Raw genomic sequence first — 144,179 nt, forward strand, 5'->3', positions numbered from 1 at the left:
TCAGAGAAGCATAGCACTGCATGACAGATATTCCTATATTGCACAATTTCCCCTTGTTTTCACACTAAAAAACTGGGGAAACGACGAGCAAAAAGAAACACATGTGGAATATGTGTTTGTGATGAAATGAGCTAGTGTACCGTGACAAGACCAAGAAGTCTGTATTACGCACAAACAAATTCAATACACGCATGGACGGCACGCTATTTACAGTCCAAAAGGGCGGCTTTCTCTAAAGGCAATTGTCCGAACTCAAAACATGACTGTAATGGAACGATTCTTCCTGTTTTCAGGTCCGTCTGAGCCTAATGTATGAGACTGTTTTGATCAGAGGAAATTTCTTTATCAAAACACAAAGAAAGAGATGAAGATGTAAAGGTTTAAAAAAAAAAAGAAATCCAAATGGAACTGCAAACACGTGACTCGAACGTCAAACTGCTAGTCCCGCACCGAACTAAACTCGTTGGCTGATTGCGTCGGGCTGGTTGGGATGCTCAAACAAACAGAGCCATGTTTTCAATATATTGCTGCATATTAAGTTAGGTTGGGAGAAAGTGTTTTAACACAGAAAATACACACATCACCTTTAAAGGCTTTATGTCAAGGCAAGGGAAACATGGATTTGTCGGCTTAACAAGGATTTTAAAAGGTCATGCACATTGTAGCTGTCCTCTGACCTCATCCTATGACCCTGACTAACAATTTGGCAGTACGTTTCATCAAAGCCTCCAGTCTAAACTGTAGCAAAAAGTGCATCCATACACACTGGCAGTTGACAGCCTTTGGAATCGTATTGATTCAAAAAGTTAGCATTTATGCAATCAACGAAATCCAGGTTTCTATGGCTTTAACCTATTTCAGCTGAACTGTTCCCAAATACACTGCAGTATAACAGCATTAGGAATGGTATTAGTTCTCTGAAAAGATCTATATTGAAAACACACGGACTTGAATGAACTAATATTTATAATAATAACAGATTTGGGCAATAAAGCCTATAAATTCTAAATGCTAGATTTATATATAGCAAAATAAAGCTGAGTTGCTCAAAGAAAAATAAACTTATCAGTCACTCTGGGAAACTCCAAGACAGATAAATAAATAAAAATAGCATAAATAAATAATACAATATAAAATAAAATACACTTTTAGCAGTGAATCTGTTTGGAGGACAAATCATGTTCTGAGAGATAATTAATCTCTTGTAAATAAAATAAACTTTTAGCAGTGAATCTGTTTGGAAGGGAAATCATGTTCGAAGGTTCATTTCGCTAACTCCAAAAAGCGACTTAATTCGAAATGACTGACAGGCTGAGAGTGATATCTGTCAGGAAGCAGGGACATTTTCTGCATGCTATTCCATATAGCACCTTTACACGTATTGTAACTACTGCATACATCAATCAAAGTAATCTCACTACTGCATAAAGTACGTCTAAAGGGACTGCACTACTGTTTTCAAGCAACGGGACTGCACAGCAAAGGGATTGACCACTCTAAAGGGCACTGAGAGGTCATGCTACTGTAATATTCAGACCCTGTGGTCAATGCCTACAGTACAGTACAAGGCAACAAAGATCTACAGGCGCAACTTATTGGATTTGTCTCACCATCATTGCACTTTTGGAGGTCTAAGGTGCACGGGCCATATCTATATATTATATTATATTATATTCAAAGGTCACTGGGCAGCAGCAGTCAAACATGTAGGCCACGTTTTTGGGAGGAAAAAAAAAACAAAGAGAAAAAAGATAAATAATAGTAAGTATCCAAAATATGATTTCAAAGTACACATGAAATAATTCTGAAAGACGGCAGTACATCAGAGTTCTTCAGATTCCGTACACCTTTCCCATTATGCATAGACCTGCGATCGATCGGTCAGTGACGAGGTGAGTCATGTGACCTGCATCTAGACAAGCATGTGGATCTCGTTGTACTCATCGCGTCCATCTTCATCAAAATTGGGCGAATCCTCATCAGCATCCAACTGCAAGAACAAAAAATGTGTTAAAATGAAATCAAAACCAGGTTTTGATCGGATCATCAGGTGTAAAGGAGAGCATGGACAAACATGAATACAACACGAATTGGCGGACTCACCGCTGCAAGCTCTCTCTCCTCAAAGATCCTGGTCAGGATGAGTCTACGCAGAGGTACAGTCATGATTAGGATAAAGGGGAAGGCCAGAGAGGCTATGGTCGACTTCACCACCCACAGCAGGACGATACACAACAACTGAATGATGGTGAACATGTTCATACGCCAAGTCTTCACCTGAATGTCAAACAAGTTACGCCTAGAATTACAACAAGGTCTTAAAACTCTAGTGAAAATGCTTCTATTTTACATTTTTCTATTATAATATAATAGATCATATTTTTGCATAAATGATATTGTCAGACACAAATTTGCTTATTTCATAGGCAACAGAAATAGAACAGAATATGAAATATTTCTTAGTTATTTGTTTTAAATAAAACAAATTGATTTTCACGCTTAGATTTCCAATGTGGTCTCAGACTTTTGGTTTCTGTGAAAAAGTGCAAAATGCAATGGGGATTTGTGCACCACCTTGTGGGTGCTTAAAAAACTTTCAAACAGAATCCAGATGTCAATTTAGTACAAACTTGTAGCATATACCAAAATCAAACACAAACACAGATGATCATCATTGCATTTGTAAATAACGTCACCACCAGCTCAAACTCTTGGGAAGAACTGATTACCTTGGTGACATAGATGTGGTCAGGGTGATGTTTAGCAGGCGTGACCATGAGGGTGATTCGCTCATAAAGCTGGATACCAGTAAGAGAAGTGATGCCCATGTACAGAAATATCCCAAACAGCACAGCCAGAGGAATATGACGCAGCACATCTGTCATCACTATCGACAACCCTGCACAGAAGAGATAGGATTGATAACAATATGATAAAGGACACCAGAGTTCAATACATATTTCAGTTTAATATATTGATAATCAGATTAAACTATTCTTCTACTGAGAAACAGTTCATTATTCTAAAGGATTCAGGATGTTCATGGTTGCCAATCAACACAGCATCTTGGCAAATTTCTGGTGTTCATTTTCATTCGTTTTGAAGTAGTAAAAACTTATAATTGCAACTGCAAGCTCTGACTTCTTCCTTTTGGCTGTTTGGATGCCATATACAGTAAGTAGGCAATAAGGAACGAGAGGCCGTGCTGTGTCGTGAGTAAGTCACGACTGAAGGGCGTTGTTAGGCACGACGCGAAGCGGAGTAATTCACAATATACAGCACTAGCCTCGAGCAGGTAGTTAATTACTTAAACTTACCATTTGGTGTTATTTTATTGCATTTATCACTTCTTCAACCTAAAATGTAGGGGAATTAATGTACTGATGAAATATTTCACTGTCATCAATAACATGGCTATAGTCATGGCTAAACATGAATGCACCAACACTACTGTTCAAAGGTTTGGGCTCAGAAATTAATGTTTTTATTTAGCAAGGATGCATTGAATTGATCAAAAGTTACAGTAAGGCATAATGTTACATAATGTTATAAAAGATTTCTATTTCAAATAAATGCTGTTCTTTTGAACTTTCTATTCATCAACGAATACTGAAAAAAATATATAATGGTTTCCACAAAAATATAAAGCAGAACAACTATTTTCAACATTGATAATAATGATGATTTCTGAAGGATCATGTGATACTGCAGACTGGTGTAATGATGCTGAAAATTCAGCTTTGCATCACAAGAATAAATTATTATTTTGTAATGTTTTAAACAAGAAACACATTCAAATTTTAATGATATTTCACAGCATTACTGATATTGCTGTATTTTTGATCAAATAACTGCAGCCTTATTTTCAAAAACACAAACTTTTGAACAGCAGTTTATATAGAATGTGTGGTCACATGTGTGATAATGAGATGCTCATCCAATCAGAATTTTACGGAGCCCCTAAGGGGACCTTTGCAAAAAAAAATATATACAGACTTTCTCGTGAGCATGAGATACGTTTCTCGTGAGCACATGAAAGTCTGTACTTTTTTATTTTTGCAAAGGTCCCTTTAGGGGCTCCATAGAATTTAGAGTCAGTAATCTATCAATATCTGTAATGTATTTTATTTTTAGTGTTTCTTACCCACTAGGATAGCCACACACATCCCTGTCACCCTCTGCTCTTTAACTTCTTGGATCATGGGCTTCTCTCCAGGGGCAGTGGCTTTGCTCATGACTGTCAGAGCATTCACGTGAGTCACCGAGCGCACAGTGGCGGCAGTCAGCCAGGGCAGGCCAAAGAGTGGGCAGATAGCTCCCAAAGTCACTATCAGAAGCAGGTCCAGATGAAAGCCAGAACCCTTGATCAAACGCCTCTCCTTCTTGCTCACTATCAAGCTGCAGACAGGATGTTCCAAATTGTTGGAATGAATACAATGAGCCACAAATATGATTGCATTTCCATCTGAGGTTAAATTTAACATCTCAAGATGTGTTGCAAAGGACTGTACATGAAATGTTAGCTTACTCACGTGGTGATTTGAGTCTCCATGAATATGAGGATAAAAACAAGCAGGGCCGGGATCACTGAGGCCCCCATCATCCAAACTGGAAAAGGCTGTTTATCTCCAAATGGACTGATAAACCAGCTCCGTTTGTCCGGAGATGTGACCGAGAAACCAGAGGGGACGTTCAGCTTCTGCAACCACAAAAACACAAGCGCTCGTATCCCAGAGATCCCAGGCTTCATTGGTTACAGTGCTCTGCCAAACCAACCACACTGTAATACAGACTCGGAAGAAACCTGGCTCCAATTACAGGCCAGTACTTAATAAGAAGAGTAGGTTGCATGGGAGAAGAGTTTCTTTGCAAGTAATATATAGTGCACGTGAGAGTTTAAGAGTGTGGTTACCTGTGTGTATGTATCAGGGATGGTGCAGTCCACCAGCACGGAGATCAGTATGGAGATAGGAATCCCGAAATCACCAATGATTCGTCTGGCCTTTGATGATGACAGATGATACACAAACACACACACACACACACAAACAAACAGAAGATGGCAAACTTTTTAGTCAGCGCAAAATGTTTGCTCACAAGGAATCATAACTGGAAAAAATAATGTTTGCAATCAGCATTTTTGTTGCTTTCCAGAAAAAACCTCATTAAAATGAAATTCATTTATTTGAAAAGCAAAGTTGTAGATAGATAGATAGATAGATAGATAGATAGATAGATAGATAGATAGATAGATAGATAGATAGATAGATAGATAGATAGATAGATAGATAGATAGATAGATAGATAGATAGATAGATAGATAGATAGATAGATAGATAGATAGATAGATAGATAGATAGATAAAAATTAGCTTGCTTCTCTTGATTGATTTGCTTCAGATAATTACTGTATATTCCTTTTACCAATTATATTTTGCTTTATATTTACCTTTCCACCAAGGAATCTACTGTTACGAAATTTTCGCAGAAAGAAGGCCACAAAAAAGGTTCCTATCATGAGTACTAAGGATAGCAGGGCTGTGTTTGGCTGGTTGAGGATGGGTTCCCCAATCACACCTTTGTCTATGGTTTTGAAGACAGATATTACAGGAGCTGTAGGGTAGCTCTTCATCAGAGGGTGCTCTTGAAACACCTGAGGGAAAATAACACATTTATTTATTTAACCCTCATTTGGATTCTAGCATCTGATAAATGAATAAATGTAAATACATAAACAGGTTTCTTCACACCTTACAGTAACAGCAAACTACCAATAGCATTCAATAACTTTGTTTCTTGCTGTCTACCACCTTACATAGGTAGCATCCTATGTTAATTTCAGTCCCGGCGCTAAATTCTGTGCATCATACAAAATGTGAACCCTATAAGAGCAGCATGGGAGACTTGATTTGTGATTAAAAATTATGTTTTGCCATTAACATGTTGCTAAGCTATAAGGCACAACACTAACTATTTTTATTGACACTATCTGAGTTTGTATTCATGATCAACATTTCACTTATTCACCTTGGAAGAAGTTTTGTTGCAGAGTATTATGGGATTGCCTTCTAAGCCAGTGGTTTTCAAACTTTTTCAAGAGCGACCCTTTTTTTTTTTTTTAATTGACGCGACCCATAGGCCTATATAGGCCTATTCTTAAGCCTTTTGTTAACAACCGCTTTTGATGATGCACGTGCAGTGGCTTATCCGTGACGCGATCGTAACGCAAAGTTGATTCTGCACTCTTTTGATCTAGCTAAAGCTACAGGGATGCTAATTAACCGATTAACCATTAACCATTGTAAGAATTTTAACCAATTAATAGCCTACTATCGTTTGCTGTATGCTTAAAAAATTCACTAAAAATATTCCACAACAAATCCTTTAAATTTAATGATATTCAGAACAGAACAAGAATGAAAAAAATATATATAAACAAGCCAAAGCGAAATAATTTAAAGCGAAAGTGAAAGTAAGCGGCGTTGGGCTCACGTAACTCTCTCATTCGAATAATGTTTTTTTTCCATATTCGCGATTTATTTGGATGCTAAACTATTATTTATTATAGGCTTCTAAGAAAAAATTAAAATGATTATCCCCCAAAATTTTAAATATTTATAGGCTTCAAAAAATATAAAAACTTTTAATTTAAGTGAACTTAAAACAAACCTTACATAAACCCATTATAAATGTCAGATTTACCTGTGCCTTTCCTGTCTAACAGGTATGAAATACAGAAATTGAATAAGGTTATCAAAACATTCTGCACTGCATAAATTATAAACTAAATATAGATAAATCCTTATTAAAGCTACAAGCATTCTTTAGTCAAGAGCAGTTAGTAATTTTCTCAGAGAATTAGCTGCTGCCACTTTAGGACCAGCCACAGCTGACGATCTCACGCATCCCATTCTCTCACTACTCTTTACTTTCATTTAAGATTTTATTTAACTCATTTAAGACTGTTCTTGTGAGGATACTCGACAAAACGGACATGGCATACGTGTTGTTCGTTCTAGCGCGAAAGAGAACTTGATACTGGCGCGCATCTATCTGTGGGTCGTGTGTGTGTGTGTGTGTGTCAGGAGGACATTCACTGACAGCGCGTTCTCTTTTGTCTTGTCGCGCATGAAAAAGCATTGCATGAATAAGAGCGGGATCATATAACGATAGCTTAGTCACCTGTTGTTGTTTCTGGCGTTTCATCGCCTGTGCCGCAAACGCGATACCACGGAGGAGCAGGACCGAGCCTATGTCGATGCGCGCGCGTCTGGGAACATCGCGTGCACACTAGCTATAAACAAATTTTGAATTTTGAAAAGTGGGGAGGACATGTCCCCCCTGTCCCCATAGGAAATTACGCTCGTGGGCTTCTTTGTACTTCACTCACGTTCCAATATCGATCCCTCTTCAGAAAATCACCCTCTTCACATGCGCAAAAATGTGCTTGGAAACATCACAGTGGAGCGGTGCTGAATGGCACGAATTGTAGGCTATTGACTATTTAAACAGAGCAGTGTAATTTTTATGTGAGGTTGACTATTTTATTTTGATAATGAGCCGGCTGCGATGTCAAGATTGCAATGCTGGAATATGTTGTGTGCATGTGAGGCGCCACCGGCATGATGGAATCATATAAATAAATATACTCCGTTATTTTGTTCAGGACATCATTCGAAACTGCAAAGTATTTATTTATACTTGTGTACACTCGCAATAAAACACAACATTGTGCTTTTGTAAAATAAAGAAAACAAACAAACTGCCGTCTCGGTTTCCTTTCCGTCAACTGGTTTGTGAGGCGCCGCGCCTCACAGAAATGAACCAAACTCAGCAGCATGCTGCCAGTTTTTTCTTTCGTTGTATTAATCTATTAATTGTTTAAATAGCCATATTGCGCGTGTTTCTTTTATATAGGCCTATAGACTATGATTTTATGAAAACAAATTTTGTTTTTTAATTTAATTATATTTTCCTTAAATCATCCTGGCGACAAATTTTTAAGTCTCGCGACCCACCCGAGGGTCGCGACCCAGGGTTTGAAAACCACTGTTCTAAGCACATGCAAAGATGCCCTTGAGTTTGGCAAAAAGAAGACACCGTCTAAACATCTGAAGCACACCTACGATGGCTTTGCACATGTTGGTATTGGTGGCATTAAATCTGTACCTTAATTAGCTTAGAGAAGGTTTCAAAGATGAAAATGAGAGAGATGAGAAACGCAAAGATCTCTTGGGTGAAAGGGGAGATGTAGCGCACGAGGAAGCTCCCCTCAGCTGCCACAATCACCAGGACAATGAAGATGAGCCAGAACCCGATCCACACTCGGCCTGTGAGATATTCGAAGCCCTGCGCCTGGCAGAACTGATAATGAGGAAGAACAAAGAAGGAGCGATAGGAAAGATAGCAGAAGAAAAAGAGAGAAACAGGAAGATAGAAAGGCAGACCAATGTTAATGAAATGAAACATCCTCCTTTTTCTTATAATGTTTGAACCATAAAGACAAAAAAGTACCTTATAAAAAGCCTCCTCAAAGACCAAAAGTGGTCCAGAGAAACCAATTATGAGCAAGGGCTGTCCAGCTAGCAGTGAGAACAGCACACCCACTGTCGCCGTGGAGATGATGAGCTCAGAGACTCCCATCATGCCTTGTGTCTTCTCACCTAAATAAATGAGAATATAAAGTATCAAATCATACTATGGAAACTCATTACCACCACACTAGAAAAAGAAATCATGCTCTGATAAATCGTAATTATGACATAAATAGCTGATTTTCTTTACTTATTACGTCATAATTCTGAGATTAAAAATTGAAATTATGACATAAAAAGTCATAGTTATGAGATAAAAAATGGAAATTGACAAATCAAAATGAAGAGAGTCATTATAACATAAAAAGTAAATTATGATGAAATTATAATATAAAAAGGTCAAAATTATGAGATGCTAATCATAACTGAGATGAAGTCAGAATTATGAGAAAAAAAGTAATTGCTCACTTACAAGCTCATAATGATATTTTTCTCATCATTATGACAAAATGTCAGAATATTTATAAAACAAAGTTTAAATTATGACAAAAAGTCAGTTATGAGATAAAGGGCCCTATTTTTATGATCTAAGCGCATGGTCTAAAGCGCAGGGCGCAAGTTCACTTAGGGAGTGTCCGAATCCACTTTTGCTAGTTTAACGACGGGAAAAATGGTCGGCGCGCCAGGCGCATGGTCTAAAAGGGTTGTCCCTATTCTCTTAATGAGTAATGGGTGTGTTTTGGGATTTATGTGCATTAAACCAATCAGAGTCTCATCTCCCATTCCCTTTAGTTGCGCTCGCGCCATGGCAGATTCGCTATTTACATGACGGAATTTGATAGTGGAAAGACCGAACGTTTCTCCAGAGCGCAAACGGAACTGCTTGTGCGCAAGGTAAAAGTGCGCAAGCACAAATGGGCGCAAATGCATTTGCTATTTAAACAATGTGGCGCAGGACGTGAAAATGATAACTGCGTCAGGCTGAAACTAGCAAAAAACACAAGCAAGCGCTTGGCTCTGCATTGCGCCGGGTGTAAGATAGGGCCCAAAAAGGGATTTTTCATATATAAAAGTCAAAATTATGACACTCATATCTCATATTCATGACTTTTTCATGTCATCATTATGATTTATCAAAGTGTGTTTTTTTTTTCTTATGTGGTGGAATGGGCTTCTATATTATACAGACTCCAAAATCAAAGATAGAAGGTGAGTTCAGGGACGAGAGCGTCACTGTCTCACTTGCCTAATAAACCTCCAAAGGTGATAGTGGGTGAAAGAGCAGCAAAATAAATGAAAATGACAGCAGCAAAACATTGTGTGTCCATGGCGTCCTTCAGGTCGCTTAGGTAGCGTGGATAACGGCGGCGAATATCATGGATCACACCTCCAAAGGGAATACCAGAGCGCTTGAGAGGGTCAACATCAAACTGATCTTCCTCCTCCTGTTCATCCGTACTCGCGTCTATAACACAAAGACGTCAACATTAACATTAACAGAACAGACAAACTGGCAAATGTGAATCTCAAATGCAATAAGTATTTCACCTTTGGTCTCCAGCTCAGCTCCTGAAACAGTACTGCCGCATTTTTTGTACTCCCTCTCTTTGCGTTTGCGTAGCATCTGTTTCTGGAAGGAGGCCACAGTCTTCAGCAGGTCTTTTCCCTCGACGTCCGATGGTGGAATTACAATACTGCAGTCTAAGAACTCATTGATTCCATTAAGCAGGTCCTGGCGGTCATCAGCAAAGTATGCTACCTCGTGGAAGTTCTGTGGAAGGTCATGAAAAACAGTGAAACTGAGTGGTTTAAAAGTTACGAGTATCGTTTAGCAACTTTTGACAAGTCGGTTGCAGTCCTGAAACTTCTTATCAGGCCATGGTCTCAATGACACAGTCATGCAAAGTTTTATGTAAAAAAAAAAGTAGTGGCGTTGTTGTTGCATTTGTTTGCGATTTACTGTAGAAAGGGTTGAAAATCAAACATCTCTGGTTATTTTGGTAAGGCTTGTGAACCAAAAATCATCTGAACCAATTTTGTCCAATCTTCTCAAAAATATACAGCAAACAACAGTTTTCAATAAAACTCAATATGGCAGACGGGTCATAATTTAAAACTTGACAAATGGGGTGTCATATAACAGAATGGAGGAATATGAGTTAACCAGAATCAGAATTTTGGGTCAAGGCATTCTGAAGTTATGATTTGATTTCTATGCCATAAATCTAATTAAGCACTCTTAGGACATGATGCCAATGATACCCATAAAGTTTTGTTTCAGTTTGCCAAAGTGATGGTGAAATATAAGCACATCTTCTGTTTGAAGGCTTTGCCATAAAATTGGTTAGAGATTTATTGGAGAATGGGAAATAATTCATTCAGTGATTTTGTGTGGTTTGATCCAAATATTATCTTACCCAATTTTGGAGAAGATTGGACAAAATTTGCAGCAGAAGTACCAAAAAACATTAAATTTAAAATGGTGGCCAAGCAATAAGGTGAAACTTGACAAATGGGGTATATTTTGACTTACTTAAGGAGTATGAGTAAACCAGAAGCGTAATTTTAGGCCAAGGTATTTGTATGCCATTTTAGGCCATTAATTTGTATGCCATGAAACTGTTTAAGCCCTTTTAAGACATGAAGGCATTGATATCCTAGTTTCCCTAGGCAAAAATTGAGCCAGAAATGTATCTGAACTGAACTGACCCAAGAATCATAAAAAAACAAAAATGCAATTTTTATGGCACTATGCAGTCCTTCTCAACCAGGGGGCCGTGGTCTAGTAGGATTTAAAATATTTAAAATAAGACAAAGCAAGCATTAAAATAAGGTAAAACAACTAAAAATTCTGATATTTCTTATCAAACCATAATTCATATTGTATGATTGGGAAGATGAACCTTATCAGACATTAGGGTAGAGAAGGAGCGCCCAATCTCATGATAGTCCATGTTGGTCTGCGTTGGGCCCAGCAGCACAAAGATGAACCGAACCGGGACGGGGACTTCCAGAACGGACTCCAGAAGGACAGCCTCGTTCAGCCGGACAAAGGCCATCGCGGGCTTCTCTAGGAACTCCACACACCCTATAAACACATATATTGCGGTTAAAATCAAAAACCACACAAACAGAGATCCAGAGACAGAAATCAAACACAACAGAAAGCATTAATCTTCGCTTAGCTGACTGAGGCATTATTGGAAAACTCTGGTGCGATGACTCAACATCATCTCTGGACCTGAAAACAACAAACGCTGGAACGAAACGCTCCTTAGCTTACCCACTAAGACCACTGTGGCCTCGGCATCCTTGGGAATCTTTGCCAAAAGTTTCATAGATCTGGCGGCAGCATGTCCCTCAGCTGAGACAGGGTGGAGGTTTTTCTTTTGTTGACAGAAGAAAATAGTTAGAGCCATTTGAACGCCACACATCAGCCTCAAGCTGTGGCAGAAAAGCTTTGGCAGATAGCGCATGCATAGCTGCTCTCACTCTGATTGTTTATTGTTCCATTTCGTTCATGTGTTCGGGTGACAGGGTGAATTTTAATGAACCATTGTGCCTGTTTTGCATCACCGAGCACAAATCTAAACCTACAGATCCAGGTGACAAAGTGGAAAAGCAAATGGTAAATCACTTCAAATCAATTTAACACAATACGTCTTTACTTTTTATATGGGCTGTTTCGAATGTGCCAACATTTTTAGCCATGGGGAACATTCATAGTTTCACAGCTAATGTATCAAGAGTTTAACTTGAAGCACCTGTAAACTCACTATTACGCTTAATCCTGCACATGTGGCAGAGCAACTTACATGATCCAAGCATTAGCAGTGCTGCTAACCAGACCCAGACCGAATGTGCAGATGCATTTTCATATATTCTTGCTTAGTATTTTGTCTTGTTTTCCAGTACAAATAACTAAACAATAGCTATGTTTCCATCCAAACTTGATAATTTAACTTATGTGCAAAATTGGAACATCGCATAAAACATTTGCAAATAAAGCACAGTTTACATCCAGTGAGTCGAAGAGAACAACATTGTCACTTCATGATAAACTGTCGCTAAATATCACTAAGAAAAATGGAAGTTCCTGCAGTAGGAGAAGCCTCTGTATATTATAATTTTGTATACAGTATAATAAATTACTTTAATTTATCTTTAAGTTATCTTGCTTTCAGAGGTGGATGCCTGCTGTTTGATAACGCAGTCGTATAAGGCAGTTCTGGCAGGTAAATATACCGAACCACTTTGATGACAGACATTGCTCAGGCATATCAGAACGACCATGACAGCATTTCAGATGCTGTGCAATGAGATCGGTCCACTGGTTGGTCCAGTTATGCAGTCCCATCGCAAAGTCACATGACTTTTTTGATGTGCATAGAGAAATTTATTCTGTAAATGTGTTTTCATCGTTTCACAAGTTTTTTATGCACATTTTTAGAATGCATGAGCATTTTGGCATTTCCATCCAGCGTTTTTTTCTATGCGAATGATGAAAATGCACATTAAAACAGGTGGGTGGTAACATAGATATTGTTCCATTAAGATACATTTACTTAAGAAGCAGAATTACTTCATATATTATTTATTGTTTTCTGACAAATGTATCAAGATTTATCAAGTTATTCAAGTTTTTGTCTAAAACAATAAAATATCTGACAATGAAAATTCTCGTTTTATGATAATGGGGTAAAAAAGATAAAAAGATTTCACCCCAGTGTCATAAAACGAGACTTTTCATTCAAGAATGTTTAAGTATTTGTACTGGAAAACAAGACGAAAATACTGAGTAAGAAACATTTTTTTTTCAGTGTTCTGCACTGATTTTGGTTAAAAATCTGTGTGATTCTCTGGAGTGTATTTACACAGAGTAATGCAGTGCTACACTTTTATTGGTAGCTGAAAGCATAATTGAATAAGTCAAAATATTAAATAAAGAAATGACGTAATGAGTAGAGTTTGGGAAATTATGGATGTTCCCATTCTTTCTGCAGAGTTGGTTGAAGCTAGTTTAGCCGGTTTCTCAAGCTGATGTTTAGATTGATTTAGTTTTGTTGGTCGACCCAGCCTAACCAGCTGACAAGTATCCAAACACGTCTAAAACGATTAAAACAAACCAGCCTGGTCAGATTTGTGGTCAACTAAGACCGGCAAACCACCGTAGGCTAGTTTAGGGAATTTTTTCTCAGTAGATCTGGTTCTAACCAACAAAATATGTACATTACATCGCTTGGGTGTAGGCCTTCAGAGCAATGCATACTGAACAGACCAAGCACTACCATATGGAGGTCAAAGATGGTGTCCTCCAGGTAAACACATCACTTTTTTATTAAATTATTGGGCCAATAAATTTGGTAGCAATTTTCTAGAAGCCTGGATGCTCACCACGACATGCACACAAATGGAAGCAAGCAACAATGCCACAAACACCTCTTTGTCATGTTCTGCCGCTTTGCTGTCATGCATCTCCTCGTGGTCCTGGGACACCAGAGGTAAGCTGGTGTCGTGAACGTGATTGTGGTTGTGACGGAAGCTGCCCAGGCTGTTGACAGAGTGGTTCCGGTGGAAAAGGCCCTCTTTCTCATCATTGGGGTGACTGGACAAGAGAAAGTAATTTGTGAAGTCTAGAGAGCAATTTTTCATGTGAGAATGTTAAAAGCATCCTGACGTTATAAAATAATTTTCTTGATTGTTTTTTTTTATCTGTAAACATCCTTAAAACAAGATAAATGTGGAACAGCATAATATAATATAATATAATATAATATAATATAATATAATATAATATAATATAATATAATATAATATAATATAATATAATATAATATAATATAATATAATATAATATAATATAATATAATACAATATAATATAATATAATATAATATAATAATACATTTCTTTCTTCTCAAGTACACTTGTCTCAAGTAAACTCTATTCTATAAACATCAGGCATTAAAGGGATAGCTCACACAAAAATGAAAATTCTCATTATTTATTCATCCTCGTGTTTTTATTTTTTATTTTTTTATTTTTTCATTTATCTTTATGAAACAAAAAACAGCATCCATGAAAGTATAAGTCATATGGGTCATATGACAAGAGGGTGAATAAATAACAGTATTTTCACTTTCTTTTTGGGTGAAATATGTCTTTAATAGTGGAAATGTTATGACTTCTTTAATCTGTCAAGCTACTCGAGTCCATTTGTTCTCCTCCGTGAGACAAATATCCCTGCTCTTGTGTTTGTTTAGCTCCACGGGTACAGCAATTTCCTTGCTTATCAATGTCCAAAAAGGCAATTTTCCATCTTCGCTTGCAATATTTGCAAAGCAAACATAAAACCCAACATGTCAGGATATCAGAATCCAAACTGCAAAACCAAACCACATTCCCTGTTCGCTCGAAAAAACATGTGCCAAAGCAATCAGTAAAAAATGCTAAAGACAACAGAAAAGCAACATGCGGCTAGATGATATCAGGGAATATTTAAACAGAATTCGAACTCTAAAAAATTGACTGTAGAGGTAGTCCAATGAATTAATAAATGCCTTTATTATTTTTCACAAAAAGACTAATCTTGTTTTGCTCTTGGTGCTACGTGTACTGAAAAAAGTAAAGAGTTAGACTAAAGAGTGGCTGCCAGGCTTTGTTACACACGTCACCGTGACCGCGTCCAGCGGTTGACATCGGTACACTCATTAAACTTAATTTGAGATCTTGTTACGCTCCAGCCAAACTGGTCACCGAAAGGTTCCCAAACACAAGGTGTGACATTGAATTGTGTTTGAAAACATTTCCAAAACTTAAGTAACTAATGACCTAACTTATAGAGCACCTTGATGTATTTTTCTCCACATTACAAAGACATTTTTTGGTGACTAATTTGACACGTATTCTCATGGAAAGCTGCATCTGAGATGATGGGAATTGCTGTAGGGAGGTTTAATCTAGTTTTTGACTTCATCATGTGTTTGTGTGTGTTTGTTTTATAGCCTAGCAGAGTGAAATACGTATCTCTGAGTAGTTCCAACTTCCCTTAACTGATAAGATAACAAGAAGAAGCAAGCACAACTGGTATTGAACTTTTGTGGCACTCACTTCAAGTTGCCAAATGAGATTCCAATTAAAGGAGATGCCAACATTTGTTATCCTTAACATGTATTGGTAACAAATTAAAGTGATGTTTAGTTTTAGCCTAAGAACAAGAATAAATGATTAATCACAAAAACATAATTTTTTTAATCAAACATGTGCAGTCGCCCCAAAAATGATTTGGTCATTCAAGCCACACCTAAAAAATATATAAATGTCTTTGCATTTTACACTAACGTTCAAAAGTTTGAGTTAAGGTTTTTTAATGTTTTTGAAAGAAGACGTTTAAAGAGTGCCCAAAACTTTTTGGAGCCACTTTATGAATATCTTTTGTCATATTAATGCAAAGGGGTTTAAAAAGGTACATCTTCAAACCATTAATGCAACCCACATTTCTGGCCATGCAATATTAATTCTGTTAGCAGTAGCACTCAGGTAGAGTACCATTTCTGACCTCAGAGTGTGGTCCTGTGGCTGAGCAGAGCTTAACAAAGAAAACACATGGCACTTCACAATCCTTCAAGAAAGGAGGCCTGTCTGAGCCATACTAAATACTGCATTTAAACAGCACTAGCTTAATGCTGCAGTCCGTAGTTTTTCCTCTTCGTCGCCATCTCTGTTCGAAATCTGCAATTGCAGTTATTCGTGGAATTATCAACTTTACGTGGATTGTGCCTCGGCACGGCACAGCGCAGATGAATCCAATGTTTAGAATAAGGGATCTAGAGAAACGATCGGCCATTTTCTAAAAAATATAAAAATGTTTATACTTTTTAACCACAAATGCTCGTCTTTCAGTAGTTCTGCGATGCACCACACATTACGTAATCACATTGGAAAGGTCACGCATGGCGTAGGCAGAAGAACTGCAGTATGGCGACACCTACGTCGCGATTGACCTTTCCAGCATGATTACATAATGTGTGGCACATTGCAGAGCTCTGCAAGGTGAGCATTTGTGATCTTTTTTTTTGGGAAATGACCCTTATTCTTCGACTGGAATCGTGTAGAGCCCTTTGAAGCTGCACTGAAACTGCAATTTGGACCTTCAACCTGTTGATAACCGTTGAAGTCTGAGGAAAATCCTGGAATGTTTTCCTCAAAAAACTTAATTTCTTTTTGACTGAAGAAAGAAAGACGTATAACAAGCATTTTTTTTTTATTATTTCTCAATTATACTAAAATAACACTGTTTTTTTTTTTTTTTTTTTTATTGATGCAATTGCGGCGTGGCAAGTGCCGGAAAACTTAGACAGCATATTAGATTTGAGAGATATGTATGGAAGCCCGTTTCCGCCACATTGAGTAAAAAAATAAAGATTCTTTAAGTCATAATAATGAGAAACTTTCTCATAATAATGACTTAACATCTCGTAATAATGAGAAACTTTCTCGTAATAATGACTTAACATCTCGTAATAATGAGAAACTTTCTCATAATAATGACTTAACATCTCGTAATAATGAGAAACTTTCTCATAATAATGAGAAACTTTCTCGTAATAATGACTTAACATCTCGTAATAATGAGAAACTTTCTCGTAATAATGAGAAACTTTCTCGTAATTATGACTTAACATCTCGTAATAATGAGAAACTTTCTCGTAATAATGACTTAACATCTCGTAATAATGAGAAACTTTCTCGTAATAATGACTTAACATCTCGTAATAATGAGAAACTTTCTCGTAATAATGAGAAACTTTCTCGTAATAATGACTTAACATCTCGTAATAATGAGAAACTTTCTCGTAATAATGAGAAACTTTCTCGTAATAATGACTTAACATCTCGTAATAATGAGAAACTTTCTCATAATAATGACTTAACATCTCGTAATAATGAGAAACTTTCTCGTAATAATGACTTAACATCTCATAATAATGAGAAACTTTCTCGTAATAATGACTTATTTTCTCGCACTTCTACGCACGCGCAAAGCAGCGGAGCAGAAGGGCGTGCCACACTAGCGACATCCGCTGGTCAAAGCCGTGTAAATGCATCACAGCAAACTTGGCACGCTCTGCAGTGAATAACATTAAAGATAAATGATCAGTATATGAGACAGGCTTCCATACTAGATAGTCTTTTATTCATTTGTAATCATTTGTATTTTTGTGTATGAACAAGCAGCAACACAAGGGTGATCCATGGATTTCAAATAGACGGAGGAATGATAAGACAGCACACCTTTCCAAATCTGTTTAAGAACACTTCATCTGGAAATCTGTGTAAGGGTCCGTTCATACAGAACGCGCTTTTTCATTGCTTTTCTAGGCATGCGCGCACTAGACGGACGTTGCGCTCGCTCTTCTGCAGCGTCTTGCGCATGACACGGCGTTCTAAATTGAAAAGAAGTTCAGCTTTTAAAAACACGTCTCGACCTTGCGTTTTCCCCCATTCCACTGCCCACTTATGTTTAAATGTCCCCAAAGTCATAAACATCATAAAGGTGATTTCTGTATTGATATCTTCCAGATGAACCTGCACATCAAATATCCTAGCATCTGCAAAATACGTGTTATATTAACACACATATGTGTTACACTTAAACTTGACGAATAAATGTAATATTCCAACTTTAATCTGATAGTTTTGTAAATTCATGTAACAATTTTCATCGGTGTGCACAAGCAGGCGTCCTTCGTTACTATGGTAACCGTCCTGCTTCTGCATTCCACTTTCACACCTTATCGTGCGCATGGAAAAGTATGGAAGATATAGGCCTACTGATGATGTTATTTAATGATACTACAGATTGCACTTAGTAGATCAAACTGACTTTAATGAAAACAACTGTTTTGCAGAGCGTGCCAAGTTTGCTGTGATGCATTTACACGGCTTTGACCAGCGGATGTCGCTAGTGTGGCACGCCCTTCTGCTCCGCTGCTTTGCGCATGCGTAGAAGTGCGAGAAAATAAGTCATTATTACGTGAAAGTTTCTCATTATTACGAGATGTTAAGTCATTATTACGAGAAAGTTTCTCATTATTATGAGATGTTAAGTCATTATTACGAGAAAGTTTCTCATTATTATGAGAAAGTTTCTTATTATTACGAGATGTTAAGTCATTATTACAAGAAAGTTTCTCATTATTACGAGAAAGTTTCTCATTATTACGAGATGTTAAGTCATTATTACGAGAAAGTTTCTCATTATTATGAGATGTTAAGTCATTATTACGAGAAAGTTTCTCATTATTATGAGAAAGTTTCTCATTATTACGAGACGTTAAGTCATTATTATGAGAAAGTTTCTCATTATTACGAGAAAGTTTCTCATTATTACGAGAAAGTTTCTCATTATTACGAGATGTTAAGTCATTATTACGAGAAAGTTTCTCATTATTATGAAAAAGTTTCTCATTATTACGAGATGTTAAGTCATTATTATGAGAAAGTTTCTCATTATTACGAGATGTTAAGTCATTATTACGAGAAAGTTTATCATTATTACGAGATGTTAAGTCATTATTATGAGAAAGTTTCTCATTATTATGACTTAAAGAATCTTTATTTTTTTACTCAATGTGGCGGAAACGGGCTTCCATAGATATGGGATATACTGTAGCTATGGACATTTAAAATAAGTCATTTGAAATGGTTTTATAGATTTTTTTGGAGCTTAAATCACTTTTGCTGCAAATAAGGAAAGACAACAAATATTTCAAGGTTGAAATGAGATGAGGATGACTAAACAATCTATTCCTTTAAACACTCTTTGATGTAATCAATGTCTGATGTCTCTGCAGCTGCAATAGCAAAACGCCATTAAAAACTCTGTTGGCCATCGGCCTGGCGAACTGTCATACGAAGTATATTTGTTATGTAATCACGCCTCTTCATTTAGCAGGAAACCAATAGAGGCAGCTCTGACAAAGGACATTGGCATCAAGGCCCACCGCAGAGAAGATCAATATGAGCTTTGTTTGGAGTAATGATGTCTGACCTCCACTCACCTGTGTTTGAGCAGAAGCGCTCGCAGCACGTTGGCTCGGTCTTCGGCTCTGATCTGGTCCGAGATGATCATGGTTTCCACCAGCAAGTGGGCGATGCCAGGCAGTGTGTTTTGATCCAGATCTAGCATTATGGCACCTAGGTAACAATAAACAGTGTTTGTAACATCGCTCCATTTATCATACACCTCTGTCAGCTTATATAATGAAATAATGTAAAATTGTGGGATCATTCTAAAGACTAAAGACATATTCTCACTTCTAATGCCAATGGGATATTATAAAACAACACCAATACACACACACACATACATATATATGCAAATTTTCAAAGTAGCTTGTATTTGTAAAGTATTTAATACACTGGATTATCCAAAAATAGCACTGAACCACATTTCAATCAAATGGTCAGCATAAACAAATATATCACGACATATACTGTTACTGTGCTATTAAATTTCTCATATTCTGATCACACCGCCTAACTCTACATAACCACAGTATTTTTAGTTGTTTTTGCAAACCCTCATGTCCGTTCATCACTGCCGTCCATTAAAGATGTTTTTTGTCAGGGTTGTCATGTTGGTTCCAAAACCACAAGAACTGAAACTTACCAAAACCTTCTCATTGATAGACATGTGTTTGGATTTGTAGTTTGGAGTCTCAAAACTAAAGAACTGTTTATCTTGAATGGAAAATTATCAGTTTTTCATGGTCAAAAAGTGGATATGCCCAAGAGGGTTTAATCCATTTATATCATTTAAGTGTCCATTTGAATTCTGTCAGTCACACGCTTTGTCAACTAGAAACAGCGCATGGATGTTAGGATTGGACCAGGATCGCAGGGTTGAGTGGGCTGGCAGAGTGTTCGACTCTTACCATGTGTGATGGTCCTGCGGAGCTCCAGCAGGCTACGGAAGGACAGCGAGGCCACATGCGGTTTGCCCCAGCGATCCGTCTCCTCCTCCACGTCTTCCTCAAACTTGATCCAACGTGCCGTCTCTTTCCAGCGCATCTCCTGGTTCTTATCCACTATCAGCTCGTTGAGCTCCACAAACACCTACGGTGATCACAATGTCAAAGGCACGTCATAAAGCACTTTTAAAGAATCATAACCAAAGTCGCTTCAAAGCAATTCCCAAGGCAGCTCATAGGAAACAGGCAAACAAGTACACCTCTAGCTGGAAGGGGAGCAAAACTGAAATATGTGACCCTGGACGACAAAACCAGTCACATGGGTCAATTTTTTTTAATTGAAATGCATACATCATCTGAAAGCTGAATAAATAAGCTTTCCATTGATGTATGGTTTGTTATGATCGGACAATATTTGGTCGAGATACAACTATTGAAAATCTGGAATCTGAGGCTGCAACAAAATCAAAACATTGAGAAAATCACCTTTAAAGTTGTCTATTTATGTTCGCGATTGTGCTGCATTCACTCACAAAAATAAATGTTTTATATATTTACGGTAGGAAACTTACTAAATATCTTCATCGAACATGATATTTACTTAATATCCTAATGATTTTTGGCATAAAAGAAAAATTGATCATTTTTACCCATACAATGTATTGTTGGCTATTGCCACAAATTGCGTGTGACTTATGACTGGTTCTGTGATCCAGGGTCACATATATGACAGCAATATCATAAATCTTCTTTTGTTTTAGTATTTTTTATTCAAGAGTAAAAGAACAGGTAATGGATCTATCAAAGATAAATGACAACCTTTGAACACAGACCTACTATGAGCTTAATCACAGTTTCATAACCAAATTCTCAGTGCTAAGAGCAATGCTACCAACGATCCTAAAAAGATATCAACCAATTAGAGAAGTTGTTGTTACATGATCTTTCACACTAAAGGAAGCATTGCAAATGATGCAATCGAATCATTCTACCTACACACTCAAACTACTTATATATCTGTATATATTGAACCTTATAAATACATTCAGAAACATTTGGTATTTTATGCTTATGACTTTAGATAAATCAGTGTTAGTATTGTTAGCTAAAACTAACTATTAAAAATCATGTCTGTTCACTGAAATAAAGCTGAAATAAAATATTAGAAAACATAGATCAAAAACATAACTTAAACATGATGTAAATTAGAAATGTCACCGTGGCAAATAGAATTAAAATTTGCAATTGAAATTGAAGTCTGAAACTAAAACTGAAATAAAGACCAACTGAAGCTAAAAAAAAAAGTTAAATCTAAAAACTAATAAAAAATAACAAAAGTACATACTGTAACTAGTAAAATGAATGAACTACTAAAACGAAACCTGAAAAGAAAAAAAAGCTAATTCTAAATTTTATAGTAAAATAAGACTATAAGAAGTAAAAATAAGAAGTAAATGACTATAAGTAAATTATTTTATATTGTACTGTAAATTCAGATTCGATTGGTATTTGCAAAGAGATTAATAGTTTATTTTCTTTAAAAAACAATATGCAGTTTTTTTGTTTTTTTTCAGATTTCCAAATAGCTTTTTCTTTGAATCAATGCAATGTAATGTTGATTTATCTCTGATGATTTCTTTGGCTGAAGAACAATTTACTGAATAAACTGTTAAAATGGCTAAAAAGAAAAGGAAAAAGCAAAAATGCTTCTGGAACTGAGGTGCTTAAAAAAATGTTGCGTTCTGGAGGACTGAATCCTGTACTCCAGTGAGACAAATGATTCTCCTCCACTGGTTGATTCAGAGCTCATAGATCAGCAGATAAAGCCACAGGAATAACACATACTCCAGTGTTGATTGACTAAGTGCCTTATGTAATTAATCCAACTGATTTAGAGACACAGATCTCGCTCGTTTAGTGAATCCCACAGGATGAAACGGATCAATAGCTATCAGCAGACCAGAGGAATTATCTCTGAGGGTCTCTCCTGCTCCTCTAGATTGATTATCTCTATTAACACCTCCTCTTTATCAGTATCAATGTCAGTCTAGGGAAAATGGAGGCTTTACTTTGAGCTACCTCTTGAGGAACAACACTGAAATTCAGATCTCAAAATCAATACGCATTTTTGGCTAGTTTTTCAATGTTTACTATATTGTGAGAGCCTGCCATGCTATTATTTTATGTTTTTGTCCACACTGTTCTATTATTGATCAATCTGCTCATAAACGAAACCTAAACTGTGTTTGGTCACTTTGCATTTTAGTTAAGTTATAATGTGGAGCAGTGGAGCAAACTGTCTGGATGAATGAAACTAGGTTTCATTTTTCTTTTCTCCATGTGGTCAGGAAGCTCAGCTCTCACCTCATGAGTTTTCTTGTCCATCCTCTTTCTCCTCTTCAGACTGGACAGAGGAGGTGAGCTATTGCTGGATCGTGGTATTTGACATCGTGATGATTTCTTGACGAGGTGACGTCTAACCCCAGGATTGTCCTCGAAACGGTGACCTTAAAGTTAAAGAAAAGGGAAGTGGTTAGGCAGATAAAATAAATGAAACTGTCAGTTTTGTAAAGGCAGATGCAGAAAAAAAAAAGTGAACCAACAATAAACTAACAGTCTGCTTTAACAAATAACACACACACAAAAAATTAGATACATTTTCATGTCTTTACTGAACACACTGTGTAAACATTCATAGCAGGTTAATTACAATTAACTAAAATTAGTAATCCTTAGATGAATGATCTGAGTTAATCGGAGTCAGCTAATCTGGAGTCCAAACAACGGGCCTGTCCCAATACCCACCCTTGAGAGCAACTGGAAATAAGAGCACAAGACTGTCCCAGGTCCGATAAATGTCAAAGTTTTGACTTTGGAACAGTATTTGAGTTTAAGTGTATCCCAGTAACTCATGTGGAAAACTTTCCATTGCGAGTTAAATTAATTAGATATTACATGTAATTTGGTAATAAATGTAAAGTGTTGCATGTTGTATTGGTGCAGAGCATGTTTATTGTTATCACTTAATTGGAAGCATCACACTATAACTAAATTGCTTCGTCTCTTAAATAGGGAATACTGTACAGACATGTAGGAGTTTATTTTAAAGTGCATAGTTTTAAAAATCAAAATATGTAAAAAATTATGACCTGTAAAAACTTTACTTGCATTTTTACAACACTATACCCTGGTTTCACAGACAAGTCTTAAGCTAGTCCCAGATTAAAATGAGCTGTTTTAACTGAAATCAACTTGCATTGATATATCTTAAAATATGTCAGTGCCATTGTTTTGTCTCAACATGCACACCAGTAATGTTTGTTTCTAAGGCACGTTTATAAAAGCCACTTAAATGCCCCAATTGAGCTAAGGCTTAATCCTGGCTTAATCTAAGCCCTGTCTGTGAAACCGGGCCTATATGTTGTAAGTGTGTTCCATCAGGTAATTAAATGTTCTACCCACTTGAACACTTAGGCTGCAAATGTTGGTATTGGGACAAGCCCAGCAAAGCCAGACTGGAGGTGTTGGTCAGAGCTGTACTGCCCTATAACAAACACTCACAGATTTAGATTTTTTTTTTCTATTTGCATCAAGTATTGCCTGATCCATGTCTTGAAAAGGAGATCTCAGAAAACATAACATTGAGAATCGTTGACTTGCATAAAGCTGAAAAGGGTTAAAAACACCCATAAGCCTTGATATTCATGTCCATGGCAAAACAAATTGTCTATATGACCAATTTATACAAAAGTACATGGTAAATCCAAGGGTTCACGTAGCTTTTACTCAACTGTAGCAATGAAATTACATACATTTGTGTGATTGAGAGTAAAAACGGGCCTAGAAAAACAAGAGAAGCCCAGGCCTTCTCAGCTGAGTGCAACTAAGAGGCGTACTTTGAATGCTAGGCCTTTCCAAAAAAATTGCTGTGATTTAATATTGTATCATTTTAGCCCACAAACCGAGGTTTTTATTGAATTTGGGATAATTGAAGGGGTGTATTATGAGAAACCCTCTCTCTCCAGCTGTTCCGAGTGCCAAGTAAAAGGCCAGGGCTCTCCAAGGGTTGAGGCCTGCCAGGACGCCCAAGGCCTCAGCTGGTTTGTGTTGTCCTAGTAGCCCGGGGATGTTCATTAAACAAAGTTAATTTTTTTACCCTTTCTCTCCTAGCCTCGCACATGACTCTAACCCCCACATCCCCCTTTAAAAACAACAACAAAAAAGTCCACACACTGGTGATGGGCCTTTACCCAGGGGTAGAGTAACAATAAGGTGGCCGTGCCTTTTGGCTGTACTCTGGTTGTGCTTTTCATGGCAGCAGAGCAAAAATCCTAGAGGAGACCAAAACAGCCAAGTTTTCATCAAAACACCACAGGACGAAACCAACTCAGGCTGCAAATGTGTGTTTGACGCACAAAAGTGCTGATTTGAAATCTCAATTCAAACATTTGTCGAGGAATTATTAAATAAATTAAAAAATATTTTTTTTTTTTTTTTTTTTTCACATTTCAATGTCACGTTAGTTACATTAGGCTACACACGTTCCGCATTCTGACAGCACAGCCTCTGCATGGGTTGTACCATGTGAGGGAGTTCTCCCCTCCCATCCTATAGAGTTGGTTGGGTCCATAGCCCGTCTTTTCCAAAACGTTTTCTCAGGTAGGCTACCACGGCACCGCTGGCGCCTACCGATAGCTGGGCCGGCCCTACAGTAACGGTACGTGTCAGGGAGGATGGATGGGAGAAAGAGGCCAGGAGGTATGGAAGCTTTGTTTCCGCCACAGAATAAAACATTTTAAAAGATAATTGCGACTTTTTATCTCACAATTGCGAGTTTACATCTCGCAATTCTGACTTTATTTCTCAGAATTGCGAGATATAAAGTCAGAATTGCGAGATATAAAGTCAGAATTGCGAGATATAAAGTCAGAATTCCGTGAAATAAAGTCGCAATTGCGTGTTATAAAGTCAGAATTGCGATATATAGAGTCAGAATTGGGTCATATAAAGTCGCAATTGTGTGTTATAAAGTCAGAATTGGGTCATATAAAGTCGCAATTGTGTGTTATAAAGTCAGAATTGTGTGTTATAAAGTCAGAATTGCGAGATATAAAGTCAGAATTGTGTGAAATAAAGTCGCAATTGCTTCTTATAAAGTCAGAATTGCAAGATATAAATTCAGAACTGTGTGAAATAATGTCGCAATTGCTTATAAAGTCAGAACTGCAAGATATAGAGTCAGAATTGTGTGAAATAAAGTCGCAATTGCTTAAAGTCTATAAGTGAATTATTATTTAACCTTTAGGCTACATTATTTGTTAACCCATGGTATTAATACAAACTACACAATAGTACGAGCTGAACTGTTGCTTCATTTATCCAATTTAGAAAAAGTGCTAATTTGGAATTCCACCATGGAAAAAGTGGGCCAGTCTTGGGCCTGAAACTCCCGGGCTGAAAAGTGGCCCCACTCCGGCCCTGGATACTATAGTACTTAATGGTTATACCGGTTGAGTTTTTTTGTGTTTTTGTTGCTGAAAAAACACATTAAACTAGCATAATTACAATTTCTAAGAACTTGCCTCATTTAAACTAGGTGATTTTTTAAATATTTTTCATTTGCCATTGACCCAAATGCAGGCAAATTGCAGTTATAAAAGTTTTATGACACAGAGTTTGTGTGTATTATTGAAAATAAACAGCGAGACAGAGAGATAAGATGGATATTTTCACACAGACATTTTCCCGAGGGACTGCAGATAATCACAGACAGGGAAAGGCCTTGAGGGCAACGCACTAGTAAACAGTCTACACAAAGACAAAAGCAAAAGCCTGAGGGTTTTACTGTTTATCAAAATACAAGTAGGCTGTTAGTGAAAAGCAGTGTTTGAACTCTGACTGATAACTGGAATGTTTCAGACCCATCACTTTTTATATAAGGAACAGTAACATTTGTTATTATTTACTCAGGTTGTTACAAACCAGTATGACTGATTTTCTTGCAAAAAAAGAGAATGGATAATGCATTGTTTGCTTTTTACATGCAATTATTGTGAATGGGGGGGGGGGTGCATTCAAGCTTGAAAAACAAACGCAAGCCATACACTTAATTTGGAATTTTTTTAACTATGTTGTGTCTAAAATATGAAAGTTAGTCAGTATTAGCTTCTTGATTATTGATTTGGCTTATGGCTGAAATAAGAAAGATGACAGATTCATATGCAAATTTAATCTTCTGTTGGTGGCACATTAGATTCATCGAACAATCACTGTTCAGTGGCTATAAATGGCTAAAAACATGCAGGAAAGACAAGAGCATTCATAATTCAGTATCCAAACAGATGTAAGAACGAAGACCAATCATAATTCAGTATGAATACAATAATGATGCCACTTGTGTCAATCAGTGTACACTTAAGACTTTTTAAATGTTTTTGGAAATAAGTTTCATCTGCTCTCCAAGGCTGCATTTATTTGGTCAAAAATACAGTAAAGTATTATTGTGAAATATTAAGATAACTTAAAGTAAGTATCACGACTCCAGTCTTCAGTGTCACATGATCCTTCATAAATCATTCTATGATGCTGATTTGGTGCTCAAGAAACATATTTTTGTGGAAGTCGTGAAACATTTTTCAGGATCCTTTTATTAATAGAAAGTTGAAAAGAACAGCATTTAGTTGAAACAGAATCTTTTTGGAACAATGTTAAAAACTTGAATGTCACTTCTGATCTATTTAATGCATCCTTGCTGAATAAACCTAATAATTGACTAACTGCCCCAAACTTTTGAGCGGTACTGTAGGTCAAAAAAGGTTCAGTCTGAATAAATTACAGACGAACAAACCTCTAACCATAATGCATGAGGAATATCAATAGAAATCACTATGCTTTATGTCTGAATCAAGTTACTGCGTAATATGAATCTGCCCTGAGATGATTTGTGCATGTGGAGACTCGGCTGCACATGTACTATATGTGTCAACAGGAGTGGATATGGACCTTCATAAGCCATCCCTTTAAACATGCCACATCACACCGGAGGCCATAATGTTTCATGTCAGCAAATTGTTTGCATGGACTCAGCTTGACATTCATTATCTTGTATTTCCCTACACGATCAATAAAACAACTCAGTTCGAAATCCCCAGCAATCAATTTCCAATGTGAGCAAGATCTATAGAGAGTGGAGTGCATTTTTACAATGTCACAACCGCAGTCATGTGAACGGAAAATCCTATCGGATTTAATCAAGAGCTCTCTGTTACACATTCAAGTGCAAATGCGTACTTCAAGGCTTTTTGCCACTCATTAACCTAAACTACAATTGTCAAAGACAATGGCAAAATTCTGTCAAAAAATGATGTAAGTGTGAAACAAAGTGGAGGTCGCTGTGACATTTGCAAAAACTAAGGTGGCTGGAAAATATTACCCTTCATCACGCTTCCAACTTTTTTACAGTAAGCACACTTACGGATCGGTTCGACTGGGGAGCCAAGGTGTGAGTGGATGGACTCCAGAAGGTCATAATCATCAAAATCCAGCACAAACTCCTCAAAGTCCTCAAAGCCGACCAATGCAAAGTTTCCCAGAGGGTTTTCCTGATCCACACAATGCCCTTTTCCAGCATCTGCATCAGGGCATTCCTCCCCTGAGCCGCCACTGCCGTCCTTCTCCTTCTCCACGTCTGTCATCTCCAAACCTGGTGCCTCCGGATCATCCAGGATGCCACCCTCTTCCGCGATGCTATTTTGTACCTTCTACAAAGTAGAACTCAAAAAACTCTGTCTAATCCCGAGTATATCCTGGAAGCACAAATTTCTAAAACTATGGAATGACCAGAAATGTGGTTTGCGATCAAATTTTGTCCAAGAATGGCAAGTTAAAGAAGAAAAGAAGGAAAAAGGATAATCTCTCAGCTAGGCCCTCATTCCAAAGAGAGTTTGTAAGATCCACCTGGCTGCCTGATAAGAAAATGGTGTCTGGCCTCAGGGTTTCCAAGCAGTAGTTCTGCGAGACGTGTCCGCATGTACGCAAGCGAACAGCAGGGATCACTGGAATTGGCTGATGATCCAGAGGAAATGTTGATACAACTGAACTACTTTTGAGGACTCGCACTAATCTATTGGCTGCCTCTGTGCTTTCCATGACGTTGTCGATTGATCCCGCGGCTGCATGAGGGACAGAGATGCGGTCCTCCGTGCGGATTGTCCCCCATCAGGTACAGAGCTGGTTACAGCACCCTATCAGAAAGCAGAGGTGAAAACCTCCATCCGAAACAACATCGGTGCAGATGAAGTGCACAACATGGAGCCACACATTACACAGCACTGTCTCCACATGACCGATCTCCATGGAAACCATGGCTGCTTCTAGAGCTCAACCCTGTCTCGTTTTCAAGCGGTTACCTGCACAAGGATTAGCCAATCACAGTTCAGATGTGTTCAATAGCCTATATAGCTGGACATTTTCTAAATTTTGTATGCATATGCTCAGAGGTTGCTCTTTCATAGCTCATCATGAGATATAAGGGAAATCTCAGTTACTGTATGTTTAATTTAGATATTAACTTTCTAATTTGAATTCTTTAGAAGAAACAAATACATACTCAAATGTGTCTATTGTGTAGATAGTGTAGATAATCCTTTTTACAAAATAGATGATATTGTATTTCATGTTCACTGTAATTGCACTGTAATTGCACTGTAATTGCTGACTAGGAAAAAAACAATGGGATATTGAGACTTTTTTTGAGGTTATAAATAAATTTAATTAAATATAAAAAAAAAAATAATATATATATATATATATATATATATATATATATATATATATATATATATATAATTCAATAATCACACTATAATCACATTGTTGTGAGATATAATTGGAATAGTGAGACAATATTTGTGGTCATTCAATAAACTTAAATGTATAGAATATATATTCCAAAAAAATCAAAAAAAAAAAAAAAAAATAGTAAAATAAAATCTCCCTGTAATTGTACTGTAATCACATTGCTATAGGAGAAACAACTGAGATATGAAAAATATGACATTTGAGATTATTCAACAAGCAATTACAAACTATTCTAAAAAAAAAAAAAAAAAAACAATGGGGTCATTCAAAAAAATAAGTAAGAAAATCAATTATGGGGTTTACACAAGTGAGCATTCGGACATTTATGGTATCTAAATGCCCTATAAAGGTGTCACACACATGAAAACAGTGGCATGGAGCGGGACAGACTTAGACATGAGCCGTTTATAGCAAGCTAGTGTGATGCAAGGCTTAAGTTCAATGGCCTGTTCCAGTGTGGCGGCCTCATTTGTAATTTGCTGCGGTAGAGCAGTCAATGCTTCCTCTTTTCTAAAAGCAGGAAAGGCTGCGGGCAGGTCTCTGGGAAGGATAATCAATTGGAACAGTGAAGTTAATTATAGCTGGAGGGGACTCATCCACAGAGCCGCTGCAGCCCTCACCTAAAAGCACTCTGCTGGACTCTGGCCTTCATTCACAGGGACTAATTTAGCCATATTAGCTGCACTGTACGTCACGTAGAGTAAACAGCAGTATCATTCATGAAATTAGCCTATATCGGCACGCCAGATGGAAACATCTATGCCTCCTTCAAAACCCAACCAGCTGCAGGCATGTTAGCATTAAAGTATTTATAAATAGAATTCTAAAAATATTTATAATAAGCAGTACTGATCAATTTAACCAATAATATCAACTTATTAATATATCAATATAAAAATATTAAAATATATTAAATATAGTATATTAAAATAATATACAATGATGTAAACAATACTGAACAAGTGAACTAATAGGGATAAAGGGATAATAGGGATAAAAGGGATAAATTCAGTACATGTCATCTAGTAAGATAGCTGAAAATCTCAAGAACCACATTTCATTCATCATGCAACATGCCACAGGGTAAGCACCATTCATGAGCAAACATTATGGATTCAAATATTCTGGATGGGGCTTTATATCTCAAATGAACTAGGTACTAAACTTAGGCTCTGTGAAAATCATCTGGCTCAATAAAAGAGAGTGTGTCTAGCCATTCCCATGGCTTGAAAAATCACCACATGACACAGAGGAACAGCTGGGAGGCCAGCTGGGAGGCCAACTGGGGCATGGGAGCCCATTTAAAACAAACCCCTCGCCTCAGGAAGAACTTTACAATGCTGCATCTAAGAAAACATAGTCATGCGCAACACATCTTTAGGGATCCTCCCAGACACTGTACGGGAATGACTTCGGTGACGTTCCCCAGGATAAAATACTAAAGAAATAAAATACTAATTTGCACTTTCCACAAATAGGGTGCCAAAGAGATTCTTAAACTTATTTTTAAAAGACTAATTGAAAAATTATTTTAGAGAAATGTAAATGTAAATGTGTAAATGTCTTTCATCAAAGGTTAGTGACATGAGGTGCCTAACCTTCATAAACTGATCCACAGCCCACAGGTCAAACTACCCATTAAAATATTACTCCATTAAAAGTTCTCCTTTTCAGTTTTATGTATTAGAAGTAAGATGTATTGACTGACGGATGTATTTTGCAGTTTTATATACTGGGGGATATAATAGCTTAAATAGGTTGCAGCTCAGTCTGACATTGTTATGAATTATTGGAAATGAAACAGGGCTTTTTGTTGTTTTTTTTACTTTTTTCTCTTGTAATAACTTTGGTAAACAGGTTGAAAAGTTAAGCTTAGTAATTGCAGTCAACACTTCTATCGAAAGACATTTTATATTTTATACCTATTCTTTATATTATGTTAATTTTATCTTAAAGTCCCCCTGTGGTGAAAATCAAGTTTTTAATGTTGTTTATATGTCTTTTGTGGGTTTTTTTTGTGTTTTTTTAATATGCTTTAAGACAAACCATGTGCAAATTCACATGTCATCACCATTGATGAGTATTTTCTCCTTAAAACTGCAGTAATCTAAAGACAGTCTTAAAAACGCGATTTGAAATATCTGGTGTTTCTGACGTCAAAACCTACCTGTAACCAACAGGTTAGCACATCATTAACAGCAATCTAGCAGGGGAGTCTCGAGAGAAGCAATGTTATTCTGGTGTATTTTTCAGTTATGATATAAAAAAATTGGGTAGATATAGCAAAATGGCGGGTGTATGATGTATATTACGATGTTATGATGAATTATACGCCTTTCTCCAATGGCGTTCTAAGTTGTTCATAGTGTTTCTGATGATTGTTAGAAGACAGCTGTCTGACTCTGGAATGGCGAATGGGAACATGGTTTGTGTAACATTAGCAACACATTATTAGCTGTTTGATAACAGCAAAAGGCTAATCATATTAATTGCAGTTATGTGTCCAACGTTGCAATCACTGTGCAGCGTTTACCTCAGTAAGTTGAGCGAGTGAATCTCTGAATCTCCACGTATACTAAATGAAGCAAGGGTGTAGAGTACATTCAAGCTATTTTAAGGCATGAAGACATTTTTTTCACAGGGAAAAACTTTTAAATATATCATTTTGGTGACTAAAGATAAAATTATTGACTACAAGGGGGACTTTAAATAACAGTTTATTTAACATTTCGCCCCACCAAAATTAAATAAATAAAAACATGGGATTTTTCTTTATAATACTTTATTTTTTTTTAAGTAATGGGACATTCTATTTGTGGAAAGTGCCAATTACACTCTTGCAAGGGTTTTTAAAGGAGTAGTAGTATTCTTGGACTGTCATACCCTGTAATCAGTTGAGCTTACTTTATTAAGAATAATCATTAATGTAAAAACAGCGGGAAGCACTCTGGTGCATGGCGTAGATCCAGTGATCCTGACCACATCTGAACATCTCGAAAGTCTTGTTTACAACCACGGGAAAGGAAGCAGAGGGCAGGCCAAGTGCTGACCATGGCCAGCCAATGATCCTGCTGCTCTGCTTTCCACCAAAACACATTTATGAGTATGGACACGAATACCCCAGCGCCCCGAAACTTACCAGAAACCTTGCCAATGTGAACGTCTAAGTCCACTATACAAACACTCCCTGTCATCACTCCCCTCCTCTAGAGTGAGATTTTAATGAGCATTTGGAGGAACTACAGGCTTTGGCTTGTCAAGATCAAGTTAAACCATCGGCCCGAGACTCGGTCGTTGGTGTGGTTCCAATGACACATGCAGTCAAACACGCCAATCTAATTTTGTTTGAGTTACTGCACTGATTTCAATTAAGATCCAACGACCGCAACAACATGCAAGTTGTCTGCTTTAATCCTTGTTTTAATCATCATGGCTACACACGCTGAAAACTCAAATCAGTAAGTGCACTGATTCTCGAGACAAAAGGCTACAGTTGCATGTTGTGCTCATAAATTTACACACCCCTTGCAGAATCCAGGAACAAAATTTATAGATGAAACCTTAAATAAGATATGTCCTTTCTTAATTAAGCACTGAAGAAGACATTTTTAAGGAATAGTCATATAGCCAGCCTGTCGTTATCAGACCCTGAAATAAAGCTTCCTTGTTTTAACTAGTCATCTACGAAAGATTTATGCTTACTACACTGCAAAAAAACGACTATACGTGTATTGTTTTCCAGATAAAAAATCCTGAAAGAAATTCAGTTTACTTGAGAAGCAGCACTGCATTATATATTAAGACTTGTTTTTAGAGAGTGTATAATTTATCTGTATTAGGTTTTAGATTTGTATCACTTGAAAAAGTCTCCCAGTGCAGTCATAAAAATACAATCATATTAAAGCTATATTCATAAAAAAATAAGTCTTAATATATCATGCAGTGTTGCTTCTCAGGTATCTCAAATATATCTTATTTTTACTTGAAGACAAAAAAAGACAAAATAATTCAGATAAAATGCAAAAAAAAAAAATTTGATGGCCACAATATTATGATGATAAATTATTTGCATCCTCCAAATTCTGAAAGGGCAAATGCAAAATAAAGATAATGTATGTACAAATAATTATTTATTGTTAATATTTTGTTGTACTGAGAAAAAATGAAATTGTGCATTAGAATATTCTATAAGAATTCTATATAGAATAATCTGTAGAAATGTCAAAACTAATAGCAGGTTGATTAGATGATTTGTTCCATGTCTCTAAAATCAATACGTATTAGCGTCCCGCTATTTTCACGACTCCTTCAGAATTGATTTTGCTTACTTTTCATGTCATCCAGGTCAGCGCTGGCGAGCATCTGCGCCTCTGCTTCGTCTGTAGGAACTTTCTGGTAGACCGCAGTCTCCATGGCTGTCATGCTGCCTATGCAGATGCGTTCTCGTAGGTCGTAACTGTTCCGCTGGGCTCCAGCCAGCCGGTGGACGGGCTTCCTGCGAAACCAGCCTCGTGTTGTCATACTGGCAAGTTCTGGAGAAGGGCTAAACCTGTTAAAAAGAAACCTACAATTGAACACTGCCTTTAAAACTGTTTTTTTTTTTTTTTTTTTTGACCTATGGTTATTAGCAGGATGAAATGAACAGGACTGCATTGGGACTGAAGTATGTGCATGATTATAGGTGTCTGGGTTAACCACATAACACCTATGCTGAAAAAACAAATTAAAAGTAATATTAGCTTTTGATTTAAAGTGCCCCTATTATGCTTTTTCGGATATTACCTTTCATGCAGTGTGTAATATAGCTGTTTGAGAATGTAAAAAGGTCTGCAAAGTTTTAAATATTAAAGTGCACGATAAATAAATAACGTCTCCCAAAAGAAAGAATCGATTCTGAACCGCCGAAACGAGTCGTCAGTATAATTCCAGTCTTACTTCTGTAACTTACATTAGCATAATGCCCACCTGTGGTATTCATGGCTGCCCGCTAACATCTTCTACTTTGACCCGTCCTCAAACACTGTAGCTGGTTGGTGTTGTGTACATGTCGAGAAGACCCTGTTTTTTTGCTCTGCAAAAGCAAATTCTCTTTGTATGCACTTCCAAAGGATGAGGATGTGAAGAGCCAGTAACTGACTAACTCAAGTTATTACAGTCTTACTGAAATAGTTCTGCTAATCAGTTGTGGGTCACTTTTACCTAAAACTGTGTCCATTAATGCAGATTGTCTGTTGTTCTTACATCAGTCATTCACGTTAGTGCTAGGCTAACGTATGCGCTGTTAGTGATGCAGTTAATGATACAGTTCCCACGTGTGAACAGCAATACATTATAAATATACACATGTAATCTGTTAATGCTGCTGAATTACAGTTGCAACATCTCATAATGTACGTCAAACTGAGAAGCGTATCACCGATAGGGTTGCAAAGGGCGGAACATTTTTGGGAAATTTTCTGAAATTTTCCGGTAAATTTCCATGGGAAGTTAAGCTGGGGAATTTTGGAAATATTCATTACCACGGCAACCGCTTGCGCGTCCACTCTGAAAGTAACTGTACACATAAGAGACGGATAGATACATTATTTAAGGTTATTTCCATTTGTTAGAATATATGAACTTGTTGTCAAGTAAGCCCTGTTGCGAGCATGTGCGTCTCTCTAAACTTTCAGTGTGCTGCACTGCTCTAGTTGACTTCTGCGCCTTCCCTCCCCCAAAAATATCACGTTAATTTTGAAAACGTAATTCCTTTTGTGGATCCTCTTGGTCTTTCTTCATGTTTCTTTGACAAATATCAGTGTCTCAGTCTCATGCACGCTGCACGCGAGTTAACCACGCCTACTTATTTACATGTTGCGGTATACACGGAATAAAAAAATCTGTTACGGTTGACATTTTCTTCCACGATAACGATATATACCGTCATACCGCCCAGCCCGGGTGGTAAATAAAGTTATGCTAGCTTATTTAGCATCTAACTTATCAGCTTGCTATCTACTAGATGAATACATTTGTATGTGATATTTGCAATTTAAACATTTAATAAATATATTTCCCCATAATATCATCAAAACTTACTTCACTTTGTTTAGTCCACAGGCTCAAATGTGTGCCTTCAATAGTTTTGTGCTTTCACTGTACATGTGATGGAGGCATGCACAGTGCCAGTAGGGGGTGTGGTCTCAGCCATGCAGTAAGCAGTGTGATTTGTGCATGTGATTGAGGAATGGCATGGATATTCAAGTGTATTTGAATGGCATCTGTTTGTTTTAGTCAAGATTATGCTAAAATATACTTTCCTCAACTATATTTAAGTTCCCTATGAAGAGCCAACCCTCAACTTTGAAAATTCCCAGTTTATTCCCGTTTATTCCCATAAATTCCTGTTAATTCCCTTAAATTCCCATTAATTCCCATGGAAAGTTTCCATCTTTGAAAATTCCCATAATTTTGCAACCCTAATCACTGAGAAACGCCCTGCTTGAGTCGTCCTTGCGATGGAGGTTCGGGTTGAACAACTAGTTCTTCCAATGTTTCATCATCTGACTCGTGCTCGGATTAATATGGTAAAAATTATGCCATCGTTACTGTCTTTACAGTGTGTACAATCGCTGAGGACTGAGGAAGCCTCGGGAGCTGAAGGTTTAGACCAATCACAACAGACTGAGCTGTCTGGCCAATCAGAGCAGAGTAGCTCTCGGATAGGAGGGGTTTAGAGAGAATGAATCTTCGGACGAGTCATTTGAGAATCTTTAAAAAATGTGATGATTTGCAATGTATATTATGATAAAATGAAAGTGTTGTTTGACCTTTGATGCATGTAAACCTGTTGTAGGAGACCTCCATAAAAAAATTAGGAGCCTTTAAGATAGCATAATAGGGGCACTTTAAAGGGCAAATTCACTCATTAAACAATTTTTTTTTTTCAACTAAGCTGCATCAGCAACCATAATGAAATGCAGCATGATTAATATGTCAATAAATAAAATGCCACTATATCATCAATTTGATTTAATGCTGGCCATATATCCCAATCAGTGTGTTGTTCAGAAATTGTACACCGAATTAAATGAGCCAAAAAATTAAAAATATACATCAAAAAATGACCCAAGTTCAATTAAACTCACTAATTAAATGAATGAAAATGCTCCAACTGATGCGCAATGATACTTTAAAGTCGGAGGCCCAGACAAAATATACAATCAAAAGTCTGATTATTCAAAGCACCGGCACTGCAAATAAAAAAATAAATATATATATATATATATATATATATATATATATATATATATATATATATATATATATATATATATATATATATATATATATATATTAAATGAGGCAGGCAATGCTATAAATACATGCCTAATGATGTTTTATTTGTACATTTTCCTTAACCAAATATGCATATATAAGCTGCAAGAAGCAGGATAGCCAGCAGAGGGCAATAAAATACAACTTTTCCAGCTCTCGCTCAAGCAGTCATCTCCTTTTCACAGCAGCACATTGTATAAAAAAGTTGCATGATGCCCTTTCCATTGAAAGCACATCCAAAAGTAACTGCTGTGAATACACCGTTCAAATGAATCACTTAAGAAATGAGTGAACTTACACTAATGTCTTGAATGTATTATGTATTATCCATTACTCTAATAAAACCTGGAAGCTCTGCATATGATCTAAATAAAATACACGCAATTGATTGCTCACAATGATTATTTCTGACATAGCTTTGAATAAATTTGATGGCTACACATCTTGGAATGACATGAGGGTGAGTAAATGAAGATTGTATTTCAACTCATAATTTCATTCAGGTGTAGATCTATCATTTATTAGTGAAATACCTGTTTGAAATCTCTTCCTCCTCTTCTCCATCCGGTCGTTCTTGTGTTTCCTGCTGCTCCTCCATTCCGGCGGGGATGGGTGGGGTCTCCTCACTGCTCGGGGGTCTCTCGCTCTCCAGATGAAAACTGGTGAGAGAGAGGTCGGCCGCCAAGTCCTCTTCACTTCCCAAACTGAGCTGTAAGATCACAGCATCTGTCAGCATCTCCCTATTATCCTGCAATCTCTTACACATATATCCATACAAATCCAGCAGTGCAGAAGGAAACTGTGCTAAAAGTATATACTGTATGTATACAGCATATTTTTTGTCACATTGTTGTCACATGACCTCATTATAATAATGCATGCTTGCATGCTTAATTTAGCAAGTGCTGTCCAGGTGGTTATTTTCTGTCTTCAAATCAAGGTGCATTTACTAGGCAAGTAAAATGGCAAGCTATTATCTAAAAAAAAAAAACACGCAAAATGATCTGCCAATAGGGTAAGAAAAATAATATTGTTTCTGTTTGAATTAAGATTATTTTTCTTACACCATCTGCAGATAATTTCGCTTGGTTTAAGCAAAAAATCACTTAATTATTATTATTATTATTTTTTATTTATTTATTTTTTTTTTTTCAGAAAACAAGACAAAATCTTATGGCATTTTACTCATCTAGTAAATCTTGATTAAGAGTTTTTAGATATTTGGACTGGAAGACAAAAATACCACGTAATAAAAAGCATTTTTTGCCATGTTTAATTGCACAAAGCCTTCATACATTAACTTTTTCTTTTTATTTCCTTCAAATTAGTTTGGAGGACAACATCGGGCAGAATGTATAATAAGAATTATGTATAAAAAAAAAATTGGGGGATTATTCAAAGAAATAATCAAAAGATGAATCGATTATCAAAATAATCATCAGTTGCCCCCATCAAAAAATGTCTTAACTTCTGATGGTCCAATCACAAGAGTCAAGAAAGAGACATTATTTCCATTTCATTTTTCATATTAAAGGGAAGGTCTAGTCAAGTGCATTGCATTGTTTGATACAGTATACCAGCAGAAGTAGGTCATCCAGGTACATCAGTACTAAAAAATTTATGTATACTACATACTTCAATCTACAAAAATAATAGTACTGTGAGTTGAAGTAACCTGTGGCTGCTCTTCAGATGGCTCAGTGGGCGTGGCTGCTTGGCACTGGCCCTCCATCTCAGACTCCGCCTCCTCCTCATCCACCTCATGAATAGTGGGCGTGACATCTGACGGGGGCATGGACGTCTTCTTTTTCTTCCTCTTTTTCTTTCGCCGGCGGTCCATACTGAGAACCCTCTTGCGGAAACGCTGCGGGGGGAGATGGGTGGACAGGGGGTGGTGCGTGTGGTGGAAGGTGTGCCGGTGATCTGTCCATAAAGAGAAAGAGAGAGAGAGATTAAAGGAGAACTCCGGTCATTTTAACATTGAGCTCATTTTTTTGTACATTTGGAGTGCTGTCAATACAGAGAACAACGACAAAAATCGGTGTTGCCTACACCTGGTGACTTCAATGGGGCAAGTACTAAACCTGCTTTTAGCCTCTTAACATCCTTGATGTGTCATTACAAGTGCACAGAAAATGTGAGTGATTCCTTCAGAGTGAATATGAGTGAATCTGACTGCAGTAGATGTGAAAGATATGTATAAAAATGATGTTATTTAAGCCAGCGCAAATACCTGTGTTTACATCCTGTTTTCGGTGGAAGTCCAAAGTAGTCGATTGCCGAGTTTAGGCGCGTGATCATAGGTAACTAAACCTATGCGCGTGAACTCGGCAATCGATTACTCTGGACTTCAACCGAAAACAGGATGTAAACACAGGTATTTGCGCTGGCTGAAATAACATTTTTATACATATCTTGCACATCTACTGCAGTCAGATTCACTCGTGTTCACTCTGAAGGAATCACTCACATTTTCTGTGCACTTGTAATGACACATGAAGGATGTTAAGAGGCTAAAAGCAGGTTTAAAACTTGCCCCATTGAAGTCAACAGGGTGCAAATTTTAAAAAGAGGATAACACGGTGTAGGCAACACCGATTTTTGTCGTTGTTCTCTGTATTGACAGCACTCCAAATTTACAAAAAAATGAGCTCAATGTTAAAATTGACCGGAGTTCTCCTTTAAGTAAAGGATGATGTTCAGACTGCAAATGGCTGACAGATGCAAAAGAAAGAGACTGCAGAGTGATACGAGAGACTAGCACAGGTCAATGATTCAGTTTATTGACACTATACAAACACATTTGACCAAAGAATGCCACCATTGATCAAACCATGTAATAAGCAATTACAAGGTATTTTAAAAGGTCTGCCATTTCAACATCTCCATTAGATGGCTCCTCTTACTCAAATGTCTCTGTTACCAGGTATCTCTTATTTCACAGGCTTAAATCTTGCATGTTACATTTAAAATGTGCATAAAATTAACAAGCTACAGCAATTAATAAATATGATGTGCAGACTTATTTCAGAATTATACACTACAAAAGATTGGGGCAAATCTTTTTTTTTTTAAGAAAGTATGTTTAAAAGTGACAGTAAAGAAATTCACATTGTTACAAAAGATTTCTATTTCAAATAAATGCTGTTAATTTGCTGTTCACAAGAATCCTGAAAAAAAAAAATATACATTGCGGTTTCCACAAAAATATAAAACAGCACAACTCTTTTCAACATTGATAATAAGAAGAAGAAAAGTTTCTTGAGCAGCAAATCATCATATCAGAATGATTTCTGAAGGACTGACACTGAAGACTGGAGTAATGATGCTGAAAAATCCGCTTTGATCACAGGAATAAATTAAATTTTAAAATATATTATAATAGAAAACAGTTATTTTAAATTGTAATAATATTTCATAATATCACAGTTTTTACTCTTCTTTTTTGGTTAAATAAATGCAGCCTTGGAGAGCAGAAGTGAAATCAAAAACATGGAAGTGTGAGTGTTCTAGATACCTTTTTTTTAACTGACCTGTCATTTGAAAATGGGGAATTACATATCAGAATGTGTGGTTGGAGGAGAGGAAAATAATGATGGATTTGTGACATCAGATGAAAAGGACAGTCGCTTCAGAAGAGCATGTTTTTGATGAACGATCACAAAGACACATTTATTTTCTTTGGAAGAACTGATGAATCGTGCACAATACGATCAGGAACGTGTACTAGGGCGAAAGGAATACAATTTGTATTTTTGTATTTTTTGTCTGCTAAATGAATAAATGTAATTTATGTGTTTGTGAATTTCACGTTGACTGTATAAGTAGTTTAAATAATAATGGGCACACTGAGCCCTGAGATAATGTCTTGTCTGTGCAAAAAAAAAAACCTTTATAAATCAAATATACACTGAACAGAATTATAAACGCAACACTTTTGTTTTTGCCCCCATTTTTCATGAGCTGACCTCAAAGATCTTAGACTTTTTCTATGTACACAAAAGGCCTATTTCTCTCAAATATTGTTCACAAATCTGTCTAAATCTGTGTTAGTGAGCACTTCTCCTTTGCCGAGATAATCCATCCACCTCACAGGTGTGGCATATCAAGATGCTGATTAGACAGCGTCATTATTGCACAGGTATGCCTTAGGCTGGCATAACCAAGATCTACGCAATGAGCGTCTTTATTTCTGCAATGTTTTGGATGAACAACGTAGCAGCGATGCATCAAGCTTGTTTCCGCCACAGAATAACATTACAATAACAGGTAATTGCGACTTTTTTTCTCGCAATTGCAAGTTTATATCACGCAATTCTGAGAAAAAAGTCAGAACTGCGAATTTATATCTCATAATTCTGACTTTGTAACTCACAATTCCGAGTTTATATCTTGCAATTCTGATTTTTATTTTACATTCTACGAATGTTCAAAATTCGAATTGTAATTTGACATCCCTTGCAGAGCGGTTAGCGTGTGATTTGTCCTGTGTTCAGGGTGCCTCTGTTGTGAATGCATCACAGGCTAGTTTACACCTCCCACTACTGCCGCGACATGTAGAAGGAAATGTAGGCCCTGATTTATCAGGGTCTGGAAAGCGACTGGCACAGACGCAGCTCCACAGGAGTCCAGGGAGTGTGAGAGAGCCATTAAAAAGTCTTCTCTGTACTTCTGAACTGCCATATTCTGTACACCTTCTGCAGAATTACATGGAACCTTCTAGCAGTCTGACACTTTCAGCAACAGCAGCACCAATAATGCACTAAAAACGGAAAAGCTTTTCCTTTGCGTTTTTCGCGTACAGATGACAACGTTGTCAATTCGATCCCCGTTCACACAGATCCGCGAAAACGACTAAAAACGCTGTATTCTGCTGCCAGGCCAGTAGTTGGTGATGTTACTTTGCGAATAAACCCTTTGCGCCTATAGACTGAACACGTAACACGCATGCGCATGACGTCACCGTTTTCACAAATTCACACTCTTATAGATTACAAGGAGATGATAAACGGTATTGTTTTCAAAAATTTCCACTTTGAATCTGGTTTTCAAAAGTTTGCGTTCTCAGGCCCCCAAAATGCCGTTGTCATGTAAATTAACAGCCAAAAGGCACTCAAAGTTGTTCTTTTTAGTTGAAAATGGTGTTGTGTAAACAGCCCCTAAAGTTTGAAAAAATATATCTTCGACCTCTTATTAACATCCGTCTCTGAGAATCCGGTCACAAGTGGTTAGCACCAAACGCAGCTCTTAATGCTGCCATGCAAAAAGGCAAAATGCATCTCGTTGAAACTGATTGGGACTCTTAGAGAGTGATCTCTCATGTGACAGACAGGTTTTGTAGTGTGTGGTGTTTGTAGAAAATGTAGTGTGAAAATGTATATCAGATCAATAAGAATTCAATCAAAACACTTTGAAGCCCATTTCCCTCAGAGTTTTAAACGTAAAAAATGCATGCATGAAACAACCATCATTTGAAAAAGGGACTTGAATAACAGTAAGCATTATACTTGAAATGTTTGTAGAGTGTTCTTTTATATTATAGAATTACTATTATAGTATTTATTAATATTTTGAAATAGCTTCTATTTTATATTTTCAGTTTTTTGCATTTTAGTTTAAGTTTTAGTAATTTTGTTATGATAATTTTTATATATTATATACAGTATATAAGCTTTATTTCAATTAACACAAACGGTTTACCAAGGCAACATTTCTAATTGTCGTTTAAGCATTTTCATCTAGCATTTTAAGTTTTTCATCTAATATTTATATTTAATTTTATTTCATCTGAGTCAGATCATCCAAGTCAGATTTCAAACCTTTTCTAAACACTTGAAGATTATTTAAAATGGAGAGCACATATAATTATGGTTATACGTCAGACAGTACTTACACTCAAAGTCTTTCTCATTGTAGCTGCGGCCCATTTTGTCTGCGCCATTGATGGCAGACTCAGTAATGATGTCCCCGAACCTCTCCACAGACAAGGCCTTCTCCCATTCCTCATCTTCTTGTCCTGCTGTGGAGTCCTTCTCTTCTTCCAACAAAACCTGCAGATGAGATCATTTGAAACCACACAGTAAGTGCCAGACAGATGTTCCAGATGCTAAAATACATTTGAGGAAGTATGGGAAATAAACTTGAGGCCAAATGATTCCTTCTGGCATGCTCTGAAGAGTTTGAGCAGTTACGGCCAGATGTTTTATGTTCTCCGAGATTGAACCACAACCGCACGTCCATTAGTGCTCACCCAGTGCACCGCAATTCTGGATGGGTTATCAGCCATGAAGAACAGGGCATCATGGTGACTGAGAGGCATCATTGGAGATTCTAGGAATGTTTTTTTTTCTAGGTGGTTTGTTGTTGTCTCACTAGTTGTGTCATCAGGTTCTGCACTACTATTGGAAAAGTCACAATGCAGGACTGTGCCTCAAATCTTCTGACACTGTCAGAATATCGTCATTAATCAGCTGTCGCCGAACATGTCAAACTAGCGATACTTCAGATTTTGGCTATAGGATCAGAAGAATTTTTTAGGATTCTCAAAACTTGTCTCAGACGGTGGAAGTAAAAAATTTCAAATGTATTTGAAACAAAAAAAAGCTTGTTGAATTGCACTAATTGAAAAAATATGCATTGCATTAACCATGCTTGTATTTTAATTGTAGGCTATTTTTAGGGCTTGCATTTTCATGGGCTGAAATTCAACATGGTGGTATATTTAAGCTGTGAATATTTCAATTCAAAACATTTCACACACAATTTCGTTAATAAAAATTCAATAATCCATATTCACCTTTTAGATTTCACTTCCAAAATATTTGGTCGGTTTAAAAATACAACCTATTATATTCGACAGGCAAATTTTTGTCAGTTTCTTTCGCTTTACAAATTCGCTTATACACAAATTCAGGCCTTGTCCACACGGACACGGGTATTTTTATAACCGTGACTTTTTTTTACGCGGTTCGGCCGTTCGTCCACATGGAAACGCAGTATCAGGTCACTGAAACCGAACATTTTTTAAAACCCCTGCCAGGGTGAGGATTTTCAGAAACGTCGGTTGCAGTGTTGTCGTGTAGACAGTAAAACGGGGTTTTTGCTTCTGATTCAGGCTTCTGATTGGCCAATGTGGCTTTACGATTAGGGTTTTATCGCCGCCTGCTGGTGTGGCATGCTCTTGACAGCGCGTGATAGCGTGTTTTTGCGTTTTCAGCATGTGTGGACGGGATTTTTTTTTTAACGCAGGAAAAACTCCGGTTATAAAAATACCCGTGTCCGTGTGGACTAGGCCTCAGTGGTTCAAATTCGACAGAAAATTCAACATTAAATCGAAAGATCCTTAAAAAGCCCATACATTTACCCACACATAGACCCTCCCCTCGAAGAAATCAGGACAGAAGTGGTTGAAACTGGACAAAAGAGACAAATTAAAACACCAGTTGTAAATGAGAATGTGTCTCCCTCATTGTGATCCGATCGACGAAAACGCATCTTAATACCAGGTGTAAACAGGGCCTTAGAATAGTTCGCAATAGTGTGATTATAAACACAATCTTCTAAAAACAAAGGTTGTATATAGCATCGTTAATATCTTACAGTATCAAGAGTATATCTTCATTAAAATTATCTCATTACCATCATGAACAAAATAAAACAAAAGTCTTCATCAACCCAGCTAGCAAAAGGTCGTCTATTAGACGTTGAATAGACGTAAATCTTCAACGTCTAATTACGACTTTTCAACGTTGAAAACAGGTCGATCTTCAACGTCTTGATGGAATATGTTCAATTCAATTCAATTCAATTCAATCAACTGTACACTGTTAGAAAAATCTGTAGAAATTACAGTATTAGTGGCAGCTACTTGCCAGTAACTTACTGTAGATTTAAAATGATGTTATTTACTGGCAACAATTTGTTCAAAATTAAATTAACATTAAACATTAACAAGTCTTTATCTTTACAGAATAAAACTAAAATAACATCCTCATGCAAAGCATTCTGGGAACCAAAATCTGAAGGAAAAAAAAACAGAAAAAGGTTGATGAAGATTTCTGGTTCCCAGAATGCTTTGCATTAGATTGTTATTTTATAATTTTATTCTTTAAAGACAAAGACTTGTTAATGTTTAATGTTCATTTAACTTTGAACAAACTGTTGCCAGTAAATAACATACATTTAAATCTACAGTAAGTTACTGGCAAACAGCTGCAAAACTACAGCAAATTTTTTACAGTGTATTGATCCCACAAGGGGCAATTGATTAAGAGCAGCATGTAAATAACAATAAATAATACAAATCACACGCATTATTCACACAAGTAACAAAGTCCATCAGTCCATCACACACACACACACATAACGTACAGCAGTACACAGTATTCATTAGCATGTGCAATTTTTCCCTTCTCCAGGAGCTCTACGCTCTTCTCCAGGAGCTCTATATGTAAAACTCTTTCAATTTATTTGAGATAATAGCTCTTCTCCATGAGCTCTATATGTAAAACTCTTTCAATTTATTTGAGATAATAATAAACATGGTTTGGTAGTTTGTTTTTCTGTCTAAGATGGTCAGTTGAAAACACGTAGTCTAACAGTCCGGCCGAAACTTAGTTGAAATCACATCGTAATCCAGGCCAAGGTGGACTGACTTATTTTCAACCATATTTCAACGTTGAAAGATGGTAATTGTTTACTGGGAAGGAATGTTGAATGGGACACTGGAAGGGCCAATCATATTTTAGCTGCCCATATGGCCCCGCCCACAGTTCCACCTATGGGAGGCATCTAACGTTTGGCTCGTGAGAAGAAGGCTTTGAGGAGCGCGGGTGGGATAAAGCATGCTGACAGGCTACAAGGCTCGCAGATCAGTCAGAGTAAATGTCACGGTGTCAGCATGAAGTCGACAGCAGCCCTGCAGCGTCCCCATTAACAAATACAACTGCATTCAACAGCACCTCTGTCATGTCCAACAAGCACCAAGATTCAGAACGGCCAACTGAACCTCGGCAAGCACAAAAGCCAACAAATCATTTACCCTGAGGCATTAAAACAAACATGAATCTTTTAAAATACATTTTCTTTAATTCTTCAGGAAAATAAGCACGGGCAAATGGCAGGCCTCTGCATAATTAATCAGAGCAAATTCGGCAAAACTGAAATGAGATGAACGAATGAGGCATTAATTAAGGAAACAAAGTCTTCTTTGTTGTCTGTGACCCTCAGCTTTGCGTAAATTAATGAGGACAACATTTCATTAAGCTCTCAGTGTCTGCACGCTGTGTGCCACTCTTTTATCATTGCTGAAGTGGTGACTTTAATGAAGACCTGTGAAGTCAAATGATAAATGGCTGGCTCTGATAGTAGAGGAGACTTGGAAATGAGCCAGTTTGGGACACTGGAGAAGTCCATTCTGCTGTCTCACACGATTTCTGCTCTTTCATGATGCTTTTCCAACCTCTTAAAGGGGTATTTTACTGCTGGCACAATAGGCTTTCAACAAAACTTGGCTGCTTATACGTAGAAATGTAAAAAAAAGAAAGAAAAAAAGAAAAGAAATTGGTGCTACCTGACTAGAGAAAACATAGAAAAAAAGGCTGCTGTCTTCCATTTTGCCAAATAGGTATAGGAAAACATAAGCACCCATAATGCACTGGGCATGTTGCTGTCCAAGGCCACTCCCACCAGTCTGTTATTAGGCTTGTTTGTATGGAAGCTTATTTCCGCCACAGAATAAAACATTTTCTAAGATAATTGTGACTTTTTATCTCACAATTGCGAGTTTACATCCAGTCGCAATTGCATGTTATAAAGTTAGAATTGCGAGATGTAAACTCACAATTCTGACATCTTTTCTCAGAATGTTGAGATATAAACTTGCAATTGCGAGTTATAAAGTCCAATTGCAAGGGGAAAAAAAAAATACTTTTTTCTCAGAATTGCGAGTTTATGTCACAAATCGGAACTGTTTGAAATTTGTCTTCCTATCCCTATTTGTTTTGACTCCCTTTTTGGGGATTTCATCCCAAACCTCACGTAATTCACATCCTTAATGTTTTACTATAAAGAATATACTACTGTATATTGTTTTATTATTTTAGCTCAGAAGACATGAGGATGCATTGCAAGAATTTGGAGTAATTTGGAAATATGTCCCAATGCAAATGCTCATAAAAACAGGCAAATAGGCTAGGATGAAATTGGGGTGAAACCTGGTCATGTTTTCATGAGCATCAATGTAATATTATCCGTTCTCTCTACCTCTCTGTTCAGTCACCTCTCCCTCACTCATTCGGTTTCTCTTCTGTAATTGCCCCTTCTTAATTACCATAATGTATCAAAAGAACAAAACAAACAAACAACAGCAGGATTTTTAGAACAGTACTTTTTGAACAGCATTTCCCACTGTTTCTCTTCTCAATGTAAAACAAAGGACCCAAACAGCATTTGCTCTTGCAGTTCTCTGATTGTGCAAATGTTAATGGCTTGAGCGAGACTGAGTGCATGCGCTCCCAATAAAGGTTACGGGTTATTTCAACTGCAAGGTGAACAGAATGACAATGGGAATTCAGTGAGGACTGGCAGATGTGTTTGCTTGCTGTTAGCAAGTGCTCTGGGTAAACGGTAGATAGAGTTACATACGTCATAGGTGGCTGCCCGCTCTGCCGAGATAGTAAGGGCTTCTCATGATACCAACATTTCAGTAGTCGATTCCAATGCAGTGAAATATCGGGATTCTGTTCATTATAAAAGTAAATGAATGGTGTGTATTTTCCTGTCCCACTTTTCAGAGGCAGCATTCCTGTTGCATCTTGTGAATTTGAGTTAAGCACTTTAAAACCTGTGTGAGCTGCAAAAATGAGAAGAAACGTCTTCTATTAAATTGTCTCAATAGAATTTCCACGGGCTGTGAACAAAAATAAACATGACGTTAGAACTGAAGTATGATTCACAAACAAATGACTTTAGTCAGTTCTTTTTAGTGAATCAAACTATGGTAACTGATTCGATTCATAAGCAAATGACTCTTAAGGAACAGGTTATTTTTTCGTGAATCAAACATACAGTGCGTCCGGTGCAGTCTGATTCCCAAACAAATTACTCTAATGAACCGGTTCTCTGTAGCGAATCAAAAACATATCGTGTGACTAGTCTAGTTCAATGCACAAAAAAATTACTTTTAGGAACCGGTTCTTTTAAGTGAATCAAAAACATACTGCGTGGCCAGTGTACGTTTGTCATCTGAATGAATAATGACTCTAATGAAATGCTTATTTTAATGAATAGTTCCCACATGAGCTCACAGAAATAACAAGCCACAACAATCCAACGGTCCAATCAATTCTCCATGGAAAAAATCAAGTCCCGCCCAACATTTGTTTCTTGTTTGAGAAGCCGTTTAACTTTTTAAAAAATAATTGCAATAGTAATTTGGTCAGTTTGTTAAAAAAAATATTTTATTTTTTTTATCATTAAGTTTAAACCAAGCGGCAACCTCCCTGTCTCTCTCTTGAAACCAACATGTAAGTGAATTAAACGGCAATTCATCAACTGGCCGCTTGAGGCTGGCTGCAAAAGTGAGTCAAATCTGCATCTCCCCCATGTTAAAATGCCCAACTTTACAGCAGAAAAAAACATGTTTACAGCCTGGAGCAAAAAGTGGCTTTGGTCTATACAGCTAATTTTTCCCTTCATGACAACTGTGAGGGCGTGAATTTTTTTATAACTCATCCGTTTAAATTATATTAAGCCTTAAATTTCTGCATAATTAAGGGTGTCCACTTTTGAGTGACAGGTGGATTCCCGCTGCTGTGGTCATTAGTCATCATTAGCCGTTTGTCTGATGTTTGTTAGCCGTCACGTTACCTCAGCTAATTGTCTGACTGTAAAAATAAATACATTCGGGAGTGACGCGCTACCAAGATGGCGACGGTCGGCTACGCCAACTTTAGGCTTCAAAAACGGTCTTCAGAAACCTACGGGTGACGTCACGGACACTACGTCCATATTTTTTTACAGTCTATGGTTTAAACATTAAGTGATAATGTACAGTACATCCAGCCGGTTGTTTTCACAAAATAAACCCTGACAGGGTGATCAGGACACCGACGCAAAACTTATTACATGGCTACATAAGTAAATAATTAGACACAAAATATTGACTTCAGTTGAAATATAATATTAGGTCTTTAAGCGCTAAGCTTCCGTGAAGAAAGCAGTTGCTAGCAAGCAATAAATTCAAACTAGACAGACATTTAAGGGATACGGACATACGGTACAGTCATACCACTTAGGCTATAGGCTACGGCATTTCACCACATAAATAATTATGGGGATAGGAGATACTGATTTGAGATTAAACTGTTTTAAAATATTGCCTGTTTGTTATCTCATAATCTAGTACAGTGTACAAAACAATCGTTGCAATGATCTCTGCGTTTTTTTACCGTTTGTTATCTGGGAACAACATACCACTGGATGGCTCGATTGACCAATCAGAATCAAGTATTCCACATGAGCCGTGTAATAAGTATTAAAGAACACATTGCATGGTTTTCTCTTTTTCCTTGAGGCCCAAAAGCTCTTCAAAGAGCAAGCACACAAATATGCAGTCAGTCCTCAGGTATCAAAGTGAGTCTGTATTAAGTACTTCTGATACTGCAGAAAATAGATACCCATGCTATTGATATCTCATGCATGAAATTTGTGCCTCAGCTGAGAGAGAGTGAACGGCATCTTCTCTAGGCCAGCTAGTGAGAGCTGTGGGAGTAAACCTCACTCCCCTGTCCTCAAGAGGCGCACTAGCGACTGGCGCTAGATGCTACGGTCTCCAGCGTACTTGTTAGTGTGCCCGCCTCCCATGCTGGAAACCCCGCTCGGAGCGGTGCGAGTAGAACCGATGGGGTTACACTTATTCTTTGTCTGGAGGCTGCTCAAGGAGCTATTCTGGTGCTCAAAGTGCCGTCTAAAGCTGCAGGTATGCCTGCTAAGTCTGGCCTGGGTATCAGGTGACTGTGGAGGCCCATCTGAGCTCTTTGTGAAAGCACAGGATACTCATTCATTCTCACAGTCCCACTATTTCCCAAAAGTACTGACCTTTTCAGGCAGCCAAGAACAGAGAGACAATCCCTGACTAACACTTACACCAGGGTTATCCGCCATTCAGAACTGAACTGGAATTAAAGTAGCAAAAAAAATAATAATAATAATAATAATAATATAAGGAAGTTGAATTAAGAAATTCAGAGAAATTCATTTTTGTTTTTAATATATTAATACATTTAATATTTCAGCATTTTTTATATCATTTTTATTTTGAAATAAATAATCTTTCATTTGTATTATATTAAATAAATAATTAATATATATGGTATTTTCTTTGTGTGTAATAATATATTATATTGATACATATTATTTAGTATTTGATTATTTTTTATTTGTTATATAATAATTTTAGAATATATTATTTTTATAATATATAAAAATTAAAATAAAACTATTAAAGGAAAAAAAATTATATATATATCTGACGTTTTCATATATCTGACGTTTTATATAATATATAATTGCTGTCTAATCTATTAATCGCGATTGATTGCATCTAGCAATCTCATTTATGTATGCACACTCATTTATGTATGCATATGTGTGTGTGTGTGTGTGTGTGTGTGTGTGTGTGTGTGTGTGTGTGTGTGTGTGTGTGTGTGTGTGTGTGTGTGTGTGTGTGTGTGTGTGTGTGTGTGTGTGTGTGTGTGTGTGTGTGTGTGTGTGTGTTAAACACAACCTGCATTTTTCAACAGCAAAGAATGCTACCTATCAGATTGTGCTACCAGCATCATATTCATATAGTTTAAGGCTTTATTAAAATCCATCTCTACCCCTACCCTAAACCTACCCTTAAAACAATGCAAATACAGAGTTGGTAGCACAATCTGATAGGTAGCATTATGCAGCAGATCACTGGCTCATATGCACAATGTCATTCATCTTGAAATCATATGATTCGATTCGTGTCTTCTGATTGGTTCTCTGAACTTAGAGGCTTTTGCTGGCCAAGGGAAGTGGTGTTTAGAGGATTCTGGTAACAAACCGGTATTTCTGAATGGGCAGATGCTGGGATTTATAGGGTTTGAAGTGAAAGCATTTGATGAGCAGATGTATTATATGCCGTAGTTCAATTTTTTGAGTTTAACGAAGACTACTGAAATTCTAGTGTTGTGACAGGCAGCTTTGCAGCCTCAGCCACAATGTCAAATCACCATTCTCCATCTAGCTTTGGTGAACAAAACACAACATGTCCCTTGAGCCCCACTGATGCTCTCAATGGTGTGTGTCAGGTCTCACTACAACAACAGTGACATTCACAAATATTCCCAGAACAAACAACAACTTAATGTACATGTGGCCTGTAGTGATAGAAAGACTATAAGGCCTAGATGACTAAAAAAATGGGAATAAAGAACAATCCCATGAAGCATTGTGAATGACATAATCAAATCAAAATTAATAACACAAAGAACTTGTGTATGAAATATGCTATATAAATAAACGTGCCTTGCAGCAGAAAGATTAAGCGAGCTGCTCTACAAATGTGGCTCTTGTATGAGAGCTGGGTAAGAGAGTGTTGTCAGAAATGAAGCTCACAGATGCTGCCAAGGAGTGATGGGAGACGAGAATGATGTAAATGAGTTGTTTTGTTTAAGCTTGTAATCGTGAGTCATTGGCTTATAAACAACTCAATTTGTGTCATTAAATAGCTGCAGGCAGAGACACCTTCCTCTGCTTAAAAACACCAGATCAACCAGCTCACAGCTGGCATTTCACTAGCACACTACGACAGGATTCACAGCATCTGCCCTTTCCCACAGCACCAGCGATGACTCACTGTCACTATGGAAAAAATTTCATGGCATGTTTTTGAAAAGAGAGGTAAATGCAGGCCAAAAAAAAAAGGTCTGCTTCGTTCTCTCCAGGATTTCAAACATGTGTCAATAGCAGGTCAAACGAACGTTCCTGAAGTGTTGAAGGCAGCTATAGAGTTGGGAATGGAGAGCCATTCGGGAACTGTAAAAATACTAACATGTTCTGACTGAATATACAATGACAAAGCAAAATAAAGGATGTAAGTATTTAGTTGTGAATTTCATTTACTGAGACTAAATGGGCTGATGGATAAAGATGAGATGCTCCAAAAATGATACAAATTCAATAAATAGACAACACATTTTTCTTACTACAATGTCCTTTACTGGTTGCATGCAGCAACATTGACCAGGGGTGTGTTTCCTGAACAACGACATTACTCGCTGCTTAACTACCATAGTATGATGCATCATTGAAGAAATCAACTAGCTAGTCGCAACTGTTTCCCGAAACCGTATTGTGGTCGTTCAACCACGTTGGTTTCTGATGTCACGCACGTGTTGGAGTAATAACTTCTTTTAATGAATCTGTTTGAGATTGAATTTACACTAGATGTTTTGCTATAAATTACAGACATGGCATCTGAGGACTATTTCTCATTTTTCTCAGTTATTTTGCTTTATTTCCAGATTCAATCATCGGCTCGTTCTTACATAGTAGAGCACGTTCGCACAATGCGCACTCTTCAAAAACGGTGCTTTAAATCTCTTGACAAACTAAAAGACGTAAATGACATTTGTATGTATTCTAAATAAAAGACACAGGTTGCACTGAATGTCAGCTTACTTAATTTGCTCAAGATAAGGATTTATTAAAGGTCCCGTTCTTCGTGATCCCATGTTTCAAACTTTAGTTAGTGTGTAATGTTGTTGTTAGAGTATAAATAATATCTGTAAAATTATAAAGCTCAAAGTTCAATGCCAAGCGAGATATTTTATTTAACAAAAGTCGCCAACAAAAAACGGCTGGATTGGACTACATCCCTCTACTTCCTTCTTTAATGACGTCATTAAAACCGTGTTTTGACTAACCTCCGCCCACAGGAATACAGGCGTATTGATGGCGAACGACAGACGTGGTTGATGTTTATCTATAATCGGATACCGCAAAAGTTTAATTCGAAGTTGTTAGTTTGCTCTGTCCATTTCACCACGGACTGTTTTTCTAACCTGGGATAATATCAAGCAGGCTTCTCTCAGCGTTTCATACTGACGAAGGGGGCAATTTCAACTATATTCCAGCAAGCGGTAAGTAGTGATTTACTATGGAAGTAGCGATCAACTTCACATCGTTTCTCTTAGTAGGATGAAAATAATCTTACTTAAACTGTGATTAATATACAGAAAACGATCAAAGAACAATCCCTTCCCAATCGCCCAAGCTGTCAATCACACAGCGCGAGTTTATCTGGACACTTGCCAAAACTCGTTATGAAATCAATGACGCTGTTACACTGCACAACGGAGCTCTTACTGTATTTATATACCTCATGTTTGCATTGGTGAAATCATTAGTGAGTGCAGAAACTGCGTTGCAATGATAAGATCTTTTTTCACGCGATCAACAGACTGTCATCTGCTCAATGCTCATCACTGCAACCTTTTATGTGATTGAAATAGATCTAAATACTTAAAAAACTTCTCACGATTCGTTAATATAAACATATAATAGCTGTAATAGTAAAAGTTTTCCAGATAGTTCCACATGTAATGCCAGATATTTCATATGCAAGCATGTCAGCCAATCACAGCAGAGGGCGTTTACATTGAAGTCTCACAGCCAATCACAGCAGAGGGCGTTTACATTGAAGTCTCACAGCTGGCACGCCCCTTCAAACAGAGCGTTCAAATCAGGTGATGAAATCAGGCTAGGAAAAATGCCTTTTATTTCTAAATTATAAAAAAAATTGATCTAAAAAACATACTAACATTATAAGGGCACCCCAGGAAACATAAAATAATAAAATAATCTATGGAATGGGACCTTTAAGTCCACATGTCATGCAAACTAGAAACTATGCTTCTAACTACAGGTCGAGAGCTGTCGTTCCAACCACACAACTTTGCGTTGATGTTTGCGAATGTTCGTTAGAACGATGGTTTCGGGAAACACTGACTCGTTGAACTATGCTGATAACGACGGAACTTGCAAACATAGTTGGCTAATGATGCTTTTGGGAAATGCACCCCAGTATGGTATGATTCACAAACAAATGAGCCAGTACTTTTTAATGAAAAAGTCAAAAAGACTCACTAATTGCAGTGTTGCTGTTGTTAAAAATATTAAAATATTAAAAAGAATTTTCTGAATTTGAGATTAAGCTCAAATAAAATAAACTAATGAAATAAAGCAATGAAAAACTTACCTAAAAAAACTTGCCTTGGCAAGGATGGACAGAGGCAACAATGCTCTTCTCTTCTCAGATTTTAAACAGTGCTTCCCGAATGCACAAGAAATGCAAAGACAAATAAAGCTGTCTAAAACCCGCGTCTGCATTTCAGTCCAAAAGGGTGAGTCAGAAATGCTCCTTCACCCCTATACAGACAAATGTGCGAAGCTTTCCTGTGAATGGAGGAGTGTGAGCCAGTGCGTCTCTTGCTCCAAACTGTTGAACTCTTTTGAAAAACGACAGAACATTTTATAAATAGTGTATTATAGCTGCAGTGTTTCTATTGACACACATGAAATGGCCCTAACAACACACACGCAATACTGTTTTTGTATAATTTTTCTTTATTTTAATTAGCATTTATAACAACAAGGTCTTTTGCGTATTGATACCTTAAAAACATCCAGTCAAAAAGTGAGTCAGATTAATTCAGTCATTCATTATGACTCAGACTTTGTGATTTTATCTGACTAATAAAATGTGTTGTCTGTTTATTGTCTTCTTATTATTAGCCTGTTTTTCTGCTGTTTTTTGCAATATGGGTAAAATGGGCTGTTTTGTCATGTTTCTTTGTGTATTTTGCCTTCGTTGTATGCTAGGCCCCGTTCACACGTACATGGTTATTTTGAAAAACGGAGACATTTCCTTTCGGTTGTGCCCCTCGTTTACACGCAAACGGAGAATTCGCCTCTGAAAACGATTCTTTCTAAAAACTCCGGCCAGAGTGGAGATTTTGGATAACTCTGTTTGCACGTTTGCATGTAAACTGAGAAAAACAGAGTTTTAGCAGAGCCCATCTACGGAGAGCCTTGGCACTTCCTATTAAGTCCTATTGTACCGAATTGTGGTTGTAGTTCCACCAGGGTTCCACTGGAGGTGATCGCGGGCGAGTGCAAAATGAATGGGAGTCTATGGGGCTAGACGGCTAAATTTGTTTCTTTCACCCAATTGCCGTTGAGAAATCTCAGATTTGATTGTAGGTTTTGCAAGTTCAACATGGGTTATAGGTCGAAAGTTGAATAATCCGTGTATCATTCGTTCAATCGTTTTTTGATTTAATTTTGAAAGTAGAAAAATGAGAAAACAGTTCCTTTTTCGATTTTTCGTTTTTTCCAAAAAAACGAAAAACAAGAATTCAGCTTGATTTTTCGTTTTTCGTTCTGAGGTAGCAAAATGAATAAACAGATGGAAAATTCGATTTCTACACGTGGGCGTGAATGAAACGCCCCTTTCCTCTGATTTGTCAGCCGAAGATCAAACTGTCCCGTCATCAGCTCTTCCTCAGTTCTGCACTGCAGAATAAGAGTCCTCCGTTGTGTGGATTCTTAACGCGTTTATTGCAACTTTTTCATGTTTTCCATCAACGAGACTAATGAATGGCTCGACACAACCCGTACTGGGGAATAGACTAGACGGGGCTTTCTTCTTTGTAGACCAGAGTTCTCAAGTGCCAGGGGTTTGCTATTTTCATATTTTCCGAACTGTAAAGTTTTTTTTTTTTTTTTTATCATGAACCACGCTGAGTTTTATTCCTGAGTGACTATATAATGCATTTTACTTCAAATAATCTAAATGTTGACTTTGAAAAGTAGGCGCGCCCGAAGGCTATTCACTCTATTTTGGTTCATTTTTGGTGTGCGCCAGAAAGATGTTCAAGGAGACTGAGACGCACTAAAGTAGAAATCATGTTGTTTTCTTTATTTTTCAAAGGCATGACATTTTGTAGTCATTTTGAATGTACACAAATAAAAATATAAATTTTTACTGTTTCGAATGACAGAGTAACGAATAACGAAGTTATTTCCCCTGCTGAGCAACAAACTCCAAGTGATGGCGCTGACGCATCGCTCGCTCTCACAACATAGGCAACATAGGCTATTATCAGTTCACTTCTGGCATTGCTAACTTGACATCGCAGCCTGTTCATTATTAAAATAAAACACAGTCAACCAAATATATAAAAAGTTATTCTGCTTAATTTAATTCGTCTGTTGTACAATATAAAGGCTGTGCCGCACAGCAGTTAATCCAAACTCATTTCCCATGCTGTGAAGATGATGATTTAGCCTATACGTGTAGGCCTATATTGGGACTCGACTGAAGTTTAAAGCCTTCTTTACATTATAGTTAGCATCGAAATTTTGCATTGCAAATATGGAAACTTGGGACCGAGATGCGCGAAACCAATGCCGGTACAGTTTCAGTTTCGATTCAAATAGCCTAAATTTGTTTAGGCTTGGCGTTTAAAATAGGCTAAATGTTGTTTATAATAAAGGACACAATAGGCTATTATTATAAGCTATTAGGTTATATTTTTATTATACGTGGCTACTTATTTTTTATTCTTGTTGTTTTCTGAATACCATTCATTTAAGGATTTGACATAGGCAAATGTCAAAGGGGAAGTAATGGTAAGGGGAAGTAAAATACGCATAGAAATAGCCTATATGTTATTAATAGTGTTTATAATGTTAATGTTGAATTTTATTTACCGGTTTTTTTCTGAATAGGCTAATAATAAAAATGCGTTTGTTTCCCTCTCAACATGACCCAGTGCACTGCGCACAAGCGCACATCTTTGAGATATAAATTAATAAATTTTAATAAAACACAATAAGGCCTACATTATAAAACTCAGAAGAGTATGTATTTTAATATCTATGTTGTTCTCTGTTCTCCGGTTGTTAGATAGTCAGTCTGAATGACATTTCATGCGTTTATGTTAATATAGCCTAGGCTTAGGCTATATATAGTCAATGCATTATTCTTTTCTTTTTCTATAAGTGTTAAAATATTTAATTTACAACTAATTATATTGATTATCTATATCTACATTTATTATTTAAAAAAAATTACTGGGCGATCGAGGGCGACCATGTTAGGCTAACAGTTGTCATTTACCCTGCATACCGAGCTGATGCAAAGCATAAAGTTAGGTGAATTTATATCTACACAGAAGAAAGCCCTGTCTAGTTTATTTCCCAGTACGGGTTGTGTCGAACCACTCGTTAGTCTGGTTGTTTGATGAAAAAAAGATTAAATGTAGTTGCAATAAACGCGTTAAGAATCCACACAACGGAGGACTCTTATTCTGCAGTGCAGAACTGAGGAAGAGCTGATGACGGGACAGTTTGATCTTCGGCTGACAAATCAGAGGAAAGGGGCGTTTCATTCCCGCCCACGTGTAGAAATCGAATTTTCCAGCTGTTTATTAATTTTGCTACCTCAGAACGAAAAACGAAAAATCAAGCTGAATTCTTGTTTTTCGTTTTTTGGAAAAAAAGAAAAATCGAAAAAGGAACTGTTTTCTCATTTTTCTACTTTCAATATTAAATCAAAAAACGATTGAACGAATGATACATGGATTTTGAATGAACGATTACTTATGTCCTTTCGATTTCTTACAGGTTGAGTTGTTGTTGCCCATAACACGCTAGCATTCTGCTAATGAACGCTGATTGGTCAGTGAAGGACTGATTACGACCAGAGATACCGCTAGATGGCATCGTGGCATCCGAAGCGGGACCAGAAACAAACAAAACAAAAACTCCTCTAGCACATGTGTTTACCTGTGTCAGCTGTGTTGTCGATGCCTCGAGAGAAAAGAAAGTGCAGAGCGCGAAAGCACCAAAGTGACTGAAGGATTGCCGTAAAGCAGTATCTCTGGTCGTACGATGTGTATGACGTCATTGACATTTTAAAAGACTTTTTAAAGCAAATAAGTGACTCTAAAAAATCTAACACCCAGCAATGTGTAATTTCTTTGCATCTCCTTTCGAATACAACATTCAAATTACTAGACAAAAAATTATATCCTGAGAAAAGTGGATTTTGAGGAGTTTAGCGCCATTGACCTCCATTCATTCTGCACTCGCCTGCGAGCGCCCCCGCATGGACAAAGACGTGTTACTGCAGCCAGTCCAGAAACCGGAAGTAACCAGAGAGTGCCAAATTCTCTTCCTATTAGACATTAGGGGTGCTTCTCAATTCTTATTTGTGCATCCTCGTTTCCTCTCCTCGCTTCCTTTCCTCGCGTCTCAGCTCCGCCCCCTGTAGGATGCGAGGGAAGGCTGCAAGGAAAAGACGCGAGGACGGAGGGATCGAATGAAAGCTTTTTTTATACATTGGAATACTTGATCACTCGAGCGTCACTTCATCGCATCATCAGCAGCGCTCAGAGGATCTGCCCTTATTTTGTTGAAATTTGTTTATTTAAGAAATTCATAATAAATAATAATAAAGAAAGATACCCTGTTGAAATATGTGAGGTGTGTGGTTTATATAAACTGCAAAAGTAAAGTATAAATCAAAATGATTGTGACCGATGTGAAGGGGGAGGAGAATTTATACGTGCGTCACGTTTTAGTCGATAAAACTCTTCCGCATAGGATCCACCTGTGTATCCTCGCTCATGACTCCTCAGGAAGCCTCCTCACTCCTCGATCCTCGACTCCTCGCGGTGCAATTAGAGAATTGAGATGTCCTTCAAGATGGCTGAGCTCGATCGGTTTCCGGGTCATAGGATGGAGGACGGAGGAGAGAGGAGACGAGGAGGGATATTGAGAAGCACCCTAGGCGTTTCTCAATGTCAAGGAAGGATCCTCGGAAGCCAGAATTTCGAGGATGCTACGTCATCGACATCCGTCGAAGGACTGTTCCAATGTCGAGGATCCTCGGAATTTCAACCAAGGACTGAGTCCTTCGTTCGAAAAATATCCCATATACAGGAAAGGATGCATATGTGTAGCCTTCGCGCTCTCAAATCACCCACAATCCTATGCGCGCAGCTTTGCTTTCTTGTTCAAAAAATTCTAAATGCCAGACGTTAACGGAGTCGGAGCGTTAACGGGGCAATATGCTTTCAAATGTAAGTATATTTACGTTACCAAACATTTGTTTAAAAAAATAATTACATCCATTATGTTATGGGTCAAATTGACCCGCACTGTTTAAACACACTTGACAGTCAAAGAATCAATATGATTAAAAAGGAGTTTATTGATTTAAAAACGATTATATTGTCTGAGTGAACAGAACTGCGTCCATAGCAACTCTCTGTTTTTCATTTTCACTGACGTAATGACGCAATGACGTGCACTTGCTAGCCTGTTCCATTTACGTGTTCTCCGAATGCTAAAGAGGAGCCTCGCCTAGCCTCTGAAGGAAGTGACTTGGAAGGACCAGTCCTGCCAAGGAAGTATCCTTGACATTGAGAAAAACCTATTTTTATTCTCTGGTTTTAGGCAGTCGACGTCACAGTATGCGACAGAACGTGCGTCAAAGGTGCAACATATATTTTCGGGATTCTGATTAGCTAACATGGGCTTGAGCTTCTCGTTACACTGCCACCTACAGGTTTGGCATGCTCTTGACGGCATACACGGGTTTGTGTAAACGAACACTTTTCTGAAAACGGAGAGGGTGAAATGTACGTTTATGAAAATATTGTAACTGGCCACGTGTAAATGTAGCCTTATTTTGATCCAGTTCTCCGTTGTGTTTGATTCAGGGACGTGCACAGGGGGGTTGCTCAGGTTGCCCGGGCAACTGCCCATATGCCCTTCTCGACTCACGTTGCCGAGGGGGAAAATAAATAAATAAATAAATCGTACAATGGATGCAGAATTTCACGTAGTCCTAGATAAAAATAAATAAATAATAAATAAAAAAATCGCAAAGCCTCATTCACTTCCATTCGGGCACCGAAAGTGAAAGTCAGTAGGGGAAGGGCAAACTCTGCTTACGTGGCTGCAGCGCTGCACGCGACCGGTGTAGCAGTCGATTCTGTTCCCTACCTGAATTCCTGTTCCCTTTATGCAATCATACTACAAACCATGCGTAGTTGCCCAGTTACCATACATACCATCAGAACTGAATACGAGCAAGAAGCACAACTGAATGTACGGGAAGCCAAAAGGTTAAAAAAGGATTGTATTTTCCCCCGAAATTTAAGCATTTTTTTGTTTTTTTTGGTTTTTTTTGGGGGGGGGTGCCCGCCCTCTTTTTCAGGTCAGAGCAACTGCCCCTCAAAATTCCTGTGCACGTCCCTGGTTTGATTAGTCATTTAGTTCACCTGGTGTACATCTATTAACTCAATAGTTCCCTCGTTAAGTTCTATCATAAGTACTCCCTGTTTTGTTTTGTTCATTGTCGTCTTGTCAGTGTATACACGTGGTGTGCATTCTCCTGCCTTCTTTGTTGTATATCTTGTGGATTATCAAGTAAAGACTGAGTTTGAAGTCTTTTGAAGTTCATTTGCTTTCAATGCATTTATCACCACCAGACTGTGACAGCAGCACAATAAAAAAAATAAAAATAAAAGAATTGGTCTAGAAACAGAAATTGCTTTAAATTGTTTTTGACATATAGTTATCCGCATTGCAATATATAAACACACAATTCTGAGAAAAAAAAAAAAAAAAAAAACAAAGATAAAGATGTCACAATTACCTTTTTTTTTGTTTTTTATTCCATTAGCCATTCCTATTCCACTCCAGAACTAGCATGTTAAATTAAAAATGAAATTAAGTATAAAAGATTGAATTTCCTGTAAAAAGTACTCCAATAAGCTTTGTTTTATTGTCAGCTTTGATTTTTTTTTTTTGTGTGTCTATAAAAGACTGTCAGTCTATATAGTTATATAAATTATTTTTGTTATAGCAGGTCAATGATGAGATGTTGTTCGTTTATGTTTCCTGAACATACATGCACATTTTTCCAAGCCTTAGTGTGTTTAAGAGTGAAATAAGAGATAGGGTGGACTATCCCTGGAATAGATGTCTGGCCCTAATCGGTCCCTTGAGGACCCCGCTAGACGCTGCTTTATCAGTGTTTGCACTGTACGGGGTCGAGGATAGACGGATCTCTATTCTCAGTGGTCTGAGCTCATGGTTGTCATGGCGACGATGATATCATAGTGCTGTATACAGCTGGGGTAACCGCCCCCCTCTATCCTGATGCCACCTGTTCAGATTGGGTGGGGCAACATTGATCTGCTGCTTAAAAATTTACAGCATGTGGTTTACTGTACAGAAAAAGATGGGTGGTAGTTTGTTGCTCAGTTAGATAAACAGACTCACATGCTCAAACAGACTGATGCATAATAGGATTAGATTCGTACATAATTCCTAATTCTTGATCACTCTCTGTCCATCCTCTCTGTTACGTGTAGTTTATCATTTTGTTTTCTTTCCTTAAAGTCAACATGAAATGTTACTTGCAACCACTGATCTATCTAATGACTATTATTCTATATAGATCAGTGCTTGCAACTCATTTTATATCCATATTTGCATTAAACATTGTGAAAACAATTAAATCCCTCGCTTTACTAAATCATGGCCACATTCTAATATTTATTTCCTTTGTTTTAGTTAAATCTGCGGTGGTAGAGAGATCTCAATGTGCTGCAACTGAAGAAAATTAAAAAAACACCAGCAAATTAAGAAAACGTCTTCATCAGTTGACAACACATGTTCTGTAAATACTCAGTCACAACCCAACTAAACACAGAAACGTGCTGCAAATACTCACAACGCAACTAAACACAGAAACGTGCTGCAAATCCTCACAACGCAACAATACAGAAACACACTGCAAATACTCATAACGCAACTAAACACAGAAACACACTGCAAATACTCATAACGCAACTAAACACAGAAACACACTGCAAATGCTCACAACGCAACTAAACACAGAAACACACTGCAAATACTCACAACGCAACTAAACACAGAAACACACTGCAAAAACGCACAATGCAACTAAATGCAGAAACACACTGCAAATATTCACAACGCAACTAAACAGAAACACACTGCAAATACTCACAACGCAACTAAACACAGAAACGTGCTGCAAATAGTCACAACGCAACTAAATACAGAAACACACTGCAAATACTCATAACGCAATTAAACACAGAAACACACTGCAAATACTCACAACACAACTAAACACAGAAACGTGCTGCAAATACTCACAATGCAACCAAATACAGAAACACACTGCAAATACTCACAACGCAACTAAACACAGAAACGTGCTGCAAATACTCACAATGCAACTAAATACAGAAACACACTGCAAATACTCATAACGCAACTAAACACAGAAACACACTGCAAATAATCACAACGCAACTAAACACAGAAACACTGCAAATACTCACAACGCAACTAAACACAGAAACACACTGCAAATACTCACAACGCAACTAAACACAGAAAAGTGCTGCAAATACTCACAATGCAACCAAATACAGAAACACACTGCAAATACTCACAACGCAACTAAATACAGAAACACACTGCAAATACTCATAACACAACTAAACACAGAAACACACTGCAAATACTCACAACGCAACTAAACACAGAAACGTGCTGCAAATACTCACAATGCAACCAAATACAGAAACACACTGCAAATACTCACAACGCAACTAAATACAGAAACGTGTTGCAAATACTCTGCAAATACTCACAACGCAACCAAATTTAGAAACACGCCTCAAATACTCACAACCAAAATACAACCGAATACAGAAAACCATTATTAATAATTGAGCATCAAATCAGCATATTAGAATGATTTCTGAAGGATCATATGACACTAAAAACTGGGGTAATGATGCTGAAAATTCAGCTTTGCATCGAAGGAATAAATTACATTCATGTTATTTCACAATATTACTGTTACATGTATGATCTGTGTTTCCCCCTTCATTGTGTTTTTGGTTCAGTCTTGTGACCTAGTGTTCCATGATTTTTCTGATTAGTCATGTCTATCACCTATGCATTGTCAATCACCTCATTAGTTATCTTGTTAGTCCATGTGTATTTATACCTTGTGTTCTCCTTCAGTCTTTGTTTTTTATTGTCAATGTAAGCGTGAGTGTTTGGTGTTTCCCTTGAGAGTTTGGTTATTAAATGTTGTTTCTAGGTATTCCTCATATCCATGAGCTTTGTCCTACACGTAATGTGACAACTACAGTTTTTATTGTATTTTTTTTTTAAATAAATGCAGCCTTGGTGAGCGTAAGATACTTCCTTCAAAAACATTTAAAAAATCTTATTGCATATGTTTGTTATCAAGCACGTAATTTTGACAAATGTTGAGTTTGATGTAAAAATTACATTAATTCTGTCTGTCCTGTCTGTTCACACTGAAGTCACAAAGCAAAAATTGGTTTTACTTTATTTTGATTGTCCCTTTTACACTTACATTCTGTTGACTATAAGTAATGTTGCACCTACATGTCTACTAACTCTCATTAGATTTAGATCTCCCAAACATTAAGGTATATAATTTATTTCTGCTTTTGAAAATGTTCATCACCATCATCAAAAGAACAGCTCTGTTAAATGTTCAAAAATCACATTGCGCAGCAGTATGCATGCAGAAGTGTGTGTCCTGCTGCCACTGGATTTTATGAGATGTATAAATAACACTCGGTTAAATATTTGCGTGTGGGACATCAGTGTGCAATTCTGGGCTAAACTGAAACAGAGCATCAATCTCTGAACACTTTTTGTTTACTCAGACTGGCCAAATCATCTCGCTTACCACTATTGATTTCTTTATTCTCTGTTGATTTTTGTCAATTCAAAGAGGAGGTGTTGCTTGTGGGAAGTCTGCATCAACATACGGAATGCTGATTATTGCTTTAGAAAACAAGAAAGTAACAATGTGCAGCATTAACATGTTGCTTTTGTCTGGGTTGTACTATAATGTCTCCTGCACACTATTTTATTACTAAACATTCAATTCTCTTTGCTGAAACATGATATGGCGATCTTTACAGCCAGGCACAACATACCAAATGGCCATCCGCATGCAGGTCGACACCAGGCAATTAATCTGGTATCTGATGCCATGGTGAGCAGATTGCTGCTAAAACGATCCAACCACACTTACTCACAATATGTCAGCAGAGTTCATGGAAACAGGCCCTAAATTCTGGTGAGGCTCCATGTATTGGTACTAATAGATGTATGCTCCGAATCCTTTCTAACAACTAATGATGATGTATTTAAAGGGCTCATGTCATTAGGAATCAGATTTTCCCTAATCCTGTGAGAGTTCATTGTGCTAAGAAAACATGTAACTCTAAACTGTAACTCAAAACCTCAACCCAGTCCAAAAAGAGCATTTATTGAAACTGAGCTGCTAAAATGACTCATTATGAACTTTTGTACAATTCTGCTATAAGAAAGATGAATATATTCCAACACAGCAACATATAGAGTTTTCAGAAATTTGGCCTATCCAGCCACCATGCGGTAATATGAAGTATATACACATTAGAGTAAAATGATAATTTCATGTGTGAATTAGGTGTTTACATCAATGCTTTAAAGGAACATCACATAATGACCAATTTAAAGGTGCAGTAAGTGATTTCTGAGAAACACTGTTCAAACACCTCTCCCTTCATTGCTTCGCCCCCAAATGCATGAACATGCAATGCAAGAGTTGATCTCTCTTTATCATATCATAAAGCGAAGATGACCAATGAACGACAAAAAATTCAAGCAATAGTTGGCTGTTAGTTGCCAGAAGCACACCAGTTCCAGCCAAACAATACACTCAAAACTATCCTGTAACTATACAACAATAGCATATTGGTTCTGTGAAACATAGCAAAACCAATGTTACTGACATATGGAGCAGAAACAACGCAACCTTGGCGTCCATTTTCAGACCTTCCCGCTTACGTCTCTCCAGCGCTGGAAAGCTTTTCAGATATTAACGCGGGTCCTAAATCTCTTGCCTGAATCCCTTCTTTTTCCAGTGATATTCCTCTGACCTTTTCTCTTTTGTAATGTTTCTCATCCATCTCTGTTTCTACAGTCGTTCTTCAAATCTCCTTCTTGCTCACTCTCTCTCCCCTCCCCCATCATGAGCAGCCCCTACTGCTGATTGGCTACAAGTTTGTTGTGGTGCTCAGTCCGATCCACTTTCAACAATGCTTCTCAGAAATCACTTACTGCACCTTTAATTCTAAGGGTTAAGTCCCCATAAATCTGTTATGCCTAAAAATTCATCTTTGGTCACCAAAATTACATATTTAAGCATTTTTCCCATGGAAAAAAAAATGTATCCATGCCTTAAAATAGCTTGAATGTATAACTCTACACCATTGCCTCATTGGTTCTATGAATATGCAAATTAGCCCCGCCTCCACTCACTCACACCAGCTCAGAGATCCACTCGTTGATGATCACACGTTGACGCAATTTCAAACCACGATTTTGGGACTGTCTTTGGTTCACTGCAGTTTTAAGGAGAAAATACTCAACAAGGGTGTTGACTTATGAATTTACACAGGGTTTGTCTCAAAACATATTAAAAACACCACATATTAAAACCTTGATTTTCACCACAGGAGGACTTTAAATAAGAGTGTGGAAAATGATAATAATTATTAATTTAATATATTTTATTACCAAACTAATTTAAATAAAATAATAATTTTGAAAAAGCATTACTGTGTTTTTCTCTAATATCGGAGGGCTTTATGCCAGATGTTGTCGTGTGCCTCCCCCTCAGAAAGCCCATTGAAAGACTGACATCAATAAGAGAGGATCCACCGCTCTCTGAGCTGACAGCACCACAGGACAACGGTGAACATCAACCAATTAGCACATCTCAAGACGCCTCTGACGAGACAGTTCTTTTAAAACACCGGCCCTGATTGCATTTACTTACATCTAAGAACAAGTAAACTATCAGTAATGGCTCTAGTTTTACTGCAGGTGGTCTCAAGGTCCAAAAAGGTCTCATTTGCTCTGCTGTTTACATGGATAGGAATGCCATCACTTAGATTAAATGGAATACTAAATAAATGATGGTACAGTATCAAAATAAATGAATGTGGCTGTATAAACCACACGTGTCTGTTTCTTTTACTAATAGCAGCAACAAAGCTTTCTAAAAACCTGTTTAAAAATTTTCAATATTTTGAATAATAGTACATTGAAAAATAAACAACATATTACAATGTTGTTGACTAATGTGTTGTTAAAAATAAAATGTGTATTTTCTCTATAATGGGTCAAAATATTGGTGAAATAGTTCAAATTTTGGCGGGGCAAGTATACAAATTGAACAACTGCAGAAGCAACAGCAGAACGTCTCCTTTTTATTGAGCCCAAGATGAAGAATTTCTTTTACACTTCTCTCAACATGACAGATTTTCTCAGTTACAGTCGGCCTTCATTTTTATTTGAATATACTGGGTTGCAAAATTGTAAGCAACAGGAATGCGATGGAGGTTGACCGTTGTGGTTTGCCTTTTTTTTTCTGCGCTACTCCTCTACGTCTAAATTATATGAAATTGTGTCATATATGAGAGCAAACAGGCCAAACTGTTTATTTGGCTTAAAAACCCTAGTGAAAAAAACCCTATTCCAACATGTATTTAAAATACATGTATTTCATACTAAGTATACTACAAATCTATTAACATATTTACTGACATATCGCTCGACACTTACTGAAATTAATATTATAACTATACTTATTTGAATTGCTTCGATACTGCACAATGCACATTTCATAATATTAGGCCTAAAATGTGTTTTAATAACACTATTAATAAAGATAGTATAATCTCTGTATAATGTCAGTCTTTAAATGCAAGATATTTAAAGTGTACCTAAAGTATACTTGCAATAGTTCCACTTCAGCACAATCAAATATACTATCTTTAGTTGGACCTCTGCACTACTTCTGGATAACTAAACTGCATTAAGAACAAAATGAGTTGTCCCAATTTAGCAGACTTAGTGTATACCAATTGCAGGGTATATATATTAAGTACATAAATATGTAAATGTATTTGCAGTATACTTAGTATAAAGAAATGCATTTCAAATACATTTATTTTTCACTAAGGTTTGGCTAATTAACTTAATATAAATTAGTTATCACACACAACACAAACACACATTAGATGCAGGCAACCACAAAAAGGGCCATTCAAATATACACACACTGCCTGAGATCCGTGCATCCCAAGTGTCAAACGAGACGGAGGTCAGACTGATGCTATTGTCCTGTGTACGGCCCGTGTGTTTCATCACATGTAACCCAGCACCTGCGCCTCCCTGCTTGGCACTGCGCCACCAGCCCCGGACCTGCCGTTGCTCAGGAAACCAAATAGCAACCATTTGCAAATCCAACCATATACGAGTCTTTCTACCATATATTTTCCACACAAAAAATATGAAGCAGCACAACTGTTTTCAACATTGAAAATAATAAGAAATGTTTCTTGAATGATTTCACTCATGCAAATGCAGCCCCTATCTCTTTGAATGGGAAAACATAAACTTCTCCAAAACTGTTCACCAAGCTTATGATTCAATTTCATATTTGAAATCGCCAATGAAATCTGACAACAATGGTCTCATAAATTTAGTTTCTAAACACTCAAATCATGACCAAAAAAAAAATATTTTTCAAGCTGCCAATGCGCACGTCTCAGGACACCGACTGTTTCTTTAGCAACCGAGCTTCTAACGTCAGCTGCAGTGACTCAATGACATTATCAATTGGCGATTGGCTCTTTTACTTAGAAGGCGGGACTTATTCCGCTATATTGTGCATTGCACTTTATCCCATTCATAGTAATATGAGTGCACCGTCATTTTATACCTAAAGTCTTTCCTAATGCACTCTATAGTCTAAATAAAAAGAAGTTATCAGGAATGAGAAATTGGTAACTATTACATTGTGCATCATATGAAACTAGGAAAAAAATGTAGCGCTCCAAACAGGAAAAAAGTCCTTGTACTGCAGGTCCTTGTACTACAGGTGCATAGGGTCAATGGTATATTGAAGAATGAACAAGAAGGGTGGCTGACCGCACACTGATCCACTCAAGACTGGAAAAGTCAATTTATAAAATAAAAAATGTTTTTGTAGACTTTTCCAGTCTTGAGTGGATCAGTGTGCGGTCAGCCACCCTTCTTGTTCAGGCATTATGAAATATAGTTTACATGAGGAAGGGGGTTACATTTACATCCAAAATGGTAATAAATCTAAACAAAACCCAAATTATAGGTATTTGTTGCTTGAATCATATGGATTCAGTCATATTTACTGAATAGAAAGTGCTTGAGCGTGTCTGCAATTACATATGGAACATATATGAAAGCAGCAGAGGTTTTTTTTAAACAGTATGTTCTATATTGCTTCATTAAAGCTTGTACTGCAAAACTGTGTAAATAATGATTTTTAGTGCATTTTTCTGCTGAGCATGCAATGCAAAAATAGGCACGAATGCTGAAACTTCACTTGCAGCTGTGCTTCTGCTTCAACATGCACTTCAACAAACCTTTGGGAACCTTTATTTTTAAGAGTGTAACAGGCCTAAAGCAGTATAACTAAAACTCACAAACCCTGAAAACAACAGGCAGGGTCTTCACATCTCTCACCTGATGCAGGTTGATCAACACATCTGTCTCGGGGGCATGACCTCCTGTCGCCATGGGGACAGGGAGGGGCGCAGCTGCGGGAACACGAGGGGGTCTGGGATCAGCCCTTCTCTTTCACGGCTGGATTTCCAGTCAGCCTGTGGGGTGGCATAACCTGTAAGAGCGAGATCCCTCTTTTAGATTAGATTAGGCCACCAGATCCCAAAACAAACAGAGGAGCAAGGGTACGTGGGAAAGAAATACTCATTTGCAGGATTTCCAGAATAAATCAAGAAGAAACACACAGATCATTTTCTAGTCCTTAAGTTACAACGCAGGGGTTCATCAATAGCCAATGAACTCAACTGACATAATATTGATTGTGTTAAACTGTTAATCAATGAAACAACCATGTTAATCATGAGAAAGTGTCTGTACCCGGTTGGTAAGATCGATTCATTTACATGAAACAGTTCAAATGTTTCAAATGTATATAAAAATAAATAAAAAACAAAATCAATTAAACTCATTCAATTAATCATCTGCATCATGTTCACAGAAGTCTCTGTGTGGCTATATATATATATATATATATATATATATATATATATATATATACATACACATACACACATCATGCTAATTCACAGTTCATAACAGATATAACTTTTGATCTTAAAAGTGTATTCATAAATGTTGAGATTAACATGAATTAATGCTGTATAAGTATTGTTCACTGTTAATTCATGTTGACTGATGTTAACATATTGTAAAGTGTTACCTTTATTTGTTTACCTGCATGTCATGTGATCATTAATCGATATCAGAGAACCGTGCATGAAAATGTGATGTTAAATAATTGAAATCTGAATATAAAAATTTCAAAGGGTACTTCAAGAAATTATTTTAACTCATAATAATTCGGCTGATAAAAAAAAAAAAAGGTTAGACATGTCGCATTGTACTATAACAAGTTAGCAAACTAGTCCAGAGAAAACTTAACATGGATTGCAGAGTAATAATAATACAAAATCAATATTTTGAATGTGCTCACTTTCTTGCAAGGCCGACTGTTTTCTACATTTTAATAGGAGATTTGAGCTAATCTACAAGCCAGGCAATACAGTTATTTCAAGTTGAATCCTTGTTTCATGTCTGTGTATTTATTTACTTGATAAACAGTCATGTATTAAACATAATATGGTACGGTAAGCAGATTATTAAACTAATTCCGTTTTATAATTCCGCTTTATTTTGCGACAATGTCGTAAATGCTAAACATACTAAACAACATTTCAGTAAAACTGTTCTTCGTTCATCTTTTCATAAAATGATTGTTATACAAAGATCATGGATGTAATACCGCACCATACAACATATGAGTGTGGATGGTGTGAGTCTGCTGTGTGGTTGTGCGATTGTGACAGTGTTCGCTCTGCAACTGTAAGTCTAGAGTCTGCTGTATTATATGATAAACAGCTCTTATGGGAATCCAGCACTGATGATGACTCATGTCTTGAGTTTGCGTCACTGCAGACAGCCCTAGCATACGTCTCATTTATGCCGTATTAACCGCACCCAGCTGGATATCATTCTTCAGGAACGCAACTGCAAAACGACAGTGGCATCTCCATGTACCAGCATCAGAGATTAAAACACCCTCTCTGGCCTGAAACGTCACAGTTCTGCTGTCTTGAATCCACACAAATCTAAGAACATTGATCCCAATCAGACCGAAATGAAAAGAACTAGTTTTTCGTCACTGAGCTGGAATCATCTCCCATGGGAACAGTTGCTCCGTCATAGCTCAGGCTGAAACAAATAAATACATTTCATGTGCTTGCATATTAAGCATAAACATTTACATGTAATCATGTAGCAGATTTTACCTTTAAAATTGTGTTAAAACAAGACAAATCTACAGTATGTGCCAATTGGAGTATAAAAAATAATTCTATATACATTTTATGAAATATAATAAAGATAATAAGTCTTAGCCTATTCTGTTACACAGTATCTCAATTAAATTTACCTTGTTTTAAGGGAGGGAAAAAACTCCTTGGGAAAGATAAAAAAAAGAGACAATATCTGCGTTTATATGGAGCCTAATAATCCATTTGTAATCGGACTAGATGCACAGTCAGTCGGAATAACAAGAGTCACATGCAAGCATGCAATCGGAACGAACTAGCTAAAAGTAGTTGTTGATGTACAGTAATAAATGTGGATAGCATACTTAAGATAATTTGGTCTTGGAAGAATTTGATAAGGAATGTTTGAGATCATAATGAGATCTCTGACCTTTAATTGCAGACTTTGATATTTTGGCAAATCGGAGCACTGTTTGTTGAGATCACTTCTGAAACTCTAGTGCTTCTCAAGCTTTTGGACTCCATTACCAGACAGTCCTTTTTTCAACCCCAAAGTAATTCATCATATTTAATGGCAGGATTCAAGAGGAGTCTAAATTAAAAACAACAGTTTATATGAGAAAACATAAAACGTATCTACAATAAAGATATGACGCTGGTCTTTTGAGTAAAAGCATAAACAGCTGTGTATACTTAGAGTGATGAATAAATCAAATGTAGGACTCCAGTTACGGATCCTAAATTAAGCAGGACCGTGTGAGAACAGATTCACTGCAAACATGGATCAAGTGTACTCAAAAGTAGTATTTGGCGGTAGTGGGTGGGTGCGGAATGAAACTCGCAGTAGTGGGATGAAAAAATCAATCCACGCAGACCTCTGCGCTGCAGTGAAAAAGTGTGCGATTGAGAGCTCAGCGCCGCAGAAACATGATGTTTTAGGCTTAGATCTTGAGCGGTTTTAACATTATTCGAATTATTATTTTAAATAGCTTTTCTTTTCTTTTTTTAAGTCATTTTATTGCACCGTTGGAAGTATGCAAGTAACCCTTGTTTGAGAAAAACTGCTCTAGAAGAGATTTCTGTGATTTTTTTCTCAAGAGACTTAAAGGGATAGTTCACTTCACCCATTGGCTTCCATAGGACTACAACAAATATACTATGGAAGTCTATGGGTGCCGTCAACTGTCTGGTTACCAACATTCTTTAAAATATATTCTTCTGTGTTCGACAACAGAATGTTTGGAACAACTTGAGGGTGAGTAAATGATGACAAAATTTTCATTTTTGGGTGAACTATCCCTTTAAACATTGCTGTCTAGGGAAAAACTGAGATACTAAAGAGCTAAAGCTTTTATTTGTGCTTTATTTTATTCCTTTGGGCATGAATACGTCAAGATTTAGCTGATTGAGGGAAATCGTTAAAATAAATGTTTAAAAACAACTTTTAAACTCTGTATTACTTGCTTAAAGGATGCCTTATATAATCTTGTTTGCTTGCAACTCTTCAGGAGCATAACAATGTTTTGGGGTCTTCACCCGCCTCTCTCTCTCTCTCTCTCTCTCTCTCTTTCACACACACACACACACACACACATCAGCAGGAAATGGCCTATCTGACATATTTATGGAGCAGCAGCAGAATATTTCATCAAATCATTCACTTGCCTTCTGTAAATAACCCAAGTGGGAAACTGCTATTAATGTATGAGAGAACACTCAGGGCATCATGGGAGAAAATAATAGTCCCACACGTCGCTCACCTGGGAAAGCAGTTGCTTGTGAACACTTCTAGAATGTCTGATCCATGAAAACCCTGGGCATCCTCCTGACTTGAGGGTCACTTCTCTCTCAGCTGTTTAGTCACTGTCGTCCTGCTGTTGGTCTGAGTCCAGCAAACTCAAGTCAGGTTAACGCTCAACCTCAACCTCATGTGAAGATGAATCTAACAGATGTATGAATCATTTTGATAAGTATCCCTGTCTGCTTCCTGTGTGTCTAACCAGCATTCATCATGCACTTCCTCTTCCCTTCACTGAGCCTTCAAAGCGCCACAAATGATTTATGAGCTGCACTGGCACACAGAGTCGTCCTTTGTAAACAGAGATAAGCAAAAGAAATGGTCACTTGATGTTCACTGCAGTTATGCCTATATTAATATAGCACATAATATTGTAGTGTAACATTCAGGCTGGGTAAAAAAAAAAAAAAAAAAACTGTGAGAAACTGTGTCAGACTTTAAATATTTTAAATGCTAAGTATTTTAATAACTGAAACTGTGTCAGACTTTAAATAGTTTAAATGTTATATTAAGTGTTTCATGTCATGCATAACTTCGTTATTTTGGTTAATTAAGTGCATCATCTGAGTATTTAAAATGCACATTTCCAGTGTGAATCCACTAATCACACTATTTATACTACAAAACGGCATAGAATACTGCATGCACGTTAATTGGACCTTGTGAATAAATGACTTTTCTATGAGATATTTATCTTGAAAAAGTCATTTATTCAAGGGATTGTTCACCCAAAAATGAAAATTCTGTCATTATTTACTCACCAGTATGTTGTTCCAAACTTGTATGAGTTTCTTTCTTCTGTTGAAATAAAGAGAAGATATTTTAAAGACTGTTTGTAACCAAACAGTTTACGGTAGCCATTGACTTGCATAGTAGGAAAAAAAAAATACTGTGGAAGTCAATGGCTACCGTAAACTGTCTGGTTACCAACAGTCTTTAAAAATAACTTAGTTTGTGTTCAGCAGAAGAAAGAAACTCATACATTTAAGCTTACATTGTAATTGACAAAATAAACATGTTAAAAATATATAAATTATTGCAATTACATTATTAAATCTGAAATATATATATATACGAAGGACTAGAAACAAAAACAGTCTTTATTAGAATCCTCACAGAAAACTCAGGGGATCGCAGGAGATAAACTAGAACTCAACCACATTCAACATAGATGATAATGGACAAATGACCTATGGAAACTCAGGGCTTATATACAAAGAGAATGTAGGGAATGAGTGGAATTAGGAATGATGGAAACGAATTATTTAAAAAACAGGGATCAGGATCAAATCAGGCAAACAGGAACAGAGCAAACAGAGTGAAAACGAAACAAAAAATGTAACATACACGTTACAACAACATGTCTTGTGGCATCCAGCCTGATTTAAATCAGTGTGCACAAGTGTTCAAATCTGGAGTCTCGTCTTTAAGGGTCCATCACCGTTGATGCACGCACCCATTACTGGATTAACAAATGACCACATGCAGCTTTTACACCAGAGAACGTGTGGGTCACATTAAGGTCTGCACAAATGAGTGTACGTCAGGACCAGATGTTTGTTTCTGAGGGAGCTCTAGGTAAATTATTAACGCTAATAGCCTCTTATCGCAAACAATTAGGCACGCAAAGCCCAAGCAGATTTAGCTAATGGCCCCAGGGGCCATGGACTCTATAGAAACAAACTGCTTCTAGTTTCATAACCACGAATGCCTCCACCTTTAGGCGCCCTTTAAGCACCCGTCTGACTTTGGATGTGAACAGTTAGCTTACGTCCTGAGCAGAGGCTTAGTTGCAGCTTCCAACATTCAGCTCAATGTAGAAAAGAGTGGTGAGTTCAGAAGCACTGTATTCAAGGGCGATTCTGGTTGTTAGCTTGTCTTCCAGCTGTCTCCGGGTTCTGGATTTTACTACAGCGTCGTTCCACAGAGAGCTTTGGCTGTCTAAATAGAGCTCATCCAAAGGCTAATCACAGGCATGCTTGATCCCCCAAACCCAACATGCTCTAAATAAAGAAATCCCCAATGCACACAGCTCATAGACTCTGCGGAGCCCTACCTCCACTACTCTAAAACCAGCAGACACAGTAACTATCCACTATCCTCATTCCTTTTCTGTCTGCTTTTAAGATGTATGCAGGAATGATTTTGATTCACCTAAAATGCTTTTTTTCTACACTTGATATGTACCTGATTATAAAGCTCTTCTCCATCATCTGTTAAAAAAAATTTAAAAACAAATTTTTTTTTCTGGTTTTTTTTTCAGCACTTTGGTCAGCCTTGGTTGTTTTTTAATGTGCTTTATAAATAAATATTGTATTGTATATTGTATAACTGCTGCCACGATCAATTGAAAGTGCACACAATGAAATTAAACAAAACAATTAAAATTCCATTACATTTATGCCTAAATTCCTATACTATAAATTTATAATCCATAAAATGCATTTGAAAGACATTTTTATCCAAAGCAACTTGCATAACGTTACTTGCATAACGAGTCTAATTTGCATTTACATATAATTTACATACAGAAATTAAGTATGTAGATCTATCTATCTATCTATCTATCTATCTATCTATCTATCTATCTATCTATCTATCTATCTATCTATCTATCTATCTATCTATCTATCTATCCATCCATCCGTCCGTCCGTCCGTCCGTCCGTCCGTCCGTCCGTCCGTCCGTCCGTCCGTCCGTCCGTCTGTCTGTCTGTCCTTAAGGTCTATAAATCTTAAACTTTTTACTCAGGAAAAAAAAAATTGTAAAGCTGATACGAATGAGTATTAAAGTATTGTAATAGAAGTCACTGATGCGTTAGTCTCAACCCTAGTAGACTAGTAATGTTTAATTCATGAACGAATCAGTGGTTTTGAACAAATCGTTAAAGTCAGGAGTTCAATACATTATGGTTTTGTTGTAATTCATTAAGAAAACACTTATAATGCTTTAACAGTATAGACATGCATATTTATACAATTGTCAGAAGTAAAAAAACGAACAACACCATGCATGGTCACGTGATCCCACGTCACCATCACTGAGCTTAATGATGAGTGATAACAACTCTTTTAGTCTTAATTTCAAATATACAGGTTGAAAGGTTTGATGAGGTTCAGCCTGATGATTTCAAATGTCCGATAATGGAAATATGCAATCTTTAAAAATTGTCACTGACGACAATTAGTTTTTTGGTGAATATACTAAACTGAGAGGAATCACAATTCCCACCACTAAAAAATAAGTCACCGATGCATCAATCTCAGCACTACTGTAATTTAAAATAAAGAAGTGTGAATGGAAAGTGGACCACAAATACATAATATTATATTAAGTATTTTAATATTTATTATATTATATTAGCGTCATTCCACCCTTTGCAAAAACTTCTTATTTATTGATTTTATTTATTGATTTATTTTTGTTTCAGTAATGGACAACATTAACATTGAAAAAATCTATATTCATTAAAATTACATTATTAAAGCTAAGCATATATATATATATATATATATATATATATATATATATATACATTGGTATTTAATTTAGTATTTTCTGAATATTTAACACTTATTTTACAAAATATTTCTATAATTATAAAATATTTCTATAGTGGTAAAATGAAAACAGAAAAAAAGTTTAAAATACTATATAGTACTAGTGCATCCCAAATCATAAAAAATGTATGCTGAATCTACGCAGGTGAATTTTCAGAGTGGGTATTATGAATATTAATTATTATAATCATTAATTAAATCATTATATTTATGAAATCATTATAGTAATATTACAATTGGATATAATAACTGCCATGCATCTGTCTTCAAACCACAGATGTAGCCTGGTAACTCGATCAAACATTATTTGAAATCAGAAATTTAATTTGATGCCACCAATCATAATGCAATAATAAATAAAGAGCTATTTACCTCATGGTTCAGCACACCAAGTCCACAGTTATTTCTATAATTAACCGGGTCTGCAAGAGGAGAGTCAATTCACATGCTTAAGCCTATGCGTGCAGACAGTAAGCCAACCTCAGGAATTAAATGAACTTCTCACAAAATGAAATGACATAGGGACAGACTTCTATATGTGTGAAGCAACACATAGCCGATGCTAAACCCAAAGCATCCCTCGTGAGAGGCTCAATCAGTTAAAAAGGCAGTTTTATTGAAGTGTCTTGTTCTCAGCCTGTCTGAGCCTCAGCTATTGTGCTAACAGGTGTGATCGCAGCACAGCACCCTCACATCACACAGATTACTGCGGCCCGTCTACACTTAATAACACACCTTCCACAGAACCCAACTAAGACGGAAAGTTCTTAACCATGTGACAAAGACACTTGAAGGCAAGCCTGCAACCTTAGCCGAAAAAAATCTTAATGCTAGCTAACGCTGCGGTACACAGGGAAGGAGACAAGAGGCCGTTTTTTAATGGATGTCAATGGAGGAGAGGCTTCACGACACTGAATAAACAGGAGGAAATAGCTTATCATTTAATGAATGGACCGCCCATCGGCTAATCTTCAACACGTTTTTGCTCTTAGACGTTCGTTTTAGATTGATCTATTTTTTGAGTTTACACCGAAAATAATGGTGTTTTATAAGAGAGGAGATTCAGTTTACAGTCATTCTCATTCGTTTATATGGTTTCCGCAAACAGTGACTGACTGTCGTACAACTCTGAACGAAATTCAATGATATCACGGCTGTAATGTGATTGGTTATCAAGGCACATGTGATCCAAGTTGGCTGTTATGCTTTCTCGAATGGTAGAGCCACAGATCCTCGTATCTCACACTAATAAGACCATGGCCGTATCCAAAATCGCATACTTCCCTACTATATAGTGACAAAATACTATATGAGACAAAAGAAGTCCGAGTAGTACCTGGACGACCTACTACTTCCGGCAAGATTCTGAAGTGTGCATACAATGGACACTTTACTATCCCATGAGGCCAAGGGAGAGGGTTTATGAATGGCAGTGAAGCATTGTAACTGACGCTGGTTGGTCACATGATAATGACAACATGGTTAATGTAGTACGTCCAGATTACACTCATACAACACACAATCATACTCTATAGAACATATTTTTTTAGTGGTCTTGAAGTAATTATTCAAAATAAGTACCTACTCAAGAGAGTATGTGATTTTGGACGCAGCCCAACTCTGCACGTGATAGTACACCCCCCAAAAAATTGTTTTACTCATTTACTCACCCTTATGTTGCCCCATACATGTATGACTTTCTATATTTTGGGGAACATTAAAAAAAAAATTTGAAGAATTATTTTGTCCGTACAATGGGAGTCAATGGGGTCCAAAACATTAGACAGTTTTGACTTTTTTTATTATTATTATTTATCTTTTTGTGTGTTGGAACAACATTAAGGTGAGTAAATAATGGAATTTTAATTTTGGAGTGATCTATCCCTTTAAGTTGCACACACGCAGTCTTGGCCTCTGCTGAATAACAATACAAACAATCATTCTACTACAATTATTCTAGTTTGTGTTTGCATGTTTTTTGTTTGACATAATTAAGGGGGTGATTAAATGTCAAGAAATTGCTTTGACACTGTTAATAAAACAGCTATTGCGTGTTGATTTAGAAAGAAACTAGCTCTCCAGCAGGCATACTTCAGTTTGTTGTCGCAAAATAACAATTAACTTATTAAGCATCAGATGAACAAGCAAACAACAAGCTGAGGAAACACTGTTTACATCACCATCTATACAGATGATAAACACACCACTGACAGCTGAAGAATGACAAACATTAGGCCGAAGAACATCTGAATATGTATCTAATGTGTGTAGCAAAATCAATACACGGTTGACACGCTTCTAATGTCACACACTTACGTCAGCCCTACTGATAGTGATAGAGATCATAATAACTTCCCTGCATCTTATTTTGCTTTACTTCTTCATGTGATTCCTCATTAATGCATTACTTTGTGCTTGTTTAAAAACGAGCACATCTGCAGCTATTCCTGGGCATTTATCCGGGTAACAGATGAGACCTAATTACAATTGAAGCTTTGATCATTTAAAGGATTCCAGCAGAAGATGCTGAAGATGTTTCAATGCAATCCTGACAGTATAAATGTACATGGTCTGCTGCAGCTGTGTTGGAAGTCGACAGCTGGCTCTATGATGCATAGATGAGTCAAGACTCAACACTATTCAGCCCTTTTTGGATGTTAAGGATTTGATAAAACAAAGCAGTTTCTTCTGCATGATTACACAGCGTGACTGACTGAATTACATTTATCATTTAGTGGCCGTCAAATCTATCAAACCTAAGGTTCAAAAAGGCAAGCATGTCTATGTTACAGCGGTGCTTCTCAACTGGTTTTGATTCAGAATCCAGATTTTACAATGGACATCAAGTGGTGACACAATACAACAGATTATTGTAAATAAAGATGCATTAATATTATCATGAACTGCATCCATTCAGCAATATGCAACTACAACTACATTAACTACTACATAGGCAGAATAGTAAAATGGACAATTTTGTGAATCCATGGACAGAAAAAGTGTGATGTGTCAAATATTGTCTTCAACAACAAAGAATTAGGGCCCTATTTTAATGATCTAAGCGCATGGTCTAAAGTGTACGGCGCAAGTGCACTTAAGGCGTGTCCGAATCCACTTTTGCTAGTTTAACGATGGGAAAAAATGGTCGGCGCACCCAGCACATGGTCTAAAAGGGCTGTCCCGATTCTCTTAATGAGTAATGGGTGTGTTTTGGGCGTAACGTGCAATAAACCAATCAGAGTCTCATCTCTCATTCCCTTTAAAAGCCAGTTGTGCTTGAGCCATGGCGGATTCGCTATTTACATGGCGGAATTTGCAAGAGGAGAGATTGAGCGCTTCTCCAGAGAGGAAACGGATCTACTCGTGCACAAGGTTAAAGTGCCCAAGCAGGCCATCTATACGGGACAAGAAGGATTCCACCATATCTTTACGTACACAATATTAACATTTTACATTGTAATCCTTTAATTAATTAATTAATACATTTTTAATATTTGGTTAGTTTGTGTGCTGCTGCCCGTCCCTGTGTGTGTAATAAGCAGAGTGTACTGTACGCGCGTTCTGCACCCGCCTAATAGGCGCATATTACTAATATGGTTACTTTAACCAAAAAAATACTGCGCCATTGACTTTAGACCAGGTTTCAGTTGGTCAATGGCGCAGTCTATTTCAGTTGCCTCAAAATAGCAACGCGCCAACAATGCGCCAGAATTCAGACCAGCACGCCCATGGGCGCACAAATGGGCGCAAATGCATTTGCTATTTAAACAACGTGGCGCAGGATGTGAAAATGATAACTGCGTCGGGCTGAAACTAGCAAAAAACACTTGCGTCGCGCCTGGCGCCGATTTGCGCCGGGTATATGATAGGACCCTAAAGGGTTTTCCGATTCAAAAGCTGATCATCATATTTATTAGCTTATGTATAAAGCATTTGGCCTTTTTTCTCTGCTCTCAGCGACCCTATATCAGAACAGATCGGTGACCCATTTTTGTGTCGTAAGTCGCAAACCCACCACTTGAGAACCACTGGTATACATACTGGAGCTTATGAATCTATAATGCCATAGTAGCACAGATCTAGGCAGTTGCAAAGGCTCTAACGGGCACTACCTCTTCTGGGAGTATCTATAATTTTCAGCCTACTTAACATGATCCACAAGGTCCTATCCGTTGATGTATGGATCTATATTTGGATATGTGTGTGGGCAAGAGAAACGATGTCGAGGGCACATCTGCAAAGATCTAACACTTATGTAGGCCTACATGAAGAAAACAAAGTACTTTAGCTACACTGCTAACCTTCATAGTGTTGTTTGAAGGAAGTATAGTCCAACATGCTGGAGGTAAGGCCAGGTGCAATTTGGTTAACACAAATTTGAATTGTAAAATATCAGGGTTGTGGCATTAAGTATTTAAGGATGTAAAAATGATGAAATTGCATTTTCAATCCAGTTCTTGCCCTTCAATAAACCAACTATGCAATGCTGTCATTATTTTTTCTTATCATTCATCATCAGTGTATTACATTTGATCATCATGAAGTTTAAAAAGTTGTAAAGACGTAGACCAGGGTTATATCCCATATCTCTAACATGAGTCCAGCTGCACAAATGCTTGATTTCTCTAGCAATGGTTTTAAAACACCTAGTTGAAGATAGATTTGAACCAAATGTTTAAACTGCATTTTTAAAACAAGGCTTTTCTATTAGGCCAATCTGTAATATGCTATTTAATGGTAGATTCTCACAGTGACAACTTACCCCATATAACATGCATCATCAGCATGGTATAAATGTAATGTATCTTTCTACATGTGCCAATTCAGAAATTGAATTTCAAAAATAAAACCACACTGGGGAATACTTAGAAAATAATTGTGACAAATAGCCCCGATTACAACTAATTAGATCACCAAAGACCTAAACTCTACATTTGATCCAGATAACTACACAACTTTTCAAAGAGACATAGGAAGGAAACTTTTTAATAACTATAATTGCACAAAATCTGACACTAACATTATTATATTACTTTAATGATAGGGTCAATGGCTAATGCAAGATGAAATCTTCTGAAAAATGTATATATATTTGAGTAACTTAAAAAAAATCTGAACTCTTCATTTCAACAGTTTCTGCCATAAATCTTTCATTCTATATTTAGTAACCAATGATGGGATTTCGGTAATAACTTCATGCATGCTCAGGATGACTAGCTCAAATAACCTACTTCAGCATCTTTCAAGCATTAACCCTTTCAGGTACGCAAACGCTCTGCTCTTTGTTACAGGTTTCTCGATACTATGAATTTGAATGTATTTTCACTATTATATTTTACATAAAGGACTGAACATTTCTGCACACAACATCGCCTTTGAATCGTTGTATCCAATCCGTAAAATACGTCTGCAAACGCTTCACCTCACTATACGACTGCACGAGCATCTTCCTATCCATATGGATGACCTGTCCGCGCATTTTACGCATCCGAACCGAGTGTTTTGTCGGCTTTGTTGTTCAGCACACACCCCTGTCATCATCATATCCATTGGGAGACCCATTTCTGCCATAGGCTCTGGAGGAAGGAGCGCATGCACGCACCCGTATCCACGATAGCCAAGATGATCTGCGCTCTTCCTCATTGTGCCATCATGAATATGTGTGATGCTGAAGATCTGCATCCGGGGAGTGTTGTGCTCGCCTACCTGTGTGTTTGGAGAGTTGTCCAAGCAAAACGAGAATGTAGACGATGGGTCAGAGAGCGCAGCGGCCGTGCTGGTCCATAGTGAAGCGCTCCAGCTGCTCTATCTCTCTCTTTCTATCTCTCTCTCTCATCCGAGTGCGATGCTCACGTCAGCCACTAGATGATGCTGAGTGGTGCGCGCGTCATGGGTGCTGCGCATCAGGGCCAGACCGTCAAGTATGATCATCCTTTTGTGAGGGACCCCCTTCCTAAAATTTAAAAAGGCATATTATTTTAATATATTTTTGTAATCATTTGTATGTATGTCAATCTACTTTTTATTATAAGTTTTATTTAGATTATTTTTTTTTCTATTATTAATTCAGTCAAATTGAATTTATAACATAATCAATTAAGGTTGGGAACTGAGAAAAAGGTTACATTTCTTTACAAAATATAAAAAATATATATATATATTCATGATTCGGTTCTCAAACGTTAATTATTCCATGAAACATCGAGCTGTACACTTTCTGACAATGTTACACCTGCACTATACTATTCACTGAATCTAAACCACACGCCACCTATGTGCAGTCCGAATCCCGAATGGATTAAGGCGGGCGTACACGGTGCGAGTTCGGACCAGGATCGGACACTCGGGAGGTCGTGAGATATTGCACACGTTGCGAGTCAGTTTAACTGATAATCGCGTCAATGCAGCTGGTACACGGCACGACTGTCCTGCACGAATTTTATCCCGAGCCGGCAGCAATCACGTGAGCTTTCGCGCTAAACACAGAGACCGTCAATATTGCATGCAGGCAAAGCTTCAGATAGAAAAAATGACAGAAATGTGTGTGCAAATGATTTGTTGTAAAGCAGAGAACAGTAGCCATTCAACGTAAAAACTAGAGAGAGAGAGAATTATTATTTTTATTTTATTATTTTTATTTAATATTATTATTATTATTTTCTGTAGTACAATGTTCAAAATAATTTTCTATGCTGTTTTGATGCTTTGGCAATACAATTGTATTTTTGTCATGCCAATAAAGCTTTATTGAATTGAACAGAATTGAATTGAGAGAAGTGTGTGTGTGTGTGTGTGTGTGTGTGTGTGTGTGTGTGTGTGTGTGTGTGTGTGCATGTGTGGACATGTTTTTCTACACCGGTGGGGACTTAAACCTGAATGCACACAGACTCATGGGGACTCGTGTCACCGTGGGGACCTAAATTGAGGTCCCCATGGGTACAAAAGCTTATAAATCATACAGAATTAGTTTTTTTGAAAATGTAAAAATGCAGAATGTCTCCTGTGATGGGTAGGTTTAGGGATAGGGGCAGTGTAAGGGGATAGAATATACAGTTTGTACAGTATAAAAACCATTACGTCTATGGAGAGTCCCCACAAAGATAGTGCACCAGACATGTGTGTGTGTGTGTGTGTGTGTGTGTGTGTGTGTGTGTGTGTGTGTGTGTGTGTGTGTGTGTGTGTGTGTGTGTGTGTGTGTGTGTGTGTGTGTGTGTGTGTGTGTGTGTGTGTGTGTGTGTGTGTGTGTGTGTATGAGAGAGGGAGAGAGACAGTGTATGCGCACGCTGTATGGTTGCTGCCACTGAGGTATAGCCCCACGTGGTTGTGTATAATTTGGAAATAGGAGACAGCTGGTGAAAATCGGGCCGACTCCCCGAATTTTTTAAACATGTTTAAAGATGATCGGGAGGTCGGGGAGGTGCTTATAACGTGCTCGGCTCGGCTCGTAATTCCTCTCACACGCTGCGAGCCGCGAGCATGCGAGCATCACCGATTCCACTCGATTTCTCCCGAGTGAAAAAAATCATCTGCGAGCTCGTAAAAAAAGCAAAAATCGCACCGTGTACGCCCGCCTTTAGGTGTGTGATTCCCAAACGAATAACTTTTATGAGCCAGCTAGTGAATCAAAAGCATAAAACATGCAACCTAGTTTCCGCCTCAGTCTGATGCATATGGCACACTTATCTGGAAACACTTCAGGAGTTTCAAAGTCGTCATCTGATGACGTGTCGTGTGTGACAATGAGTGCTTGCAGGATCAACTAAATGATGGATTTTCAAAAGTATGTGAAATTCGTGGCTCCATTGTTGTTCTTGAATGAATAATTTATAGATTCACGCCGGACTATTATTGCACGGACATTTGGCGCAAGATGTGCGCTGATGCGAAGTCTTTCTTCAAAGTGACGTCACTAACTACTGGCCTGCATAAATACAATCATAATACAGCATTGTTAGTCGTTTTCGCATATCAGTGCGAATGGGCATCGTTTTGATATTGTTATCTGTAGCCTACTAAGAAAAAAACTTTTCCGCTTTTAGTGCATCATTGTCATGGTAAAAATACTCTTAGTAAATTAAAAACATAACCAGTGTAGTCACTTTCCCAAATGAACTACTCTTGTGAATCGTTTTTTTTTTTTTTTTAGCGAAACAAAACATAAAATTAATTAATTGCTTCGACCAACCCGATCTCACGGCAATTCGTACGAATTTTACGAGGTGGTTAATTCGTATGAATTCATACGACCTCACTCGTACGAATTTGTACGATTTTTGCTAAATCGTAGGCTACATATTTTACGAGTTGCCCAATTCGTATGAATTCGTACGAATGACCTACCCCTGACCCGACCCCTAAACCTAACCATCACGTGGGTTTAGACAAATCGTACGAATTCGTACAAGTGAGGTCGTAAAGGTCCTTGCACACTGAGTCCGAAATTCAAAAGATCAAAATGCTTGCTACAGATGCGAAAAACGCAGAAAATCTAACCCGAACCGAATTTGTTAATGACGGACGAAGATTTCGGAGGCAGTGTGCAAGCGTGATTGACATAACGTGAGGTCGTATTTATTTTTTAACGTGCGAAAATTTCAGATGCGAATTTCGGACTCAGTGTGCAAGGGCCTTAAGAATTCGTACGAATTAGCCACCTTTTAATTACTCGTACAAATTCGTACGAATTGGTCGTGAGATAGCATTGGTCCGACTCCCAACTGAAGGACTCGGTTCTCATCAGCGCCGCCTGTGTACTAATAATGACTCTTATCGAGTCGGTTCTTTTGAGTGAATAAAACATTTTTCTTAATATGAATGAATGAAAGAGCAGTTTATAGCTTTCAAACACTGCAAAAAAATAAAAGCACAAAATGTAGCCCAGGCTACTAATTTTCTGCCAGGACATTATCCAGTAATTTCATGGAAATGTATACGTTAACCTGTAAGAACAACACAATGCAATGCGTAATTCAAAATACACCTGTAAAATACCAATACAGAAAATTCATATTTATACAGTAGCGGTAGCCTATTGTGCCATATTTTTACAGACCTTTTTACAGAGTAGGTTTTACTCGAAATACGCCAAGAACAGTTCCTGGTGTTAAATGGGAGTTGATGTACTAAATGAACGAACAGCAAGTATAGATTAGTAGTTAAAATTAAATAACTTGGGGCCCATGTTGAACTGTCTTGCTTTTCTGCAAATAACCTTACAGATCCTTTTTGCTCATTTTGAGATTTGCGAGCCTTTCTTTTCAACCGTACCCTACATTTGCTTGTTTGAAAATAAGAAATTGTGACCTGTCAGATTTGATGAGAGCCTGTAGGCCTACATATCAACTCCTTCCTGCCAGACATAGGCTATAACACTCATTTCCCATTCAGTGCCTTGCAGCGAAATGAAACCAGCATATCAGAGGGGTCTGAAATGAATGCAGTGTGTGACTGATAAATTCATGACTTGGACTGTTTCCAAACACACACATTGCTTATTTTCTTGTCCCTAATCACTTGTTTTGTTGTCATTGATTTCTCTCATTCTGTCACTGCAGAGCTCAAAGGCAGGATGCTCTTCTCATGCTGTAACACAATAGCTGGTTTATCAAATAATTGAGAGATGGAAATAGAGTGTTTTCCTTGGATAAACCTGATGTACTGGTTTTGCTGATAAGGTACAGTCTTGATTTAGAGTGAGGATGATTATTTATTTAGGTGTTATTCAATAATAAATAAGTCATAAGTGGTTGCTCGCATGTCTTGTGAAAAGTATTTGAGACGGAGATGCTGACCCCGATTTGCTTATTTTATTTTATGATCCCAGAGTCCCACTGTGTTCTATTTGTTCTATTGATGGCTAATTTCACTAAACCGACAAACCTTTTATACTTGAAATGGTTAAACTAGGGTTGAGCTAATCCTTTTTCTTGATATCCAAACTTTAAATAATCGTGTGTTTTTGCATATTCACTGTGAGTTGTGTAAATGACTTTAAATTAATTACTAAATTAGTATCAGTATGAAAGATGCACAGCCTACTGTAAGATTCAGTACAGTTTCAGATCACGCTGCCTCCTTGTGGATACAATGTTGTCATTTTCATAGCAGAATCTGAAATGATTTGATTGTGGAATATATGAATGACTGTATATATTGCATGCCATGTTTTCAAAGTGTAACGATATGGAATGATAAGTATAGAGAGAAGTATCATAAGTACGACTATACTATTACTCATACTTAGATTTGAACAAACCCCTAAACATTAAAATTGACTTATCACTCATTTATACACAGCACTGTCACAAATGATAGGAGAGGTGTGCTGTTTTGCTAAGCTCTCACTTATATGGAAAATGAAAAAAACTTAGTTGACATTTACTCTCCGAAGATGAATGTCCTGTGTCAGCAGAATCTCTAAAATATTCATGAGCTTTTAAAAGACGAGCAAATTTTGTTAGATGAGGGATGGTAATTTTCTTTGCCATCAGTGCAGGGAATATTTCAGTGTGTAAGATCCGAGCTGGAAAGCCCTGTCTGATACGACCGATAATGTTATCAACAAATGTAAAAAAAAAAAAAAAAACATGAATATGTTAATATTATGATGCAGTTCTCAACACTGATCCATCTAAGTTGTGGATTGAACATAATTCAACTCAGTTTTATTTCTAAAGTGCTTTTACATATTTGTTGCCAAGATCCTTTTACAGCAATCTGAGGGCCCTAGTACATAATCAATGTAAGAGAGACAGAGACACGAAATATCTTTAAATCACAACAAGCTAGAGAGACCATAAATGTGTGTGTGTGTGAGTGAGTGTGTGTGTGTATGTGTGTGTGTGTGTGTGTGTGTGTGTGTGTGTGTGTGTGTGTGTGTGTGTGTGTGTGTGTGTGTGTGTGTGTGTGTGTGTGTGTGTGTGTGTGTGTGTGTGTGTGTGAAGCTCCATGGATGTTAAAGTTTCTTCATGGAACCAGATGCCAATAAAGAACCTTTATTTCTAATAAATAAAGAGTGTGCCTTGTGAAAATTTTTGATTTTGAGTCATTTGCATCATTGTTGACTCATCTGATCAATTTATTTGAGTAAAAAGGATTAAACTAATTTCATTATTTATTAAATATTTTTCATTAAACTGGCATTACATCTCACAATTGTGACTATTTTTTGAGTTTGCGTCTTTGTATCTCACAACTGCAGATTTATATCTCATAAACAGGATTAATATTATTCCGAGGTTGAAACAGGTTTTACACTGCCATTCAAAACTTAGAGGTCTTTAACATGTTAGTGTTTATGACATCTCTTGTATTTATTGGATCAACAATCGGTTGCAATAATGGTAAGGAGTAAGGACATATGAGGGGATAGGAGTGGCAGTAAACAGTCCTTTATTCAAACAAATCACTAGACATAAAACACGACCAGAACAACCGGTTAAAACGCAACTTGAACAAACAGTCAACTGAAAGAACCACAGAGCTTAAATACCAAAGAAAACTAATCAAGCGAACAAGACACACCTGAATCAAACTAATCAAATAATGAGAAAACGTAACTAAACAAAGACATACACAGAGCCAAAACCAGATTAACTGTTACACAAACATACAGTAAAGCAGCAATATATATATATTACTCCAGTCTTGTGTCCCATCCTTCAGAAATCATTCTAATTTTCTGCTCAAGAAACATTTATTATTATTATCATCATCATTGAACACAGTTGTTATTTTGTACAGTTATATTACAGTGGAGGAGCTGCAGTTTCCAGACCCATTATTCTAAATTTAAAATCCTTTTCTTTTCTGCTCACAGGTTGTTTTTTTGTTTGTTTGTTTGTTTGTTTTTTTTTTTTTTTTTTTTTTTGCTTCCTTTTGTCAAAGCCGTCTGTCTCATATCTGGATCTTGTTAGTGACACAGCACTGTTCTCAGAGCTCATTGCCCAGACTGGTCTCTTGCCTGTCAGTGGTGGTGGTGATCTCCTCCTCCCCCGACGAGAATCCCAGAAGGACACGATTCCAACATTCCATCAGAACGCAGCGTCAGCACAGACCTGGAGGAGTAGACGCTCACTATTAGCAGCACCTGCCATTACTCAGCCACAATAAGGCAGACAGTGCGTCTGAAGCACAGACTGTGGGCAGGAGTATGGTTGGTATTACTGCATCCTTCTGCCAAGCCAAGATCCGAGCCCCGAAAAAGTATACAGCCTGTCAATCAAAGCAATGCTTGCATATGTCAGTCAAAGCAAGGGTATTCTGCACACAGCTGGTGCTGTTTAGATTGGACTGCAAATGTTGGAGACTGAGCCATTGCAATGCAGCTTTCAAACCGCTTGAGCGCGCATGATTGATGTGTTTGTGTTAATAAAGCCACTGTGTGTTTGCAACACATTCTCACACCCAAGGCGTCACTTTTTGTCACTTTCAACCATGCTTCAATATCTGACGCTCAAAGCGCCCCCTAGCGTCCATATGTGACGCTTCGGTTATGGGTAGCTTTAGGCGTCATGTAACTGACGCTTTCGGAAGCCTCAATATTCGACGCACAAAGCGCCCCCTAGCGTCCATATGTGACGCTTCGGTTGGGTAGGTTTAGGTCTGTGGTAGGGTTATGCGTCTCAAATGGACGCTAAAGGCTGCTTTGAGCGTCAGATATTGAAGCATGGTTGAAAGTGTTAAAAAGTGACGCCTTGTTTGAGTCACAGGCCAGACCTTCTATCGTGATGCACTGCAGGTCAAAGTCTGTAGGCACATTGTCGGAGAGGTTTGCATGAAAACTGAGGTGATGTTACTAAGAAAACCTGAACAGAGAAGAGTCAAGGCAGACATCCAGGTAATGAAATGTCTTGATGTCTGTGTCTTAGTTTGTCAAGCCACAGATGCTCCAGGTATTTATGGGCTGTAGTGTTTGAGGTCTCATTATCAGGAGCTTCAGCAAAGGTTGTTTAGCACCAGTACGGTCAAAAAAACATTCCTATAAAATCACTAAATCACAGATTTAGTTTCAAGTGAAAAGGTCATGCAGTAGATGGGAGTAGTAAGTAAACTGGACTAGTTGTATAATTATGCACAGTTCAGTAGTGGAAAGCATTATGTATTCATTTCCTTTAAGAAAGAGAAAACCTTAATATTGAGAATATGAAATATTAACAATTATAAGAGAGTTTTACTCTTTACTTCAGAATATTTTGACCGTTTTAATGTCATCTCAATGACTAATGAAGTTGATAGCAGTTGTTATACTTTATAAATTTGATAAGGTTATAGTTTGTTTTAAAGAAAGCAGTCAGACCAATATAACTATGGTTCGTTTAAAACAAACTACTGTTCTGTACAGAGTTTGACTTCTGATTTTCCACTAGAGGGCAGAATTGTTCTCAGATTAGAATAAGCAATACTGTTTTGTTTTTTGGCTTGGGCAAACATGACTTACCAGAAGTCAGGCAAAGATGAGTCGTCAGTGATATCATCTGTGAGTAAATTTGTACTTAAATCACGTTTTCTTGAGAGCTAGAGTCTGGGTTTTGTTGTTCTGGTTTCTAAAAACAGTCTGCGTTTGCTCAGAAGCCAGAAATGTTTTTATGACATGTCATTTGTTTTCTCTTGTCCAGGATGCTCAACTTGCCAAAAAATCAACTTAGTTTGTATTTTTGGGCAAGCTTGTTATTTGGATGGAAAATTCCATGTTCAAATTCACAGTATTACAATTAAGTTTCTAATCTAAAAGTAAAATGATTAGTCTCAGAAAATAAAATTATTAGTGTCAGCTTTGTTTTTTTTTTTTTTTTTTTTTTTTTATTGTTAAAAATCTTTTATGTAGCCTGTCTAGGTAGACCTGCATCTTGAAAAAGTACACCTCCAATCTGAACCCGAGCTGCTGGTTGTGGGATGAAAAATATGTTGTAACCTGTTCAGACTTGAACTCACAAAATACCTCCTTTCTTTTGTAATTTCCTGCTTACGCCAGATCAGGTGAGGTCTCAAACCGGGAGTTTTTGTGCCTACCATCTGAAACAATGATAGGAATAACATTAATCCTAAAAGATGCAGTTTAATAATATAGTAATTGTCTCACAATATAGTTTTTGTAGCATATAATATTAGTGTCATATCTTCTGTTTAAGCATTAAACTGGCTTAAACTGGTTTGGTGGTCTTAGCTGGTTTAAGATGATCTTTCAGCTTGGTTTAGCTGGGTGGCTAACTGTCCAAAAACCAACCAGGAACCAACCAACCAGACCAGAAGACCAGCAAACAAGTTTATGCTGGTTTAAGATGTTTATTCAGCAGGTTGTGTGTTTCAACCTTTTAGGCAACTCCCTATTTTAACCCTTTCATGCATGAATTATGATAACCTCAGTCAGGATTTTTTTTTCCTATGTGTTTTTATTGCTCTTAGGGCATGAAAAACAAGATTTGATTTTTATTTTATTTTTTATCTTCAGATGTCCACTTGAACTGAAGATATACTGTATTACAGTTTTTCTCGATTGCTTAAACACTATAACCAGGCTTTTGAACTAAAATTTCAAAACCATAATGCCATTTATCAAAAATCACACCCATTTCACCAAACTATAAACACTATTCCCTGTTTTGACACATGAGTCAGATTTGTTGAACTGTCACTGCAAAACTCTACACACAAATCCCTTCATTTCTCATTGCTTAGACCATGTTGTCATATAGAAAGCACTAGCATTCAAAAATTTTCACTCAAGTCAGCACAGCTTCAGCTCAGTTAGCACACAATTACCCAGGTGGAAACACTAAGAGTCCAAATTTAACACACATCAATCAGAACCTTCAATAGATAAAAGGGCCCAAATCAGTTTATTGCGTTTTGGAACAATGGATCCAGAAAGACATGAGGGAAGAGGGATAAGAATGAGGAGGAGGAAGGGCAAGGACAAGAAGACAAGCAGTCTCAGATGAAATTCAAGCCACTCTAGTTGCCCATGTGTTAGTCAATGGTGTGATTATGAGGGAGGCTCGGCTACGAGTAAGGCCAAATTTGAGTCGCTTTACCGTCGCCTCGAGAGCCTTCAGGGAGGTGTGGTGACAAACAAAATTCTATCACTGAATAAGAGACAAACATTTCCAATAGTCTTTGATGAGGTTTATTTTCTTGCAAGAAAAGGCCAGCAGTCGTACAGTTACACAGAGTAACACAGAGTGTGACAGTGAAGGGAGGGCATCCTTTCTCCTTTATAGTCTGGACTCCCAGAATGTTATCTTTTCTAGGCAAATGATGGTATTTCAACCATATGTGGAACATTCTTAGACGTGTCCATCATATTGTATCCTTGAGTGGAGACCCTCCTGTCACGTCCCAACACTCTTTACCATTCCAATACAATTCGAATTCCATATTAGAATATGGTTTGCGTGTGCTCTTTTACTGTCATATGTTGGTCACACACATCTTACTGTAAGTAAATATAAAAAAATAAATTTTGAGGAGAGAGTAAAAAAAAAAAGAGTAAAACAGGAAATTTATTTTTGTGTGTGTGTGTTTTCTGTGTATGAATAGAAATGTGCCAATGTATCCACTGGTTGTGTCTTTTGTGTTCATCATGTGAAAGGTTTGTGAGGGGGGAACCAAAAGCAACATAACTTTCCAGTTTTGGAAATGTTGTTTTGAATTTATTGCACCAGTGTCTTAGACTATGTTGTAGTGTGTGTGATTTTGATGGCTTGTGTGTCCTGTCTGAGGGCAAAGTTTGGTTTTTCAGCAAGAGTGAATGATTTTGAGTGTAGAGCTTCATTTTGACCTGAAAATAGGATGTTTGGGGAATTGGGTGAGACGTTATGGATTTGTGTTTATAGTTTTGAGAATACGAGGCATAGTTTCAAGAAATGTGTTTAAGCAATCGAGAAAAACTGTAAATATAATACAATAATCAAACAGATAAAGTATGTGTATTTAACAAACTAATCAATACAATTATATCAAATCATGTGAAAACTATAAAATATATTCAAAAAATATAAATGCGAAATATTGCAAAGGCTTCATACAACTTCATACAAGTTGCACTTCGCGTATCTTTGAAATCAGAACATGAGGACGTGATTGCATCAGAATTTTCTACAGTCTGTCAAGGTACAACTGTGGAAACCACTCAGATGCTCCCTCCAGTGCACCAGAGTATGGAGATTTACCCTTATTAGCTGATAATTCTGATTATGTTCAAGATGGACATGCACATTTCATAGCCCTCCTCTGAGAAAACCTAGCAATACGTTTTTTCAATCTCATCTGAAATGATCAGTGTTGGGGGTAATGCATTACAAGTAACAAGTAACATTTCATAATCAGATTAATTTTTGATGTTGAGTAAAGAAACGCATTACAAGTAACATGCATTACGTAATCAGATTACTTTTTGATGTTATGAGTAAGGAAACGCATTACAATAACGTGCATTACGAAATCAGATTACTTTTTGATCTAACAAGTAAAGTAATGCATTACAAGTATCATACATTATGTAATCACATGACTTTTTTCGATGTCAATGAAAATGACATTCATACATTTCATACAATGACAATCATACATTTATTTACAGTAAAAAAAAGTCTCTGCAGATCAAGTTTTTAAGTTTTTAACAATATTCACATTATAATTATGAATTGTAGCTGAAATATAGCCATTGATGCATGACGTGTGATTACAGTTTTTCTCGATTGCTAAGACACATTTCTTGAAAGCTGCTCTCCTTTTGTCTAAACTGTGAACACAAAACCCTATTTTCAAGCTAGATTCACAAAACCTCTGACTCTTCTTGCAAAACCAAACTTTCACCTCAAAACAGTTCAATCTGTGCTCAAAACTGAACTATGTTGTCAAATCGTGCCCAGAGTCAATCAAAATTAAAAACACTACGGAACAGTCACTAAACACTACGTAGAAAAATAGAAAACACAATGCTCAGGACATGAAGCTGGAGAAATAAATGTTTATTGTTCACTGTAGGCTAAATGCATGTTGCAAAACAAAAAAAAAACTGTGCATTTAGCACTTGTACAAAAAGACAAAACAGAAATCTTGTGCATTTACACGTAGCACTTGTAAAAACAAACAGAAATCTTATGCGTTTGCCACTTGTGTACAGTAAGCCATGTAAAAATAAAGTTACTGTATATGTTCCCTCACATCATTAGCCACAAGTGTGATCAATTTTGAGTTGTTGTGTTCAAGAGGTGACACCTGTGCTTTAATTGTGTTTGACTTTTGTCACCTGTGCTCACCATTATGCAGCACGGGTGCATCACAATGAAAATGTGTTGGCAAGTTGTGTCTAAACAGGTGAAAAGTGCTTATGGTTTTGCCAAAAGAGTGATTGATTCAATCAGTGGGTTCAGGCAACTATGCATTTGGTTCAGACAATAGGGTTTAGTGTTTTAGCAATTGAGAAAAACTGTAATCAGAGTTTTCTCTCAATCTAAAATCAAAACTTGGAAAATTTTACTGTGATATGACTCATTAGATATTGCTTGATGCTGCAGTATTTTTTTACCTATAAGAGTCTCCTAGGATAGAAGGAATAGGTGGATATTCCGGAGCAACTTTGCATGTCGGACTGACCCTTGGCCATCTTGGTTTGGAGGGGAAAAAAATCGAAACACAACGGCTTGCCACTTGGTTGCAATTTATAGGATGATGCACCAGGGTCCAATGAAGAGGCTGATGTGTAACTTTGCCTTAAAAACCCGTGCAAATTCAAGAAAATGCTTTTTTACAGTTTTTTTCAGTTGCTTAAGCACAATTTTGAAAACAGGGCCCGGTTTGTCAAAACACTACACACAATTAACACAACCCTACACCAAAGTAGCACAACACTTTAGATCATTTGCAAAATGGAACATTTTTGTCAAAACTATACACAAATTTATAAAAACAATATTTTGTTACCAGACGAAACACACACATTTCATATGACTTCAATCTTTTTGAACCAGTTACACACTGCTGTTGCTAACCTAAAACACGTTTAGCAAGTCTAATTCTCAGTGATTAGAGTACTGTAAATGAAGTACACAGAAAGTGCAACTATACAATAGTTCACCAAACACTACACAAGACCAATGCTGCAGACTGAGGAAAATATCATTTATTTCTCTCCATATACCCAAATCAGTCAACATGTCAACATGGAGAATCACAACAAAACATGTCCCAGTTTTCATGTTACAACAGTAGTGTGCATAACACTGTTAGCTCAGCAAACAACAGACAAATGTAAAATACTGTATCCAGTACAGGTTAAAATTACAGTAAACAACAACAACCAAAAAATAATCTGAAAAAAAGACAATATTGTACAGAAAATACTACAGTAAACATAATATACATGATCTCTTCGCCTAGCTGGATCTGGCCAGAGAATTTCATCAACATCACAAGCAATATCCTCATTAGCAAGACAACGCGGGAAGAACCGTCTTGAATGTCGATTCTATCCTTGCACAGCTGCGGAGTCGACTTTATGTATTTTATATACTTACAGTAAAGTGAAGAATAAGACGACACAGACACGAGAGTCACGAAAGTGTCGAGAGACACGTGTCTGTGTCGTCTTATTCTTCCCTTTAAGTATATAAAATACATAACAAAGTTATTGATAACAGTGTATTGCATCTGGTGCATTTCATTACGGAGGTGAACCCCATGCTGTGAAATGGCAGCGCAAAGGGTGATGTTACCCCCATGTTGCCCAGGGACATTGATTATATTTTATATATTTTATCACATTTTATAGTGCTTAAACCTGATTGGTGTGTCTACAATTTTGCAATCATGTGTTTGTGTACCTGATGGCTGTGTTTAACAGATTGGCTCAAAGGTGTGGTAATTTGACAGTCAGTGCTTTGGAATTGCAAGGAAGTGACATTATGATATACTTCTGTGTCTGATGTATACAAGTGTGTTAAGTGTTTTGCAAATCACTGTGTGTAATGTTTTGCAAATAGTGTGAAGCTGACAATGTGCTTCCAGTTGTGCAAATCTAGCCTTGTGTTTTGCTCCTTGAGTGTAAGGTTTTGCTAATTGTGGGAAAAGTTTAATTTTAGTGTGTAAGCAATTGAAAAAAACTGTAATTGCTGTACTCTGTTGTGACCACTATGCGTGAAAGGGTTAATTTTCCATACATTTAAACATTATCAAAGGCAAATACATTTGTTAAGTTACACATGTATTGTTTCTGCATGTGAATATATGGTAAATTTAAAAACATTTCATTCATTTTTTACACAAAATATTCACTACGTTGAAACCTAAAACTACAAAGTAATTCCAAATGAAAACATGCTAACGATCAAAAAAAAAAAAAAAGAGGACAGTGTGTCTTGTGCTTAGCTGTCCGAATATGCCCTGCAATTTCAAGAACATTAACATTTATAGTGACAGCAAAACCTCAAATGCAGTTTCCGATGATGTGTGAAGAAAGATTCTTTCAGCTTATTGTTGAAAACACATTTTTGTTTGGGCATTTCTCCAGCTTAGTGAGCTATGGACATCAGAGAGCAGCAGCAAGTGTGTGAAGTTTTTTGTTATGGTAACCAGATACATTACAAACTGATATGATGAAAGACTAGAAGGAAAGTATCGGAAAATCAGCTTGGCAAGCTTAACTGCAAACTCCTGTTTAGAACCAGAAAACATACCAGGTGGTAGCTTGAACATAATTTAGGATACTTTACATTTTGTAATGAATTGTGGGGACATGCACACTCCTCGTGAAACTGGGACTGTGCTTGGATATTTACTAACTCTACATATCCAATGTCTTCCTGGCTTCATCTCTCACTAAATCCACACTCTGGCAAATGTGCACGGTGTGGATCAAGAAGCAACAACAGGAAATTAACTGCTTTACAGTGATTCTTTTGTTTGCAGAGGCCCTTTATTGCTTCTGAACTCCTCTCCAGTAGAGACAGGTTCATAGGGTTCAACCAAGTAGGAGGAGTTTGTGGTGGTTCTTTTTATTTAGTGCAACCCTCTTATATTCAATATATACACAAAGCCGGACAATTCTCTCAGAAAAGCTCTACCTCGGGCAAGTTTTTTCTATTATTATTATTATTATTTTTTTAACTATGTTCACACAAGTTCACTGAACCATTTTTTACAATTATTTTATTTCTGGCACAATTTATATATATATATATATATATATACTTATATTGCACAAAAACATTAATTATGAAAATAAAGTCATTTTAAATTATTATTTTAGTAATATTTTATATATGTATACATTTATTAATAATAATATTACAGTTAATTAATAAATACAGTTCATATTTAATCTTTACCATTATATGCTACATCAAGCATTTAATGTGAATGGCTACTAAAGTATAATTGTATTTTATGTAAATAAATTAAACGCATTTACCTGAAAACACTGTTGTAAGACAAACTCTAATGTGAACTAGGAATACAATTTTGCCTTCTTTTCAGGAGCTCATTGCCTCATAAAAATGTAATTAATCTGTAATTGAGCTGTTTGGTTCATGGCTCTTTATTAAAGATATTTTTTAAATGTCTATGGAGAACAATAATAGATACCAGGATGGTGTCACTTAGTACAACTTCACATTTCAAGTTGACTAAACTTAACATTTTAAGGACACTCGAACACTTACTTTTTTAAAGTTGAAACAACACAATTTGCTCTGTTAAGTCCAGGTTTTATCATTTGGTGTGGAATGAATCTCTCTAATTCAGACTTATTTTACAGTTTTTCTCGATTGCTTAAACACTATAACCAGGCTTTTGAACTAAAATTTCAAAACCATAACGCAAACCATTTATCAAAAATCACACCCATTTCACTAAACTATAAACACTATTCCCTGTTTTGACACATGAGTCAGATGTGTTGAACTGTCACTGCAAAACTCTACACACAAATCCCTTCATTTCTCATTGCTTAGACCATGTTGTCATTTAGAAAGCACTAGCATTCAAAAATTTTCACTCAAGTCAGCACAGCTTCAGCTCAGTTAGCACACAATTACCCAGGTGGAAACACTAAGAGTCCAAATTTAACACACATCAATCAGAACCTTCAATAGATAAAAGGGCCCAAATCAGTTTATTGCGTTTTGGAACAATGGATCCAGAAAGACATGAAGGAAGAGGGATAAGAATGAGGAGGAGGAAGGGCAAGGACAAGAAGACAAGCAGTCTCAGATGAAATTCAAGCCACTCTAGTTGCCCATGTCTTTATCAATGGTATGACTATGAGGGAGGCTCGGCTACGAGTAAGGCCAAATTTGAGTCGCTTTACCGTCGCCTCGAGAACCTTCAGGGAGGTGTGGTGGCAAACAAAATTCTATCACTGAATAAGAGACAAACATTTCCAATAGTCTTTGATGAGGTTTATTTTCTTGCAAGAAAAGGCCAGCAGTCACACAGTGTGGCTGCAGAGTGTGACAGTGAAGGGAGGGCATTCTTTCTCCTTTATAGTGTTGACTCCCAGAATGTTATCTTTCTAGGCAAATGATGGTATTTCAACCATATGTGGAACATTCTTAGACGTATCCATCATATTGTATCCTTGAGTGGAAGCCCCCCTGTTACATCCCAACACTCTTTACCATTCCAATACAATTCGAATTCCATATTAGAATATGGTTTGTGAGTGCTCTTTTACTGTCATATGTTGGTCACACACATCTTACTGTAAGTAAATATATAAAAAAAAAAAATAGAGGAGAGAGTAAAAAAAAGAGTAAAAAAAAAAGAGTAAAACAGGAAAAAAATATATATTTTTGTGTGTGTGTGTTTTCTGTGTATGAATAAAAATGTGCCAATGTATCCACTGGTTGTGTCTTTTGTGTTCATCATGTGAAAAGGTTTGTGATGGGGGGAACCACAAGCAACATAACTTACCAGTTTTGGAAATGTTGTTTTGAATTAATTGTACCAGTGTCTTAGAATATGTTGTAGTGTGTGTGATTTTGAGAGCTTGTGTGTCCTGTCTGAGGGCAAAGTTTGGTTTTTCAGCAAGAGTGAATGATTTTGAGTGTAGAGCTTCATTTTGACCTGAAAATAGGATGTTTGGAGAATTGGGTGAGACGTTATGGATTTGTGTTTATAGTTTTGAGAATACGAGGCATAGTTTCAAGAAATGTGTTTAAGCAATCGAGAAAAACTGTAACACACACCCTGTCTTATTACTGAGACAATAATCCTGGATCACGCCTGCATTTTCATGATTACAGGGCATATTCAAAGATCTGTTCACGTGAGAGAGCAAAAGATCAAATCAGCATTACCAACATTTTTTTCGAGCAGCTTCCCAAGGCTTTCGAGCACCCTAAAGTCTAAATAATAAAATGTGCTATTTTTATTTTGGGCACAAAAAATAAGTATTTTATAATTGTTACATTGTATTAATACCATGCATTATTAAAATAAAATAATAATTTTAAATAGTTAATTTAGTTCACTTTTTATGGACTTTTATTATGTTTCTCTTTGTTGCAGTCTGCTTATGTTCCTGTTTGCATGTCATTCATCAGTTGTCATGGTTACTCATTATGTTCCTAATTAGTGCACATCTGTTTGTAGTTTTAGTTCATCACCTAGTGTGTTTAAGTTCCTCTGTTTCTCATGGTCATTGTCCGGTTTTTGTATGTGCTTACACACTTTTTCATCACTTGAATTAATAAACTATGTTTATATTGGAATTACTTTGTCTACCTTCTTCATCCCTTGGAGTGAATATGACAGTAGTATTGTTATTATCAAATTAAAATTAAATATTAATATTTATTGATATTTAAATCTTAATTATTTTTAATATTTAAAATGGCATAGTTAATAAATCAATTCAATTCATATTTAATCATTAGGTAATGCTATATTAAAGGCAGGGTAGGTGATTTGTTCCAGAAACATATTTTGTTATGCTGGTTGAAAGTCAATTACTAAGTTAAGTGCATGGTCTAAATGTATATATATCATTTGTAGAAGGCATAGGACAATATAATGGATGCCCAATTATTGCATTCGGTCCGAATGATACGATGTCCTACCTGCCTGTCAACGTATGTATTCTCATTCCTGCTCGCACATACATCACACGTCATCAGCGAGATTCATTCTTTGTAGTGTTAGACAGACGTCAGTCACTGAGCACAAAAACAGCAGCCACCTTTTATAGTTCCTCCTGAACCAAAACAACGAGCTTATGCTGCGTTCACTCCATAAGTACAGTCATTTGCAAGCATAGGCATAATTTGCGGGTGGGACGGGTGGGGCGAGTGGGACATGTCCACACCACTTTTTGACAGGGTCGATATTGTCCCCACCACTTTTTGAAACATCTCGCGGCACGGATGTACCTAATTCAAATAAATAAAACATCTCCAGTTAACTAGCAGACCATTAATTTCATTTGTTTGTCAAATAAGCGGATCTAGCGCTGAAATGTGTTGTTTTTAAAAAAAGATGAGCTCAAGTGCACTTAAGGCGTGTCCGAATCCACTTTTGCTAGTTTAACGACGGGAAAAATGGACAGCGTGCCCGGCGCATTGTCTAAAAGGGTTTTCCCTATTCTCTTAATGAGTTATGGGTGTGTTTTGGGAGTAATATGCAATAAACCAATCAGATTCTTATCTCCCATTCCCTTTAAAAGCCTGTTGCACTCGCGCCATGGCGGATTCGCTGTTTACAGGGTGGAATTGCAAGCGGAAAATGATAATTGTGTCGGGCTGAAACTAGCCAAAAACACTTGTGTCTCACCTGGCGCAGCATTGCGTCAGATATATGATAGGTTGTTTATGTGTTTGTTTATTGTCATCTCTCATGGTGCTTTGCAAACTCTGCTGTGTGCGTTCATGTGTTTTGAAGGAGGCGTGGCTTTGGAGACGCTCTGAAGGGAGGGTGGGATCTTATGCTTGCTATTGCTAGCCTCTCCAAAAATTGCCTACCCTACCTTTAAGCATGAATGGCTACTATGTACAAAGCATAATTATAATTTATGCAAACAATATAACAATCAAACCAATAATATCAATTATAGATCTCTACCCTTAAACTTGAGCATTAAACTTCAGAAATGAAATATAATTAAATATTAAATAAAGCTGAAATACAAACTGTATATACTGTAAGATAACGGTTTAATATAGTCAGCAGTATATTACAAGAAAACTAGTTCATGAAAAATCATGTAAAGGAATGTCATGATGGCTGGCTTATTACAAAAGATAACCCTAAGAATCTGTAGTTCCTGAGAAACTACAAGTCACCATGACTATACAGATTCACGTATTAGATGTAAGCTAACTGTAGAGTATATGAACCAGCTAAACCAGTCTGTATTTACCATGTGCGTTGTCTCTTACTACTTAACTTCCATGTGCATACATTCCTTGGTGCATTAGTAGCACAAATTGTCTTTAAATAAACATTGAATGGGAGACTTGTTTATTCCAGGGCCAGGAATGTAACACAAAAGCACAACAGAGGCGAAGACATCTTTTCTGTGAAATTTATAAGATAACTTCTTTAAAAGCTGCAGTCTCTACGAGCTCAAACACCGTTCAAACAGCTCTTGAATAAAATCTCATTCAATTTGGCAGCATTTCTGAGTTTCCCCCTCTCTGACACGGTCAGAGCTGTTTGCTTTGCTTTAGCTCAGTCAATTAGATCAGATAAGCTTGTGGACACACTTCCTAAAACAGCAATCCAATTGCTGTTCAGGCCGAGGCTGAAAGAATACCCTGGTCATTCACTGGTTGCATAAGAAAAATGTTTTTTTTTTTTTGTTTTTTTTTTTTCTAAATAGTACCAAATTAGGGTTCTTCGGCTTGTAACAATAGCAGAACCCTTTTTGGTGCTAAATAGAACCCTACGTTAATAATAACAATTGACATTGAACACGATATAGATGTAATGAGGACCAGTTCCAGTGAAATATCTTCACAATCCCCTATGATGTCTTTATGTCCTCTATTATGTTTATTCTAAATAGCAGTTTCTCTCTGCAGATGATGAGGTTAAGATACGTGACAGCATCTGAAATATACAATTGAGTTTAGAGTTACATTTAGAGTTACTCTTTCATTTGATCATGTAAAAATAATTATGTTCATGAAGGCCAAAATGAGCAAAAATGGACAGTATGAGCTCTTTACCGCATTAAAAGGAAACTAAAAAGAGAAAAGACATTATTGGTAAGAAACCAGTTACAATTTTTCAAAAGGTCTAAATTATAGACATTTTAAGAAAGAAATAATTTGCCTGTTGAGAGTATTTTGACAGTCTGTAGTTATAGACCTTATGTAGCCCCGCCCCCTTTCAGCACTGCGCTCGCTGTCTTTTGTCTTCCGGTCAGTATTTTCACAGCGATCTTGCGTATAGGCCTATTTGTGAATGAACGACTCGTTTTAAAATCTTCCCGGTCTACTGACATTTGTTAAGACATCTGCTTGAAACATTACAATCCTCATGATAACTTTCGTTAACTTTACATTAAGTAAATCCACATCAAAAGCTAATTACTTCCCATACAGCGATGCCATGGAAATATACAGAGCGATTTCTCGTTTCTCTGGCACTTAAGGTCAAGTCAAGTCAAGTCATCTTCATTTATATAGCGCTTTTAACAATGTAGATTGTTCCAAAGCGGCTTTACATTGATAATAGGAAAATAAAGAAACGGAGATTGTTTTGGCTTTATAGCAGCTCTAGAATAAAGTTATTGTCCAGCTAAAGTTAGTTTGAAGTGATTCACTTACGGGTCTATAAAGGTATAGCTGAGCTCCAGAAAACCAGTAATGAGGTGGCTTTGATGGTTACAGATTTGAAAAACATAAAGGCGGGAATAAAGAACCCTAAACTCTAACACAGAGAATCATTTCAGCATATAAAGGGTTCTTCTGGATGATAAGTTTCTAAATAGAACTGTTACTACATGCAAAGAACCATTTTTTTTTAGATTGTACCAAAAACTGAGATTGTCACTCCTTAACTTAAACCATCTATTCAACAGACAGACACACACACACACACGCACACACACGACGAACCACTCAAACAAGTTAATAGGAATCTGTCAGATTTTCTGTTTGTGAAGGTGTGGATAATGATTGTAATTTTAATGTTTAATAATCATGTTTGTTTTCCTAGGGTTGAGTCGCTCGTCTTTGAGCATGTTTATTGTAGGCAGAATTCCTGAGTGTGCAAAGATTGAGATTTGTTATTTTGAATCGGATCATGTGAATGAACTGGACCAAAAAGTAACAATTCACTTGCGCATACATCCCTGTGTGGCATTATGCAACTTACTGCAATATATTTAGTCAAATGATAAAAAGATGTGTTAGTGTAAATTTATCTTCAGTTTTATACTGTCACCCTAATCCATATTAATTTAGTCATTCAAAAAACATCATTGTTTTAGAGCATGAGAAATAGTGCTCTGATTAAAGTGATTGATAAGGCAATCAACGATCTTCCAGTTCAACAAGTCTGTTAACGTATTGTTACTGTTCAGCTCCAGTAATAGAGACAATGAGTTGCTCAGAAAGAGATATGACTCATAGTATCCATCTAAAACTGAAAGTGTTGCAACAGATAAGTCTGTAGGTGAATTCATAGATTAATTTCATAATATTCAAATATGTTTACCCTTTGTTTCTAGCAAGATGTACTTAAAGGGATAGTTCACCAAAAAATGAAAATTCTGTCATCATTTACTCTCCCTCAAGTTGTTCCAAACCTGTATGACTTTCTTTCTTCTGCTGAACACAAAAGAAGATATTTTGAAGAAAGTCGGTAACCAAACGACTGATGGACCCCATTGACTTCCATAGTAGGAAAAAAAATACTATGGATGTCAGTGGGGACCAGCAACTGTTTAATTACCAACCTTCTTTAAAATATATTCTTTTGTGTTTAGCAGAAGAAAGGAAATCATACAGGTTTGGAACAACTTTCAGAATTTTCATTTTTGGGTGAACTATCCCTTTAACGTTAAAATCACTGTGGATTGATAATAAATTGGGACGTACAGAATAGTTACATAATGTCCTCCATCCCAAACACATGAATTCTGAACCTAATCTAACTCTTGTTATCTATCAGCTTTCTCATTCACATTCACAAGTCCATGCTGCATTGTTTAGGCTATGCAGAGATTTAGCTCAGCCTAGGACATTACTGCTGAATCACACATGGTTCGGATGATTTTCTGTAAAATGGCATCAGTTATCTTAGATTTGACATGTTACAACTAATCTGTGGTGGCTCAGACAACACTAATGCATAATGAGTCACTGCAGCTCTTCCTGTATATACTGATGTTTTACAGTAGATTAGAAACATATGTCTGCCTCAAACGTCAAGACAGACAGGCAGTTTCTGATTCTATTTCAAATAAATGATGTTGTTTTGAACTTGGTTCATCAAATAACCCTGAAAAATCATTTACTGTAGTTTTCACAAAAATATTAAGCAGCAAAACTGTTTTCAACATTGAAAATAATTGTAGTATTGGCTGCTGAATATTAAACTTTGCCATCACTTAGAAAAAAAAAACATTTTAAAATATATTAAAATTGTAATGGTTATTTACAATATTACTGTTTTTTTGTTGTTGTTGTTGTTGTTGTTGTTGTTGTTGTTGTTTTATCAAATAAATGCAGCTTTGATGGGCATTAGAGACTTAAAAAATCTGCCCCCAAACTTTTGAACTAATAGTGTACAAATCACTCATACTTTGATTCTTACATACTTTTACTCTGTCTAACAGCAACTCTAGAAGATTTAAGCTGCTTTTAAACTACCAGCGACAAAGCTTTCAATGGTGAGCTGGCGTTTTCCAGCGATACAAGCAATAGTGACCATTGGCGAAACGACAAAGTTGAGATATGTTTAACTTTATGCAAATGAAGAGCGACTTTTGGGAGTGACAACTTACAGGAGTAAAGTCAGTGGAGAGCATGATCGTCACTACATTCTGTAGTGAAGTGTCGAGGCAAGATGGAGAAGTTAATTTTAGCGGTGCAACTTTCCTATAATTTATGATATATCTCTGTGTACATATATGGTGGCACTCACCATGCTCACTCCAAGCCTGAATGGTTTTGGGAATCCAGATAGACCACCGGTATGTGCGCTTTTACCGCAGATAAATATCCATGATGGCAAAGAGCACTCGCTGTTTCTCGTTCATCTTTAATATAAAGCATTGTGGGTTGGGTCCCGAAATGCCACAACCATTGTATGTACTGATTCCATTTATATTTATACTTTTCCTTCCAAAATGTTTGTTTGTAGTGGCAAGAAAACTGATTTGTTGTCTACAACAGGGGGAGGTAAGGAGGGTCAGACCCGTGTGGCAGAAGTGGGCCAAGGTGAAGCTGGCTTTTCATGGAGCCAAGGAAGAGTTAGCAGTGACTAGGGTGAAGCCGGCAGAGCAGGAGACCCCCTCCAAAACTGAGCAGGCGGAGTCGAAGACCTTCAAGGAAGAACAACAGAACTGAAGATCGACATGGCGGAGAAGAAGACCACCACAGCAGAACAGACCAGACTGAAGACCCCCACGGCAGATCAGGCAGAGTAGAAGACCACAGTTGCGGAGAAGACAGGACTGAAGACAACCAAGGCAGAACAGACGGAGTTGATGACCACCAGGGCGGAGCTGAAGGTGCAGGAGACCACTGTGAGGAGAGATTATTGACAGCCTCAATGGCCATTACAGGGATCTCAGAGAGTTCAAAATTGGTTTCCGTGACCATGGCAGGAAGCTCAGTGAGTTCATATTTGGCCTCCTTGGCCATGACAGAGATAAAAGGGAGCACAGGTAAAACAGAGAGTTTACAAGCGGACGCCACCACCTCAGGAGAACCTTAAACGGTCACAGCTGCATAAGAAGGAGCTGTAGTGATCGCCTGCACCTCGAGAGGAGCAGTAGCTGTCGTCACCACCTCAGGAGGAGCTGTAGAAGTGTGTGCGGCCCAAACACATGGCGGTAGCCAGATGCGGCGCAGAGGACAGTGGCATTAACTCTGGGACCACCTGACTCGGATGCAGTCCGAGTGTAGGCGCTAGGGCTGTCACTTTTATGAAAAAATCCTGTTCGATTTTTGAGACATAAGTGTTCATTGAATCGATTGTAAAATCGAAAATTGAAAAATAAAACGCCATATATGGGCAAATCCACGGACAACTAACAGGCATTAGGACGAACGTAAAGAGGGCGCGCCGCGCCTGACGCGCACAAGCAATATTTCTGATGATTTATTGGCGTGAAGTTTCGCGCACAATGACTAGTGCAACATTCTCGAAAAGCAATAAGCATAGTGGACTGCCATAGCACGCAGCATATGAAAAACATTACCTCATTCTTCAACATGGCTGTGTTTACAATTAGAAATGCCAAACAAATTTTGCCTACGTAGGCGATTGTAGACCGTTGCCCGAATCTGTATCTGAATGCATGAGACTGTCTGAATACCGGGAAAATTCACAGTTTTGTCGTAAAAAGAGACACATTATGCAGAAGGATCATTTGCTGTTATGCGTGTTTGTCAGAGCCTGCAGTTGCAAATGACGCGCGTTCGCTGCGGGCATAACATGACGAGCTGGATGCGCTCCGAGAAAAGACCGTTAAAATCGATTCCCTATTTTCGTTTTCGAAACTTGCGTTGGTTGGTCCGATCGATTGTGCAATCGATTTTCGAACGTAAAGTGACAGCCCTAGTAGGCGCCAAGACATGTAGGCGCCGAGACCACCGGACTTGGTGGAGCTGAGACCACTGGACTTAAGATCACTGGATTCAACCTGATCGCCATATCAGAAATCAAAAATCGTTCACAAAGTCCTCTATGGCATGGTCGCCTAGACGAAGACTAAAAAGAGAAACTGCTGCTAGATCCATGCTTTTGTGGGTGGTCGTTCTGTCACGGGGTAGGGGATGATGAGAGGTGAGGATCTTAGCAAGCAGCTAATCTTTATTCCAAGAACATACAATCACAAGGGTAATTCAAACAAGAAGCCAAATACTATAATCCAAACATGAATGACGGGAGACGTGTTTGTTACATCTTATTTTATCTTCATGTCTTATGTTTTCAAACCATTGCTTATCTGCTGTCTGTTACACTTTTCATGTTTCTACATGTAATGCTGCTGTATGTACTTTTCTGTTTAGTCTCTCTCTGAATCAAAGTGGACACATCTGACAACATGAGGAATAGATTCTTACTCAACTGCATAACAAGAAGACAATTGTGCTTACGTAAGAGTCCATCAAAACCTGCATGTCCATGAACAACTTCCAGACCACGTTCCTCTAAAAAGGAAATTGAGGTTGCCAGTCACCGGTAAACACTCCTGAATGTGCTGTTTTTCTTTCTAAAAGAAATTGAGACCATATTTTAAGTAGCCATATAGTAGATGCATTTGCACTGAAGAGCAACACCAGTGATTCCCAGTAAACCAATGAAACTGTTAACTGAATACTTTGAATTCACTACAACAGAGCATCACTTTATGGAAGCTTGTTTCCGCCACAGAATGAAAAAGGTAATTGCGACTTTTTATCTCGCAATTATGACTTTTTTTATCTCAGAATTGCGTGATATAAAGTCGCAATTGCGAGTTAAAGTCAGAATTGTGTGATATAAAGTCGCAATTGTGAGTTAAAGTCAGACTTGTGTGATATAAAGTCGCAATTGCAAGTTATAAATTCCAATTCTGACTTTATAACACGCAGTTGCGACTTTATATCACTCAATTCTGAGAAATAAAGTCAGAATTGCGAGATGTAATCTGAGATAAAAAGTCGCAATTATCTTTTAAAATGGTTTATTCTGTGAGGAAGACAAGCTTCCATATCACCTGGCATGGAGGTGAGCAGTCAAAACCTGCTATTGACAGGCTCATGCAGGAGACTGAGAGATCTATCTATCTATGGCCTATAAACCATCAATCTTTTCACTTTGCTATAGTTGCTTTTCAATTGGATTCAGTTTGCTACCTCAATTCAAATTCAGGAAAAAACAACAAAAAACAATTATGAATGGTGCACAACCCTGCCAGTATACATTTACTGTAGTCTAAGTGTGACCATTCTGCCCAAAACAATTTAGCATGCATTCATGAGTGGCATTTTCAGAATGCTAGCGGTATTAAAGTGCAGCTGTTACGATATTTATCTGTTAGGACAGTGACAAGACTGTTTGCCTGATTTGTGTGATACTTTGCAGATGTTGCCTGACTGGTGCAAAAGTTTCAGGGCCAAAGGGAAGTGTTATTTCTTTTTTTGGTCTGATTTCAGGAAAATGCCTCGGCTGATAAGGAACTAGGAAGGAATATTTTGCTGTGGTGCAGGGCATGGGGGGTTAGCACACAAGCGGAGATTCATGTGTTTAACCTATTTAGCTTGTCCTCCCATGGCTTTTAGTGTCAGTCAACCAGCTGTAGTCAAATGGGATAAATCCAAAGATGGCAGTGCTGGATATCTTCACTGCCAACAACTAAATAAGATCCAAATTTTTTTCAGTGAATCATTCTGAAGGGTTTGTTTGCAGAGGGTTTCTACAAGCCAAAATAAAAATCTATTTGTCATTGAGTAATAAAATTCATAATAAATTAAAACAATGTAAAACTCTGGTATCAAATTGAGGCCGTAAATTAGTCTGGTTTTTCCCCTGAATGAGGAATCTCTTGCTTTTAGTATATTCCCCACAGTTTACTATGATAGAAGTAAGCTATTTGGCTGAACATGGTGTTTCTGTTAAATCAAAATTTAAAGTCATCGTGATAATAGACCTATTTATTTCCTTAATGCACATCCTGGTTTTGTCATGGTAGACAAGGGAAGCGAGGATTCAAAATGCAGGTAAGGAATTTATTTAAAAATAATAAACTAGAACAAAGCATAAACAAGAACAGAACCTAAACAAAAACTCCCTCGTGGGGGAAAACAAGACAGTCCAAAACTCGAGAACATAACATGGGGAAAACAGAGACAACGATCCACACAGACTGCAAACAAGAGGGAACTAATAAAGGGAAACTAATCAGGGGGAACAGGTGGGAGAACTCAAACAATAATCAGATAACAAGTAGGGCGGGGCTAACAATGACACAAGCACATGGCTCAACATAACAGACACCCAAGTGCAGAACAAGACAGGACAGACATGTGACATAACCCCCTCCTTAAGGAGTGGCTTCCAGACACTCCACTAGAACGGGGGGGACAGACCAGGGCGGGACGGAGGGGACAGACCAGGGCGGGACGGGAGGGACAGACCAGGGCGGGACTGGAGAAACAGACCAGGGCGGGACGGGAGAAACAAACTGTCCCTCGGGCGGCCAGGGTGGAGCAGATTGTCCATCGGGCGGCCAGGGCGGAGACTTTCCCTCGGGCGGCCAGGGCGGAGACTTTCCCTCGGGCGGCCAGGGCGGAGACTTTCCCTCGGGCGGCCAGGGCGGAGACTTTCCCTCGGGCGGCCAGGGCGGAGACTTTCCCTCGGGCGGCCAGGGCGGAGATTTTCCCTCGGACGGCCAGATCGGAGACTCTCCTTCGGGCGGCCAGGGCGGAGACTTTCCCTCGGGCGGCCAGGGCGGAGACTTTCCCTCGGGCGGCCAGGGCGGAGACTTTCCCTCGGGCGGCCAGGGCGGAGACTTTCCCTCGGGCGGCCAGATCGGAGACTCTCCTTCGGGCGGCCAGGGCGGAGACTTTCCCTCGGGCGGCCAGGGCGGAGACTTTCCCTCGGGCGGCCAGGGCGGAGACTTTCCCTCGGGCGGCCAGGGCGGAGAAGACCCCTCGGGCGGCCACGGCGGTGAAGACCCCTCGGGCGGCCAGGGCGGAGAGGACCCCTCGGGCGGCCAGGGCGGAGAGGACCCCTCGGGCAGCCAGGGCGGAGAAGACCCCTCGGGCGGCCACGGCGCAGGAACTGGAACAAACACCACCGGCTCAGGCACTGGGACTGGCACCACCGGCTCAGGCACTGGAATTGGCATCACTGGCTCAGGCACTGGAACTAGTCCCACCGGCTCCGACTCAGACACCACCGGCCCAGGAACGGACACAGACACTGGAACAGACACTGGAACAGACACCGGAACAGACACCGGAACAGACACCGGAACAGACACCGGAACAGACACCGGAACAGACACCGGAACAGACACCGGAACAGACACCGGCTCAGGAACAGACACCGGCTCCGGCTCAGACACCGGCTCCGGCTCAGGAACAGACACCGGCTCCGGCTCAGGAACAGACACCGGCTCCGGCTCAGGAACAGACACCGGCTCCGGCTCAGGAACAGACACCGGCTCCGGCTCAGGAACAGACACCGGCTCCGGCTCAGGAACAGACACCGGCTCCGGCTCAGGAACAGACACCGGCTCCGGCTCAGGAACAGACACCGGCTCCGGCTCAGACACCGGCTCCGGCTCAGGAACAGACACCGGCTCCGGCTCAGGAACAGACACCGGCTCCGGCTCAGGAACAGACACCGGCTCCGGCTCAGGAACAGACACCGGCTCCGGCTCAGGAACAGACACCGGCTCCGGCTCAGGAACAGACACCGGCTCCGGCTCAGGAACAGACACCGGCTCCGGCTCAGGAACAGACACCGGCTCCGGCTCAGGAACAGACACCGGCTCCGGCTCAGGAACAGACACCGGCTCCGGCTCAGGAACAGACACCGGCTCCGGCTCAGGAACAGGAACAGACATCACCGGCTCAGGAACAGACACTGGCTCCGGCTCAGGAACAGACACCGGCTCCGGCTCAGGAACAGACACCGGCTCCGGCTCAGGAACAGACACCGGCTCCGGCTCAGGAACAGACACCGGCTCCGGCTCAGGAACAGACACCGGCTCCGGCTCAGGAACAGACACCGGCTCCGGCTCAGGAACAGACACCGGCTCCGGCTCAGGAACAGGAACAGACATCACCGGCTCAGGAACAGACACTGGCTCCGGCTCAGGGACAGACACTGGCTCCGGCTCAGGGACAGACACTGGCTCCGGCTCAGGGACAGACACTGGCTCCGGCTCAGGGACAGACACTGGCTCCGGCTCAGGGACAGACACTGGCTCCGGCTCAGGGACAGACACTGGCTCCGGCTCAGGGACAGACACTGGCTCCGGCTCAGGGACAGACACTGGCTCCGGCTCAGGGACAGACACTGGCTCCGGCTCAGGGACAGACACTGGCTCCGGCTCAGGGACAGACACTGGCTCCGGCTCAGGAACAGGAACAGACATCACCGGCTCAGGAACAGACACTGGCTCCGGCTCAGGAACAGACACGGGCTCCGGCTCAGGGACAGACACGGGCTCCGGCTCAGGGACAGACACGGGCTCCGGCTCAGGGACAGACACGGGCTCCGGCTCAGGGACAGACACGGGCTCCGGCTCAGGGACAGACACGGGCTCCGGCTCAGGGACAGACACGGGCTCCGGCTCAGGGACAGACACGGGCTCCGGCTCAGGGACAGACACGGGCTCCGGCTCAGGGACAGACACGGGCTCCGGCTCAGGGACAGACACGGGCTCCGGCTCAGGGACAGACACGGGCTCCGGCTCAGGGACAGACACTGGCTCCGGCTCAGGGACAGACACGGGCTCCGGCTCAGGGACAGACACGGGCTCCGGCTCAGGGACAGACACGGGCTCCGGCTCAGGGACAGACACGGGCTCCGGCTCAGGGACAGACACGGGCTCCGGCTCAGGAACAGGAACAGACATCACCGGCTCAGGGACAGACACTGGCTCCGGCTCAGGGACAGACACTGGCTCCGGCTCAGGGACAGACACTGGCTCCGGCTCAGGGACAGACACTGGCTCCGGCTCAGGGACAGACACTGGCTCCGGCTCAGGGACAGACACTGGCTCCGGCTCAGGGACAGACACTGGCTCCGGCTCAGGGACAGACACTGGCTCCGGCTCAGGGACAGACACTGGCTCCGGCTCAGGGACAGACACTGGCTCCGGCTCAGGGACAGACACTGGCTCCGGCTCAGGGACAGACACTGGCTCCGGCTCAGGGACAGACACTGGCTCCGGCTCAGGAACAGGAACAGACATCACCGGCTCAGGAACAGACACTGGCTCCGGCTCAGGAACAGACACGGGCTCCGGCTCAGGGACAGACACGGGCTCCGGCTCAGGGACAGACACGGGCTCCGGCTCAGGGACAGACACGGGCTCCGGCTCAGGGACAGACACGGGCTCCGGCTCAGGGACAGACACGGGCACCGGCTCAGGGACAGACACGGGCACCGGCTCAGGGACAGACACGGGCTCCGGCTCAGGGACAGACACGGGCTCCGGCTCAGGGACAGACACGGGCTCCGGCTCAGGGACAGACACGGGCTCCGGCTCAGGGACAGACACGGGCTCCGGCTCAGCAGACACGGGCTCCGCTCAGGGACAGACACGGGCTCCGGCTCAGGGAACAGACACCGGCTCCGGCTCAGGAACAGACACCGGCTCCTGGCTCAGGAACAGACACCGGCTCCGGCTCAGGAACAGACACCGGCTCCGGCTCAGGAACAGACACCGGCTCCGGCTCAGGAACAGACACCGGCTCAGGAACAGACACCGGCTCCGGCTCAGGAACAGACACCGGCTCCGGCTCAGGAACAGACACCGGCTCGGCTCAGGAACAGACACCGGCTCCGGCTCAGGAACAGACACCGGCTCCGGGACAGACACCGGCTCCGGCTCAGGGACAGACACCGGCTCCGGCTCAGGGACAGACACCGGCTCCGGCTCAGGGACAGACACCGGCTCCGGCTCAGGGACAGACACCGGCTCCGGCTCAGGGACAGACACCGGCTCCGGCTCAGGGACAGACACCGGCTCCGGCTCAGGGACAGACACCGGCTCCGGCTCAGGGACAGACACCGGCTCCGGCTCAGGGACAGACACCGGCTCCGGCTCAGGGACAGACACCGGCTCCGGCTCAGGGACAGACACCGGCTCCGGCTCAGGGACAGACACCGGCTCCGGCTCAGGGACAGACACCGGCTCCGGCTCAGGAACAGGAACAGACATCACCGGCTCAGGAACAGACACTGGCTCCGGCTCAGGAACAGACACGGGCTCCGGCTCAGGGACAGACACGGGCTCCGGCTCAGGGACAGACACGGGCTCCGGCTCAGGGACAGACACGGGCTCCGGCTCAGGGACAGACACGGGCTCCGGCTCAGGGACAGACATCACCGGCTCAGGGACAGACACGGGCTCCGGCTCAGGGACAGACACGGGCTCCGGCTCAGGGACAGACACGGGCTCCGGCTCAGGGACAGACACTGGCTCCGGCTCAGGAACAGACACGGGCTCCGGCTCAGGGACAGACACGGGCTCCGGCTCAGGGACAGACACGGGCTCCGGCTCAGGGACAGACACGGGCTCCGGCTCAGGGACAGACACGGGCTCGGCTCAGGGACAGACACGGGCTGCCGGCTCAGGGACAGACACGGGCTCCGGCTCAGGGGACAGACACGGGCTCCGGCTCAGGGACAGACACGGGCTCCGGCTCAGGGACAGACACGGGCTCCGGCTCAGGGACAGACACGGGCTCCGGCTCAGGCAGGCTCAGGCCCGGCTCAGGACAGACACGGGCTCCGGCTCAGGGACAGACACGGGGCTCCGGCTCAGGGACAGACACGGGCTCCGGCTCAGGGACAGACACGGGCTCCGGCTCAGGGACAGACACGGGCTCCGGCTCAGGGACAGACACGGGCTCCGGCTCAGGGACAGACACGGGCTCCGGCTCAGGGACAGACACGGGCTCCGGCTCAGGGACAGACACGGGCTCCGGCTCAGGGACAGACACGGGCTCCGGCTCAGGGACAGACACGGGCTCCGGCTCAGGGACAGACACGGGCTCCGGCTCAGGGACAGACACGGGCTCCGGCTCAGGGACAGACACGGGCTCCGGCTCAGGGACAGACACGGGCTCCGGCTCAGGGACAGACACGGGCTCCGGCTCAGGGACAGACACTGGCTCCGGCTCAGGGACAGACACTGGCTCCGGCTCAGGGACAGACACTGGGCTCCGGCTCAGGGACAGACACTGGCTCCGGCTCAGGGACAGACACTGGCTCCGGCTCAGGGACAGACACTGGCTCCGGCTCAGGGACAGACATCTGGCTCCGCTCAGGGACAGACACTGGCTCCGGCTCAGGGACAGACACTGGCTCCGGCTCAGGGGACAGACACTGGCTCCGGCTCAGGGACAGACACTGGCTCCGGCTCAGGGACAGACACTGGCTCCGGCTCAGGGACAGACACTGCCTCCGGCTCAGGGACAGACACGGGCTCCGGCTCAGGGACAGACACGGGCTCCGGCTCAGGGACAGACACGGGCTCCGGCTCAGGGACAGACACGGGCTCCGGCTCAGGGACAGACACGGGCTCCGGCTCAGGGACAGACACGGGCTCCGGCTCAGGGACAGACACGGGCTCCGGCTCAGGGACAGACACGGGCTCCGGCTCAGGGACAGACACGGGCTCCGGCTCAGGGACAGACACGGGCTCCGGCTCAGGGACAGACACGGGCTCCGGCTCAGGGACAGACACTGGCTCCGGCTCAGGGACAGACACTGGCTCCGGCTCAGGGACAGACACTGGCTCCGGCTCAGGGACAGACACTGGCTCCGGCTCAGGGACAGACACTGGCTCCGGCTCAGGGACAGACACTGGCTCCGGCTCAGGGACAGACACTGGCTCCGGCTCAGGGACAGACACTGGCTCCGGCTCAGGGACAGACACTGGCTCCGGCTCAGGGACAGACACTGGCTCCGGCTCAGGGACAGACACTGGCTCCGGCTCAGGGACAGACACTGGCTCCGGCTCAGGGACAGACACTGGCTCCGGCTCAGGGACAGACACTGGCTCCGGCTCAGGGACAGACACTGGCTCCGGCTCAGGGACAGACACTGGCTCCGGCTCAGGGACAGACACTGGCTCCGGCTCAGGGACAGACACTGGCTCCGGCTCAGGGACAGACACTGGCTCCGGCTCAGGGACAGACACTGGCTCCGGCTCAGGGACAGACACTGGCTCCGGCTCAGGGACAGACACTGGCTCCGGCTCAGGGACAGACACTGGCTCCGGCTCAGGGACAGACACTGGCTCCGGCTCAGGGACAGACACTGGCTCCGGCTCAGGGACAGACACTGGCTCCGGCTCAGGGACAGACACTGGCTCCGGCTCAGGGACAGACACTGGCTCCGGCTCAGGGACAGACACTGGCTCCGGCTCAGGGACAGACACTGGCTCCGGCTCAGGGACAGACACTGGCTCCGGCTCAGGGACAGACACTGGCTCCGGCTCAGGGACAGAAACAGACATCACCGGCTCAGGAACAGACACCACCGGCCCAGGAACAGACACCACCGGCTCAGGAACAGACACCACCGGCCCAGGAACAGACACCACCGGCTCAAGTGTGTGTGTAGCCCACACACACCACATGGCTGTGGCCATAATGGCCAGTGTCGCGGTCACTGAGGGCTCAGGAATAGATGTCACCGGCTCTGGCTCAGGAACAGGAACAGACACCGGCTCCAGCTCAGGAACAGAGACTGGCTCTGGCCCAGGGACTGGAACAGAACCCACCGACTCAGAAACATACACTGCTGGCTCAGGGACTGGAACAGACACCACCGACTCTGGAACAGACACCACCGGCTCAGACACAGGCTGTACGGCCATCTTGTCCATGGACACCGGCTCGGTAAACGTGACGGGAACACTTTCGGCGGCGGCCATCTTGTCCGAAGACACCGGCTCAGCAGACGTGACGTGAACAGTCTCTGGCTGGGCAGACGGGACTTGAATAGGCTCGGCGGCGGCCATCTTGTCCGAAGACAGAGACTCGGCAGGTGTGGGCGGGGGCGGTAGGACGAGCAGCTCGGGGACAACGGCGGCCTGCTCGGTGACGATCTCCGGGACGATGACGGACTGCTTGGGGACAGCCTCCAGGTCATTGGAGAGGCCCGAGGTTTTCCTCCCCCTCCGCCGTCCTCGATGGTGAGATGCTTGTTCAGGTCTGGACAGAATTAATGACTGATGGAGCTCTGGGCTGGGCAGCGGTGATGCATTCTCTGGGCTGGGCAGCGGCGAAGCATTCTCTGGGCTGGGCAGCGGCGATGCATTCTCTGGGCTGGGCAGCGGCGATGCATTCTCTGGGCTGGGCAGCGGCGATGCATTCTCTGGGCTGGGCAGCGGCGATGCATTCTCTGGGCTGGGCAGCGGCGATGCATTCTCTGGGCTGGGCAGCGGCGATGCATTCTCTGGGCTGGGCAGCGGCGATGCATTCTCTGGGCTGGGCAGCGGCGATGCATTCTCTGGGCTGGGCCGCGGGGATGCAGGCGGGTCCGATGTATCCCACCGAGCACGGTGGTGGAGATACTTAGTGAACCTCTGAAAGTCTAAAATCTCCAGCCCCTTCATCTCCCATCGAGGCAAGGGATCGTCCAAACCAACATTAAATAAGTCCTTAAGGACTAAATCCCCAAGCCCGAGTCCCTCTGCTGCCGCGCTGAACTTCAGGGCGAAATCCTTCATCCTGGTCCCCTGCTGTCGGAGAGAAACCAGGTTGCTGACTCTCATGATGCGCCTAAGGTGAGGGCAGGAATCCTTCTGCTGAATTCTCTTAGCGGTGGATCGTTCTGTCATGGTAGACAAGGGAAGCGAGGATTCAAAATGCAGGTAAGGAATTTATTTAAAAATAATAAACTAGAACAAAGCATAAACAAGAACAGAACCTAAACAAAAACTCCCTCGTGGGGGAAAACAAGACAGTCCAAAACTCGAGAACATAACATGGGGAAAACAGAGACAACGATCCACACAGACTGCAAACAAGAGGGAACTAATAAAGGGAAACTAATCAGGGGGAACAGGTGGGAGAACTCAAACAATAATCAGATAACAAGTAGGGCGGGGCTAACAATGACACAAGCACATGGCTCAACATAACAGACACCCAAGTGCAGAACAAGACAGGACAGACATGTGACAGGTTTATTTTGAATGATTAATTGGTGCACATTATGGCTTCATAGTTTTTAATCAAAATGTAGTCTCTTCCTCTTCCTGACGTCACTTAGGTCACACAGATTATTGGATTACGTAGGCATAGTTTTAGCAAACTCACTATATGACTTCATTTTGGTTTGTAATGCCCACTTTTCACAATCCAAACATTTCTTAATGAATAATGGAAAATACATGACATTAAGGAAGTAAAAGTAGTTGCAAATGAAAATTCATGCTGACTAACAGTAAATCTCTATTAAAAAAAATTCAAATTGGTATCTACTGATGAGAATGAATTTCTATTTTCTGTTCTTTCACAGTGTGCTTTTGTATGCTTTTGTATTTTTGTGTGCTTTTGTATTCCGTTCCTATACAAAGCGAAGAAAGAGTTGTTACGCACCCTAAACGTTATAAACAAGTCGGCTGACAAATAAAGGTCTTGGAGGCTATAAAAAATCTTTGATAGTAAAGTCGACAGTGGTTGGATCTGCCTGTTCGGTACATTTTGCAGTAAACACCAAATGCTAGAAAACTCTAAAGGAGATAAATCCTGTTTTAAATATATTCACAACTTTATTTGGGACCTGGATTTGTTAAAAACCATTTGAGGTGGTTTGGAGGTATTTTGAGGATCTGGGCTTACTATTTGGCACCAGTGAGCTTGAAATGGTACATCTTAAAAATAAATTAAATTGGATCAGTTATGCCTGGCTAGATACTTTTCCCTCTCTCACGCTCGGCTGCTTTCCTCTGGTCCAGCTTCAGTTTCCTCCTGTGAAAGTAGACCTGGACGTAATCATACCTGGTTAGAATAATATCACCCACGATGCACTTCTCATGAGAAGCTCTTCAGGGAATCACTTTTTATTATTTTACTCCCATTCCTGGACTCCAGGGCGTATCGGTATTCATCAAGAAAGAATAGACTTGGCTAAGGTTGACTGCAATCTCTTTATCTGTGTTCTCCCTTGTGTCTTCAGCCAGAAGAGAAAATCCTTTTGAAAATAGTATTCTCATCTTCAAAAAAAAGTTAATATAAATGTAATATGTACGAGCCTTGCGGGCAGAAGATCTTGTTCTCGTTGCAAATTTTTTTGCCTTTCACCTCAACCGTATCTAAAAGAAATAGTTTGATCATTTACTGTCCCTCACAGCTTTCCACACTCATATTCTGCTGTATTTTCTGTGGAACACAAAATTAAATATTTTGAAGGAACATTGCATGGGTCTTTTAGCAATGACCAGAGTTGTCAAACACTAATAAGGACAAAGGCAACAATAAAGCACAGGAGAAATTGAAAATCTGCATATCAACCTGCAACTATCAGCAGTTTATGAATCAAATTGATTTGGCTCTTAAATTTAACTCACAAACTTAATGATCCGGTCACATCAGTTATCAGAAAAAGGGAAAGGTTAATACTGGTGAATAATGTCTGTTTGTCACAAATTTATAGTATGACTTCTGAAGACTTGGAAGACTATGGACATCTTTTATGTTTTTGCATCCTTTTTTAAGCTTGACAGCCCCATTTCACTTTTATTATAATAAAAAGTGTCATTAAAATACTACCTTTTATGTTCCTCAGAAGACATACAGATTTAGAGCAACATGAAGATGAATAGATGATGACAAAATTTTTATTTTGGGGGTAGATTATTTCTTGAAACATTTGTACAAGTCTTCGTTTCAGTTTCAGTGACCTGGAACACAGCAAAGAAGAAGAAAGGAGAGGGTGGGTTTTCAGTCAAGAGCATTGTGTTATGTGTTGGTAATATTTCACTGGCAATGTCAGTGGATGAGGATTTTACATCTTTATTTACCAGTACTCAGATGAAGTGCTTCAGGGAATTTTAGCTCACCTATGTCACTAATGTCCCTGCATAACAAAGCCTTTATTACAGCTGCATTGTCACTCGTGGTAACTTCAGATCCATGAAAAAGTGAATATGAGCCCCTGCATTCAACACCATTTATTCATCACCAGCCATTGAAACTAATGAAGCAAGCATTTATTGTTTCCCATGAGCAATTGCAGTTTTGCATCAGCTTGTCAGCTTAGTAGCTGTGTTTGTGCTGATCACAATTTAAACACAATCCTATGTAGACAATCCACAATGAAGTAGACTTTAATCTGAATTAGCCATCAATCTAAATAGTTTAGACAGTGTCAGAGCGTTTGCACAAAAGTCAAACATGGCAGGATCTATAGCAGAAATGTGTGTAGACTTTTTTATTTGAATTTCTGGCCATCCAAAAGTCATGTGTACAGATTATAATTCAGACAACTGATTTAATACAGATATACTACCTGTCATGATTCCCGTCTTGTGTTCCCCTGGTCTTGTGTGGACTTATGTTATTTTCTGTTCTGTGCCATGTTTTGTAGTCCTTTGTAGTTTTTCTTGTTGATTAGTTCATGATTGTTCCCAGGTGTGTCTTGTTTGCCTATCTCCCCTTGAGTGTATATATACCCAAGTGTTTCTCTTGTTCTTGGACTGGCTTGGTCTTATGTGTGTGCTTGTTGTCAGTTTGGTTTGCCGCCCTTGCCCTTGCCCTTGCCCTTGCCCTTGCCCTTGCCCTTGCCCTTGCCCTTGCCCTTGCCCTTGCCCTTGCCCTTGCCCTTGCCCTTGCCCTTTGCATGGATTTACTTTTATTATGTTTGAATAAATGTTTGCTGCATCTGGATCCCGCTCTCATTCCTCCGAAACAGCCAACGTTACACTACCATTCATATGTTAAGGTTTGGTAAGAATGTTTTTTTGAAAGAAATTGATACCTTTATTCAGCCATTTTCTGCCATTTTTGTGCAATATGCAGGCAGTCAGCAAACAGAGAATTGACATGCAGTCAACCTTTATTTATCTAGCGCTTTATACAATTTAGATGGTTTCAAAGCAGCTTTGCAGTGATAACAGGGAAATTATGCATTTTGGCTGTTGTTTCCGATGAAGTCATCTTAATTTGTGCAACTTAATTTGTGCATCTTAATTTGCACTGAAGGGCTGAGGAGACATTCAGCATTTGGTAAGCTACAGCCAAGGCAAATAGATCAGCTGTTTCTCCAGACTTGGGCTAAAGTTCCATCATGCCTGGGAGATGACTGTTAGAGTAATCTGGAGCAGTTTAAAATAAATGAAAACACATAATTTGAAATACAGTCATAATATAGAACATGGAATGTTTAAAATAGACAATAGTGGAAAAAAAATGCAATTTTGTAAATAATATTAAGTCACTAGTGAAGGGCTTGAACAATGCAATATAATGCACTAACAATATTTTCTAAGAAAAATGTATAAATAACATTTTTTAATTAATTCAATCAAAGTCAATTGTCTGGAATTGACCCGATTGAGCTGTGTGATCTGAAACTGAACAGTGAATGAGTTCATAGACCCTTCCTCTTCTCCATTTACACCACATCACTGGGACACATCATACAGGCACATGGTTTCTCTTATCATTGCTATGCTGATGACACACAGCTCTTCCCTCTCATTTCAACCAGATGATCCCACAGTAGTTGCAGTAGCTGTCTGGCGGACATCTCTGCATGGATGAAGGAACATCACCTGCAGCTCAACCTGGCAAAGACTGAGCTTCTCGTCCTCCCTGCCAATCCGTCTCTACAGCACGACTTCACTATCCAGCTAGATTCATCATCAATCACCCCATCAAGGTCGGTCAGAAATCTTGGAGTAATATTTGATGACCAGCTGACCTTCACAGATCACATTACAAAGACAGCTCGATCGGGCAGGTTTGCATTGCACAACATCAGGAAGATCAGGTCTTTCCTAACTGAGCATGCAACACAACTTCTCGTTCAGGCCCTGGTCATTTCTAGGCATGACTACTGCAATGCTCTTCTGGCTGGACTTCCATCATGTGCAACTAAACATCTACAAAATGATCCAGAATGCTGCAGCTCGTCTTGTCTTCAACGAGCCCAAAAGGGCCCACGCCACTCCTCTGTTCATCTCTCTGCACTGGCTGCTCGCATCAAGTTCAAGGCATTGACGCTTGCTTACAGAACTACCACAGGCTCATCTCCCTCCTACTTTCACTCGCTCCTACGAGTCCACATCCCTACCAGAAGCCTACGATCGGTCAATGAGCGACGGCTCGTGGTACCATCACAGAGAGCCACAAAATCACTCTCCAGAACACTCTTATTCAGGGTTCCATGCTGGTGGAATGATCTCCCCACCCTCATCCGGAATGCAGAATCCCTGACAACAGTCAAAAGACAACTGAAAACTCAGCTCTTCCGTGAGCACTTAATCTCTTAAAAAAATCAAATTAAAAAAAAAAGATTTTTCCTTTAATCCTCCCTTGGCTTATGCTACTATGAGCAATGTCTGAACTTTGTATTTTGAGCACTCCTTACATTGTTCTTGCCTCTTCACGATGACTAGCTTAATTAGTCCACACTTGTAAGTTGCTTTGGACAAAGGCGTCTGCTAAATGACTAAATGAATGAACACTGGTAAACTGAAGCGCTTTTCTACAAGGTTAATTTGCTCACTTAAACACACATATGAATTTAATCAAATATATAGACAACATAAACATTACTTAATCTAATGAAAATAAGAGAAATGTACATTCTTGCACTCTTTGCGTGACAGCATAATAAAACATATCTATAAGGACAATGAATAACTAAAGCATTCAAATTGTTATGGCTGTTTACACCATCATACACCATCATTAGGTCAATTATATTTACACTGAATGTAGTGGTAGATACTGTTTGCACAAAGTTCAAATAGCAACAAATAGCATCTTGTTTACACTAAGTGCAAGTAATGATAAATGCAATTCACACAAATTGTAAACATAGTATATTAAAAGACAAAAAACTGAGCGGGGATTGAGGAAATACATTTTACATTATTATGCATTTGGCAGATGTTTTTATCCAAAGCGACTTACATTGCATTTCAAGGTACACATTTACATTCTTATCAGTTCTTAATAGCCTTTGATAAGAAGCTTTGACTGTTTACACTGCAAAAAGATGCCGCCTAAAAAATTCATACATTTTCACATGACATTTGTTTGTTAAATTATGATACATTTGTTTAATATTTCAAAATTTAGGATAATTTGTCTAAATTTAAAGTATATTCATCAAAACACAATAGACAGCAAAACAAAAAACTAAAAAGGAACAACTACTTTCGCACATACCCAAAGTAGGTGTTCCTTTTCGCACAGAAATCGCTGTGTATAGACCAAAGGCTGGTTTACACTGCCTCAGCTTTTTGTTGGATTAAGACACTAATCCAACAAAACCTAACAACCACTGGAATTTGTTGGGACAGTGGGAACTTAAGCCTTAGGAGTTGAAAGTCCTTAAAGGAGTTAAAATGAAGAAGACCTGTGGAGAGCAATAATCATCTAGATGCTTGCAGACTGGTCATTAAACTTTATTGCATGAATTTTGAAAGGAAGTTCAGCAGATTGGCTTTAGAGGGGACCCAAATTTGTGTTTGTGAGCACTGAACTTTAACTTTTATCACTTAAAATTACAAGGTTAATGGTGTTGATTGATACAAGTAATGCCCATAGTTTAAGACAAACTTGAGACATTATTTGAAAATCAAACATCAATGAACAGTAGGTGTGATTTCGTTGATATAAACATATTCCACCTCGACACAAGTAACAGAGAAATTCGCTTCTAGAGGCTATTGTTACAAGTTCCAGTCTGGTGCTAAAATTGAAAGGTATTTCTTTTCACGGTGCAAAGTTATGGAGCCACATGGCTTTTAACCCTCTGGTTGAGGAGTGGGGGTAAAAGGTGCGAAGTCTCAACCCAAAGTGACCTCTTCAATTGAACAGGGGTCCTCAACATTTGTCAAGATTCTTTGTGTTGTTAAAACGTCAACCCTTCCTCCTCCATATTCAGTGTATTCAAAAGCAGGTTACGTCACTGAATGCTGTGCTAACATTGTCCTTTCATGAGTTCAAGTTTGCTAAGTGTGGCATCTGCACCATGTGGCTTTCTGTTATGCGTATGTGATTGCACAGCCTTTCAACAGCGAAAGCATAAAATAGGGCCGTTGTCTGCCAAAGCAGGTGTGAACGATGAGCACTGAGGTGTAAATACTTTAACCCAATTACATGCTTCCCGCCATTATAGCTGCTTAGTTGGACAACATGATTGTTTCAGACATTTCTCTGACAAGGTTCATTCAGCTTTTGTAATACTAATGAACTTTAGGCTTGGTTACGTAAAAACACTGTAGAGAAGACAGTGGCCGTGTTCCTAGCACTTTGGCATGAAAACACATCTTCTTGTTATGAGTTTAGACACGACCAGACAGTTTAGACATGACCAGACATTTTTACAAAAAATACATTTGTGCACACCTTCTTGGCCAAAGCAAATATCTTGTAATACTATTTTGTATTTATTTAATAATAATAGTCTTTGTGAAAAAAAAAATGCAGGGTCTCTTAAATATTTAAGACAACTAACTCATATCAAAATTGGTTGACATTCAATTTTAAGCAACATGACAAAACAACCAGTCAGCCCCAAAACTCACACCCACCCTCTCGGCACATTGTGCACCAGATGGAAGTCATCAACTTTTCCATTCCTGCATGCACAGTCACTTTCTCTGTCCAAGTATTTTTGAGATGCATCATTTTAAACTGCAAATAATGTGCCACTACACTGTTGTCTTGTTGTCCATAAGATGCAACCATTTCTCTAGAAATTCCAAATACCTTTGGAAATTGAGACTGTTTCCTAAAACAGAGGTGCTTTGTGTGTGTGAATGTTTTCCTTAGGATGTGCTTTCTCCAGTCAAAGCTGACCTATAAACCACGGTGTAACTAAAGGCTTCTGTGAGGCCCCTCGCTGCCCACTCACTGACAGAAGCCTGAACCTGACATCATCATGAAAAAATGAGTTACATATAGTCTGGTTCTCAAAACTTTTTATCGAGTTGATGCTATTTTTATGTATACTTGGCACTTAAAGGGATAATTCACAAAAAATGAAAATTCTGTCACTTTTTATTTGTTCCAATCCTGAATGATGTTTTTCCGCTGTGGAACACAAAAGATATTTTGAAGATCGATGGGGTTCAAATAATACTGGATCCCAATGACTTTCACTACATGATGAAAAAGAAAGATATTTTTTTTCCAAATATCTTCTTTTGTGTTCCACAGAAGAATGAAAGTGAGTAAATAATGGCAATTTTTTTATTATTTGGGGGAACTATCCCTTTAATTTATGAACATACACTATTTTACCCCATACATCATATGTCTGACCATTATTCGACATGATGTGTGTTATTCTTACCTTAACGCACAGCCACAATCTCAAATACGTTATATTAATTAATTTCACCAAAAAAAAAAGCCTTCTCTAGCCTTCTCTTGAAACTTGTGGAATTCACAATATTGTCGTCCTTTGTATAATATCATGTTTGTGATGTTCCTTATTTGTAAGTTGCTTTTAATAAAAGTGTCTTTTACATAAGTAAATTTATTGCACGCTTCCACTCTTGATCTGTAAATCTCACAACGATTGTGCAACTGTTTCACTGAGATGTGAATCACACTGGGCCGGGACACTCTGAAGAATCCCTTAGAATTTCAGGACTTTGTGATGGTGCTCACATAATTTACTTACAGATTAGACAAAGCTGTTTGACATCCAAAATACATTATTAGCGACTATTAGAGGATTATCCCACAATACATCCATGTTTTGTACAATTTGGGCAGGGTTAAGCATCACTAAATTTCAAAAGCAGTGTTAAAGTTCCCTTCAATAATTTTATCCCTGAAAACTAATCTTTGATCACCAAAACTACATATTTAAAAGTTTTTTCCTTGAAAATGCCTTAAAATAGGTTAAATGTAACTCTTCACCCTTGCCTCATTAAGTATACGCGGTTCTATGAATATGCAAGCCCCGCCTCCACTCACTCACACCAGCTCAGAGATCCACTCGTTGACAATCACACGTTGACGTGATTGGTTACAAGGTAGTTTGTGATTTCAGAAACACAAGCGATTTGAAACATTAAAAGCTTGCTTTTCACCACAAAAAGGAAGAAGGAAATAAAGATTATTGTCAACACTATTGTGTTGTAAGTGATAAGATTTGTTCCATATTACAAACAAGATTCAGGAAATTGAAGACAGAGATAGATTACATATATTGTTAGGTGTTTCCAGGTTGGTTACCGAAATTGGGTAGCTCATGCAAATAAATTGTTGAATCACTGTTTACCAAATGTCCTGGGGCCGGTTGCACCAGCTGTGCGTAAGTTATAACTTAGCCTAGTTTTGACGTAAATGGACACTAAGTTACGACTTACGCACTTCTAAATATTTTTGCGTTGCACCATTATACTTAGTTGAAGCGTAACTCTACGTATAAACTAAATATTTACGGCAGCCTCCAATCAGGAGTAATGGATGGAATAAAATATCAGACAGACTGAACTACATCAATAAGCTCTTCTTTTACCTGACAGACTTCAATTCTTTAGACATATATGATTATGCTGACATTTACACTAGCTCGCTTACATTTTAAGAGAGAGAACATTAAAAGATTACTTTGTTGGCGGCTCTTTAACACGAACAGCACGCCGTTGTGTGCATCGGTCCATGTTGTGCATGTCAAATATCAGTCATAATCAATAAACGTAATTTCTTATGGGTTTTCTTATCAATATTTATTTATTGATCCTTATTCATTTCATTTCAAATACAGTTTCTGAATGTTATTTACAAAAACACTTAGGCTATGCTATTATTCATGATCAAGTATCGTATTTAATGGACACTTATTTTTACCATTAGTAACGTGAGGCAAAAGAATGAAGGATAAACTGAAATTCACAGCATTTCAACACAACATCTGCTCACGTATTTGAAGGCTGCTATTGGATCATCGAGGCTTAACGTCATATTATGCGACTACGCATTACTTTACGGAGAGCTTGCGACCTAGCTACGTTCTGCCTTATACGAACAAATGGTGCAACGGAATAAGGTTCAGAGTTAGTTACAAACTAGCTAGTAGTTACTAAGCCTCTAGTGTGGACTTTACGTTCCAATTTAAGAAAGAACTTACGAACGGCTGGTGCAACCCTACCCTGGTTTTGAAATGTCCCATTTGTTTCATACTAATTCTTAGTTTGTTCCTCCCTTTTTTTTTTTTTTTTACAGGTAACTTGACTCAATGGCAGAAGAGCTGTACAAGAAGGAAACTTTGAATGGGGATCTTTGAGAAATTGCTGGTTTAACCCACCCCCCCAAACGACTCTACCTCCAACCATCTGTTACAATGTCGGGGGAGTTTGACACCAGATCTGTCTGTTTCTATGGCTTTTACTTAGGGGTTTGGGGACTTTCAAGTCTTGTTTTTTTTTCACCTTGTATCTGAAAAGTACTTGTATTACTATCCTCCCTTTACCTTTATTGAAATAGGAGATTCACCCCCCACCTCTTCCGTCATCTAACACAAGGGTGAAACGGTACAAGAGCCCAACCCCCATCCACTGGTTTGTACCCCAACCCCCAAATTGCTAAGCAGTCACATTGAAAATCCCTGCCAGAGGGGAACTATACCATTTGCTTGGCCAACCTTCTTATCTGTTTTAGAGCTTAATGAGTATGATAACATTCTTTTGTTCGGTTAAAGGAATGTTTGCTCAAAAATAAAATTATTTACTCACCCCCATTCCAAAATCATGTTATTTTTTTCCATCTAACGCACAAGGTAGGACAGTTCATTTACCTGTCAAGCTCTAAAAAGAAAAAGAAAAAAAAAACATTAAAAAACAGTCATCCCATGCACTTCAAAGTCTTCTAAAGAAAAACAATATAGAACTTTTAGGTTGGCATTCATATAAATCTTTACCTCTCAAACCAATGCAATCTTACAGCAAAGACCCCAACCCTGGTGAATCCATGTGCATTTTATAAAGCTGAATTTAAACACAATCGAGATTGTGGCAGAATGGAAGATCATTAGTGAATAAACACTTACATTTTAGTTTGATCCCCACACAAAGGGTTCTTCAAAATTTATCCTTGTGTTCCACTGAAAAAAATAAAAGCAACTTCAATTACAATCACAATGTCAAAGTGAACAGCACAAAAACACAATATAAAACACTCATTAATTCAGGAGTGGATTACTTAAAAAAGAAAAAATCATAATTCTTATTTTAAGAAGAAAATACGAAATTTTCAAATCAGAAAAATTACAGATGTAGACTGAGAGACCTGTAAAAGTATTTTATGTTACAGTAAAGTAAGCAGTAGTTGGTAAAGCACAAATTAGGCTTAACAACACAGGTGGTAAACATTACGGCAGTTGGCACCTATTTCACTTCCCTGCAGAACTGTAAATTAAGCTCTAACAACTGTGTGTATGTTTATGGCATAAGTTAATTACTAGCATTGAATGGCGACTGCAACTTAAGGTGTTTTAGGCCATTTGTGTTTATTAAATAATGACCAACCTCTGGGAAAAACTGCAGTGGAGGTTCACTTTAGGATGCAAGTGATTAGATCCGCACATGTTTCGAATATGGAAGTTTGTTTTATTGTCAAAAGCGTTGTGGTTAGCAGTAAAAAATACCATGAAACAAACCACATTAGACAGTTGCATTTATCTGACTGGCAGGGTATCAGATTCTTCTATGACCCAGCACTATAAGAGACTTATTTGAAATAGATTTCTAAATTGCTCTGGCAAAAGAAAAAAGGTCCCTGAGCCAAAGAATCTTCTATGAAATTACTGCTGGTCTATGGTTAACAGAAACGGATGCATATAGCGTAGAGAGAATTATGACAAAGGCTCAATAAAAGGCTTGACATTTTGTTCAGGGATAATTATTTCTTGAATGTTGTTAGTTTGTGATGAGCAATATAGCTCTCAGTCATTCTGTTGGTATGACCCTGGGATAAAAAGTATGAAGTCTGAGCTTTTTTGTGTTTTAAATATATTTCTGTAGGTTTTCTGCAAAGATAAAGATGAAAAGAATGCTTTAAACAATTCACATTGCCTTACAAATGTAAATTGTCTGTATTTGTTATTTATCTGATTGGTGGTTAATGCTGCCAGAAGCCACAGCTGGTTTATCCAAAGTCTTCGAAAGTTGGGTGCACTGTTTAAAGTTTTAGTTGAAGATTACAGGCAACTATAAGTCTATCAAATCACACTTGGTAGTATTGAATATGTGTTGATATGTTAAAAACATACCCAGAACTCAGAAAGGGAAGCCCCCCTTAAAGCCTTTTCCTGTGGAAAACGCAATGAAGGAAAGATCTTCAATAACAACAACTTCCGAGCACTATCCTCGGCAGGAAAAGGGAAAGCTGTTGGTTACATTCAATGACACGTTGCATTCAGGCAATGCTTTTAAAGATATTTCTTTTCATCCTTCCTTTTTATAAACAGGGTTTTGCTGACAATGAAATGTATTAAATAAATGTAAAAAAAAAATCAACCAAAAATTGATTAAATTGATTTTTTAGAATTTTTTTAAATTGATTAAATAACTCTTAGAATAGGACTTTAGTCCCTTCAGAATCCAAACTTGTTTGTAAGGATTGACAGTAAATTTCTTGCTTGTACATAACATGCATTGAGAAAATGAATAGTGGCATGAGTAAGTTGTTCCATAATCATTGTCATCACATGACAAACTGACGGAAAAAGTATCACTTTGAAACAGGAGTGATTTATCATCTAGATTTATATTTTCAGTTTTGTTTATTGTCTGAGCCAAAGTGAAGAAGGAAGCAAAAATGTAAAATTACATCAACGGTAAAACTTAAGCGGAAAAAGGAAGAATGACATAAAAAAAATACTGCATGCAATCTCTTAAAAAAAAAACCCACATTAACAATGGTTCATTGAATTAAACGTACCACGCAACAGAAAATTTGTCAAACAATGTGGGTTTTTCAATGAATAATTTTTAAACACTGACACAGTTAGGACCTGTCAAATATATAGTCATGGCTATGTTGACTTAGACCCTTGTAATGTGATTAAGCACTGCGATTGATGGGATAGTTCACCCCAAAATTTTAATTTTGAATTCATTAACCCACCCTTACATCATTCCAAACCTGTTCGACTTCCTTTCTTCTATGGAACACAAAAAAATATATTTGCCCAAGTCTTGTAAACATTTTAATCAAGGTAGTTCCTTAATTTGATTATCGAAAATAATCTGAATACTCAACACACTCTTATGGCAATTTGTAACTATTTTACGTTTCGGCAAATTCGTGGCTGATTCGTACAATGTAATTTGTACGTTTTTGTGTGAACTGTTAAAAATCGTACTAATCACATCGCACAAATTCATACAAAACTGCCACCTCATAAAAGTCAAGTTTTGTCACTTTAAGTTTTATGATTTTCATGCGAAATAAATAGGCTAATAAAATCGTTAGTTTAAAAAAAACAAAACACTTAGAACTGATATTGGCATGTAGCAATACTTCAGTATCGATTCATGGATATGACTTTATATGATTAGATGAGATGGCAGGGGAAAAATAAGTCAATGGTTTTGCGTTCTCTCGCAAATGTTTTGCGTTCCACTGAGAAACTTTGCATTCACTCGCAAAACATTTGCGTTCTCCTGAGAAACTTTGCGTTAGCTTTTGAGTTCTTTCCGAGCAAACGCAAAGTTTTTTGCAAGGGAACGCAAAACATTTGCGAGAGAACACAAAAGCATTGTCAGAAGCTGCGTCCGAAATCGCTTGAGTAGGTAGGCCTACTTAAGTAATTACTTCATGACCGCTAAAAAAGTATGTTCTATTCTACACTCCTTTATAGTATAAATGTTATCCATACATTCACCATGTTGTCATTATCATGTGACCAACCAGTTACATTGCTTCACTGCCATTCATAAATCCTCTCCCGTGGCCTCATGGGATAGTAAAATGTAAAATTGTATGCACACTTGAATCTCTGCGGAAGAAGTAGGTCATGGGTATTTTTTGCCTACTTTTTTATTATACTGTTTTTCACTTACTATATAGTAGGGAAGTATGTGATTTAGGATGCAGCCAAATATTTTTTCCTCCATCTCATATTTTTTTTTCCTTCACCATATCCAGTAGGGGCTCTGCAGTAACTGTGGAATTTGTTAATTTTTTTTTTTTATTTTTTTTTTTTTTACATTTATCCAAATATGTGATGGGATGCAAATCAAGGATGTGATAGTGGGTATGAGATAAAAAAAAAATCGTGGAAAGCATAATCAGACAAATTTCATACTCAAATTCTGAAAAGGGGGTGGGGTACCCACCCAGACGAAGGCGGGACCAGCGCATTTTTTCGGGGGCCTTTGTCCTACTCTATATGAACCCCGACGACGGCGTGAGGGGAGGGACTCACATCCAGCCATACTCCGAATGGGTTAATAAAGAGTGTGGCTTTTTTTCGTCAAAGATAGCTGAGATGTGGTGATATTTCATGCTCTCCTACAAACTCTTTCGAAGGACGTAACATTAGCTGAGGAAAAGTGTGGAAATCTACTCAACGAGGTATGTTTTCCCCCGCTTTTCAATTGACTGAAATTCGACAGTGGCTCGGCCAACGGATTTTTGGTGACATCTTGCTCACATACAGCAAAATAACTAGTTATCTGATTTATCGGTTGCTTTGTGAGAAGTTTATACGCGTATTTTTAAAATAACAAGACACTTAGTGTATAACTAGTGCCTTTAAGTTGTTTTATAAGGAACTGTCGCGTCTTTCTTGCGTCAGCCGGAGAACAATAGTAAACTTAAGCACAGCTGGATGGGATTTTTCTTGGAAATGTGGATGGATAACAATCAAACCTTTCGTAACTGTACGATGAAACGTCTCTGTGGTCGATATTAAGTCGGCATCATGTTCTTCTGTAATTGGCGTTGAACCGCCACGCTGGTTTTTTTTTTTAGGGATGTTGGATTTTTTTTTGTACTTGCTTCGAGAGGAGAAAAAGATTCACCTCAGGTAAAGCGCGCCACCATTCGCGCGTTTACATCGACACGTTGCGTTGGACGAGAGACAAATATTTATCGAACAATTTCTCAGCAATCCTCAAAACAATGCTCAGTATTTAATTATGTCTTATCAGTCGATTTTTATCAAATAAAAGACAAGATACTGATTATTTTGCATCTTGCTCTTGCCCCTTAAACGATAGCCTACACTGAAATAGTTGTTAGGCTACTCAATTTAGTTGTAGGCTAGCCTACTACTTTTTGATGGCATAAATTAAACTACAAACTTTAAAAACTGTCTTTAGCCTATATTATTTTTATGCAAATGTATTATCTTAAATCATTTCTTTCCTTAAAGTGATTGGTTATTTGAAATTTTAATGCAATTTATGATGTAGGATAACTGTTTAATAAGTTAGCCTCCTTTTATGTTGTTAGTTTTAAATCGAATAATTTGTTGATATTAAAGATTAAATTACTGATTTAAAAAAACTTAAAATATTGGTTTTGTCTGTATGTCAAACCGTTTATGGACGATCTTTTTATGGACATAGGTTTACACTGGCCTTTAATTATATACTTCTCTGCTAACCCTATCATATAAGGACAGTTAAAATGTTTGTTTTAAAACTTTGTTTATTTGATCAAGAATATTACAGATATTACACTAAAAGCCACGTTTTAAAAGCCAAATTTACCCTTCATCCTGCCACATTGCTTTATAAGCTCATGTTCTGTGAATTTCTTTTGGTGTTGGTGAAGTGATGTGATTTATTTTGAAACTTAAAAAGACAAGCATGGGAGAAATTCATTTTACACCGAATGTATGTTTGTGGCTATCATTTGATCAGTTAATTTCCAAGGGCCAGGTAAGTCTGGCTGCTTCAAAGTGCTTAAAAGTGTCTTTGAAACTGAGATGTTGTTTTGAAGTACCAGTCTCCTGTCCTTCCACCAGAGCTGAAGGAATCTGGATTGGAACGATAACTTCTTTCTCAGATGTCTCCACAAAGCCACTCTGTTCTCTCTCTTGAAGTTAATGTCTGACGTGGTAATGGTTGCTCTGTGTGGAGTTGCTTGACTGAAGAGGAGGGCAGGGTAAGGTTTGAGGTATTGCTGAGGGTCTCTCAATCTTTTAACAACTTAAAGGGATAGTTCTCCCATTCACGTCATTCCAAAGATACAGCTATGGGACTTGGGACACAGAAGTTTTTTTGTTTTTTTTTTAAGTTGATGTCAATACAATGAAAATCTATTTGGGCCAATGTTGTTAATTCTTCAAAATAACATCTTTTGTTCCAAAGAAGTACAGATTTGGAATGACTTAAGTTAATTATTAGGGCTGCCCACTAATAGTCGACTAAATGTTAGTCGATAAGAGTAGGCTTAAGGGGTTAGTTCACCCAAAAATGACAATTGTCAGTAATTACTCACCCTCATGTTGTTCCAACCCCGTAAGACTTCCGTTCATCTTCGGAAAACAAATTAAGCCATTAAACAAATTCAAAAGATTGAGCCACTGGAGTCACTTGGACTATATTAACCATGTCTTTAATACATTTTCTGGGCCAGCAAGTTATAGTGTCCATAAGCCTGTGGAGGAGTGAGCCAGCTCTCAGATTTCATCAAAAATATCTTAATTTGTGTTCCGAAGATGAACGAAAGTCTTACGGGTTTGGAACAACATGAGGGTGAGTAATTACTGACAGAATTGTCATTTTTGGGTGAACTAACCCCTTAAGGCAGGCGAACACTACTAGTGGTGGAACAGATCACAAAAATCACGGTACGGATCATTTACGGTTTTTGAGCCTCCGATCAGATTATTTGTTGGACCAGCAAAAAATAGTTCACACATTTATTTAAAACAAGTGAACAGTCAGTAATAAAATAAGAACAAATACACAAATTTCAAGCAGAGATGAATAATAAATAACAAAGTTACAAAGTCTATAGTTTTCAGGTACAGAAATCAATAATTAAGCCTAAGTGTAAAATAACACTATTTGTTCACTATAGAAATTAAATAGTTTCATATTTGTTAAAGCTGTCTGAAACGTGCCTCTCAAGCACTCTCTCTCTGCGCGCGCTGCGAGTGTGTGCGACTGTGCGCACAGATAACGTGCGAGTCCCGATTTTCGGCGCTTCTACGTTTAAAATAGTTTGAATGTGTAAATTGACAAGACATAACATGTCCAAATTCTAAACTTTCACTCTATGATGGTTAAATTTAGCAGTTAATCCACGAATCACATGCGTGCCGAACCGTGAGCCCTGGTCCATACGGATCAACTGCGATCCGTTCCACCCTTACACACTACACAACTCTCGGCTGGATTTTGCTGTCACAGACAGATTTCCAAGGTCTGTGACAAAACCCTTGAATTGTGGCCAAATCAGTGCTCGTTGCAGTCGCTGATGCTCGTCAAATATGACCGATGCTGTGATATTTTCTAACCTGTTTGATATTATCGCCACGTAATCTTGTAGTGTGAGCGATGAGCCAATATGATAAACTGCTCTAATGATATCATGCACCTTCATCTACATGAATGCAAGGCAACAATTTGATCATCATTATTTTATACTAATATATTTTTTTTTAAATGAGTGATAAGTAAAATACATACTTTAACATTCTGATATTTTATTTACCATCAGTTTTGCTGAACAGACATGGACAGCCAGCCCGTCTGTATTTCTGACTAATTTTCTTTTTTTTGTCTCATCTTTTTTTCTGCACATACTTGGACAGCGAACAGGAGCAGCTCTCTAATGTCTTCTGTAAATTTGTATGAGAAACCCTAACCCTAACGTTTTTCCGTAGTTGTTCGGGGTTGACATATGGCCAAAGATCTTGTAGTTTGTGCACCATCGGCATTGTGTTGTGTAGTGCTGGGCGGTTTACCGGTTCATACCGAATACCGGTGTTTATTTTTGTTACGATATGAATTTTTAATATACCGCAAAACCGGTGTATGTCGCTTTAATCGGAACGCGGCGCTGCGCGACACAGTCTCGCCCCTCATTTACAACACACGTCTGCGGCGCATTACAGCTGCGACAAGGTTTTATTCCGTCCTCCACGCGGTGCGTCAAAATAGACCAGGCGCCTATATTTAGCGAAGCGGCGCGGATAGCCGCTTCTGGGAAGCTTCGATCTGAAACACAAGCATTGACTAGAATGGGCACGAGACGTGTGGGGGTGAGAGTGTCTTTTTTCTCGCGGCGCGCGTGTTTTTACACTGTATTAACGTATCTGAAGTGAACTGACGGTCTTTAGAAAAGTTTCTTTGTTATTACGATTGAATCTTTCTTTATCTTTCCTGATAAAGCAGTGTTTATGAGCGTTGCTGCTTTGTGTACAGCCGTTAGTTACCGGGGAAACCACTGTTTCTGCCGCTCCTAAAGCGCGTCCTGCTGGCACCTCTTTGTAAACAGCCTTGCAAACCTGTATTATTAATATTAGTGTGGATTTTTTCTATAATATTTACTCATGACAATAAAATAGGGCATTATAAGTAAATCTACTGCACTATTTCCTCTCTCACTCAGTAGAAAATGTGGTAAACACCCATCATGCTTGAAAAAAAAAAAAAAAAAAAAAAAAAAAACGGTAAAAACCGTGAAACCGGTATAATTTAGAAAAAAACCGTGATGTTGATTTTTGGTCAAACCGCCCAGCACTAGTGTTGTGTAATATGATCGTTGTTAAGACAAGACAAGATGAAGACAGATGACAAGAAATCCTGTTGTGTAGTTTTGAGCACCATGGCATTTCTTGTACCGGTAGATCCTTTCTGCTGCTGCTTTGCCGGTTTTGATCTGGAGATGCTGTACTCATTCAGGAGATCAGTAATAGCGCCCCCTACTTTATAACAGTGATAATACAGAGAGCTGTAAAATCTCGTCAATGGCAGGGAAGCGTTTTCTCATAAAAGACACACTAACTTGTCAATGGCTGATCTGTACTGCGACTCTCGTTGGGCTAGCGTTGAATTGAGCAGACGCCATCAGTTTTTAATTGGAGTGTCTATTCTCTAACTGAAGTAAATTATTTTTTATTACTATAAAAAATCAAAATGACGGAGAGCGTTGCCTCGCCGCAGTGGGCATGTCATGTGACCAGTGTTGCGGCTGAACACCGATGACACAGACTATCACAGCAAGCTGCATATCCCACACTTGCTGCATGACATTAACTTAATATGCATTTCTCTCTAAATGCACGTCCATCTGTGGAGATGACAAGCCAGCATCGTCAACTTCATCTTTGCAGCTGGCACTTACTCAGAAATCACTAGTTTATTAATGAATTGTTAATGTTCAGACAGTTGTTGTTTTTTTACATTCATAATCATTAGTTTTGCTGCAAGCTTTTTGCGTGCGCTTGAGCTTAATTTACATTTTAAATGCTCATTATCATGGTTTAGTATTTCTTACAATGTTACATATAATATTCTTTCTCAGCCATTTTTCTGAAACCATTTTACGATGTCACTCCCTGAGTATATAAGTAATTAAATGAATAATATAAACACCCAACTAATGGCTTAAATGAGCAGTAGTCAACTAGACAAGTTGAGTCAGGGACTGCCTGAATAATTACAGAATCTTCTACAAGTCATTATTTATAGTTATACAAGTCATTATTTATAGTTATACAAGTCATACAAGAATAATTACAAGTCATTGTCTAATATTTATCTGTGGCATGTAAAATTACATGCACTCTGTTTTAAGGTCACACCTTTATAAGATCTCTAAGATAGGTGTGTTATGAGTGTAGTGTGTAGAGCCTTTTTGGGGCCCTGCTGAAGTGTAATTTGAGGGCCAACTGAGCACCAGCTGTGGAATGTTCAAAACGACAACCACACTGCTGTTGTTCTGCTGGCAATCGGATATGACCCCTTTGTACTAAGTACAAATTACAGTGATTTGATGCCTTTAAATGGCACTCTTAATCTCTGTTCTCTACCACAACAGCGTGGCCCTCACTTATGCAACTGTCTCTAATAAACCCTTGGACAGAAGTTGTGGCTATTGGCAACATGTCATCCACCAGTTCCTATAGATTGCCATAAATTCCCATTTAAAATTTTTTATTTTTTATTTTTTTTTAAATGTATGTTTTTGTTTTGAGGGTGGGGGGTCTTCTTGGAGACATTTCTATAGTGCAGCACTGTAAAGTATAACAAGTAAAATCTATAAATGTATAAACTTTTAAATTAATGTAGTGCTTAATTTTTTTAATCCACATCCAGTAATCAAGAGCAAAGTTATAGGAAATCAATGACCAATAATGGTGAGAACCCCAGAGTGTCTTAACAGATGTTTTGGTAAATTCACACACAGAACTTTGTGGAAAAATCAAGTCACAGCCATGCCTGAAGCGTCTTTTGTTTACTTGATGTAGCCGGTGAGGATTGCACAGTTTGATTAGACCTGTGGATGACCCCATCCTCTCTTAAAGTAGCTCTATTCCAGTTTGTGACCAAACCATTTTCAACTGGTTGCCTGTTTCGAATTTACATTGTTAGAGCTGCCAATTCCACAGGCCTTTGGTTGTCCAAAATGGGAAAAGCACTTTCTTTCTGAGTCTGAGGTCTACTTAAGACCCATGCTTTATTTCAGTGGTTCCCAAACAGGGATACACATACCCCTGGGGGAACGTGAGGTGACAAACAAAATGCTGAGTTTTGGCATCCATTTAATTCTACCCCACCCTAAAATAACATTAACACCAAGCATGTATTTCTAACAGTGAAACTGACTGCATCCACCCAAGCAGTGTGCATTTGGTAGGTTGCGTGCAAAGATTAGTTTAATTTAAAAGTATCACTTTGTTTTTACCATTATTTTTTATTTCAAATATCTCATAACAGTATGCCATTGTAATTGCATTCAGGGCACCTCTGAGGCAGCATTATACTGTGCCGGAACGCGCCTTGTGTGAACAAAAGCCAGGACCGTAAGGGGTGTGTTGTAGCAATGACGCACGTGCCATGGTGCGAATCTGTTGTTCTTTGAAGAAAGTTTGTGTTCGACATTAACAAAGAACGAATGAAAAAATCACTGGCATTATGAATGCACCAAAATCAAATGATCCCGGGACACATTATCCGTGTATTTTCCGGAATCTCTGTGTGAAAGGGGCTTAAGTGGAAATGCCTCAGAGGGTTTGCCAATCTAAAAAGTTTGGGAACCACTGCTGTATTTGCTGACAAGTAGGTGTTACACACTAGAGGTCAGTTAACACTATGGTGGTAAATACCTCCTTTAAATGATATATTTAAAGTATGTTTTACTTTAGTTTTTTATTTATTTATTTTGCCTTTTTTAAATCCATGTTATCCAAATTTAATTAAGGTTAATTTGTTCATTTAATAAAAAGTTAATTAATTGAAGGCCTGTATACAAAGTGAGGTGAATTTTAGCATCAAACTTTAAATGTTTTATCACATTTAATCTTCTTAAATGTTTCTTAAATGCCTCTTTTTTTTTTTTTTTTTTTTTTTTTATTAAATGGTTTAAATGTAGTTATTCAATTATTTAATGTTAAGTGAGTTTTTTTTTTCTTTACTCTGTCTTAACCAACTTGGTGTTTCTGTGAAAGAGCTTGTTAGAAAAGTAACATTTTAGCTCCATCTAGAGGATCTAGCTGGTTAATCCAGGCTCGCGTGCTCACGTGAACTTTCAACTTTTCCTGAAGGAAGGCACCTTTAACAGATTTCATTCTCAACATTTTTTCTAGAATCCTTGGGAAATGATACATTTGCTTTGTTCCTGATGTTTACCATTTAATTTGTTCTTACTATTGAATTAGCACTTAATTTCCTCTCATTAGTGATACAGCTTTTGTCAGTCATTTAATAAGAAGGTACGCTATTTTCATGACATGTTTATCATTGGATGTAATGTATAATTCTAGTTTTGATGCTGTTTTCAATTATTAACAGTTAATGCCTTGTTCTCGTGCAGGACTGAGACAGCCGTTCTTCTCGGAGCACCATGAGCTGGAGCTTTCTTACACGGCTGTTGGATGAAATCTCCAACCACTCCACCTTTGTGGGCAAGATCTGGCTTACGTTATTCATCATCTTCCGCATTGTGTTGACTGTTGTGGGCGGCGAATCAATATACTACGATGAACAGAGCAAATTCACGTGTAACACCCAGCAACCTGGTTGCGAGAACGTCTGCTATGATGCATTTGCACCGCTCTCTCATGTCCGGTTCTGGATTTTTCAGATCATTCTAATCACAACTCCTACTATTATGTACCTGGGCTTTGCTATGCACAAGATCGCTCGCATGCATGATGAGGAGTACAGGCCGAGGAACAGGAAACGCATGCCCATGATCAACCGCGGAGCCAACCGTGATTATGAGGAGGCTGAGGACAATGGCGAGGAAGACCCCATGATGACGGAGGAGATCCTGCCAGAGAAAGAGAAAGCGCCAGAGAAGCCAGCCCCTAAACACGATGGACGACGGAGAATAAAGCGCGATGGGCTCATGAAGGTGTACATCCTGCAGCTTTTGGCACGGATTGTTTTTGAGGTGGGCTTTCTCTTCGGCCAGTATATCCTATATGGTTTTGAGGTCGCCCCCTCGTACGTGTGCACTCGCAGCCCCTGTCCGCACACGGTGGACTGCTTTGTGTCACGTCCCACGGAAAAAACGATCTTCCTGCTGATCATGTATGCGGTGAGCTGTCTCTGCTTGTCTCTCACGGTGCTGGAGATTCTTCATTTGGGCCTCAGTGGAATCCGTGATGCTTTCCGGCGACGTGCGCGCCAACAAAGCGCTTCACGCCAACGTGGTGCCATATGCAGACAGGTGCCCACTGCCCCGCCAGGGTACCACACTGCCCTGAAAAAAGACAAGCTGTCCATGGGAATCAAACCGGAGTATAACTTGGACTCTTGTCGAGAGTCTTTTGGTGATGAGTCGTCATCGCGAGAAGTGGACCGCCTGCGTAAACACCTGAAACTGGCCCAGCAGCATCTAGACATGGCCTATCAGAACGGTGAGAGCAGTCCTTTACGCAGCAGCAGCCCAGAGTCCAACGGCACCGCTGTCGAGCAAAACAGACTCAACTTCGCTCAGGAGAAGCAGGGGAGCACATGTGAAAAAGGTAAGACAGAAAAGTCAACTTTTATTTTTTTTACAATAGCTTACTGTTATAGTTTGTATTTTTAATTTGTTGAAAATAAATAAATGTGAACCATCCACACACACATACTTGAATTTTTTTTTTTTTACAAGAAAAGTCTTCAAATGGAGATTAATGTTGTTATATTCTTAGAATAAAGCTGTGTACGAGTTTTAATTCTATTTTGTCTTATCTCTCGCTCTCATAGGGATCCGTGCTTGATTGAGGCTCAGAGACTATCAACTGTTTTCCTGTTCAACGAAGCGGCCCAACGGTGGTTGGAATTGCTCATCTTGGAAAGTGGAAAGAGTCTGTATGTGTGTATGGTGTATTTTTTATTTTTTTTTTGGCTGCTGAACATTGTGTGAAGCATCGTGAGACTGAGTGGAACCTGTGTCTGTATGCACACTGGTGAATCTGTGATAATGTGTTGTGCAGTATTATGGCAAGTGAACGTCGAGTCAAAAAATCTCAGAAGCAGCATCTCACGAGCCAGTTATACTTGACATCAGCCAGTCTGCCTGATACTCTTATCTCTCCCTTTTTTCTTGTTCTTTTTTTTTTTTTTCATAGGAAAAAGAAATCAGTGGTTCTTCCATTTGTTTACCACACTTCTAATGAAGTGCCAAGGGTTACATCTCAAAAATGCCTTAAACTGGAGTTTACATATTACCTTTGCCATTCCAAAAAGAGATGGATGAGCCAGTATAAAGCCACGTCAGAAATGTAGTGTAGTTATTTAGAATAGTGCTGTGTTTTGAGTAGTGGACCACAATTAGTGTATGTTTGTAATGAACAAAATGGAAACCTGGAAAATGCTTGAATACTTGTGAATTAATTATTGATCTACAAAGATGCTTTTGATATTTTATTTGCATATTGTGTGGTTTAGATGTAAATGAATAGTATTTTGATACCCCTCTTATCTTGAGGAAGCTTCTCCGTAGACTATCATTTCAGTTTTTCATATTTTGTGAGGCTTTAAGTTAATTTGGTTTTCTTTGGCTTTTGTTTAATTTGACCAACTGTTAGAGAGGCAAGCTCAGTTTTCAGAGATTCTTTACACATTTGAAAGCACTAATAAAGAGTGTTTCATTTCATTGGTTTCCACTTTCATTCTTTCTCTAAATAGTTTCTGTTCAGATTAGTGTATGTCTTTGCCTCCTTTATGCAAATGCAAACCGTAAGTTGGTCCAAATGCAGTTTACAGTGAATAGCAATAAGGAAAGCCATAAAGCCTAAAGTTTTATACATGGTACCAATGCAATGTCATCTTGAAACAGTTTAAAGTGTAGGAATATAATCCACCCATGTCTGTTAACAGCCAGGTTTTCCATCTTTTGATACTTTTTCCCAGCATCTCAATTTTTTTACATTTTTCCAATGTTTTTGTAAGGTTTTGTAAAAATGTATTTTGTAATATGCCAAAATAAACCTTTGGTCTAAAAACTGCATTCATTTGTCATTGTTCATTTTTTATGTGCTTCTTATATGGTTATGGTTCATATATATATATATATATATATATATATATATATGTATATATTACACATATATATATATGTATATATTACACATACATACATATATATATATTACACATATATATATATATATATACACATACATACATATACAGTGCTATGCATAAGTTTAGGCACCCATGCTAAAGTTGACTAAAAAGAGGAATAAAAAATCATCTTTTGGAAATTGAACTTAATGCCTTAATTTAAAAAATTAGGAAAAATCCAACCTTTAAGGACACCAATTTTCTTTGTGAATGAATAATGTATCGTAAATAAATAAATGTTCTTCCTTAAAATACAGGGTGCATAAGTTTGGACACCCCTATGTTAAATTCCCATAGAGGCAGGCAGATTTTTATTTTTATTTTTTTTTATTTTTTTAGGATACTATGCATCCTGATAAAGTTCCCTTGGCCTTTGGAATTAAAATAGCCCCACATCATCACATAGCCTTCACCATACCTAGAGATTGGCATGGTTTTATTTCAGTTAGCCTAATAGCTAGTTTGAATCAAACTAGCTATTAGGCTAACTGAAATAAAAACCATGCCAATCTCAAGGTATGGTGAGAGATGAGATGGATTGAATCAAACTAGCTTTTAGGCTAACTGAAATAAAAACCATGCCAATCTCAAGGTATGGTGAATAGTCCGGTGGCGTAGTGAAAATACTGTTACCGAGGTGATAAAAGCACCAAATTTTGCATGGTGTTTCCTTAGGGTCTATAGTGTAATTTTGGCCTAGGAGCCCTCGGAAATAAATGTTGTAACATGTCATATTAGAAGTATATCATTATCAATGAAATATGCTTAAAAACACAGAGATTTTCAAGTTCCTGCACAAGATAAAGTATTCAAACGAATCCCAAAGTTAACATTTTGATATGTTTATTTATGTTTATGAACTTTTATATAACTAAAGCTTCAATACATGTTAAAGTATTAGCAATATGGTCTTTTTTGGCCCTGTAATTGATAATTATGAGTCGTTACAGTTGCATTTGCAAAGAGGTGAGCAGTCTAAACTTGCTTTGCCACATTTGCATGTGGAACAATCCCCCTTACAGCAACATTTGATAAGTTCTCTGCAAGCTGTGGGGACTTCTGGAAGTGTCATCCAAACTGGTTCCCAAGACCCTGTTTCCTTGGTCCATCCATAGTCCCTTGGAGAAGGAATACCTTGCTGTGAGAGTGTGCTGGTCGCCCAGATTCCAGTCTGATAAACTGCCCGTCTGATGTGCTGCAGTAGAGTATCTTGGGTGGGTGGCAGTTTCTCCATTGTCCTACTCCCATAGCAGAAGAGTTCTTTCCTCTTCTGGACAATGGAGCTTGAAAGACTGGACTTGTCATACAAGATGACAGTCAGTCTCTCAAGCTTTTGGAACTGCCATGAGGCAGCAACTAATTTTTGGAATGGATTTCTGGCAAGGGAAGCAAATACGTACTCGGTTACTAACGTAACCTCTGTTCTCTCTAGATATCTTACGCTAGGGGAAAACCTCTTTTCCGCGAGATATTGAAGCCAAAAAATTATCCTTAATTTTGTAATAATGTAAAACGCGTTACGGCAGCATGCAGACATAGGCGAGACAGCTCGCGCGCCTATTGGCTGCCCTGCGGCAACTGCAGCAGCCTATCGAAAGAGGCCCCTCGTGACGTCAGTTCCAATGAGTGCGCTTCGCGCCCACTGCATTATGTCCTGCCGAAACGGGCGTGGCTTGGGCCTATAAATATAGCTCGACAGGCTGTGAAATCTGGTTTTTCATTGCCGAAGCGAACCAGAGCGTGTGCATGCACGGCAAAGATACGCAGTAATCGTTCCCTCTTCTAGAGAGAACCGAGGTTACGTTAGTAACTGAGTACGTTCTCTTACGAGAGGTCTCTCGTACTGCGTAATATCTTACGCTAGGGGAACACAGTGTAAAACGCTGTGCATGCTGAGATCCAACACCAAAGTCCCAAGGGCAAGTGCCCGGGGCTCATATAGTGCATGAACATCAGGGACTCGCAGAGAGTCCAGGAAAGAGGGGCTGGAACAGCATCATTCCTGTACTAAGTAGCGTCCTGTAAGGAGCAATTATATAGTGTTCCACACAATCAGGGCAAAACTCGGCCTGGTCTGATGAGTATTACAGGTCTTACACACTGCCCATGAAGTTATTTAATCGATCAGCAAGCGGTGCTCGAGCATTTTCAGTATTCTGAGCCGATAGCATCGGGCAGATAGTACTGATTTTAGACTGAAAGCAGCTTAGCCTGCAAGGCGGGAACCTCTAGGTTATAAAACCTCATAAATGTAGATGGGGAGGCCCAGCCTGCCGCCATACAGATATCTTGCAAGGCAATCCCACTAGACCAAGCCCACGAAGAGGCCATGCCTCTTGTGGAGTGCGCTCTGACACCTAATCGGCACTGCAGGCAGAAGCATAAGCCAGCGCAATAGCATCAACTATCCACCTGGATAGGCTCTGTTTCGACACGGCAAGTCCCTTAGAACGTCCGTTGAGCGAAAAAAAGAGCTGCTACATCTGTCTGAAGATAGTCTAGCGAGACACATAAGCCCTTAATGCCCTGACCGGGCAAAGGAAGCTTGTGTCCTCCTCCTTGTTGGAGACCGGAGGGGCTGACAGGGAAATCACCTGCGCCCTAAACGGTGTGTTGAGGGATTTTGGAACATACCCGTGCCTTGGTTTGAGTATGACTTTCGAGTCATTTGGCCCAAACTCCATACACGTCGCGCTTACTGAGAGTGCATGCAAGTCCCCTACGCGCTTTACTTAAGCGAGAGCCAGAAGAAACGCTGTCTTGAAAGACAAGTGTTTGATATCTATTGATCGGATTGGCTCGAATGGGGCACCTTTCATGACTTCCAAGACCGTAGAAAGGTCCCACATGGGAACTGAGGGAGGTCTGGGAGGATTCAGCCTCTTAACTCCTCTAAGGAAGCGAATGACCAGATCGTTCCTTCCCAGTGACTGGCCAAGCGTCGGTTTAGTGAACGCTGCTATGGCCGCCACATAGACCTTGAGCGTGGATGGGGTTCTGCCCTTATCCAGTAGCTCTTGCAGGAAGGAGAGAACCTCCGTCACCCCACAGTCTGAGGGTGAAAAGCCACGAGTTGTGCACCAGCTAGTGAACACAGACCAATTTGAGGAGTAGAGCCGTCTAGTAGACAGGGCTCTAGCCTGCGTGATCGTGTTTAACACTTCTACCAGGAGGTTAACGGTTACCTGTTGATGGCCCACGCATGAAGGGACCAAAGCTCTGGGTGAGGATGCTAGATTGAGCCCTTGGCCTGAGAGAGGAGGTCCTTCCTCGCCGGTATTGGCTATGGAGCAGTGCTCGTCAGCTGCATCAGAACCGGGAACCAAACTTGGTTCGTCCAGAATGGAGCCACAAGTAGGACTGAGCATCCGTTTTCCCTGATTCGCTCTAATACCTTAGGTAGGAGCGAGACGGGGGGAAAGGCATTGAGCGGGCAGCGGGGCCAGACATGGGCCAGCGCATCCCTGCTCTTGGAGAAAAACTCATTTCCTGAGACGCGAACAGGTCTACCTTCGCTCTGCCGAATGTCTTCCACAGCAGTTGGACTGTCTGTGGGTGTAGAGACCATTCTGCTGCCGGAACATTGTTCCTGGACAGTCTGTCTGGTCCCACGTTCAGGTGGCCTGGCACGTGCGCTGCTCTCAGCGAGCGCAGATTGTGCTGAGCCCAGACCAGGAGGCGCTCCGCCAACCTGTGGAGGTTCCGTGACCTGATACCTCCCTGGCGATTTATATAGGCTACCACCAACGTGTTGTCCGAACGGACCAGAACGTGGTGTCCTTTTATCTGGGGACAAAAACGCCTCAGCACGTTGTCGACTGCCATCATTTCCAAGCAGTAGACACCACCTTCACACTCGAGGAAGTCCCCAGGCTTACACCTGACCAGTACCAATCGGTCACACTCCAAGGTTTCAGAGCCGAGACGCATTTCTGATCGACCTTGAGGCGGAATAGACCGGAAGTCCATGCTCGGCGCGGTACTCGCGCTTTTAGCCAGAACTGCAGTGGGCGCATGTGAAGCAGGCCCAACTGGAGTACAGATGACGCTGAGGCCATGAGACCCAGCATTCTCTGAAACTGTCTGAGCGGGACTTTAGTGCCGCAGCGGAATGATTCCGTCATGCGCTGAATGTCCAGTCTGCGCTGTGGCGATAGCTGTGCTGTCATAGACAGCGAGTTCAGTTCTGTGCCCAGAAAGGATATTCTCTCTTCTAAGATGAACTCTGTTTTAGCTACAGATTCATCTGCACAGTAATGGCCGTCAAGAGTGACTAGATCTTTAAAATCATCCAAGAAAGGGTTGCCCATTATTTTAATAGTTTCAGACAGGTTGGCTACATGTCTTTGAAATGTCTTCTGTGTGGAAAGACACTGTTCATGATGCTTAGGATAATAGATTCTTAGGATTATCTATGTCATTTTCAGGAAGAAAGTCCTCTTCAAATTCTTTCAGCAATCTTACCAACTCTGGTCCAGAGATCATCCATCGTCTGAAAGCATTTGGGTTTTCTGTGAGACCAACTGCACCACTGCAACATTTCACAATCTTATTCTCTTGTTCATGAGCTTTGTTGAAAGGTATTGCAGAGAACTTGTTGTATGTCTTTGAGAGAACCCAGTGTGAATGCTTTTCAAACTCATCCTTGATGGTGCTGGGCAAAGACTTTGGCCCTGTCCCATTTCTCCCCCCTTAAAACTTCCACTTGGTTTTGAGTGCCCTCGAAA

The 144,179-nt window shown here is 39.1% G+C and overlaps 2 protein-coding genes across 7 annotated transcripts; one reads left to right on the forward strand and one right to left on the reverse strand.

Annotated features, from left to right (window-relative positions):
* Positions 1-1,912: 1,912 nt before the first annotated feature.
* slc4a3 (solute carrier family 4 member 3) lies at positions 1,913-87,999 on the reverse strand (the record flags this gene model as incomplete). The annotated part of the gene is made up of 24 exons (XM_081367751.1): positions 87,616-87,999; positions 81,360-81,606; positions 68,446-68,599; positions 42,578-42,734; positions 38,360-38,607; positions 37,218-37,393; positions 33,696-33,916; positions 22,873-23,015; positions 20,473-20,653; positions 19,597-19,732; positions 13,973-14,138; positions 11,817-11,919; positions 11,437-11,621; positions 10,082-10,304; positions 9,780-9,998; positions 8,514-8,662; positions 8,169-8,363; positions 5,449-5,652; positions 4,913-5,002; positions 4,533-4,699; positions 4,145-4,398; positions 2,730-2,899; positions 2,104-2,277; positions 1,913-1,990 (listed from the first exon to the last, which is right to left on the reverse strand). The coding sequence occupies exons 3-24, from the start codon at positions 68,497-68,499 to the stop codon at positions 1,913-1,915; spliced, it is 3,693 nt and encodes a 1,230-aa protein (XP_081223877.1). The 5' UTR covers positions 68,500-68,599; positions 81,360-81,606; positions 87,616-87,999.
* A 40,938-nt stretch (positions 88,000-128,937) lies between these two features.
* Positions 128,938-139,336, forward strand: gjc4b (gap junction protein gamma 4b). 6 transcript variants are annotated; one of them, XM_081369629.1, is made up of 4 exons: positions 129,054-129,283; positions 130,683-130,822; positions 136,706-137,864; positions 138,091-139,336. In XM_081369629.1, the coding sequence occupies exons 3-4, from the start codon at positions 136,736-136,738 to the stop codon at positions 138,102-138,104; spliced, it is 1,143 nt and encodes a 380-aa protein (XP_081225755.1). In that variant the 5' UTR covers positions 129,054-129,283; positions 130,683-130,822; positions 136,706-136,735; the 3' UTR covers positions 138,105-139,336. The 6 variants fall into 6 exon arrangements, with proteins under 6 accessions (XP_081225754.1, XP_081225755.1, XP_081225756.1 ...); XM_081369630.1 differs by having other exon boundaries at positions 129,124-129,283; positions 130,683-130,834; XM_081369633.1 differs by lacking the exon at positions 129,054-129,283 and adding an exon at positions 129,505-129,737.
* The last annotated feature ends 4,843 nt before the right edge of the window (positions 139,337-144,179 follow it).

Source organism: Scardinius erythrophthalmus (genome assembly GCF_964197995.2).
Source record: "Scardinius erythrophthalmus genome assembly, chromosome: 6".
Classification (NCBI taxonomy): domain Eukaryota; kingdom Metazoa; phylum Chordata; class Actinopteri; order Cypriniformes; family Leuciscidae; genus Scardinius; species Scardinius erythrophthalmus.

What these genes read in the sequence shown, in the direction of transcription:
- gjc4b (XM_081369628.1), top strand. Translation starts at nt 136,736, where the DNA reads ATGAGCTGGAGCTTTCTTACACGGCTGTTGGATGAAATCTCCAACCAC.